Raw genomic sequence first — 142,716 nt, 5'->3', positions numbered from 1 at the left:
TACCAAGCGACACTCGCCAGCCGGAGCTCAGTTTTGCCGTCTTTGTTGTCGTCTGCAGAGTGGCCAGCAGCTTCCTGTGTCTTCCTGCTTCTAAATCTAGACCTAATGGGGGCTCAGGAATGGAAATTTGAATCGCCCTATCCTCCAGCAGGAAGGCTCCTGATAATTAGTCCTGTGACACATATTGCATGTGTGTGTACACGTGTGTGTGTTGGCTTGGCTGGCAGGGTTCAGGGGGTGTTTGGTGACCGGGAATCTGGGTCAGCGACATCAGAGGAAAGTAATGGCCTGATGTGACACCTTTTGTTCTTCACAATACAAGGTGTCCTGTAAAACGCGCCGATTCTAAAAAAAAAACAACAACATTGGCATAGAACAAACCGAGTCCTTCAGTCTTCACGGTTTCTGAGGCCGTTTGGGGGATTGATTCAAACGACTCCCTGAACAAGAGACTGGTGAAGCACAAGGAGAAAGTATGAAAGTATGCGTGTGGGGGTTGAGTGTGTGTTATGGGGAGGAGAAGGAGCGGACTGTACACACGTGACGTGATCGCAGCCAAACGCCCACGTGCTTCTTAGCATATGGAGAGAGTGAACGCCCTATGAGCACATCCATGTGCTTCCAACCATCGCAACTGCTTTTAACCCTTGCAAACACCTTTCCTAGACTGGTATTTACGTAAGCTGACGTTTGTCTAACATCCGACTGAGGTCAGAGCAAGCGAGTGAGACGTTTGTTACATTTGCTTTGGAGACAGGATCGTCTGCTGACCATTTGTACTCCATTTGCACCTTTAAATTTTATTTATTTTTTTACATTTGCAGACATTTTGCTGTGCGCTTTAGGAGCTAAAACCAGCTTTAAGACGATAAAACATTTCACTGATGGAAAAAGTTGTAAGAAAACCACGGAGGTGACCTTAAAACTAGAAACCAAAGTTTCCGTTTAATCTCTGAGCTTTACAAAGGAGCATGTTGGGAACCGCAGTCGTCTTCAAGTGGTGATAAATGTAACCCCCACCATTCTGGTAATTCTTAAAAAGAAAGCCCAGTCCAGCTTACTCACAGCAACAGAACCACGTTAGCACAGGCAGCTTGGCTTAATCTGCTTTTCTGGTTTAGAGAACTCACAACAATAGGAAGCAAGTATTACATTTTCTGAAGGCATAGTGGAAGACTTATTTTTAAAGCTCACCATGGCCGTGGTTATGCTAGAGCGGATGGACGCGAAGCAAAGAAGCCCATTGTTTTTCAAAATCCACACCTGGAAGACTGTCAAACACTAATTTGGTATGTATGGATTAAAAAAAAATGAAAGGCTTGTAAGATGAAAAAACCGGAAAAGCTAAAAATTCTGCAAAAAAATAAAAGGCCGTCAAACGTTCAGTTTGACAAAATAAGGCTAAGAATTTTTCACCTTTTTTTTTTTTTTCAAATTTGCTGTGACTACGACGGAGTTTTAGGGCCACCAAAAAAAAAAAAAAGGTAAAATTACGAGATTTTAAGTTGTAGATTTACAAGAAAAAAACTAGAAATGTTACGAGATTAAAGTGGAAGTGAGCATTCAGAGCAGCAAGTGAACGCAGCGCAGCAGCAGACTGACCGACTAAACTAAATGGAACGGGTGAGCTGAATGTTTATTGATGACATTCCACATGTTTGGAAGCTCATTTGTTTTTTATTTATTAATGTTTTATTTATTGATGGGTGGTTTGCAGGATCTCTGCAGCTCCTTGATGAAGACAGCTGTGTCCCTGCAGCTGTCCACTTCAATCCTTTCTTCCTCCAAAGACAAGATCTCTACGTCTGCGTAATGCGTCTGTCTGAGGAGGAGAAGCACTTTTTGGCATTTTCAACGTTCTAATGCTAATATAACAGACTATTCTTTCATCTTTTTGCTTTATGTTAAAACGGGACGTTACCTCTGGAGGAGGGGGCGTATGTAACACTGTTTACTTCCGCATTGGTGTTCAGATGACAGGTTCATGACTTAATGAGACAAATGAACTTCAGGGTGTGTGAATGAAAAGGAGAATAAAGGCTGCAGCGGTCCTCTACACCCAAATGTGTCTCTGAGCTCCTTATTTTACAGATGAAACTCTGCTTCACTGACACCGAACCCCAGAAAGCCGGATCCACTCAAAATAATCTGATTTTGAGTCGCCAAGAGGTTCAGAATCTCTTTGTTTTTTAAATCTATCCGGAATTAAAGCTTCACAAAAGGCTCTACATATTTCATCTTCAAGCTAGGCTCCGATAAACGGAAAACTTTGGTGTTTTTTCCTCGTTAATCTATGACTTTTTTCTCGTAAATTTACGACCTAAAATCTCGTAAATTTAAGAGAAAAAAGTGTTTTGACAAAACAAAAAACTCGTAAATTTCCGAGTTTTTATCTCGTAAATAAAAGTCGTAATTTAACTTTATTTTGGTAAACTGGCCCTAAAACTCTGTCGTAAATTTCAACCAAACAACCAAATAAATTTTCAGAATAAAATCCCAAATTCTCTGTCTGCTGTCATCAATAAAACCCATTTGTAGTTGTGTATGGCGTTTAAATTTGCCCACATCCTCACACTTAATGTAAAAACAATTTTTTGGCTACTGTGGTTCTTTAAATTCTGTTTCCAGATTTTTTTATTTTGCATACTGCTACAGATACAACTGCTAAAACAAAAATCCCAGAAAGGAATTTTTCATTAGGGTATTTGCATTTGCACCATGCAAATATTTTTTATTGGGAGCTCTCCTCCTCCCCTGTGCTGCACACTTACTTCATGCACATGTGATGAAGGGGAATACTCAACTTTAAGCAAGAATGTGAGCCTGGGAATGCAACATAGGAATGTTCCAATCTGATGAAGAGCCTGCCTTCACATGCGTGGTGAAACCAGTCTTACCACTTGCTAAGGAATGTCGATCAACCCAAATCCCATCTGCTCACCGGAATGCCAATTCTGCATCTCCTTATAGTGCTAATCCAAGCCAGCCCATCTCAAGTGTACCGAGCTGAGATGCATTTCTCCTGTTTCATTGACGTGCTGGGCTCTGAGCTCGTGGCCGGAACGACCTCCCTGACCTTCTTTACTCTTACAAGAACAAAGGAAACAAGCGCGCTTGCAGCACCATGTCGGTTAACTAAAATGTACGGACTCACCTCCGGGAGCTCGAGGGCATTTCCGCGCAGGAGGGTGCAGACTGTCTTTCGTCTTACTTTGGGTTCTAAGGTCATTTGGGGGGACGCAGGATTTACGCTGGAGGAGGAGGAAAGAAAAAGAGCGCTGATATCACTTCAACACAAAAACCTTAAAACACCCCCCAAAAATGTAGCTTGCACTGTATTTCAGATGCAGCTAAAAATCTGAGCATCATATTTAAAATACTTGGACTAGTGTAACTGCATTTAAAAAATTCAAATATAGAAAAAGGCTCGTCTTAAGCAGTATTTTTTTCAAAATAAAGATCATATAATTGGTTTTGTTGCACCTTAAATAAAGGTCAAGAAGTTTGGAGTTTTTGGCATTAAAACAAAACAATGTGAGCCCCCTTTATGACACTGAAGTGAGCCAGAGTCTGTAGATCATGTCAAAACACTAGATTATCGTACACTCCTAAGACAGCCTATTTTATAGGGCCCAGAGAAAACTTTGCTTGATAAGATAGGTAATCAAATTCTGAATTAAATAAAAGAGAGAAAGTTAGATTTGTGCTCATGAAAGTGTAAAAGAATTTAGAGATTTCTAATTAATCCCCAAAATTAACTGAGAGGTGAGTCAAAGAGCAAAGCTGCTGTTTATGGAAGAATTTACTTTAGGTCATTATTTTGAAGCAAAATCTTACGTAGTCCTAAACATAGATCAAAACTTTTTTTATACAAGAATGTCAAAAATGACTAAATAAATGAACAAATATTTTGTACTAAAAAGAATTGCAGGGGGAAAAAACAGTTAAAAGCAGTTGAAGGTTTCAGGTTTTTTTTAGATAATTCAATCATATATTACTAAAATGACTTTCAAATAATAATTTAAAAAACCTATTAAATTTGAGCAATCAATGAATGCATAAATACCTGAGGTAGGATGCTGTTGGAAGACTGTGTAGTAGTATTCTCGTCTGAGAAAGTTCAAAAAGTAAGTCAGGATGGGTGAGGATGTACGCAAATTTATCAATCTATCCATGTTTTTCATTGTTAGATCAGACATTAGACTTTAAATGCAGCTTCTAAAATCATTTATCCATAGCAACAATCTTCAGATCAGATGGTACTGACATTAGCTGAATGATGGAGGAGGCAAATGTAAGTTGTTTTTAATCAAATGCAAAGTGAAAGACATTCAATTCTTCTTAAAAGGCGATAAGTGAAACCCCAGTCACAGCCTAAAAAAATGAATACAAAGCAGAGAAGCTTAGACTAAATGTCTCACTTCTAAGCACTTCCTTCTGCATTACTCTCACAGGACCTAATTACCTCTATGAGACTGGGATTCCTGGCTGGGTGGGGGGACTTTGGTCTGTGCAGACATCAACAACTCATACGTGTGATCCTCCTCTTCCTCCGCTGGCTCCCTCCTTACATCAACACTGCTACTACTATGCATGGGCTGAAGAAAAAGAAAACCAAACAAGTCATGTTACCTTGCATCTATATTTGGTTGCAGACAGTTCTCCAGACTTCTCAGAACCACAGACAGAAACAGAGAGTTTTTAACTTCCTAGTACTAGTTTTCATCAGAAAAAACTGTTTATCTGTCACGCTTTATGTCTACAGTTCCTCTGCTTACAGACTCCCTACGATGAAAATGAGGTTTGGGGTGTTTTTGCCATGTTCCTGTGGGATTTTTCTGATTATGTAGGAAATATATAAAGAAAGTAAGGCTTAAAATTGCATTTCTGAGTATTTCTTTATTCAAATTGTTGTGAATCAGGAGCAGACAAGATAAAATGCAGGCCACAATCTTCCTTCTCTGCTCCATTCTGAAACATCCACTTGTAGACAAATAGATCCGTGTACGTCTTTGTTTTCCTTGTCTGAGCTGGAATCTGGCTCTAAACTGTACGGCTGGACAGCTCAAATTTTGTTCCATTTTTGTTTCACCAGTAATGTTAGGTCGGGGGTGATAGGGGCAGTAAGCTAGCGGGAGAAAATGTAAACAAATAAATGACGGCGAGTATGGACGGGCTTTTTCCACGCCGACATTCAGCTCAGAGGCAAATTTCTAATGAACTACTACTGCTCTGTAGAAACTTTCTTAGAAAATGACACAGGTATATCAATTTATGTCTAAAAACGGCATAATGATAGGTAAAAGACCACTGGGAACGATTTTACAATAGATCAAAAGATGATTTGAGTGGATCTTTAAACTTCCTGCTGCATGCCGATGAATATTTATTTAGAAGGGTTATGAAATAATAGTGACTGTTGGTGTCTTAGTGGACTCACCTCTGAGCTGGTCTCCTCCTCTTGAGGAGGACCAGGGTGTGATGAATGGATAAGGCGATCCTTCTGTATAGATCAGTTAAGCAAAAAAATGAGCAGTTAATGATTATTTTATGTATTTGTAAAATCAAACCTTAATTAAATTAAAAGAATTAAATTAAAAGAACTGTGATGCTAATATGTTTATGTTTCCTTGTTCTTTGCAAAATGGGCGTCTACCTCCCTCTAGTGGATGCTTTCTGCTTCATTTGCAAAAAACCTTAAAGCTTTAGTAAAAATAGAAAAACATCTTCACAACCTTTCCAACTTCACTATCCGGCCGTCCTGAGTCCCTGTCAGAGGACTTGCCGCTGGTGAGGCTGTCCAAAGAGTGGCAGGAAGTGGCTTCAAACAGAGCTTCGTAGGGGCTCTCCTCCTCGGAGATGAGCTCAACTAAAAAGGCAAACAAAAGAGAAACTCAAACCCTGATTAAATAATGCTGAGCACTTCTGCCTGAACTGGTGCTAACAAAAAGCCTGCAGGAAATAACCGAATGTTACCTTTCTTTCTTGGAACTGGACTCTCCTGCGGTGGAGGGACTGGTGGAGGGGGGAGGTCAATGTCAGGATGTTTTCCAGTCATGTGACCTTCAGCAAACAGAAGATTTTAATCATACAAATTAAATGTAAGCTTATCCAGATGATTTTTTTTTCTGCAGATATTTGTTTAAACATTTTTTTTTTTTTACCAAGAATAAGAGCAGCGATCTCTTTGCTCTTCTGGGAGGGCATGTCTTTGACCGTGTCCAGAGCTGTGAGGCCCTTCAGGTCAGTAATGTTTACATCAATACCTAACAAACAGACAAAGTTGGCGCAAATATTGAAAGTTACTTAAAAGTTAGGCAAATGATAACTGAGCTTGAATTAAACATCCGTTACCGGCATTTAGAAGCTTCTGCACCACATCAGCCTTTCCAAAAAGGCCAGCTTCATGAAGGGCACTTCCTTTCTCGGTCTGTAGAAACAAAACAAAAACATACATTATAAAAAACACCGTTTTTATTAAAGCTACATTTTTCTAGAGCCATGTTTATGGGAAAAGAAGCTGCAAGAAGATGAGCTCAAATTCTGCCAAACTACATTACCGCATCCTATCTTAACAGAAAACCTTTAAACATAAAGGGGGTCCACTATGAGACATTTATGAAGCTGTGAAGCCCACCAGGGGGAGCACGGCCAGTTTTCATTCACAGCAGTTCCTCAGCAAGCTGACAGCTTAAGAGTTTTACATTTAATCACACAGCTTTGGTAGAAAGTAGCTGGGGAAAGCGGCGCTTCGGGAGGAGATTAAGCCTCCCAACATGGTTTTGGCCTCATGTCCGCATTGAGAAATACTTCAAAACAGCCGATTTTCAGCGTGGACCTGAAGTACCTCATAGTTGATGTCCATGCCTGCGTCCAGCAGCACTTCCACCACAGACAGGTGTCCGTTCCGGGAAGCTAGATGCAGAGGTGTGTGTTTCTTGGTGTTACAGTGAAGCAGGTTGGGGTGTGCCCTGAGCAGCAGCTTGACTACTTCCAGCCGACCATAAAGCGCAGCCAGGTCCAGCGGTGTCTCAAACTTGTTGTTCCTCATGGTGGGATCGGTGAGTTCCTCCAGAAGAAGCTGCACCACCTGGGTGTGACCATACTGGGCAGCACAGTGCAGCGGAGTCTCGTTGTCATTGTTCTGTTGGGAGGCCAGCAACTGGGTGAGAAGCAGATTTGGACACACGATGCGAATGTACAGAAGCTTAATGGAAAAGGGGAGAATGGCGATGGATGGACGTGTGAGGATGAGGAAGAAGAGGTGAAGCAGCTGAGCATCGGTGTGGATCAGAGCGTAGAGCCGGGTGCATTAGAATAAAAATGGGTCAGGAAACAGTACCCACACAAGTGAGTAAACTCAAGTTTGCAGGAAATCCCTACAAAATTGGAGAGCCTAGACCATTGAGTGTATACGAGAACTGGACTGGGTGACTCCTCCCCCGTCGCATTCAAAACAGGAAGTACAAGCTATTTTCAAGAAAGCAAAAGTAGACTTCTTTTATCAGTCACTATTTGTCAGAAAAACCATTCTTGATCTTTTTAAACACGTTCAGACGACAACACTTCTACACAGTCTTCTGCGTTCTTGGTAATCCTAATTTTATCATGATTATTTTTCTGTAGTGCAAGTTAATTAAAGTTATAAGCTGACTAATGTGTGTGGTCTCACGTCGAAGATTCAAACGTTTGATGCCAGATTCTCCTGAGCTCGCTTTCGGTGGAAGTATTGTGGCCTTCCAACAAGCTCTCTCCTGATTAGTGAGAGTGCTTGCCATAGAAACATCGACTTAGACCAAGTTGGACCAAACACCGTTTACTGACTTCGTCTGGTTCAAACGTGGCGGCGTCCGTATCGCGTAAATTGGCGACTGAATTGACCTCATTTGGTTGGAGCTGGAAGTAAACCATTTTCCATTGGTGCCGCCACACGCCCTCGGTCCAGTTCTCTTGTACAGTCCATGGAAAAGACAAAGAACTACAGCATGCACAGTCTTATAAGGACAAGTACATCAAGAAAACAGTGTTTTGAATCAAGAAAGACTCAAAGCACTTCAACAGAACACCAGGACAAACTCTAGATTCTACTGCTGCACATGCATTTCTTAGAACTGCAAATAAAGCTAGTTTAGCCCTCATAACTCAACAAAAAAAACTGCTGTGTTCTTATAATACCTAGAAAATATGAAGCGAAACTTTTGATCTTTTTTAAAAAACACTATTTTTACTTTTTAATCAATTGCAAAACCACAGATCCTGTTTTTAAAATTATGGACGACAAGACCAACTCAAACTGCTTTAAATGAAAACTAAGCTCGGTTCATATAAACACGAGTCCCATGCAAACAGGACCAGTTGAATGCTTTTGCTTCACCAGAGTCAAATCAAAATCACAGTGTTTTAGAGATCAACTACCGGTATTATCAATCTGTCTTTAGCTAAACGGTCTAATTTCAAACCAGGGCATGAAATCCCTGATGTTTGATTATTTTGTTTTATATTTATATTTCAGCCTTTTCGTCTTACCATCTGGTAAAAAAAAGTCAATATTTTTCAATAAAATTAGGTCCATGGAACACAGCAAAAAAGACTGTACATGGTATGACATGTTAATGAGAAAGGTGCCAGTTATACATAGTTAGAGTTACTGTAATTAAACTTTCCACACCGAATGTCCTAACTAAATATATCTCAAAAGGCTCTAAATCCTCATTTGAAGAAAAAATTGGTGTCACCAGCAGAAAAAGCAGCAGTCCGTTTGTCTACACAGAAGAGGAAGATAAGATGGAAAAGTACTCTAAAAGATTCTGTGTATTACATAATGCAACAGACTCACTGGGTCAGAAAAAATAGAATAAAGGATTTCACTGATGAGCCTTTGAGGGGCTACAAGTATAAGCTTCACATAAATATAATTTTTAATGTATAATTAGTCAACTTTTCAGCAAAACATTATTGGGTTTTATTGGAAAAAATGTAAAAAATATAGTCTGGTGTCAATTTCACAAACATTTGGAGTAGATTTTTAAATTGTAAGTTGGTTTTTATTTAGTAGTAAAGACTTTATTAGGCAAAGCAGATCAGAAAGTAATTAAAAGCAGTCGTTACAAGGTCAAGTCACTAAGTGCTGACAATTGGATCTAATGACTTGTGCTTCTCTATCAATGCCCATTATAGGAAACAGCCCCCAGCGTGGCTGTTGATCTGTGCTGCAGCAAGTGGCCAGCCAAGTCAGAATTGGTGACAAAGTCACAATAGCTGATTGAAATCTAAACTGTAAAACTCTATTTAGTTTATATGCTTTTTTTAAGGGTCAAATCAAAATAGTGGTTTAAGGCCACCTGAAAGAAGGCCTGGATGGCCCCAGATCTGCTGCAGTAGTACAGATGGGCGTGTCTGTTCCTGCAGAGCCACATGCTGAGAGTTACTCATTCCAGACACATACAAAGGACTGACAGCTGGTGTGAAAAGTCCCCACATGGACAAGCACCATGCCAGTTTGGACTAATCCCAGCGGAGTGTGGCAGCTGTGCCAGGGAAAATGGGTCATGGCATTCGATGGGGATCCGTGTGCCGGTTTGGACAGGTGTCATTTACCCCTTCACTGATACTTTTACAAAAAGCCCAGCAACAGATGGGTTCAGCAGGTATCTGCTGTATTGTTTAAAGGAAAGGCGGGAGAACTGAACTATGTTGGCAAAAGAAGGTCACCACTTCATTAGAGGCAAAAAAAAAACATGCATGGAAAGCAACAAAACGACACCTGCCTTTTAGACATCATGGACACAAACCAGAGGGGACAGAAAACAAAGCCACTTTTCTAGGACGAACCAAACCAAAGAAACCAAATGTCAAAACCTGACTTTAGATGTCACTGTCTGGGTGGTACCATTAGCCGGATTTACACGTTGCATGCTTTCATCTCGCGCATATGCATATGAACACAAACACAGTCTAAGCTCGCATAAAGAGAGCACAATGCCTCTCATCTGTAACGCACCACTAAGCATTCGTCACGGCTTTTTAATGAGATTCAGCCAGGCTCGGCAGCCAGACGTGCCTGCTGTGATTACATCAAAATGAGTCTTTTTCTAACAAATGGGCAGCACCTGCCTCAACAACAACTCAAGCAAAAACAGCACACTAGTGTTGAATATATTATCCTAATAGAATTTAAAGATGGTATAAGAATTTTAGGAATTTAAGAAATATAAAATTTACTTAGAAAAAAGTCTGGATATTTAATAACAAAAAAGTATAACAAAAATCATTTTAAAAAATGCAAGAAAATTGTTCCCAGAGTGATGTCATTTTGAATATGTCATGGCGTCAACCTCACCATTGCAATGCTCAGAAAAAGCAAGTCTGCATCATTGGGCAGCTTTAAACACGGTTACAGTAATCAGCTGGATGATGCAGTGATGGGAAACCAGCAACTATGTGGCACTGAGATCATTTTCTGTGGTAAAAACCATTTTGGCCTTTAGACAATTTATAGAGAAATGGGATTTTATCCAAGTAAATGAGTTTACAGACACCTGGTAGTGTGCTGGTTTAAAAAACTTTTTGACAAACTCAACGGCTCTGAAGGACAAATTGTCCTTATAATGATATTATGAAACCTTTAGACTCCAATCCTCTTTTGATCTGTTTTAAAAGCATTTCCAGTGGTTTTTTAATTATTATTATGCTATTTTTAGCTAAAATCCAAAAGCCTGTGTCATTTTCTAGGACATAGTTTCTGCAGAGCGGCAGTAGTTCATTAGAAATTCACCTGAGAGTTGTGGGCATGACCATTGGTAGGGAGGCAACCCCAAAAGCCCCTTCCCCTCCTCGTTGCTGAGAGCTCTCGGTTTACAGGGTCAATTGTTAACTTACAGCCTCTCACATCCCCAGCCTACTGGTGCAACCAAAATGGTGAGCAATATTGGAGCTCTTGAATTTTCAAACTGCCTTTTCCGTCCGCTCCTGTTTCACAAAAATTTAAATAAATATACGTTGAGCTTGAGTTTCTAAATACACATCCTCTAGTATTAGGAAAATCTCATGAGAAGATGTTAAAAACACCAAAACAATTACTTTTATTTAGGGCTGCATGATATGACGAAAACTCGCAATATGCGATATTAGTGACCAATGCGATGACGATAGAATTCGCGATACATGAACAAATAGCAAAATAGCAAAAGTCTCCCTTTCACTGCAACAGTTTAATTTAAAAAAAAGGTTAAGCCTAGTCTACATAGGAGGCCAATATCTAACATGAAAGAGCTCTACCCCGTTTGGTCAACAACGTGAAGGCGTCCATCTGATTGTTCAAATGCATAAATAGATGTATTCGATTTGTAAAATACTTCAAGCTGATTGTTTTAGCACATTTAAGGTAACCATTTATTGCAATTTTCGCCATCTTTTGCTATATTCATATTGCACAGCTTGATATTGCGATAATTATATATTTGCAATTTGTTGTGCAGGCCTACTTTCATAGGAGTGGCTCTTTAAACATGGTGGGTTCCAGCCTCGTATTCCGGTGCACAAGACTGAGGCTGCTCTCCAAGACTGGAATCTGCTTCGTCTATTCTACACCCAAAAACCATGTGAGCAGTCTAATAACCATCTGATAGCATGACACAACAAAAAGGCATTTGTAGCAAACAACCAGACAGGATACCAGATTACTTTTTTTTTTGGCTTACCTTAGACATCCAGGACAGTAGGGATTTTTTTAACAGTTTTTACAGCAAAATGGAAAGAATATCATCTTTATTTTCTCTTTAGACTTTCGTGCATCTTAAACAAATAGGGATTAGGGTCTCACCAGTGTTGATTGACCAACTCCTAACCTCATCCCATTGTGTTACTGTGCTGCACAATACTCTGAATGGCACGAGAAGTGCAGTAAAGGCTGATGATCCCAAAAACTTGCAACTAAATGACAGGAGCGTGGTCTGATTGGCTGGTTGGCTGGGCGCAGAGCGAGGCAGAGGTTACGTCAGCCTGGCCCCTGGTGATGATGATAGCAGTGGTGGTGATGGTGGTGAGGGGCGGGGTAAGGTGAGCAGCTGTTGTAGCTTGTATGCCAAAGGGACATCTGTGGTCAATGCAAGTGAGGCTCCCAATCCCTCAAGCTTCAGTGCATCCAGAACAAATTATACAGTTACAGGTGCAGACATCTGCATTTCAGAAATGTCCTATTTGCTTACAGTATTACTGTAATGATCAAACCTTCAATACTAAATGGAAAATATATTTCAAATGTTTTTTTAAATACATTTCAATGGCATTTTGAACAGAAAAGTTAGGGAGGCTACTTAATTCAGAAAATAGACTGTTGCAATTAATCTTTATTTCAACGCCGCACATTCCAAGCCAAATAGGAATGACTCTCTTGTAATGAGATAGACATTTAGTCCAATGCCATGGGTTGTAATTCTCCGAACAAAGGACTTTTTGTACCTTCTTCAACTAAAACTAAATTTCTGTCCCATCACAGTCACTTCTGCTTCAGTTTCAATTAACAGGTACACTTTCTAAACGACAATTCAAAAGCTTTAAAGATCTGACAATAGGTATGGCAAAAACTCAAAATCTACTGTCCTGTGGAAAGAAACGACTTCATTTAACTAACTTCCTTAAAAAATATTGATGTGAAATTATGAAACTGGTTAAATGCCACCGACCACACAGCCAGAAATTGAAGTGACAGACAGCAAGGTTCATGGAGTCTGCAGTCCGATATCCCAAAATACAGTATTTTATGGGAGGAAACTATTTAAATATGAGGCCAACAAGCTGCTATCATAAGTAATCATTCCCCAAGTCAGACAGCTTGAGTCCAGACCAGCACCAAGCTGCTCTGAGATTAGACCTGCTAAAAGACAAAACATTTACTTTTGCCGTATCTTAAAAACCTTGAGAGGCGGCTCTGCCATGTTTGATTAAGTGCAGGGTCATGTGCAGAACAGCTGTGCAGGAAACCACCAACACGCATCGCATTAGATGTGTGACCTATATAGGAAGCTGAGCGCCTGGGTGAAAAGAAGCAGGATGTGAGACCAGACAGACCAAAGCTAGAGGTTGGCCATTTAATTAACCATGGGGATTAATTAGCCCACTTTGTTTTAAAAAAAAAAGTATCACGGATGCATGAGTAGTATACCTCTAAAAATAAAAGCACATAGGGTACGCTACACACAGCCTTTCTAGAAAAACGTACACTTGAATTCTTGCCGTTTCAAGCCATGCAAGGTTAAATCCTAGTCTATATTTCTTTAGAGGAAACTTGATGCGACGTGGTGTTTTCCTTGATGGTGTGGTGATACGATCACAAATACAAGTTTCCTCTTGTCTGACGATCAAAATGTTCAAACTCTGACAACACAAAGAAGAATGTGTATCTGTTGAAAATATTCAGATCAGTCTAAGTCACGTGTTTATTGCATTTGTGGCTCAAGAGTTGGTCAGATCTTCTGTTTTTTTGCTATCAATTTAGATGACGACATTGAAAAATATATGAAGTTACCAAGCACATTACTATGTGGGCATATAGTACTGTTTAAAAAAAAAAAAGACGCGTTTTTGTTTGTAGTTTGGCCTTATACTGAGGATGAGTGACTTATATTATATTAGTTTTTTTGTCACCAACAACTGGTTGTTAGCAGTAAACATCTGCTAGGGGGCACTGCAGGCGTGTTAATCAGTATTTGCTACCGACAGCAGTAGAAGAAGCGCGGTCCAAAACAAACAAAGGAGAATCTGATCGTTCTCCTCCTGAACTTTAGGATTTTTTTTTGCATCAAAACATTACCATCACCGGTATTATTTTTCCTTGCTCTTACTAAAGCAAGACAACAAGTGCTGGTTATCAAACTGGGTAACAGACACTCCGAAGCGACTTATCTGTATCTCTATGTCTATTAGTTGACCTTTAACCATAACGATGTATATACATCCCCTCTCACATCAGAGTTCTTCACAGTCGCCGTAGGACCAACACCAGTGACACCGTTATGCCAATGTCCCACCCCTTTTTCCTTGTAGCAAGCATGAGATGTGGGAGGAGGGAGGGTACGAACACCCCCTCATAGACTCAGACAGGCACGGCTTGGCAGTCTCTCTGACACTGATGCAACAAGACTGATACACTGAAAATCTCCCATCCTCCACCTCCTCTTTGCCCCTCCTCTACATGAGATGGCACTGTGGTCCTGGAGTAGAATGCGAGTGTAGAGCCCTCATACGCTCCGCCTACTCGATCACATGATGCCATCAACTGAAACCATCCAGAGAGAAAAGCCCCACGATCCTCACTTTTGATTTATTCATAAAAGAATATTCATTATTCAGGGCCATGAGTGTGGGGCTACGTCTGAAAAAGAGCAAATTGAAAAACTGAACAGAAAATATATGATGTCTGGCAAAATGTGAAGATCTTTCAGTTAAAAAAAGAGATGTCAGCATAACCTGGATGTTTACACACCCTTTGCTATGACAACAAGGATGCTGCGATGCTCAGAGCCATCCTCTTTGTGCCGAAAGGATGTAGATGGGTTTCCCTGGGCAGCAGACTGTAACAGGAGCTGATTATGCCAGCAAAATAAATAAATGAAACACTGTAGTCACACCAATACACCTGTCAACATTCTCCTAAAACATGTTTCAGCTGCTGTAAGAAGGCTGCAGGAAGACTAAAAATGACAATGCAGAATACACCATGTCTTCCTCCCAACTACCAAAAACTATATAGTATCCTGGATATTAAAAGCAATTTGGCCACCATGCTTAGTACATTTTTTAAATGCCAAAATATGATGTCAGTGACTTCTCGAAGTAAAAACCTAATAATTACGAACATTTTACGAAGACTATTTATAAAACCACTCTGCTCTGATGAGGAAAACGTGGATGGTTGATAAAGAATAGATTTAAATACCGGTACATTATTTTCACATGGAAAATCTTTCAAATGCCATGCATTGTGGTCAATATTTGCCAATCTAGTGGCAATTGAAGCACACAGTTTTTGTAGATTCCCCAAAATGGCAAACACACTATAAAGTGCGCTATGCAGTAGTAGTCAAGGAATTCTAACACAACCAATGTCTTTCAGGTTAGCTTTACAGTAGCAGATAACAACTTAGAGATAAGGTTTCTTATTCTATTTAAGCAATGACCAAAGAATAGACCATAAAAAAAACAGTAGTGGGCTTTAATTGGCCTTAAAGCACATCAATATTTCTAAAAACGTGACACACACTGTTAAAAAATACAAATAGTGTGACAAAGGTGCCTTGGTAGTTATTATTGAATGCACAGGTATACACAGTGGTTGGTTGGACACGCTAAAAACAGCTGCTTCTAAAGATGCCAATTTCAACAAACTAAGCAGATTGAGCCTTTTGTGCAGCTGGGGAAAGGAGACGGCTGCCGTGGCAACAAAAAAAAACCCATGAAAGGCATTATGTTTGTTGAAGGTCAAGGGTTTTAGTCAACAAAAAAAACAGGCATAGAAATAAAACTGTGGAGAGAAAAAAACATTGGAACATACATTATATGATCTTCACATCAGTGTCATTGTTAAAGTTTGTTCTTACTTTTATAGATTATTTAAAAAATAAATTATTACCACTAACAGATAGAGAGAAACTTTTACATATACATCCTTTTCACACCATCATTTTGTTGTGAGCAGCTCCGAATCATGACAGCATCAAACTAACGACTGCAAATAATTTAACTTTGTTCTGGCAAATTATAAACTATTTTACCATTTAATAAAGTGAATATTTAGTCAGCAGAAGGTTTTGCTGCTAGGATATAGTAAAAACATTTTGAAATCATCCCAACATTGATGTTTGTTAGAGTACAATAAAAGTGGTTGGCATAGGACAAAAAGTCGGAGAGAAGAAGCGAATGCAAAAGCATTTCCGCACCTGAGTAGCAGAATTTGCTTGTCCCAAGAAGCAGCACCAGCAAACAGACCCAAGCACAGAAATGGCACAAAGCGGCAAAGCAAAGAGGCTAAAGGAAATGTTTCCAGCAGTACTTTGTACACACCTTGGCATTAATATAGGGGTCAAAGGGCCCACAGCGTTTGAACTCTTTAGGGTCTACAGAGCTCTGGGAGGGAGGAAGAGGAGATAAGTCGATGGTTTTGGCTCAGACAAGCAATGAACAAATGAGCGATGAACATGAATGAGTCAAACTAAAATGCAAAGGAGAAAAAAATCATTAGAGTTGAGTTAATTAACAATCAAATGTCATGAACAGGCAGGGAGCAATGACACAAAGTGAGATTTAAATTGCACCAAATGCAGTTTATCCACTTTTAAGAGTGTAGTAGTCCAGGTCCGATTAGATTTGCTCAAAATGTGTCATTTCTTCTCGTTCCAAACAGGCAGGTCAGAAATGGGTTCAGTCTACAGGCCGTCAGTGGATCAAGCAACCAAAGTAAATATCAAACATTAGAGGTAAAGCAGTTAAAACAGAGGAAACAAGCACTTCTCACATTTGCAGAGCATTCAAGTTTCACATTATCAAAGGAGAAGCCAGTCTCAAATGCACTAAAATGAGCTGTTGACCTCACAAGAAGTTTCCTAGAACTTATAAACAGTCATACAGAGGAAACTGAGGAAAACAACACCTGCAATTACAGCTATGAAAGTGTCAGAAGGTTTTTTTTTTTTTATTATGAGCTTCCAAACTAATGGAACTGTTAAATCACAGGATAGCAAACACTTGTTTTGGTGTAAAACAGACTACGTGATGCAACTCTTTAACATCTGTAGAGTACCAATGACACATTGTACTGCTTTTTTTAAGACATCTTTAAAAATGAAAAACCACAATTTCAACAGACTTGTCCACATTAGTATAGAGAAGTAAATGCAACAGCAGACCTGCTCGTTGATTTTGGGGTGTGAAGGTCCTTTGTGAATGAGAAGTTTTACGATCCGTTCGTCTCCCTTCCATGCAGCCAGGTGGAGGGGGTAGCAGCCCTTGCTGTCTGCAACGTTGGTCAAGGCCTCGTTCCGTAGCAACGCCTCCACCACGTCGCTGCAAATGAACAAAGCAGGAAAAGCAGGTCAGAGGCATCGTGAGCTAGGTGAGAAGATACACATAAATGACCTCAGCTGCAAGACTGAGCTCAAAGTCTTGCATGTCATATCATAATAAATGAGTGCTAACAGGAGCAGAATCTATTGAAAAACAGGTTATGGTAAATGCCTTACTGGGCATGTTTAGACGACTCTCTGACCTACATGTATCAGTCTGATTTTGCAGAGGCTAAGGGGCTATGACATCACCAAAACAGGCTTCAAATAACCACAATAAAAAGCAATGGTTCATTTAATAACTAGACTAATTGGGTGAGCCCTGTTTAATTCATTTTTTAGCTAATTTACCTGTGTCCATTCAAGGCAGCGTGGTGGAGGGGAGTGTATCCAGTGCAGTCCACACAATTCACGTTGGGGACTCTCCAGATGCTGTTAAGAGCAGAAATAAATGTTACGCATCAACCACATTTGAGAAAAAAAAACATCCATGGGTGCCACAAAGCTAAAACTGTCTGTGTAAAGTCTGTACAGAGTTTTAATCCTTTCAAAAGTAGTTTGTTGCTGTAAATAACACCTACTCGTTTCGCATCTGCAAACAAAATGTGGTGAAATGTGAAAAAATAAAGTACAAGTGCATTATAATTTGGTAATTTTGCAATATCAACTTGTCCTCAAGTAAAACATATTCTTATTTTCAATGCTATGCTTTCAGTTGACCTCAGTTGTGTTTGTAAAATGATTAAACGTCCCCATTTGCTGCTGAATTATTCTCACGCGACATAACTGACTGTCATGGGTCATCTTTGTTCATTTCCTACCCATGTGGGAAAAACAACTAAAATGTGCTACCGTTTAAAACCCGCTGGGTTTTTTTGTGCCACTAAAACACATTTATCAAATGTTCACATCTTTCTGCCACCATGGTTATCACTGTGGCTCAGTGAAATGATCCTGAGAATAAACAGATCAACAACAAACCAACATGAATCTGATAAATATTTCTGAAGACAGAAAGGTTGTTACAAATCCGCAGAACAGTTAAACAGCTGTTACTTTTATTTTAAATGTATAAATAGTTTTTATACATAGTCTATAAATCTTTTTTTTTTCACAGGGGGGCAAATTGCCACTGTAAAAGTACAAAGGTATTCATGCAGATTCCTTTTACTAACCCATAGATTGCGTTTGAATTTGCAATAGGTGTGGATTTTGCAACTGCATAATAGTTTTATAAGGAATATTACTCGCATTTTGCTCTGATAGTTCTCAGTAGACCCCCAGTGTCTCAACAGGATAACCTGCCCTGAAGCACTTTAGCAGGGAGAAGGCATGCAGAATCGCTGGATTAACAGGTGCTGGAAAATCCTCTTCCACCAAGCAGATGCTAAGAGAATTTCCTTAATCTAAGTCTTCTGAGCAAACATTTTAGGGTAAAAAAAAAAAAGTACTGAAATGAAGCTTAAAAGCCATGGAAATCTTTTAGTATCCGGTTCATTTGGTGCTTTGATTAACTTGTGCTGAATTATGCTTCCATCTTTGATCAGCTTGTTATTACTTTAAATCAGAAAATGGTAAAGAGTAAAGAGAGTGATGATGAAGTGGGACAGTAAAGATAGATGAAGCTCAAAAGGAAAAATGTGACGCTCCTCTGAAAGACCTCAGCACAGCCTAAATAAATCATGTGACTGAAATTCCAACACCACTGAACCAATTTCTGGAGACCAGTCATTGGCTAACAAACTAAAAGGATTGGAGCTAAAGACCCAATCTTCACAGCGAATGAATTCTAAAAGGAGAGCCTTTTGCCTCTTTTCTCAACTGTGTGAATCAAATATTCATCTGAAGAGGGAGAACTTTCTCCAGAGAAATATATGAAAGAAAACTTTCAATTACGAGTTCCATGGGTTAACCACAAATGGATGAATGGATCCACAACATAATCCGCATGTGGGTGTGACAGCATTTTTCTTAACAGGCTCCCATCAGCATGACTTGGCTTTGCACACAGTTTGTTTCTAAAATGCACTGTGGGGTACAATTACGCATGCAAAGCAGTCTCTCGCGGTTGTCTGCAGAACAATAGGCAAAAAAAAGGGATGCGGCACTAACTGCAATGCATAACTTCATCTGCTCATGTCTTCCAGCAGGTCTTCGTGTTCTCTTCTCAATCCTCAGACACATACTAGGATATGGGGCATCAAGGGCAATCGGCAAGCAGGAAACACTTCAGTGGGGAAATGTGCAAAGGAGGAAACTCTGGCCACTGTACTGGTAGGAGCGGAGGGGAAATGTGCAAGTTGTGATTATGTCACTTCTTAAGATCACGCATATCCACTTCCTCTGTTACTACATGCCAAATGTGTATTAAAAGAGTCCAGCAGCAAAGCCCTGCATGTGGCCGCTGAGCACATCAGAAGTGAAAACAGAGACAGAAACAGACCTCTGGTTGTCCTAGATAAAACAGTTACATAATGGCTAAGAAGGGGGGGGGGAATCCCAGATACAAATTAACATAAACATGAACAGAGCAGTGAGTATGGCAGCAGACTATAGCAGAAATCAGCCATAGGGCGGAATCAGAGCCATGCCAGATTATACACTGAATCAACACGACTTTGATTTCAATGCACTGATGGAGGCCTTTTCTCTGTACAGACGTTGTAAGCCATGCCAGGCACATAACATTTCTAAAAAAATGTAGACAAGGCAAAAACTGCAGAAAAATTTTGCTTTTATTGTGACTTGCGTGAAAAATGGTCAAAACTAAAACCCAACAGAGAATTAGGATCACACAACTTCAACCAGAACAATTTTTAATTAAACCAGCATAAACATAGTTCCGTTTTCTCTGTCAAAATACTTCTGTCGTCTGCCAGAAGCAGCTTTAAGAGAAGCACAAGTGTTACGCCCCCCCCCCCCCCCCCCCCCCGAGTATTTTGGTCCTTTGGCACTCAAGGGGATGAATCAGAATGATGCTCTACAATCCACTTCATCCTCTTACTATGGCTCATAGGCAACCCAAGTGAAAGAAGGGGGCTAAGCCCCAAAGCAGAGCAAAAATGGAGCTGATTTTGGGAGCACATTCATGGGAACTGATGATGGAATTCCTGCCTGAAAGGTTGCACTAATCCCTAATTTGCCTGAGGGAATATCAGTGGGATGAAACTGGGGTTTGAAAGACATTCAAGGGGGGGCAGTAGTTCTATGTTGCAGTAAGTCAGAATTGGACAAGGAAGGCAATATGGTAAATGGCGTATACTTATATAGCGCCTTTCTTCCTACAAGGACAAAGCGCTTTACAGTCACAGACCCATTCACCCAGTCACACACACATTCACACACACAGTCACACACTGGTAGAAAAAAAAAAAAAACTCCCAAATGGAGGAGGAGAAACCCTCCCTTGAGCCATAAAACCTACAGTTTCCGACAGGTTGACTCTTCCTGGCACAATAGCAACATTATGTATCATGGCCTTTGGAATGTATGAAATACAAACCTTGCAGATCTGTGTTTAGGTTTTAAATCTTACACTAGAAACAATGATTTGGAATATGGTTGAGTTTGGATGAAGCCCTGAGGAAAGAGATGAAAATGTCACACAACACCAGGTAAAGTGTTTATTAAGGCTGCGCGATATGAAGAAAATTCACAATTTGCGATATTAGTGATAATTGTTGCAATGATGATATAATTAGCAATTCATGAATAGCAAAACAACTAAAAAACATAATTTCCATTTCACTGTAACAGTACAGTCTAAAAAAAGAATCGACATAACTTCAATTCAATATTCTCCAAATGGCCCTCGTCTATATAGGAAGCGATTTTTGTGCCGACTTCTGCGATACGCATATTGCACAGCTTGATATTGCGATAACTTGCGTTTTATTGTGCAGGCCTAGTGTTTCCTCTGAGTCCCATGAACAAATTCCTCCTCTGACCCATTTCACAGTTTGACCACACCGACGGGAATAAATCGGAGCCGTGCCACTCATCGTCAACAAAACTGGGTTTGATGACGTGCGCCACTGGCTAAAAGGTGGAAGACACCTTCAGGCACCAAACCATTTGATTTTATTGAAAAAGATGTGCTGCCTCAAATGAGGGAATGTAGCAGAAAAGGGGCAAAAGGGGGAAAAAAAACAACAACACAATCTTGGTAGAGTAGAGCACTGGCAGAAAATAATCTCTAATCCTGCGAACAAAGGAGCATAAAAATAAATATTAGTCACAAAATTGAAGTTATACAAGTAAAGCTAAAGGAAAAAAAACATACTTTAGCAAATTAAGGAATACTTTAGAGTATAAAGTTGCACCACTGTTGTTCACCTTATCTTTTCTCATCAGAACAAACACATTCAAAAACACACTGTAATAATATGTTTCTGTCAAATGTGGGAGTTCAGAGGAGGGAGATTATTTTAGTGACCCATCCCATGGATTTGTTATGTGCAAAAACTCTCCGTCTTGTAAACCAGGTGTTAATCCTCGATACAGGGGATTGTGACAGAGCTGATTTCCTTTGGATCTTTCAAATATTGCTTTTAAGCTTTCACAAACTAAAGCTCTTTCACTCTTTCAGGGTGTAGAAGGAAGGCGCCGGTTAGATTACTGTCTTAATGTTCAAGCATCAGAAGACATAAAAAAACATAATAAAATGTTCTAAAACCTTAAACTTGAAGAGCATCACAGAGTCATCAGAGCCGTCTTAGACCATCACCCAGGTAAAAACCAAGTGCCACTAACTTTGAAGAGAATATTTTGATGGTGTGGCTAACTGGATGAAATCCCCAAGAACATGTTGGTGAAAACATGTTCTAAACATGGAGCTTCATTGTACCCGCGTCATGTTTTGACAGTGATTCTGCAGCTGCTCTGCATTGCTGCTTGGGGGTGGGAAGCCTCAGAAATATGTGAAGCAACAAGAGGGAGTGAGCTTCTGTTGATTAGACACTACAGACAAATCATCACAAAATATTAATAACAAAAAGACCATTGTCGGACAATAAAATGAAATAATAACCTTCATATTGTTGATGTTTAAATATCAATAACCTTCGAACCTGAAAGGAGAAACACTGAGTATAATTCTACATTAATCACATTATTTAAATTCAGGTTTAAAAATGCGCGATTTTATTGATTTCTTGATCCAGTTTGTTTATGTATTCATTCTTGCGTAAAAAAAACACACAAAAAACATGTTTTCACATCTGGAGGTTTTATATTAAACAGTATTAGGACCGCTGGACTTGAGTTTAACTGTGAGTTTAACAAAAGAATGTATGGATTTAGCAGCTAAGAGGCCTGGTGTTAGAGTGACCCTTCTGAGATGTGTGGGTTTCAATCTATGGTTGGGTCATACTAAAGACTCTAGAACAATGGGACAACTAATGTGACAGCCATGGCGCACAGGTAAATAGTCACATGCACCCGCATGGAGGTTGGTTGATCCATATGGGTTGCCCGGGCTGTGGAGGGTTGTACAGAGACGCAACCGCATCTAAAGGGGAGAGCAGGTGTGTCTTGTAATTATCTTGACACTCGCTGAAGATGGAACATACAATTGCCATGTGTATGGTAAATGTATCGTTAAGTATTTGTAAGGCTAATGCAAATAGAGCACACTTATGACCTACTGATGATACTGCTGTATGGTGCCCCCTAACAACGCTCTAGTCCCAACTGCCCTTAAGGCTAGATACGGGGGTGTCTGCAGGCAAAAATGGGCAAACCTGAACAGGGCACACAAGGATAATGTGAACAGCACTTACAGTTCCCTTCAACAGTTCACAACAATGTCTTGGGGGGTGGGGGGTTCAAAAATTAAAAATCTCTACAACACGCCTGCGTCACACTTGCATATACCGAAAAAGCATATACCTTTTTGCTGTTTAGGCTCACAAAGCGGTCTAGAACCATACTATTTTGAGCTGGCAACCTACAGGTTTGCCCACTTTTTGACTGCAGACAGCCGATATCTGGTCAAAAGTTGACCAGAAGGTCACAGATTCAGTTCCCTCCCTGCCAAGTGTCATTGGGCAAGACACTGAACCCAGAATCCTCTGAATAGTGCTTTACCACTATCAGTGTGGGAAGGTTTGTGTCTGTGCTTGGCTGAACGGATGCTAATAAGAGGTAGAAGAACACAAAAGTATTTTTTAATGTGATTTTAAAGACAATGTGGGTTTTTTTGGACACAGAAAAATTAAGAAAACTGAAAAATCTGTGGCTTATATCAAACATTGTATAGAAAGACCCAAAAAAAATGGTTTTAAACCTCCAAAATATCTACTACATTGAAGTGAGCTCTTACAGTTGCATTTAACTGAATGATGTAAAAACAACCCTGTATATGACTGACAATCCAGCAACCCCTTAAACTATTGTAAATGTTTGGATGGTGTCTTGTTTGGTGAGTTTTTTAACTATTTGAGAATCTAATTCAAGCAACCAGAAAAGAATTCTGATTACATATTACTGCCGGTTGGAGAATAGCTATTCCAAACTCTTAAAAACAACCCCAGTAACTGAAGCAGGTATGTTGTAACAAGGAAACGGTTCATGTTCCAGCTCCAGTATGTGAAATCTGATTGAGTCTTCATGACTCATAGCAGCAGACAGCATTTCCTGGTGTGACAGCAGCAGGTGTGAATAATCTGCATATGTCAAACTGCTACAATCAGAAGTCCGGCCAGATCCTGGCAAGATGCAAAATGATGGGCTCTAAAACTATCAGCGGTGGGCTGAAAGACTGGGATGAACATGAAACGGGGAAATGGGATGAGTGAGAAGACAAGGACAGTCTACCAAAACAAAGCATGTCCGTCAACAACTCTCTACACTGACTCACAGCAGATGAACAGCATCGTCTGAAGGAGCCACTCATGTTCAGGTTTTCAAGAGGAATGAGTTGGGTATTTTTAGTTATCCACTTCTAAGAATCTAACTTTTGTGTGATCTTGCTTGCATAGTTGAGAAATGAGTAGCCTGTTATTTTTGAGCAAGTTCTTTTTCTGAATGTAAAACCTGACTTTTGTTTTGCAGAATGAATGTTGGTCTGGTTGTGTTCTGTGGCCACCCTGGCATGTCATGCCATCTTATGTGCCTTTGGTAACACCGACTCTTTTCCAGAGGTTTGTGATTCGTTGAGGACATTTGAAGATTGTCCGAAGTAAAATAAAACATTTAAAAAAGATAATGATGATAATAATCTGTTCTACTTTTTTTAAATCTACATCAGCATGCTAAATGTAGAATGATCAGCCCTGGTTTAAGAGTAAAACTTTGGACAGTGTATTCAAGACAGAGCGAGCCCAGTAGGTGGACAAAAAGACTGTTGAGAGATGGACAAAGAGACAACAGAGCTTAAGACAAGACCATTAAACAGCCGGCAAATCCATGTATGCCTGAACAAATTCAAAGAAGTGTGTCCACATGTCTTCATCTGTTCTAGCACCTTTTCTTTTAAATGGCTTTTGACCCAAAACAACCATATCTCTGCCAGTTTTTCCCATTTTGTAGAGGCAGTGTGTGTTTTGTTGATTTTGATGTCAACTTTTATTCTTAAAACATCACGCAAAGAGAGAATCTGCAAACCAAAGAGACACCAATGGGAATTGAGTGTAAAAACACTGCTTAATGTCAAGTCAGACACTCATTGTTGATGCAACAAGTGTTTTATTCAGACTTTTCCCCCCAAAACAATTCATTTTTGGATTAAAAAGGGTATCTGTGGAACGGAGCAGAGTGCTGGGAACCGCACTTGTCCCGCCCTGCACTCTGTGGAATTCATCACAACTGATGGCCTTCCAGCATGCTTTTCAACACTACACAAACATGTCTTGCAAGTATATGAGGCAAAGCAAAGCATCCCAAACTGAGATCTTTGCGGAATGCCAACATTGCGGTGTTACATTTCTCAGTTACTACTGCTCCCTCTCTCCCTCCCTCCTGGGTTAACCCAGCTAATACTTCTGTCAAGTCAAAAGGTCAAGAGAGAATTACTTGTTTCAGGATTCATGTCCTGCTCGTTTTCTCTCCATGATGAAAAAGAAAAGTCTTAGAAGTCTGTAGAAATGTGTCCTGTACACCTTCAGCGTGCTTGACGATGCTCTTTGGAAAACACAAGATGCACGACGTTGTCAGTTCCTGCATATCATCAGCATATTTTGCCCCCCTCCATCACAGCCTGGGGTGGAATGTCCACAGCTGTTCTTGCTCCAAATCAACATGTACATAAACAAGTATTATGACTTTCATGATAAATGCTTTATCTTCACTTTGTCCTGTTCAAGTGAATGTTTTGGGAAAAAGAACAACGCAGCGTGTACAGACTGTTGGCTGGGATATTTTCTAGCTGCTGTGAAGCACAGCCTGTCATTTGTACACACATTGTCTCCACATTGTAATCCTGTACACACACAGAGGGTTTTTTTTTTTGTTGTTGGTATTGCTATTCATAAAAAGGGCAGTTCTCACACAGTAAATTCTCTCATCCAGCAGCCATCTGACAGCATGGCTCTCCTTAAAGACCAACTTTTAATCTGTTTTAAAAGTGTTTCCAGTGGTCTGTTTATTATGATTATGTCGTTTTTAGCCAAACTCAAAAAACCTGTGTCGTTTTTCTAGGAAGTATTTTCTGTAGAGCAGCAATATTTCTTTAGAAATTCACCTCCGAGTTATGGGTGGGACTATTGGCATGTAGCAACACTCCATGTTGATGAGAGCTCTCTGTTTACACCCTCTCCCGCTAGCTTACAGCCCCTCACAACCCAAAATTAACATTAGCGGTGCAATCAAAATGGCAAGTAATATTGGAGCTATCCAGCCGTACAGTTTTGAGCCAGATGCCAGCTCGGACGAGAAAAACAAAGACGTGCATGAAACTAGCCGTCTACAAGTGGATGCATGAGAATGGAGAGGGGCAGGGAGCTTGTGGCTTGCGGTAGTAGCTTTTACGTCACACTTACAAGCTCTCCAACAGCATTTTTGCTTCTGCCTCTAATTCACTACAATTTGAATAAAAAGAAATACTCAGAAATGCTATTTTAAGATTCATTTTCTTTAAATATGTCCCCTATCATGACCAAAATGCCAGAAGAACATGTTAAAAACACATTTTCATCCCAGTGGGTCTTTAAGGGTGAATTCAGATCCAGTCTGCTTAATTTGGTCCGGATCGAGTCCTGAACCTTGAGTTTGGTCTGTATTCAGACTGCCGTCAAGCGGACTTTCCAGTTCTGGACCACAGCTTGTAAACAAAACCACATGAGTAAAGATCTCTTTGCACATTGGACAAGAATTACAAGGGTGGGGCAAAGCAACCAGAGGCATAAATGATGGAAAGCCTGCGCTTTGCAGTCTTTGTGGGGAAGAGTTCATTCAAACTTGATATTTCACTCACCAATTTTGAACGATTGTATCAACGTCAGGCACAACATTTTTTACTCGCTTTTTCGGTCCGGTGGAGGCACGGAACACGGCGGTTACTGGCAAGAGGACGGCTAAGAAGGAACACTGATAAGTGTTTATCACATTTAGATTGTCAGGAAAACAGTGAGAGGCAATGTTTATCACGTTAAAAGTTGTTTGTAAGAAGTGTTTTCAGCTATGTTAAAATAAATCTGTTGCTACATTCCTACTTTGTTTACATCACGTGACCACCGGCTACGGTGGCCAATTTGGTTCAGCTGTTCTGCTCTGAGAACGGATTGTATTCAGACAGGAATCTCAAAGCGAACTGAATTTCAGTCTAATTGGAAACAAACTGAGACCACCTCCAAAGCCGGGTCAGAGCGGTTCCTGGTCCCATACCAGGGTCCGCTTTGGTGTTTTCAGACTGAAAATTTGTTCCTGATTGTGGGGGGAAACATACTCAGGTTCACTTTATACAAACCAAATGTGTCCAGTCTAAATACACCCTAAGATGATCTATGGAATGATTAAAGTTTAATCAATTGGGATGGTGCCTTTTGCAATGCAAACTGACCAACACGGCTGATAGAAAGAGCATTATTTGAGAAAAATAGATAATTTACATGCCTGCATATTTTAGGCGCTTGTAGGAATACTACTGAGAAAGCGGCACCTTATATTTTGGTTTCCAGCAATAAGACATGATAATGAGCAGACGCCTCAAGGTGGTCCAGCTCCACTGGAATAAAAGCTCAATGTTTCTGTAAAGCTAAAGAGCATGGAAACGGATCAGCACTGGGGTTTTTTTTTTCTCTCTCTCATGTGAATATGAAAAGCATTATTCTATACTTTTGTTATAGGGACAAAGGACATAGCTCTGAAACTGCAAGTCCAGCCTCATTTAGTTAAGCTCTCGGAAAGTTCGTCCAGGACTCCACACATTCTTCTGAGATTTTCTGCTCAGCATGCTGTCCCTCTTCCTGTCAGGGACATTGTCTTTACCTTCAGTCAAATGAATGCAGCTGCTGATTTTGGACAAAATGAGACACAAAGCGCTAGTGACAAACTACATCTGTGCTTACAAATGTGGGTTCAGTTTAGCCAAAGAACTTCAATCAGAAATGTTAAGAAAGTGCTAAAACAGACACTCTACCAGTTTGCATATGCCTCAACAACTCTGCTCAGTTAAGGCTACACACCCCTAGCTCATTTATCAGATCCCCATTGAACACGTTTGGGGCAGCAGTGGTGTTGAACACGTCGGGGTCAGCGTCTATCCCATGGCAACGGCCGCAGAGGGAACCTCCTGGGAAAAGCAGGCATTCATTGGCGGAAAAGAACTGTACGAGCGCCTGCTGACAACAACAACGAAGCAAGTCCCAACACGCACCCCATTCCAGAGCAACAACGCCAAGTCTGGGGAAGATAAACATGAATCGCCCACAAAATGACACATTTTACAGATGATGAGAGATGACAACGAACCAAAGCAAATGGCACGTAGCAGATCTGAAATCATTAAAGAAGAAAATGACAAGATACTTTTTTTTAATGAAAATATGCCAAAAAGCAAATCTTAAGGACGAATCAAATCTCCTCTGACAGGATTACAGCCTTACACTTTCAGCAACGGTGGAAGAATAGATGCCAAACAAAGTTTGACAAGCAACAGCCCCGTGCAGAGGCACACACAAAGCCCCACTCTCCGCTGCCACAGGGGAAATCACTGTAACTCCTTCAGACGTATTGACATTTTCATTATGCAGACTGCATCAAATGTCATCTATAGCATTCACACACACACACACACACACACACACACACCAGACCTCCTTGTGGTCAACAGCCTTCACTCGACCAACAGTCTGTAAGCTGACCATTAGCAACCGGCTTTTCACTCGTCTTTAATTCATTAATGTATCTACATTTTTATTGCCAAACACAGATTCCCTCCAGACACAATAGATGGCAAACAGGCTTGCTGAGTCGCCCCCAAAACCAACAGTGAAAGACGGGTTCAGCTTTTGACTGAACGACATCCCCGAAATTGGATGTGCGATTAGAAAGGTTTAATGTAATTACTCCGAGCACATTGTGCAGTCTCCCCTGAGTAAGTCAGTGATGCAGCACCTCCAGCTCAGCCTCTACACTCCTCCCACTGATGGAGATAGGTAGCATCGCCGTTCCCACGGGGGCAATCAAGTCCTGATGGACAGCCATTTACCTCCCAGGGATCAGTACAGTAATAAAGTGTGCAGAAAGGTGCAGTGCTCAGCCCAGGCGTGGATCGCGGCAAGTGCAATCGCTGTGTCTCACTGTTGCCCGAGGGGCAGGCTTGCATGACTGCAAATGACAGTTCAACAGCAGTTTGTTTCTGCGTTAAGGCTGATCCACCAAAAAGTCCCATGAAACCAGAGGAGGGGAGTGTGAAATAGCACATTAGAAATAAAGGCAGCAAAGGCTTTGATAGCACAGAGAGTATCAGCAAACCAACAATTTTCACAAATAACTCCATTAGGAATATGATTCCTTCCCAGAATGGCACTCACTATAAAGTATCCACGCGTGTGTCCGTCTTTGTGTGTGTGCGTTTTGTCATCTATAATTCAGCATGTGGAGCTAAAGAAGTGAAAATGAGGAGGAAAAAAAAGACTGCTGACCTCAAAGGATTAACTCAATCTCACCAGCATTTGCACACCAAGAACACTCCAGATGTGAATCACCACAAACAAAATGTTTACACCTCATTGATGTCTTCCCCCTGTGACCATAGCCGAAGATCAAACCCTTCCGGCTTCCGTTGACACACCTGGACACAGTGTGGGGTTTCCTTTGGGTTGTGGATAAAGTACTCCCAATAGAAAAAGAAAAAAAAATGTGGGTTTTTTTTTCCTCCTTTGAGTTTTTCAGCCACCACAAAGCAGGTCCAGCAGAATCTATGAATCTCTGACACATGAAACCGGTTTTTTTTCTTCCAAAGAGATGTGGTGTGTTTTTGTTCCAGCTTTTTAAAGATAACTTACATAAATAAAAGCTGCGCGTGCACGTGCCAACAGAAACTGGCAGAAAAATACCAGAGCTGAGTCTGAGCTAACAAAGAAGCTGCTACGTACCGCGCTGCTTTTGGTTGACTAATCCAAAAAATATATGAATAACATCCTCGCCGTTAATGTTTGGCTAGGCAAGAAGAGACAATGCCGTCTCTCGGTTCCCCGCTGCGTACCTGAGCAGGCTGGAGAGCGGGTGAGAGGAGGCACCGTGGCCGCCGCTGTTGGCGCTTCCACCGGTCCCGGACAATCCGCCAGCGGTTTGTCGCTTCCCGGACAAAAGCTTCTCCACCGCCGCCAGGTTTCCCGTACGCGCCGCATCCAGAAGCTCCTGCTCTTTCCCCATTGCTGCTACCAGACGGGGGGAGAAAAAAAAAAAACAGGAGGTGCGGGGAGGAGAAGGAGGGGGGTTGCTTGTAGTAAAATTCCTCTGTGACCCTCTTCTTCTTCTCCCAACCTCAAGTTATTCCTGAGAGCTACTATGCGGCAGGGAACAAAAGCTCCCTCCAACCAGCGGCTCCTTCTGTCCCTCTCCCCGGTGCTGCTGGCGCTCAACGGGCAAAAGTTTCAGTCAGCAGCACGGCACCAACCACCGAGCAAACTTCCTCTGACCAGTCCTCCAAGCGTCGTCCGTCACTTCCTTGAAACTGCCCTTTCTTTCTGCATCTCCAATCCAAAGCTCTTCAGTCAGACACACTCAGATTCCCTACCACCGCCGCCCTTCGCAGATTAATAAAACATATGGACGGGGAAAAGCAACATGGCGCTTGGCAGGATTCTATGAGGACATTGGAGATTGTTTTATTGTTCCGTTACCCCAGTTGGTTTGAAAATCGAGAGCTAATTTTCTAACCGGATAGTGTGCAAATCGCTTACTTTTCAATGAAAAGAAATAGCAATGTGTATATATGAATACATTTAAATGAAATAGACAAATATGTAACCTAATATTTTTTGTTCAAATGAAAATACGACCTTTTCACTACTTTACATTTTTGGAAAATGTCTATTTATTAAAAAAGAAAATTTTTTTAACACTTCACTATTTTTTCAGCTGACCATACAAAATCAAAAACATCATGTTTCCTGTCACATTGTTATTTTAATGTATTGCAATATTTTGTGGAGTTAAAAAAAATTACAGGGACACACGAGTAAGATAAACTATGTTAGAGGTTGCATTGTAAATGATAAATGAACAGCTACAATTATGTAAAATGTAATAATTGTAAGTATTATTTTCTTGACAATATTTGTTGTTGTATTTCCTGCGTAACTTTAGCACAGAGTTTGTTTTTTTTTAACCGTGACAAGGTGGCGTAAAAAAACAATGTTTTGTATGTTCTATTGGTCTTAAAATATTCTAGTTTGGTTTCGTTTTTGCAATTTTCTTCTATTTTGTGTTGAGTTTATACATATATATATATATAGAGAGAGAGAGAGAGAGAGAGAGAGAGAGAGAGAGAGAGAGAGAGAGAGAGAGAGAGAGAGCAATTTGACACATTTTTCATGGACAGTACTAACTTCAACACATTTTGACATAAAAAAAGAAACATTTAACGCCTTGTTAATAAAGTTTATTCAAAACGGAAACGGAAGCACTTGGGTTTTTTTAGGCTATTATTCGATGGTAGATGTTTACCAGGAAAGCTAGCTTATCTTCTTTAGTTTTTTGCCTTTCTATGTAGTACTTATAGTTATTTATCCATTGTTTATGTAGACCTTTTTTCTTTTTGACATAATTACCGGTGTGTGTCGTTTAAGGACCGTAGACTACATTAGTGCACTATAACAGCTAACTATTAGCTGCTAGTGTTGCGGCAAAGGGCTTTGTTGTTGACGTCTCTAGCTAGCTGTAGAGGAACGTGCATGAGATACGCAGTTTTCATCCAGAATTTATTCAAATACGCCGGCTACACAGCTGAAACTAAAGTCTCGTAATAGCTTCTTCGTTGGTGTTTGCAGACTGCTGTTTAGAAACTTAGGTTATGGCAGACCCTGCACGGATAAAGCCGGCAGAAGACAAGTCTGAGAAGGCAGCAGCATCCAAAGGGGAGCCGTGTAAAGAGACGAACATAAAAAATGAAGCCATCGCAAAAGAATCTGCAGACGAAAAGAAAGAGTTGTCCGCACAAGATCCATCCACAAGGGAGGTGAAACATGTGAGTAGAAATGACTGTGTTCAAAAATCCTTTGTGGAAGAAAAAAAATCTAAGCAAAATCTAGATGAGTGGAGAATTATTTAGGTTGTTAGCAGTACAATTGAGGAGAAAGTTACAGTCTAATGCATAGATCTATGGAAGTTTGACATAGACATACAACCAATTCTGGACCAAATCTGTTATCAAAAATTGGGGGGAAACTGATGTAATAAACAATCCACAATATTAATGGTTGTTTAAATATGATACTCGTGTTTTGGTTTTGTGCAGAGAAAAAGAACTTGGTACAATATGTCTTTATTTTCATTTAGAACATTATAGTAATTTTGGAGTCAAATATGTTTGATGCATATTTGAATTAATGGGCTTCAAGGGGTTGAACATTGATTTCCAAGACAATTAAATTGGGACCCAAGGTAAATAACTAGATAAGCCTGAAGAAAAATGTACAAAATCCTGAGTATTTATTAACAATGTTCAAGCAAAATATTTTCATTGAGGAAGTATTTAACTTATGTATTATTTTTATTGTATATACAAAATAAAACTGACTCTTTCTTAGCTTTGACATGCAGTTCATTTTTTAATTATAAAATAACTTTTGATTGACTAAATTTGGTTGAAAAATAAACCCTTCATACTTGATCACATTGGTCTACCATTGCTTTTTTTAAATCCAAGTCTTCTTTTGTTGGGTATGTTAGAGTGTAGCAAACTTACATGTAACGAGCTTCACTTACATCCTCACATTGTATTCTAAATAATTGTGCATTGAACAAACACAACATTAAAAATGGGAAGAAGTACTAAAAATTTAGGAAGGGAAATCCATTAAAGTGTAAGAAGACTTTAATCATGATGGGTTTTTTTTCTGAAAAGGAAGCTGCACCTGGAGATGATGAAGAAGAGGGAACCTCCGGTCAGCCTCCTGCAAAAAGGCTAAAGGTGGAGCCGGATAAGAAAAAGGAGAAAAGGCAGAAAGTTGACGAAGATGAAATACAAAAGATGCAGTAAGACTGCCGTTTTTATTTTTTCCTGAAATATTCCATGGTGCTGTCATCTTTATTAATTTCACCCCGTTTCTTGTTCTTCCTGGATTCTTTTAGAGTTTTGGTGTCTTCTTTTTCTGAAGAGCAACTAAATCGCTATGAAATGTACAGACGCTCTGCCTTCCCCAAGGCGGCCATCAAGAGGGTGAGCTGTCTACAAAAACTAATTCTTTTTCCTCCCAAAAACGTTCTTCTGTCATTCTTGTGGCTTTTTTGGTCGACCTCCAGCTGATCCAGTCAATCACAGGATCGTCAGTTTCCCAGAATGTGGTCATAGCAATGTCTGGTATTGCCAAGGTTTTTGCTGGAGAAATTGTCGAGGAAGGTGAGTGTTTAAGGCAACAAATAGTTTCTAGTATTATGCAGCTTCTATCCATTTTCCTGGAAGCTTAACATTTTTGCGTCTTTTGTTTTTCGATTCACAGCGCTTGATGTTTGTGAGAAGTGGGGGGACACGCCTCCGCTTCAGCCCAAGCACATGAGGGAGGCCGTCCGAAGGCTGAAGAGCAGAGATCAGATTCCCAACACAAAGTATAAGCACATTCTGTTTCACTGAGACCGTTGACCTGTGGGTTAAATGAGGATGCAGGTGATTAAAACAGCCTCAAGAGCCTCTTGTCAAACTCCAGCCACAGAGGCAGGCGGACATTCTTTTTCCAAGGACTAGTTTTTTTGTGTAAATAAAGATTTTACTCTCAAATTTTTTTTGGTACGATTTGGGTTTTAATTTTAAAAAAAAATCCTATGTGGACATAAGCAAAATTGATATTTCAGACGTTTTCTTAGTGTATTAGAGGTTCATGTTTATAAAAGGTTTGATATTATGAAAGGATCTTATAGCATTTACTTTGTTGTTGAATTGGTCATATTTTTTAGGTCTTGTGTTTACGGTCAAATCTGGGTTCAGTCCCCGTCTGAAAAGGAAGTTTCTTCCTTGCTCATCAACTCTTTCCCAATTTTGAGAAAATCAAACGTTTGGCTTTGTTATTTTGGAACATAAAACGTCTTCAATGTGATATTACTTAAGTGCTCACAGAAACATTGACTACCTCTTTGGTATAAACTCACTCGGTGAACAGCAAATCTTTTCTACTGGAAAGAAAAAAACACAGCAACATCAAACTGTGTTCAACAGTTTATTTTTTTACACTTAAAATCTTTACAGCACACTGATTTTGGTTCACAGAACCAGTTAAAGTTTAGTCTCAATGGAAGTGATTCTACCCATAGAAAAGTCAATGTGATTATTTTCTTTTTCTTTTTTAAACCAGCTGACAAAAATACTGTGTACAACATCTGAGTCATCTGATTTTCAAACAAGTGCAGTTTCCAGTGAATTGCACTCACACAGTACAAACACCTCAGTATATGCATGTGCAGTTTGATGGAGGAAACACCACCTTGCATTGAGTCACTGTTCACCTCCTCCTTGCATGGCACAGAAGGGTGGGTTAGGCTGCAGGAGGAGGAGGAAGAGGAGGAGGAGGAGGCCCTCCTGGAGTGCAAAAAACAAAACCAAACCCCTTTAGTGTAACATGCTATGGGTCTAAACCAAAAGCACCAGTCGATCAGAGGAAGAGAGATGCTACTTAACACTGAGGCCCGACAGTGAAGAGGAAAACTTTACAGCTACATGTTGAATCCAGCGTGGCACGTTTCAATTAGTACCGTTAACGTCCATATCTATTAAGGCCATGCAGAATAAACTACTAAAAAAGAGAGGTGGCATTGCGGTGAGCGGGCAGCATATCTGCTGTTACACTGAAATATTTATCACATCTGCATGCAGCTAAGCTCTGAAGTTTAATAATACGCACTGCAAGAATTCAACTGCACATCTAATAGTTGCTGTTCTGAATCATCTTTATGTGTAAACTAAAGGGCTCCTATTGCTTTAACAGGTAACATTCCACCTTAAGAGGGCGTTTCTGCCTCTATTTTCAAAGGTAACCAACAGTTAGAGATGAGACATCATTTGAACTTAATCACTAAAAGGCTCCTAAAACAAAGTGGAATTAAAGAAAAAAAAAAAAACCTTTGTAGGTTTTAAATTGAATGATCTTCACATAGTATTTCAAATTGAGACACAGATGTGGGTTTGAAAAATACAAAAGGCTAAAAAAAAATAAAAAGATTCTTGATCCAAAGCCGACAAACCAACCAATCTGCCTTGTTTGGAAAAGTAAAACCTCTCAGGTATAATCTAGATTGGGATCAAAAAACATGGGAATTGTGCATTTTTCTTATAACTGTGGTAAAAGTATATTTCACTTTGTCAAATAAATACACAATCAGAACCATCATTTCGGTAAATATATATGCTGGACCTAAGAATGAATAAAGTGGGGATGGAAAAAGAAAGGATCTCCCTTTCAGTGGTTGATATGGATTCAGCAATATGTAGGCAGAAGAAAATGCAAGCAAATGTTAATAAATAATAAACATAAGTTAAAGACATGTTACAAACACACAATCCATGGGTCATTAACTAAGATCAAGTTATGGAGATCCAGTTTAGTTTCAGCAATATGTTAGACCATCTCTGCAAATGGAAATATGTCACAGAGCCAAAAATAAAACATAAAAACGTAAACATTTCACAACTCTGAATATCACTTACAAAATGAATTAAAAAAAATTAAAATAAACATAATTTGATTTGTGACCTTAAAGTAAAAGTCAAGATTCAATTTCTTTCTAAAGAACAAAAGTGCAATGTTCAGCTTTAACTTTTTACAATTAACACTTCAAAAACAAACAGAAAAGCAACTTTTCTTGTAGTTTACAGCCACTAAAAGTGAGTTACTTTAATCTAATAGTAAATGTGCTACATGTAAATGAACACTGTTCACAGAGCATGCAGGAAGTGGCTGGCGGACGAGCGGCCCGCTGTCTGGCAGTGTCGATGCAGGAGAACAAAGGTTCTCATGTGCTTGACTTAATATTTCCATTACGCTTGCGCTCAAGTGGAGAAAATCGATGCCGGACCACAAGGCATGCTGTGTTTACCACACCAACTACACTATGGCTTTATAGTGAGGATGAGACTTAACAACAAGATACCATCAAGTGTTGACTTAGAGGATTTGTTCCTGATCTTATGAATTGGTTTTCAGATTCGTCTCCCATTTTCAGGTTTTTACTGCTCTATTTTTATAGTCTTGTCATATTTTCTCAGCAGCAAAATCAGTCAAGAACCAAAAGCGGCTTAAAGAGTAAAGGCAGGGTCGTATTTTCTAACTTCCAGAAGGAGGCGCTCTTTCTCTTGCAGGGCCTGGGTGAGGGCAGCTTGCATTTGGCAGAGTTGGGACTCTGAAGTTTGTCTCTGCAAAGTCAGAGGTGATAAAATTGGTGAGTGACAGCCAGTTCTGGACAGCATAATGCACAAGTTGAAGTACTGTAATTTTAGGATATCCAAACCAAAAAGGATAAATTTTGTTTAAATTCATGAAAAAAGTAATTAAAGTAATTAAATTTCTGCTTTTGAAGTAAACTCGGATTGGCTGTATGATCACTGTTGACCGTTTTACTTTAGGAAAGTAATTATCAAAGTTTTGGGAACTTTTTTTAAAAAGTACCTAGTGTTCTAAAAGCCTACATGCAACAAAAACACATTTCCATATTGTTACAAGTCTGTTTTTAAGCTTTGTTAAATCAACAGCAGAAAAAAAGAATATTAATGCATTTTCTCTGATAGCGAAGGTCACAATAGCTTCAATGGGATGAAGTGTGAGGATGAAAAGTTCTTATTAATACAAGAGGTTTTTTTTAAAAAGGAGAAACATTTTGCTCCAGACATCATTTCACATTTCATGTTTACTTTTAGGTTAATGCTGCATTTCAACAAGAAAAAGTCTCCTCTGTATGGAAGGTTATTTTTTTCCCAAAATGTAAAAGAATTTGAGAACTATTATTGAATCGTAAATTGCAAAATGCTTTTTCAATTGGAATTATGGTTCCAAAACCCCAGGACAAATTCAAATGCAATTGATTTTTTACTTTTATTTCAAAATAAAAAAAATGTTTGTTGTAAATGTTCATACTGAATTGTCAATTGCATTCAAAACACAAGATCAAATTGCAAATTAATTAGTCAAATTGAGCATTAAATATGATTTTGAACTAAAAAACACCTCCATGTTATTGTACCGGTTCAAAGCTCTACCTTTGAAGGCACTGGACTTGCTGTTGGACTGTAAACGTTTGGTTTAAGCATTTCTTCAAAGATACATTTGCAATTTCAGTATTTTAAACTTTACTATACATTGACCTAAAACATGGAAAAGCAACTGGTGTGTCTGCCTCTGTCTCTACCTCTTCCTCCCGTTGGTCAGATTCAGAACCGTCAGCATCACCAGAGGCAGCTGGAGGGATGTCGGTCACTGCCTTAGGCTCCGCTCTGTCAGCTGCAATCGGAAAAGCAGCTGCGATTAGCTCTTTGGAGACATGACATGGTATCCTGCCGTATCTGTATCACATAGTTATGCGCAGTGGAGAAACACTCACTTCTGACTCTCATGATGCCGTCATCACTTCGCTCCATAAGCAGATGGTCGATAATGAATTTGGCTGGGACAGGTTGGGGGGCTGTTGGGTAGATTCTGGGGCCATCATCCTGAATTACAGGGAATTCAAGAAATTAACAGTTAGATGGACATCTTAATCCCAAATTACAAATGAGAATTTAAAAGAACACCTTATACACAAATACTTAATCTAACATTTTCAGAAGAAACCAGTTTATTTCACTTTCAGTCCAAAAAGAGGTCAAAAAAACATTTGATAGTATCAGTTCTTTATTAAACTGCATATCTAGCCACTTTGTAAACTATGGATTTGTAATATTTCCTATGTTAAGCAGATTTGAACAGGTTTAAGGAGTGAAGTTCCGATTTGTCTAGTATTCGACAGCAGGAAATGACCCACCTTCATGGTAATGGTGATGTTGCACATGTGAAGCCTCATCGGCTGCCCATCCACGCTGAATTCATCTTCAAGGAAAGGCCCGATGTTAGCCACTGTGGAAGCCAGCAAGTCTGCCCGGCAGTCCTGGAGTCTTACATCCAGGAAGCCCGACGACTCGGCCAGGCCAGCAGACGGGCCCGTTTCTGCCCGCATGCACAATGCGGGAGCGCTCCCCCGCCTTTCGGATCCCTGCAGCGCCTCAATTGGAGCTGCAGAACGAAAGCAGGCAGATCCCGTTGGCTCAGCAAACCCAATGTGTCATTTTTCTGGAGATTTTACGTCAATACGCACAGATGGATATTGAGTAAGATATATTTTCAATATCTGCTTCTTCGCTTCAAAATTTACAAAATTTAAGAATCATTTTCAGTCAGATCGAATTTTGATCATCAATGGAATCCTTTTGTCAGTGGGTCAGTGAATGCAGCGTGCTTCATTCAGGTAATGTTCAGCAGCTGTGAGGCTTTAGTAAAACCATGTGCACAGATTTGCTGTTAACATTTGGTTTTGGTATGTTTCTATAACGTTCCCTCGGTATATCGCGGTCTCACTTTTCCACTGATTTTTTCTGTGCAAAACAGTTTTCCATCCCAATCCCCTTCAGTTTACCAAATCTGCATACAGATCTTTGTTTTCATTCTATAATACTGATTATTTTTTCTATGACGGTTTGAACTTTGAGAGAAAACTGTGAAAATGTTCATGTCTGTGTTTAAAGTGTTTAAAATGTTTAAAGTGTGTAGTGAGGAGTTTTAAAGCTTCAAAGCAACATATCTCACCTATCACAGACTTTATAAAGCTTTATAAAAGCTAAAGATTGAATGCTTTGGAAAATCAAGTTTTTTGAGACGGCATGTTTGCTCATCTTTTAAAACAATATTGTTCAAGAAGAAAAAGTGCAATTCACAAACATTTCTTCTTTGAAAGTAAAGACTTGAAATGCCAAAGACAAACAAGAAATAAAAGGAAAGAAAAGTTGCATTTGATTTGAAAACGGAAAGCATTAAAAAAAAAAATCATGCTTTGGATTTACCTTGAACAAGTCCGGCCAAAAGGTCCGACAAGCTGATGTTGCCCATCTGCACAGGTGTCAGACTCTGAGCTTGGACTGCAACAACTTGGTCTTCTCCATGCATATCCAAGGTACTAGCTATTCCACTCAGGATCAGCAGCAGAACTGATGACTTCACAGCAGAACATCACACTTTCACTAAGAATTGTACTTAAAACAATTCCTAAATATTCTATTAAAAAAATATTAAAAATTGCTTTGTGTCTACCATATCCTGTAACAAATCCTCAGTACTTTGAGACAGGGAGCTGCTTAGATCAGCGGATGAGCCGCCCTCGGTCCCCGGGGCCGGGCTCCCTCGGCTGTCTGCAGGTGGATTGTTCAGACGCATAGACTCCCTGCCTGATTCTACAAACATAAGCCAAGTTGAACTAACATGATATTAAGTGAGATCGATTAAGAAGTAGTTTCTAAGCACCTGAGTCCATGACAACAACAAAATTGTCGCTTAAATCACTGTCGATGGAAAGGTTTTTGTCAGGAAGACTGCCATCCAGGATGGCGCTGTCGAAGGACTGCTGGGAATTCGACGGCTTCATGGGTTTGTGACGTAAAGAAGGGGAGGACTCCTCTGAACGCTGACCCTGTTCCCTACAAACACACACACACAAATGTACCTGTAGTCTTTCTGGTCAATCTGTAAAAATGGGGTTTCTCTAATCCTGGTCCTCATATTCTACCCCTCCAGCTTTTTCTTCCCTACTTATTGATTCTTTACAGTCAATCAATCAGAACGTAAGGCTAACTTACCTTGCCTGTGCACTAAACAGTTTGCTCATGCCTGAACCCCAGCTGAGCATGCTAAAGGCATCTTTAGTTATTGAAAAAGCCCCTTTGGTCAGGTCCAGCGAGGCACTGATGGCGTCTTTGGTGACATCCTTGGTGGCGTTGATGGCGCTTGACAGTTCGTCGTCTAAACTGAAGGTAGATGGTTCGCGGGAGATGACTGGAGAGGGTCCACCAGGGGAGAGGGGAGGCGACAGGACTGCGGTGTCCTCCTCTGATGTCAGTCCGTTACCGTCCGGGCCTACCTCCACAGCCTCAAACGCCTCATCCACCCCCCCATCTGGTTCATCTAGATCAAACGCAGTTGTGCCTGTATTGATGGAGGAGAGTCCATTTTCTAACCCACTGTCCTGCAGCTCAACAGTGATAGGCTGGTGTGTTGGGGACACGTCACAGTCTGTTATGCTTGGGCTGTCCGTTTCTGGAGTTTGAGGGACCTCATCCTCTTGCTCCATTAAGACTGGCGGCAAAAGAAGACCCAGTTCCACGGAACCAGCCAGGAAAGCAAAACAAACCGTAGGAGGTCCTGTCTTTTGACCAAGTGTCTGCTTAAGTCCTCGCACATCCCGGCCCAACTCAGCACCCAACCGAGCCAAAGCATCCTTCATCCTCAAAAGGGCGACGTACTGGTAGTGATTAAGCCACATCCTGACAGGGGTGATGGTGTGGATCAGAGCGTGGACGGAAGCTGATTGGCCTTCAGAAGGCTCCTGTTCCAAAGAGCATGGCCGAACTCTTTCAGGACTCGAAGGGGAAGACTGAGATTCACTCTGAAAGGCAGGGTGTTGACACATCCACACGGAAACTGCGAAGGGCTCAACGAAAGGTTGGGTTTTGCCTTTTGGGAAGCGCCGCGCTCCATCAAACCCAAGAGTGACATGGGACAAACTGAGAGACCAGACGTCCTGAGATCGTAGCTGCTTTCTGTTTAGAGGCTGGAGTTCTTTTTCATTGGCGTGCTGAGTGAAGGCGGAGGGAATGGGGTGGAAGGCACTGGGGTCTCTGGGAAAAGGACAACCTGCTGCTGGCTGGAAAAAAGAGCAGCTGGAGAATTTTTCACAGGTGCTGCTGAGGTCAGCCCTGGAGCCATGAGGACAGTGGCGAGTGTTGCTGAGAGCCATCTGGGGTATGATAACAGAAAGGGATTGTGGGCGTTCTGGATGGTCCAGTATGGATGAATCCAGGGGGACTATCAGCTATGGAAAAAAATAAAAGACTTAAGAGTTTGTTTTTTTTAATACAAAAAAAGGCTATGAATAGAACCCTGTAAGACCCCCCACCTTAAGTTGAGATGCGTCCATGCGTATATCTACATGTTCTTCCACTTTATTACTATCCTGCAAGTGGTAGAAAGCTTTGACTTGGTCCAGGGTGTGCAGGAGGCCTTTGGAAAACAGACTGATCCACAAAATGCTGGCAGAGTCCACACACAGCTGGAGGCTGTTCAGCTGAGCATACAGGTTTGAGGTGGGCACTGGAAGAGGCAAAGAAAAAGGAGAAATGATACGGATGTGTGACGCAGCAGACACTAACAGAAAATTAAGAGAAATAAAACAATAATTAAAATGTCAAATCTAACCTGGTAAACTGGAGTTGTCAGGAAAGTAGTACTCTGTAAACTGCAGATGGACTGCTGGTACATTATCGGGCAAACGCAGAAGTTTCCGGTTACAAGACAGTAAAGAATTGGTCTTCTTGTTTTGACGTGCCCTTGTAGACACCTAGAAGAGGAAAAGACAATCAAAGACATGTCTTTGCAGGTGGATTTGTTTGTTTGTTTACTTGCAAGAAAAGAAATGCAGCAAAATGCAACATTACTGAGCAGAGAAACCCAAACCTGAACTGGATTTCCTGTTAGAAAGTGAAGGTGGAGACCAAACGTGAACCCAATTTCCTTTTCTCGTATTCTCCTTTAACAAAGGGGGATCTACATTCAAAATAACCTTGGAAATGTGATGTTCTTTGATGGTGACACACGTGAAAACGCAGAATTCACTTTGACCACAAAAGATCAAAGTTAAAGAGATTTTCTCACCTTTTTTCTTTAGCATGAAAGAATGAATCTTTTGCAACACTATGCTTTAGTTTTTAGGAGAAAAAAAATCATCACAATGATACAAAACTATCTTTTAATAACGCAAGTATTTGCTTCTTTAAGAAAGGTTAAAAGGAAGGAAAATTGGGTGCTAGATCAAAAATGAGCGAAGGCTGGTAAGTCTCCCCGCCTGCGACCCATGAGTCAGGTCTCTCAGAAAACGCCAAAGACGGCTGATGAGCTGGCGCCTTTTTCTGCCTAATTAACACAAAGCAGCTGTCCGGCCAGCCGCACAAATAATGATTTCCCCAACACCTTCAGATACAAGATTTCTTTGGTCGATCATCAAAAATCTTTTTTTTTTAAATGAGTTCATGACAAACGCTTGCCTGGTGAATGTCCACATCATCCATCCTGATCACCACACAGCTGGATCTCAGCCTCTTCATCGATGCCTCTGCACTCGCTGTCACAGAGTTTCTGCTGGTTGTCTGCTCTTTGCTCCAGTTATTTGAGTTGGTGCTGGACTGTCCATCTAAGAAAAGTTTAGAAAACAAAGAAATGCAGCAAATGTTTGCAAATACAGAGACAATTTAAATAAAAAATACTATTTTTGAAACAATTTGTATGAGCCCTTGACTTTTAGGTTAATGGAGTTTGTAATTAAACCCTCCGTTTTTTTCAAATAAAAATAAGTTTTTTTTTTTTACTGGCTGTAGCTTTTAGCTAAATTCATGTGTAAATGCATTTGAAAATCCTTCTAAAAAGCTCCTCTTTGATATTAGCCAATAAAAGATCCAAGCTCACACTACATTCCTACAAAAAGGTTTATTTCAGGACCAGGCCTGAAGGAAACATACAAGTCTTTTTTTTTTTTAACATTGTGTGGTTTTCTGTGTTTCTAAAGATGATTTTGCTAAAGCTGAAAGGGGATCATATCCCCCAGAATTGACATGTTCCAAAAGACTTTCTAAAGCTCTGAATCCAGAAAACGGCAAACTGCGAGCTACAAAGCAAACCACATGGGTTTGCCATCTCTGCATTCACCCAGATACATTTCTAAGTGCGTCTGCTGTCTTGCTTACAAGCGGTCACATCCCCAACTTTTAAATTTATCAAAATGATCAATACATTTTGGTTTTGAGTGAGATGGAAAGAAATTAATTCATTTTTTTCCAAAACATAGCAGTGGATGCATTTTTTTTCAGGACAGAATTAATTTTGTGTGTTGGGGGGTGCTTTATTATAGATGACAGATCTTTTTTTTTTTATTTAAAATTGGATTTACTCCAAATTAGGAAGGGATTTAACTAGCCAACAGTCAGTGAGTCGGAGTGTACTGCGTTTGCGTTTATAACAGTGTTTACATTGTTCATCGCTAAAGGAAAGTACTATGTGGGAGTAAATATGGACCTTTTGATACTGTTGTACACTTATTTAATTTAACCAGAAATAATGTAACAGTCACGTCTAGCAGGAGCCACAGTGAAGCAGTTTAGACCCGTGATTCCCGTTGTTTACAGATCTCCCTCCACCCATCAGTGTTCATCTGCATGGAGAGTTGGTGGCAACCCAAGCCAATAAAAACAATTGGCAGCACAAAGTAACTTTAGTAATATTAATCAAGTTAACCCATCTGAAGATTATAGGCCTAAATGAATGGAGGGAACCAATGGAAATGGCTGGTATTAGAACTATTGCTCATGTAAAAGCACGTGTATATTTAAGATTAGTAGTATCATTCACATATATTTGCAATCTACCATTGATGTTTTCTCTTTTAGTGAATGACAACTTGCCTTGTTAACATGCAAGCAGTTCTACATGATATTTTAAACTCTAAAAGCTGTTAGAAAGTTTACAAACTCCATTTCGATCGCTTTCACAGCTGCTTGTCTTCATTTTGAAGAAGTTGACTTAAAGGATAAGCATGAGCTTGATTAACCAATGATGGTGTAACTGTGGGTAGCTACACAACTGTCTCTGACAATTACAACAGTAACAGTAAGTTACAACAGCGGTCCAAAGCAGAAAAAATAATATGGCAGCTTTCTAAAAGTGAGTGTTTGGCTGCTTATAAATGATAAATTAGCATAGTTATATGATCTATTAAATCCTCTGACAGAGCAGCCATTTGTCATGAAATGAGTGTATTAAAAAAAGCTACAAGTTCGTGTGTCAAGACAAACACAGACATGGAGATTCATCCTTACAAAATACAATAGAGAATGTTTTACATCAAAACAGAAACCCAACCTGGGACTGTTTTAGCAGGGGAGTCCTTAGTTGGCTCAGAGAGCTCAGCATGTGGACCTGGGAAGCCACAGGCTTCTGCTCGTCTCTGGTACTCCTGCAGCAGCTTGGAAGCCCACTGGGCCTGGGCCTCCATGGCTCCATTGTAACGTTCCCAGTGTCGACATCCGTCAGCTGTGCAGGAGAGCAAAAAGCAACATAAAAAAAACAAATCTGGTCTCCTGTAATGAAACTGTAATTAGACCTTACAGATACGGTAACAGAGCCTTGATTATTGCGTTAATCAAAGCATTAAGATGATGAAATGCCTTATTTTTTAGCACTACTAGTCTGGAAACCACTTAATGTGAAAAGTTCCTGATGCAAATTTTAGGTTCTCCAATGCAAAATGTTTTCACTGACATTTTTCTGAAACACTGAAAAACCAAGAACACTGGCATTGTAACTGAAACTGTAGGGCACATCTCTCTTTGGGGATTCTAGATCAAACTATAGGGCACAGCTAACTTAGGGGACTGCGAGTCAAAATTTAGAGGATGTACCCCTTTGGGTTATGTCTGCTGTTTAAGTCAGTCCGTATTTTATATTGTTTTTATACTATTTATTGTGATTTTATTTTTACTATTTGATTATTTTGCACCTTAATCTCGTTGCACAATGTTGCAATGACAATAAAGACTATCTATCTATCTTTGGAGAGTAACTCAAACTATAGAGCATCCCATACCTTAAGAAACAGGAACATAAACAGTAGGGTACCCTCCTTAGGGGGCTGACCTCAAACTATAGGGCACATCCCTCCCTTGGGGGACTGTCTCTCAGATTAAAGGGCAAATCCCCTTTTGGGACTGTACCTCAAACTGCAAAGCATGCCCTCTTGGGGGACTGATCTATGGGGTACTGGAAATCAAACTATAGGGCAAATCACCCCATAGGGTACTGTAACTGAAAGTATATTGGGCATGTCCCCCTTGGGAGACTGTATCTCAGACTATAAGGCACATCCCCCTTAGGGGACTGATCTCTGGGTTCTGGAACTCAAACTATTTGGAAAATCCCCCCTTGGAGTACTGTAACTCAAAATATAGGGCACGTCCCCTCTTGGGGTACTGTAACTCAAACTTTAGAACATGTCCCTCTTGGGGGACTAACTCAAACTACAGAGCAAATCCTCCCACCTCAAACACTAGAAGCAAAACTTGACCTCAGGTAAAACCAAGTACGAAGTAAAAAATCTCAGTGGTCACCTGGTCTGTGAATGGGATAGTAGTCGAAGCCAAGTTTTCTGAAGGTCAGCTGCATAGCACCTTGCAAGCCAGGCGGGGGAGCCTCATCTGTGCGAGATCACAAAAGAGGCCTTTCAAATATACTCACCGTTATCCACAAAATACTGAGCAAGTGGCCGTGTTTTGGGATTAGCTTAAGAACCCTGAATTTTTATGTCTGAATAAGCCAACACAGAGGTTTTAAAGTCCCACGGCAGCACAAGCTATGGTCCATGTGGATTAAATGAAACACCTTCATCCATGGAGGAGCTGTCGTTGCATATGTGTAAGTCCAAGCGGGAGATAAAGGTGTGATAGGAAGACTCCTTGACGTCATAGAGGTCGAAGTACTGACTCATGTTGGTGGGGGTGCTTGTTGAGGAAGGTGGGGGTTCTGTCCACAGGCTGTGGAGTCCAGGAGAAGGAGGTGCAGTCTAAAACCACAAAATGCACACGCGAAAATTATACTTCCTGAACACTCAAACTCAAATGAAAAGAAATGTTTAACGAAATAAACAAAATAGAAAAACAGAAAATTGTACATATAACAAAAGAAAATATTTCGTTTTTTCAATTTAAGCTGTAACACATTGTTTAATTTTGTTAGACATGGTTCTTTCATTACTCTGTCTGTTTTTGTTTTTCTTACTTGTAAAGTCTGCAAAAATGATTCAAATCGAACTTTATTTATAAAGCACTTCACAGTTTAGTGAAAGAACTTAAGTCAACGTGTGAAGTTTTAACTTTACAAAAAATGCTTTACAGGATAAAAACCTTATTTCAAACAAATCCAAGAGAAAAAAAAATCAAAAACATTTGGATTTAAATATATATATATATATATATGATAAAAATACACACAGTGCCCTCAACCCCCACCCACAGACAACATCATGAAACATAACCTGAAATGTAGAATAAAAAAAAATGAAATAGAAATCTGGCTGCATGCTGAAGTGAGGAAATTATTTTTGTCTACACCAGACTCCACCCACTCATGATCACAGAGGCATTACAAGATCCCCCCTGATCAAAGCAAGCTGCCCCACCAGAGAAATCCCCCTGCAAAAACCCTGTTCACAGAGAAGGGTGGGTCCCTGGTGGGGAGGATCCCCTGAGAGTTAAAAACAACATCTGAAACCCGAAAAAATACATACCCCTTAAAGCAACATAAACATGCATATTTACTACAAGTAGATCTAAAAGTGCTATAAATAAACCTCATTAAACCCATTGACCATGAATAGTACATTAGAGCAAAGAGACAAATGAGTTTGTGTGCGAGTAGAGAGACCTGTAAAGACTCAGCGGTCATGCTTTTCCTCTGCTGTGCTGACTTCTCCATGGCCTCACTCAGAGACTTGGCATAATGAATGATGGCTTTGAGCTGAGAGTCTGTCAGCACCCACAACAAGTCGTCCAGTATGAAAAGCAGCTTAGATGCCAACACGTTACAGTCCTTTATCTGTATGGAACAACAAAGGTGGAAATATTTCTGTCAAATGCCATGCAGCAAACACTTATGGAAAAAAAAAGTCTATTTTGCAGATAAGATAAAGACACACAAGACATATTTGAGGTCTTTGCCTTCAGGTGTGAGTTTCCCCAACCAGCCAATATCAAATTTATGCTTCCCATGCTGCTCCTGAGCTGGCTCTGTCAACGTTCTGCGATTTCCAGGGCCTTCAAAGTTCCCAAAAAATTGTTCCTTTTTTTAACAGATTACAACATCAAATGTGATGCTGGAATGAGAGAAACTGGAGGAAGTTTGCATTACTTCATTTCTTTCTGGGAGATTTCACCAAAAGTGAAACCGACTGAACAAGTTATTAACAGCAAAATGTAAGCCCTGCCACATCAAATTTAACATCTTTTAATGACTTTTAAAGAAATAATTTCTAAATTTCATATTTTTAGGAGCTTAATTAAAAGACTAACAGAGAAAAGATTCCTCTCCTAAATAAAGTGGAAGAATGGCTTCGATTTCCAAACCTGAATAACCATGAGGATTAATGACGGGCATGAACAACTGTCTGACTTCAGCCTATCAGCACTGACATCTTGTAACAGCAGTTAACCCTTTAACGTGTGTGTACAAATTCGAGGACTGCATCCTCCAATGGCCGCGGCCTTCCCGGACGACGTTGACTTTGTCAAGCGGGTAGGCGGGATGTTAACGGCTGTAAATTTGGACGAGTCCAGCCTTTAGATAATTCCAGCCGTTATATCGGCAAATGTCCTGTTGCCTAGCAACCATGAGTCCTGAACAGAAAGGAGTAGTGAACCATGGAGATTAAATTTTTCCTGGCTTATTTGATCCAACTTTTAATCTTAGAGGTGTAATTATTTCCAACTCCCGGGTCCCGCTTCACAGTCCGCCATCGTTGTCAGAAAATCTCCAGGTTCGGCCGCAATGCCTCTTGGGAAATGGACAGCATAGAAGGATACACCAGACCAAACCTTGAAGGAATCGTTGAATTTGGACAGCACTTGTCGCGGCGCTGTGACGCTAGCAGCCTACAAATGCAGCCCAGGAAGAACGCAGACCTCGAATTTGCACACAGCCAGGGTCTTTGACATACTGTAACGGATTCTGGCGCAGAGACGGCTGAGAACAAACAGTTTGGCAAAACCACTTTTCTCCACAAGAGTTGATTTAAGTTGATGGTGTAAACACTTCACTGTTGTAAAGTGTTGCGGTGCAAAGCTACGGTGGCCCTGAAGTGCAAATCAAACCAACAAATCACTTCATGCAAAACCATAAAGATCACAAAGACAATAAAACGGCAAAACAAATTATAATAAATAAATAAAAATTACAGTTTAGAAATGAAAAAAACAAAATTCCAGAAACCAGAACACATTTCCAAATTTTTTTAAACAAATTAAAAATGAAGCTTTTGGGGAAATGTTTAAAAAATAGACATTAAGAAACTGGAAAAAGTAAGTACTATGGGACATTACTGATTGAATGATGACGTTAGACCGTAATTTGGCCTGAAAGTTAATTAGCATGAAGCGATGCTGCATAAGCTGAGTTATAATCATAGAACTTTTATTAGTGTGCAAAACTTGAAGACACCTTTGAAAAAACTTTAAATGTATTTAATTAACATTTCATTTTGATTTCTGGAAATTACTTTCGTTTTCAGAAACCTTTCATTTCAGTTTTTTTTTTTTTTATCATGTTTTGGTTCTAGAATTTTATTCTGAGTTCTAAAATGTAATGTTTCTTCTATCATTTGTTTTGCCTTTTTTAAATTGTTGTTGCGATCTTTAATATGTTTGAGCATTGGGTGATTTGTTGGTGTGATTTGCACTTCAGGGCCACCGTAGTTTTTGCTTTTGTCTGCTTCAGAATCCGTTGGAATTATGTTAACTTCATAGATGGTTGAAGAGTTATGGTAATCGATAGAATATCAACACTAGAGCTGAAGCTCCTGTGTTAAAAGAAACTGCGTATCTTGTTTTGTTTTAACTCAACTGCATTAAAGGTGATCTTGACGTTATAAGTACTAATACTTATATTTTTCAATAGTTCTTCATCAATCCATAAAAATTTAGATTTTTTTTGCATTTTTTTCAATGTTATAGTAGAAGACAACTACCTCTTCATCTGTTAAACCTGTAAACATTAGCGCTCTTCACCCAGCTGGGTGTCTAACACACAGAAGAGAAGTAAAACCAAAAAAAATGGATTCTCACTCTGCGCTTAAGGGCAATCCGAATGCGGCCCTGGTTGGTGATGAGACGCAGCGGCGTGTTCCCGAGGTCCTGGTCATCGCTCTCAATGGCGTCTGCCTCAATTCGTAGACTCTGCCAGTTAATTTCTTTAAATGTCAGCACCTGATTGGAACAATTATCATATCAAACTCTCATGATGCGATTCCTCTTCCTACAACACAGAAATGTCTCATGTTCTTTTTTTTTTTTTTTAAAAGAGGGGAAATAAAAAGCCCATTTTTCCCTTTAAGTGGATTAGAAACCCCCACTCTCAGTTTCTCATCTCAAAATAGTGCCTGCCGTTAATGAAAACATCTGACTTGATTCAATAGTTTAGCGCATGTGGCTTCGGCGGTGAACAATAGCGTTTAGTCTATAGCATTACGAGGCAGCAAAGGGCAAAGAGTGTGAGGACTGAAAGGCTAAGACGTTTTACCTCTCCTCTCTTGGGGTCGGTGATGCGGGTGTAACGAAGGTCACTGTGCTGCCATTTGGGGTTGAGGCTGTTGCCCTGCAGCTGCCAGAGCTCAAAGGACGCGTGGAAGGCGCGAGCATGCACCTTAATGGTGATGGAGTTTATCCTGACGGACATGCCCTCCACCACTTTCTCGGCAAAGCCGTACTCACTGTAAGCACACGGGGTTTGGGGATCAGCAGAGAACCTGCGGTTTTCGTTAGACGAGGGTTTCTTCGTGGCTCACCTCTGGCCTGCTGTTATGGCGATGGGAGAAGGGCCATTGGGTGGACGAGGCTCTTCGCAAGTTCTCATCTCAACCTCCACCTTATCCAAGAACTACACAATGGGAAACACATCAAGGCATCACTGTCTGCACACAACGGCGCCAAAAGAGCATAATAGTTTACATTTAAAAATATAACAACGGCTGGATTCATGTTAGTAAGGAGGAGGAAAGTGCAGAAATGGGAGTTCAATGGCGTCATTCTTACCAAGCAGATGGGGCTTGTTTTCAACTTTGTCCATTGTATCTGAAAAAGACATCAGTGTCACTCTGAACACAACAGTCTGAACTGTTTTTCATTGAAAGCAGATTAAAAAAAACAACAGAACAAAAGCTCCATCAATGACTTATTTTTATGTTTTTGGTCAACTGTTTTCTCCACTTCAAAGTCCCACTCCATTCATCTTTTGATCTCTTGTAAAACTGTTCTTAGTGGTCTTTTATTTATCATTATGCTGTTTTTAGCCAAAAACCTGTGTTGTTTTCTAGGACATAGTTTCTGCAGAGCAACGGGAGTTCATCAGAAATCCGCCTCCAAGTTGTGGGCAGGACTGTTAGTGCGGAGCAAGCCCACCCCCACTTCCCGTCATCCATCTGTTAGCTTACAGCCCCTAACACCCACAACCTAACATTACAGGCACAACTACAATAAGGGAGCAATACTGGAGCTATCCAGCTAGCCAAACGCTAGCTCAGATAAGGAAGTGGAGGCATCGGAATGAAGCGATGCAAGACGCTCGTGCCCCGCCCACTGTGGTTTCTATAGGACAAGTAAGCTCTTTTTCATAAAGCTTCACACAGTTGAATAAAGGAAAACTCAGAAATGCAATTTTAAGCTTAATTTTATTTTAATATGCGTCCTCTGTTATTAGAAAAATGCCACAAGAACATGTTAAAAACACTTTTTTCATCTGAGTGGATCTTTAATGAAATACTGCTGATTGTTCAAATATTCAAAAAAATAAGCTTTATTAAAAAAAGAAAAGAATGATTGGAAAAATCGATTCCAGTTTTCTCTGAACCCCCTTGTGTCTTTCTACACGGACTAAATAAATAGCATATAACTGTTGAATCGTGCACTGCCGGCACCTGCTCAGAGGATTGTGTTTGTTATCTGCCTGAACTCATGTGGAGCAACAATCTCAGCAGCGTATTAAGTTCCTAAAGCAGTGGCACCTGAGGGCGGGGAGGTCACATGCACCCAGAGGCCTAATCCTTCCACATTTTGGCTCAGATTTTCTCTATGGATGGCTTCGAAAAACTCTAAAATACTTTGTTACAAAGAAATGAGCAATACCATTACTGGAAAAGTCTGAAACGTTTCTTTGAAAACCTTGATTGTCACCACATACATGCGTCGCTGCTTTGTTTTTTTGTTTTTTTAAACTAGGGGCTTGAAATTCCTTACATGTGGTCCTTCTTTGCTTTACGTAGCTTTTATGGTGTTAGTGTATAGTTCATAAACACATAAAATAACGTAAATAAGGCAGCAAATTAGTGATCTTATCCTATTTATTTTAGTTAAAGTAAGTTTTTAAAAAAAGCAATTTTTTTAACAATATTTGGTCAACTTTAAGATCACTTTTAATAATGCGTTGGACATTTTTTTTAGGAGAAAAAGTGAGGCACAATGTGTTTCGGCTTAAAGCTTTTCAAGGAGTTCAACTTATGTTTAAAAAAAAAAAAGGTATAAGCTGACCGAAAGGATCACACAAAAGAACTTTTTCACATGTAGTATATGTCAAAAAGCTGAAAGATATAATAAAGCTGTTTTTTTGGAAAGAAACTCCAGGAGAATCTGGTTAGTCAGGAGCTGCATCATTCAGACAGTTTGGGAGCACAAAGCAGGCAGCCCGACAGTCCCCTGCACAGCAGCCAGCCTATCGCAGGATCAGTCTCGCCTCTGGCTTTCTGTGTCTTTCTAAATCATGTCTTGCCTGTCCATTAAGAGCAACCAGTGCTGGTCTAAAGGATCATAATATTCAAAGCAGAGCCTCCAGCAGTGCTCATCCCTTTTTTTTATACTACTACTGTTCATTTCCCCTGCAAAATCTCAGTCACCGGTAGTAAGAACGCTTTTATTTAGATTTTTACACCCACAATAGCACACCTAAAGAAATCTTTCCTCATTTCTTTTCTTTTTTCGTGTCTGTTTCACTTCTGTTTCTGAAACCCCCTCCCCGTACAGGTTCAGGCTGCATAAGTGAGCAGGGACTAACCCTAATGGCAGCCTTGTTGCAGTACACTCGAGTGACAGCCAGCCAGGTGGGCAGATCCAGCATGTTCTGGAGAACCTCTTCATCAAGCTCCAGGTTGGAGAGCTGGCCCTCGCCCTTCAGGGTGCTCAGGTTGATCTTGTCTGGAGAAAGGTTCTTGGTGAACCTGTAAGGAAACAGTTTCAAATTCTTTAAAAAAAAAAGGTAAAAAGCTTTATTTGAAGCAACATCAACCCAAATATTTCCGAAATAAAAGCACAAACGGTGATGTATTTGAAATTAGCACATAAAATCGGGTCAGAGGAGAACCGGCCTAGCCTGCAATTGAATGATGTTAGCAGGGGAGTAAACGTCACTGACGTCATTTTGATGAGCCATGGGACCGGCAGTTTGGTGAATCTCAACGGTTCGAGCTCCAGTCTAAATGCTTTACACCCCCCCCCCCCCCCCAGCTACTGTAAATCTGCGTGACCCGTGAGCTTTAGTGTGAAAGGATGGCTCAGCAACATAATACATACAAATAAGTCCAGTACTTTTTAGGAAGTTCATTATAAATAAGACAGAATTTTAATAAACAATTGTAAAAAAAGATTTTTTAAAGTGCTATTTGAGCACCAACGTTTTTCAAATACCCTTGAACAATTTCCAAGATTAGGAATTCTGTACACGAACGTATCAAAGTTAAACACATAAGAGGCAGATAAAAACGGTCATCGTTAGAAATGCCAGAGAAAGTGGTGGTGCTCTCCAGCAGGCTGGGGTTCTGCTGCGTTCACTGTCCCCTACAAGGCTCGGCATTTTTTTAAGGTGTTCTTTCGATGTGGAACAGAACCTTAATCATGGCAACCAACATCACACGAACCAGCCCCGTGGAGAAACGCAGCCCCCACCTCTTTCTCATGCGTTTTTTGCTTAAACAAGTTACTGCAAACCCCGCTGAGCTAACCGGCTAACACGATTTCAAAAGCACTTACCTTGATAAATGTTTGAGGATTTGTTTTTTGATAATCCCCGCCATTTCTGCTGGTGTTTCTGACGAACGACGTCAGTAGATTTATTTTTATATATATATATTTTAGCTTCTAAACCTAAACTAGCTTGCATGTATCTCTACATTGTAGATGCCACTAGTCGTGTGCATCTTGTTAGCAGCTGTTATGCCGCTAAGACCCGGACAGCAGCTAACCCCCATATCATGGACACGCACACGCACGAAGGCCCGGCTCTTGGAGAGAAAATAGCGTCTGAGCTCAAATGCGACACAATGCTGCCCCCTGGTGGATGTGCGATGCAGATAAAAAAAAAACTGGAAATGTATTTTTACATTTTTTCTTGTTTTCTTCACATTAAGTTTAATGTAAATTATAGATTTTATTTGATCTGATTTGCACAATTAAAAGGAGTGAAAAAAAATACAGAAAAGTAAATTGAATACATTTACATTTGCCCAAAGAAATACAGAGTACTTGTGTACTCAGAAGTACGTCTGAGTACAGATGTACTCAGAAGTACAGAAGTGAGACTTTTTTAAGAATTGGATAACTTTAAATTATTTTTATGCTGTTTTCTGTACCTGGAATTGTTTTGCAGGTTTTATTTTTCTTCGCACCTTCATGCCGCTCGGCCTTTACCAGAGGCCGGAGCGGCGTTCACCAGAGGCTGACGCGACGTTGACTGAAGCCCGGCGGGGCTTCCTTAACACAGCGGAGCAACCGTGCTGGAAAAGCTTTCTGTGAATGGTGAGATGGCTAGCTTAAATTGCATCTGTGACCAAACAAACCAAACTATTGCAAAGCTAAAGGAACAAATACATAAACTAACAGCAGAGCTAAAAGTAAAGGAAACACCCCTTGAAAGCGCTTTTGGAGTAGCTTCCAAACAGTCGAGAGTGATCCTTGAACTGTCGGCTGCCCAGGACACTCTTCCTATGGACTCTACAGAATGTGCTCGGCCTTTTTCCTGCTCCACACCAAGGAATCATCCATCCTGGACTGAAGTGGTTGTCAGAGGCACAAGGAGAGCCCAGATAAGGCAGACATCGCCTCCCCATCTTGCACTGTCCAACCAGTTTGATGTGCTGGCGGAAGACGAGGCGGCCATCTATACTCATGGGGGGCCTGGTGTGCAACATGATCCATCTCCCACTACGTTGGTACTGACGTCGGCCCCCCCTAATGGTGCAGGGAGCAATGATAATGGGGGGGCAAAGATAGCTGCTCCATCCACCTCTTCCAGTGCCAGGATGAGGGAACAATCCACAAAAACATCCCAGACATCAAGTGGTGACACTGCCCCTGCCCACCGGAGTATCAAGCTCCTTCAGGATGCGGTGGCCAGGCGGTCTGTTGGCCTCCGGGATCAGCCACCATTGGTCCAACCCGGAACTGTGCCCCCAGCCCCAGGAGCAAAAGCAAAGGACCAGGAGGGAGTGACTGCTCCGGCTGAGGCTCATTCCTCTCAGCCCCAACCACTATTCCCCCCAACCACCCTGATCGTTGGTGACTCTATAATCAGGAATATAAGGTACATCAATGCCATTACCAGATGCTTCCCTGGGGCCAAGGTGAAGGATCTTCTTCAAGAGCTTCCTGAGGTTCTGCTTTCCCTCCCAACCAGTGTCATTCGGATTATAGTTCACATTGGAACCAATGACACAACACTTCAACAATCCGAAATCACAAAAAGGGAATTTAGGGAACTTTTTACTCTTTTATCCAACACTGGGAAATATGTTTTTATTTCCGGACCTATTCCCACACTTACTAGAGGATCTACACGTTTTAGCAGGATCCTCTCCCTCCACTCTTGGCTGCTGTCCACCTCCCATACGCACAGGTTTGGTTTTATTGACAATTTTAACCTTTTCTGGAATCGCCCCTCTTTTTACAGACCAGATGGACTTCACCCTAGTCTACTTGGCAGCAGTATTTTAACAGCTAACATTCAACATACTGTTCATTGTTTTAAAGAGGATTGACTGCCAGCTTCCTTAACTTCTCCAGAACCTGAACCCGGATCACACCAAATCTCTGTTCTTCCCCTAGGCCCCCTTCATGGGTTATTATCCAAACCCCCAATAACACCTGCCACGCTTCCCATACAAACTATAATAACAAACCGATCTACAACTCAATTAAAAACTTCTAACAGGAATTATAAAAACCTAAAAGCAATCCATATCCAAAATTTGAATACCCTTCATGAACCCGAAAACAATAATATGCTTCAATTGAATCTGGCACTTTTAAATGTACGCTCACTATCAAACAAATCATTTCTTATCCACGACTTAATTTTAGATCATAACCTAAATGGCCTGTTTTTAACAGAGACTTGGAATTGTGGTTCTACTGGTTCACTGTCTGAAGCGACTCCACCCCTTTTTTACTTCACAAGCAAAGACAGAAAACAGGGTAGGGGTGGGGGAACTGCTGCTATCCTGTCTGCTTTTATCAGTTTTACAGACAAATTGTTTCATGAATATACATCTTTTGAATACCAGGCCATTGTTTTTAATAATCCCACTGTGTTGTTTTTGATAGTGTATAGACCCCCAAAGTGTAACTCATCTTTTAATTCTGACTTTGCAGAGCTGCTTTCAATTATACACTTAGGTTTTAGTAGAATAATTATTTTGGGTGATTTTAACCTGCATGTGGACAACCCATCGGACCCATATGTCCAAGAGTTTTTAAACACTTTAGCAACAATGGATTTTACTCAGTATGTCAGTGTTCCCACCCACAACAGGGGTCACACACTGGATCTTTTAATCACTCGTGGCCTGATGGCCAATGTGACCTCTGTTGTGGATGTTGGTATTTCAGACCACTCGTGTGTGTTTTTTACTATCAAAGGCTCTGTCACCCAAAGACTTCCAAAGAGAACTGTTAGAACGCGTTGTCTACACCCTGAAGTGGCTGCAAACTTCACCTCACATCTGGAACACAGCCAACCAAACACTCTAAGTTTGTCTGTTGATATATCTGTCCAAAACTTCAACAACAAGCTCATATCAATAATGGACAAAGTCGCTCCCTTAAAAATAAAAACGGTCAAAGCCAAAGCACCCCCTCCTTGGAGAACAGAGGAAACCAAGAGACTTAAGAAAATCTGTAGGGTTGCTGAACGAAATTGGCGCAAAACAAAACTAACAATTCATTACCAAATCTTTAAGGAAAAACTAACCCAATACAACAAATTTATTAAACATGCAAAGTAGGAATACTATTCAAAATTAATAGCTGACAATTTTTCTAATCCAAAGATTCTTTTTTCCACCATTGACAGACTAATCAATCCGATCTCTTCCAGCCCATATTCTACTCTTAGCAGTTTAAAATGTGAGGAGTTTGCAGTCCACTTCACTGATAAGATAAATAACATTAGATTTAATATCACCCAACGACCACTAACAGTTCAGTCTGATGCATTTTGTTTGCCTTTTAAGAACACACTAGAGAGTTTTGTCTTGATTGATGCTGCAAAGCTTCGTAAAGTGATTTCCCAACTTAAGAGTAAAACCTGTTCTCTGGATCCCATCCCCACCTCTCTTTTTAAGTCTGTGTCTTTATCCTATGAGGAGGAACTCCTGAACATCGTCAATCGCTCTCTTCAGACTGGGATCTTTCCCACATCCTTAAAGACTGCTATAGTGAGACCCACTCTGAAGAAGAGCGGTTTAGATGTTTCAGATCTAGATAATTACCGGCCAGTGTCAAACCTGCCATTTTTAAGTAAGATTTTAGAAAAACTCGTTTTTATCCAACTAAATGATTTTATTAATAAAAATAATATTTTAGAAAAATTTCAGTCTGGTTTTAGATCACATCACTCCACAGAGACGGCGCTGGTCAAGGTTATAAATGATCTCAGGTCCAATTTTGATGAAAAGAAAACATCTGTTTTAGTATTGCTGGACCTGAGTGCAGCCTTCGACACAGTTGACCACTCCATTCTTCTAAACAGACTGCATGACATGGTTGGGATCACTGGAACTGTGTACAGCTGGTTTGAGTCCTACCTCACAGGAAGAGATTTTATTGTCAGTGTAAATGATGCATCATCTGGGAGGCACGGACTGACATGTGGTGTGCCACAAGGTTCGGTCCTTGGCCCCACACTTTTTAACCTCTACATGCTACCGCTAGGTGATGTCATCAGGAGACATGGCATAAACTTTCATAGTTATGCTGATGACACCCAGTTATATGTGGCTGTGTCTCCTGATGACATGGGACCCATTGATGACCTTTTAAGTTGTGTTTTAGATATTGAAACATGGATGGGAGAGAACTTCTTAAAGCTCAATCAAGACAAAACTGACATTTTAATTGTTGGTCCTGAAGCTGAGAGAGAAAGGGTCCAATCCTATTTATCAACTTTTAATCTGAATGTGTGCAATAAAGTAAAAAACCTCGGTGTGATTTTAGATGCAGATCTTAACTTTGAAGCACACGCAAACCAAGTTACAAAGACTGCATTTTATCATCTTAGAAATATTGCCCGAGTGAGACCCTTTCTCTCACAAGCCAGTGCTGAAATATTAATCCATGCTTTTATAACTTCTAGGATAGACTATTGTAATGCTCTTCTTTCTGGTGCTAAGAGAAATACTGTAAACCGGCTGCAGCTTGTTCAAAACTCAGCTGCACGCCTTTTAACCAGGACCAGAAAGAAGGAGCACATTACTCCAATTTTGAAGTCTTTGCACTGGCTCCCTGTCAGCTTTAGGATCGATTTTAAGGTTCTTTTATTAGTTTATAAAAGTTTACATGGAACTGGACCCTCATTTTTATCAGATTTACTTTTAGTCTATGACCCTCCCAGAGCCCTCTGGTCCACAGGTGCAGGTCTGCTAGTGGTCCCAAAGGTCAGAACTAAAACCCACGGCGAGGCCTCTTTTCAACACTGTGGACCTCGCCTGTGGAACAGCCTGCCTGAGGACGTGAGGGCTTCAGCCACTGTGGAGGTTTTTAAGAAAAAACTTAAGACACATCTTTTTAGTAAAGCTTTTACATAGTTTTTACTTGTCCACATGTTTTTATTTGATTTTATAAAATTTTAACAGCTAATTTTATTTGTTTTTATTTTAAAGGAGGGATGTGTATGTGTTGGGTTTTTGTGTGTTTTTATTAATTCATTTATTTTATTATTATTTGCATTTATTTTTTATTATTATTAAATTCTTTTTACTTTGTTTATTATTTTAACTAATATATATATTTTTTTATCTTATTTGTTTTATTTATTTATTTATTTATTTTTTCCTTTGGTAAGCACTTTGAGATGCTATGAAGAATGAAAAGCGCTATATAAATTAAGTTGAATTTGAATTTGAATTTGAATGCTTGACCCCATGAGCTGCTGTAACCACAAAGTTATCTTATCCTATAAAAATTTAGAAAATAATGCAGTAATAGTAAATCAAAGGTTTTTAAAAATAAATAATACATTTTTAAATCCACAAAATATATGTTGCTTGTACACTTAATAGGACAGAGGTTAACAGATTTTTAGGCATTTTATGAAAGACTTTCTTCAGATCTAGTTTTTACATACTTTGAAAAAGTCCTTCTATAGTTTCACTGCCCTGAATCTTATTGGAAACTGACCTGAACGATTCTGAAATTTTAGAAGATGAGAAGTTGAAGAGTCAAGTGTTGAGTGAGAATGTAACTGCGAAATAACTGTAAAATATGTTGCGCACTGATCAGGAATTTTCCCTTGACTAAAAGTAATTTTATAGGTAAAAACAAATTCTTTAGAAATATTACAGTTATAAATAGTGAGAATTTGAAGACTGAAATAATAGGGAAGATGAAGCGCAACTCTGATCTGGTTACAAACTCAACTTAAGTGAACTGCGATCAGTGCACTTTTCTTTTAACCCCTTGAGACCGGAGCTCCTGTTACATATACCTTTGTTCTTTCTTAATTTTGTAGTCACAGGGCCCATGGCAACCAGAACTAACTACAATGGTGATAAAACCCACAATGTGATGTCCTCGTATGTGGAGGCCATGCCTCATGAGGTTAAAAGATTTTAGACCAAATAAATAGCTTTGTTAAAACAAAAAGACAACTTTTTGAAATAAAACATATATCATTGTTATCCTTATTTAATATGGCTTTTGCCTAAAATTGTTGTCAGGGTTATGACTTTTCCCTTAATAAAGAGAAAAACCACACAGGAAATGAGGACTTCTGCAGAAGGAGAATCGGTCTGTGACAGCACGAACTGTCACAGAGGAGTCCTGTCTTCCCAGTGTATCCAGTCTGGTTTTATTGGTGGTTATATGGTTGATAACATAAAAGTGGGTCATTCAATCAAGCAGTACAGAAACATCATATTCTTGAATAATCAGAAGTTTTCAAGTCATTGTTTTCTTACTGAAAGATAGAACTGAGACAGTCATATTATGGTGATAATAGCGTGTTAGCAAATGATATATAACTCTAACAATTGTTGCTATTCAAATTGAAATTAATGTCCTCAAAGTCTATGTAAAAATAATTAAAAACTGGAAATAGAAATAAAAAAACATTTGTTGTTTGTCACGTGAGCAACAACTTTGCCTAATAAAAATGATCATTTTTAATCACTGTAAAAAATGAAATGCATTATACATTTTCAGAATTACATTTTTCACATTGTGACTACAAATCTGTCAGACAATTATTTCTAATGGACAATTTAAGTCAAAAATGATGTATATTTCAAAGTAAAACTGAAGTTGTACCTGGAAAAGAACTATGTTTTTGACCTATTCACATTTTTGTTTTGCTTTGCGAGTTTTTAATCATCTGTTTAAGGCATTATTAATTCAATAAATATTTTTTAAAATTTATAATTCAAATTAAAAATATATATAAAACCAAACAAAAATAAAAAGGAAATAAATTTTAATAAAAATATGAATAAATCAAACAAGGACAACCAATAACATGCAAACGTTAATGTTAGAGGTGGTTCTTGTGATTTATTAATAGGCAACATTAAGAGGTATTAAATGTATACATTAGTTTATGAGGTGGCTTGACGTCTGTTGACTGATGCCATTACAAATAAATTAATTTCATTCTGCTGCCTCTTTGTTCCCAAAGTAGCAGCCCGTGAGAAGTGCAAAAGTTTTAAACAAGGATATTTCTACTGGAACTTACCAAAAGGTCTTCTGAATACATGACGATGATGTTCTTTTTCATTTGTTTTTGCTTAAAAATTAAGAATTAGAGGGGAGAAAATGTCTTACAGATTTGATTTGCACAATTGAATCGGTTAATTCAAAAGGGGCCCAGGTCCACAATTTTTCAAAATAGAGATATAGGTTCTATGGTCTTCAAGGGAAAAGCTATCTGATTATGTGCAAAAAAAGTCCCAAGTCCGTTGTAATGTATTGACTATGCTTGACATTTAAAATGCATTAAGTGCAAAATTCCTGGACCTGGGTCTCTCTTGCATGGGTTTAGCTTTATCCCATGGCAGCACTAGTTATCCAATATGGCAGCGCCCCTGTTTAATTCAAGAAGGGCCCAAGTCTAGAGACTTTAGTTTGCTAGTCCTCTGACATGATAAAAGTGAGGTGCTTCATATTTTAGCATTTGTAAGCTATGAACTGGTGCTAAATCTGTGTAAAGTATTAATCATTTAGTGTAGCCTCCCTTTAAGCTATGCAATTAAAATCATTTCCTGGAAAAACAAAGCACTTGGACTTGGGTTCCTTTGAACTAACCAATTCAACTAAAAGAAGTGAAAAAATTACAGAAATTAAATTGAATTCCCTGCAGAGAGAGGCAAACACCTATAGTGATTATTATTTAATAATATAATGATAATAATATAATAATAGTTATAATCTCTCAAATATTGAATTTTATTTAAAAAAAATTGCAATCAGATGCTGTAGATCCCTTATTGAAAGAACATTATTGTTCCTGTTTCATCTCCTTTCATGCATAGATTTCAAGAACGGTCTTGATCATATGTAAATGCAAGTTGGTCTTCAGATTATTTTAAAAAACGAGTAAAATATTTTCTCAAACTTTTTGTAACACATCCATGATCACAACAGATCTTTTTTCTCTCAAAGTAACAGAGTTACATAAAAATTACTAAATCTTTGAAACATTGGTTGGAGGAGCAATTCTAAAGCTTGCCATTCTGCAGAAAAAAGATCCTTGGCACATGTCTTATTGCACCGCTTCCTAAAAGCTCTGTGCACATCATGTGAATAATCTCTTTGCTTATTGCAATAATTCTATTGTGTTGTCAGCAGGAGAATTGTATTTAACTGAACATAGCAAACACAGTAGAAAAAAACATTTATTTAAAATCTGTTTTAACTCGTATGTATCTATTATTGATTTAACTGTTTTGCTTTTAATTGTTAGAAATTGCGTGGTTTTATTACAGCAAGGGCGTAACTGTTCTGTCTGTTTGCTTGAAGTACAATATTAAAGAGTGGAATTTACAGGGCTTTTTCCCATTTTTCCTATACCCTGTCACGTTAGAGATACATAACCTGCTTTAAATGTTCCATTTATATTAGTTGCCTAATTATTGGGCTCAGATATTGTCTTATGCTACTAAAATAAAATAAAGGCCTGTCTTTCTATAAAATCAAACTTCGTAACATATTCATTCTGTTTTGGGTTTATGTTGAAATAGCTTTTTGTCTTTTAAAAGAGATTTCACCATAGCATCATGCATGGAGGTCAGCATCTCTTCATTAGGGTCGTTTACATTACAACATCTGATTTTATCGCAGGTAAAACCCGCTCAAACTGTCTCATCTCGTGAACTCAGGTTGCGCATGCTCCCCTGGTCTCTGCGCGGGTTTCAATCATGTGACATGCGCACTCGGCCCCGTTTTTTAGTGTTGTTATGACAAGTCGAGGCCTCGGACTAAATTAGGAGCGGAACCCCAGTGTCTGCTCGGGAGAATCCGTTATGGAGAGCATGGACCTGGACCTGGACCTGGACCAGGAGCTCATGCAGAAGTTCAGCTGCATGGGGACCACAGACAAAGATATTTTGATATCGGAGTTTCAGAGGCTTCTTGGCTTTCAGCTAAACCCCGCCGGCTGCGCCTTCTTTCTGGACATGACCAACTGGTGAGCTCGGAGTCTCGTCTGGCCTGCTGTCCGGTTGCAATGGGAAAACATTAAAAAAAATGCGAGTGTTTCTTTCTTTATGAGAGGTTGGACTTTAATGAGATAACTAACCAGAAAAGAACGAAACTAAGATAGCAGATTTTCGTCTTTGTTGAGACACAAACTTGGCGGTTGTAGAAATTAGCCGTGTTAGCTAACGATGTAGTATCGCAACTAGCTGAGTCAGAGTACTGACTTTTGATTGCTGGACATTGTAGTGTTAAGTGGCTGTTTTTGATTATTTTCATACAATGTTCTATCTTTTCTGACTAGAGTATAGGTAGCAACACGTCGTTTTCTTCTTTAAATTCATAAGTGTCAGCGTTAGCTTGTGCCCGCTGTACCTGTAGCTACAGCTTCTGTTACGTAATCAACAACGCTTCATTCAGGTCTGACGCTGCTTAAGCCATCTGTGGTAGTGCAGTCCATAGTAATGTTTATCTTATGGTACCTGTAGGCATTGGATGTTTTATATAAAAAAAGAAAGAAACGGACAAACGTGTTTGTTTTGATTTTTTTTTTTTTTTACCAGCTGAGCCAATTGTTAAAAACTGACTTCCGGTGGATCGAACAACACACTAACAGAAAATGAAAGAACGCTTCCCTCAAAGGGAAAATGAATATGATGAAATACTTTTTCGGTAAACATTGCATTTCTGAAGAAAAAAAAACTAAGATAAGCGCGTCTGCATTGTTTGTAGCCGATTTATTTCTGAAAACGAGACTACGGCGGTGATTTCACATAAGTCTTTAGGGATGTCACGTGACGCTTCTCAGTAACCACCTTTCTAAAAATAAAGCGTGTAAGCTGATGGATGACCTCCGTGTCAAGAAAGCGCTCTGTTTAGACATTTAGAGTTACGACTTATGCATCATTGCATGATATGTTTATGTTTTGGTGGAAGTATTTTCTTTAAGCTAAACTACATTTTGGGTGGGCGTTTGGGAACCAAGATTAAAATCTAAAAGAGTTTAAAATGTAGGACTGAAAGGCAATAATGCATTATTTACATTAAATCAGTAATTGTATAGATTTTTTTTATGTATTACAAAGTGCACAAGTATATTAAGTTGGGGCAAAAAAAAAGCAAATATCGAGTGTAAATGAATCTATTTAGGGTAAGTGCAGCCCTCATTAGTTCTTATATTACATAACTTGTATATGAAATATATGAATCATTTGTTTGGTCAGTGCTTAAACGGCTGGATGGCTCAGTTGGCTGCATGTAGGATTGACGCATGGAAAACCAGGGTTTCTTCAATTAGCTTCATCCATTGTGGGTCCAACTTGGGTAAGACCATTTGCGTTACTGCCTAACTTTGTAGCCACAAAAGGGCCCACGCTTGGGTCCCCCTGTGCTGGTCCCCAGCCCAGATAAAATACAGGGTTGTGTCAGGAAGTATCCTGACGGCATCCGGCGTATAAAACAAACAAACTGCCAAACCACCTGTGCGACTGACTCTGTAAAAGCTGATTTCCTGTGGCGACCCCTGAAGGGAAATGCTGAAAGGTGAAAGACAAGATTTGTGGGTCAGGGCTTGGTGGCTGGACAAGCAAATCACAAGAAATCGATGTGGTTGGTCAAGTAAAGAGACGGTACTAAAAACATTAACTGTTTCTTAACCGTAGGAAATTGAAGTCGAATTGAATTGAACTAATTACTAGGGATGTAAAAGATTCAGATATGCATAGAAAAATCCATCAAGCACTAGAAGTAACAGCAGTATCGACTGAAAACCTCAGATATGAACAATTGGTAAAAATATGTTGAATCGATCAAGAAGTTTCTTTTCTTGTTGTGCTCTCCAGTGTCTGCCTTTTTATGTACAAGTAATTCAAACAAAAAGACGTCCAATCACAAACTACCTGAGTTACAAGTGGCTAAAGGTGAACCGCAGTGAGGGATGTGTGATGTGTGCACTAAACGCATAATAACCATCTTTTTCACACCACTGCAAACAATACCTGAAAACATTAATATGACACACTTTACTAACCACAAAGAAAACCGGCTAAATGACCCACAATGACAGGTTTTTAAGCTTAAAGCTGTTATGTCAAAGACATTTTGTGATGGGTTCTCATTACAAATAAGACGTGGTGCGGACTTTGAACAGCACAGTAGCTATTGATTTCAGTATTAACCCACCATTGTTTTTGTTGGAATTCAAATCTGTTCTGATCACTTGGATGTCTGCTCCTTTCCAGGAATTTACAGGCTGCTATTGGAGCTTACTACGACTTTGAAAGTCCCAATATCAGTGCGCCGGGCATGTCTTTTGTAAAGGATGTAACCATTGGTGAGGGCGAATCCGTTCCACCTGACACGGCTTTCACGAAGACCTGGAGGATACAGAACACTGGTGGGTCATCTGGAACCGGCGTGTAATGTCAAAGAAGGCGGGAGCTTATTTGAAGTTTGAATCCCGTTTGTGTCGTAGGTGCCGAGTCGTGGCCTCCAGGGGTTTGTCTGAAGTACGTGGGAGGAGATCAGTTCGGACACGTGAACATGGTGATGGTGCGCTCTCTGGATCCCCAGGAAATGACGGATGTCAGTGTGCAGATGCACAGCCCTGTTTCTCCTGGCATGTATCAGGGTCAGTGGAGAATGTGCACGGCAACAGGACTCTACTATGGAGGTATGAGTGGTTAGCCTACACCACAATAATACACAGCAAAGAATAAAACGAGTTAATAATAATGCCTTAAAATTTTATTCTTGTCTGGTTAGAGAATATTTGAAGGGAAAAATAAAACATGATCTTTATGTTATGAGAGGTCAGAAGTGGTGTCTGCAACCAAATTCTTAATTTATATTTTTATTTCACTTATTAAATTTTCAGCCTGTGACCGATTTGAGTTTAGAGTTTACAAAACTACATCAAAGGGTTTAATGAAGGGAAAATGTTACGGAATAATTCAGAGTTAAGGATGCACAGACAGGATTGTCAGAAAATAGAATAAAACGTTTATTTCATAAAGTTTTGCTTTGATCCTATGGCTACAATCACTGAAAATATCAACGGTAAATCCAGAGCTAGTGATTTACACGGGAAAGTATCGGTTTGAAGTAAATCTATATTGGAAAAATGACAGGCTTTTCGTAACAGTTACTAAGAGCCAAAACCAGACTGGAGGCAATTGTTTGGACTGGATTGTTAGACAACAAAACACCTATTTTGTTTATTTATTTGGGTCTCAAAACATTTCCGAGAAGCGAGCTTTAGATTTTGATCTGATTCAGTGTAACTGCCTATTTGTTACACTGAATAAAACCTAACTGCTTATTTGTTTAGCTGAGCATCTGTTGCTGTCTGATGATGAAATACTCCATAATTGTGGTTGTATTTAACTCTGGAGCACCACTGTAAACTGTTTGTAAATTAACTGCAGGATAATGATTTAAAGATGGCTGATGTCATTGGCATGTATTTACATGTGACCAGCACAAAAAGCGATGGACATTTATGCTGGCCACACGTAATACGTGCAGCCAAGATGCACACTGCTGCATTGCCAGCACATATTTTAAGTGCGTCCAGGGCTGAATTTTGTTGTTGGCCACAGGTATTTAAAGTTAAACGTAAAGTTAAAGTTCGATTAGTTGTCACGCTCCTAGGTGTGTCAAATGTTTTCTCCACATTTGATCCATCCCCTTGAGAAGTGGTGAGCAGCAGAAACAGCCGCACTCAGGAGCTATGTAAGGGTTAGTGGGCTTCGAAGTGTGCATTATCAGAAAAATGATGCACGTGGAAGCCTGAACCATTCGATGTGAAGCGGAGTATGGTTGCTTCTGCAAAGTGTGTTCATTCTGAAAATGCACACTTCAAAGGCCATTAACCCGCTTATACCATGGTCACTTACAAAAATAAATAAACCTTCAATCAGTTTTTCGTACTTAATTCTTGTCATTTTTTCGGTTTGGATGGCTTTTTTCCCCAAAAGCGGACCATTTGTTATGTGGTGCGACACATTGTCACGGTAACGTGTTAACTTGCCCCTTTGCCGACGCGGACCGTAATCCTAACCGTAACCCTTCCTCTGGGTCCGTGCAGCCAAGAAAAAGTTCAGGGCTGGCTGCACGGATTTGGAAAATTCTGTGCATATAATAACTTTTTTTTTATTTTATAAATGTACCATTCCCATAGGTTTGATAGAAAGTCAAAGTTCAAGAGAACAGCTGCTATTTTACAGAACGCTTTGCATATAAATTAGCATATTTTTTGCATCCCTGTAATTTCCTTTAGCTTTACTCTTTTGCGTTTCTGAGGATGCTGGTCGCTTCCCTCCACAGATGTCATCTGGGTGATCTTGAGTGTGGAGGTTGGAGGACTCCTAGGCGTCACGCAGCAGCTTTCCTCCTTCCAAGCGGAGTTCAACACGCAGCCTCACCGCAGCCTCCAGGGAGACTACAACCCCTTCGCCTCGCCACAGAAAAGCAAGTGCCCCAGCAGCAACAACAATCACTTGAACAGTGACAGCAGCCATAAAGGCGCAGAGGAGCGTTGGCAGGAGGGCCCACACCCGCTGCAGCAGGACCAGAACGGACTTTCAAACAACTCTGTGGATTTAGTAGCAAATAGTCTACAAAGCAATCTGTCTATAGTCTCTTGTAACCAGGTAAGATTGAATGTTTTTCATTTCATTAGACATCTTTAGTGAAGCCTTTTTGTGTCTGGTCCTTAGATGATTTAAAAAAAAACATCAAACAACTCTATGCAAGTAAAAATTAATAGAATTTCTCTAAAAGACAAAAAAATATTAGATTTTTTTTAGGTAATCCTCACAGCACAGATTCAGCTATAAATTTCTATGGACAAACCCTAAGGTAGACCATCTGCCATTAATGTAAGGACTAATCTTAATCTCCTTAAAGCAGACCTTGTGAAAAATGAGCAATTCTTCCTCGCCCCCCCAGTGTTTTCTCATCTTCCTGTCTTTTAAAAGCCTGTTTTCCTTTGTTCCGCAGATCCAGGAGCCCTCTCCTTTTGGGCACTCTTAAATCAAGGGACTTCTCACACTAAAGCAGCACTAAATCGTACCTCTGGAACCCGTCACAACAACAATAATAATAATAATAATAAAAAAAACAACCAAGTGGCTTTCCGACAGAAATAGTTGAGATCAAAAACACTTTCTGCTACATTTTGAGATGCCAGGAGGCAACGCTGGTGACGTGCAGCTGAACGAACATCCCACACCCGCTGTATGCACGTATGAATGCTAAGTTAAAAAAAAATGAGTGCAAAGAGTGACATTTTATTATTATTTTTTCTTTTTATTTGTTCTTAGCTGGCAGTGTGTGCATGGAACCGTGGTAGCAGGGGCGTGAGTTTAAGAGCTGTGTGTAGATGTGCGTGCATTGTGACACCTGGAAGAAGAGACTTTGGATTTGAAGCCATTTATTTTTTTTGCCAACAGATTCTTCAATATCTGCTCCAAATCTTAGTTCAGTGATATATATATATATTTTTTGGTTTGTCTTTTTTAAATCAAGTGTCTCACTGGAAACCTTAAAGGGGGTGTTCTTTGAAACACCCCCCCCCCCCTTTTTTTTTCACTTTCCAGGATTTCAAGGATCGTTTTTTGTTTGTGTTTTTCCATGGAATATTCATGTCTTTTCACACTACTTTTACTTATTAAAACAGAAACTTTTCTTTCTTTTTCACTTGATTTTCGATACTGACAAGATGAAAAACAAAAAAAAAGTTTGAATCATTTGCATGAATTGGTTTATCATAGCAGTAAAACTGAATATTGTTGAAGTGTCACGCGGTCGCAGCGTACGTTTAAACTTTCTGTGTTATTAACTGGCAGCTGGCTAAGATAGCCGTCAGTCACACTGTTTGTGTAGAGATGGCAGTCATTTTGATGGAGATAATCACACGTCTGGAAGTCTGGGGGCTCTCACCATCCACCTCTTGAAGCAAATCCAAGATGAATACATATTTGCATACATTTGTCTGTTATCAAGATAACACTGAAGTCAAGAGATGTACATATCTGTAAAGAGATTACTTCATAAAAACAGAAATGTGTCTTTCTGCACTGAATTTTTCTTCCTTTTTTTTTTTTTTCATTTCAACATTTGATGAATGTATCTGAGAATTCTCATTGATGATCTCATCAGCCACCCAAAGAATCTAAATTAAAACATTTTAACTGACCTGGTACCTGGAAGTGGAAATGAGTGATCTGCCTTCTGTTCCTTCTGACGCTTTGCAAACCACTTTTAAAGATTCAGTAACGCTGCAGCCTGAAATGATCAGGATTTTGTTCTTTACAAAAACATCCACTAATGGTTCTTATTAAAGTGGTCCGATCCGAGCAGGAAATGTACGCAACTTTCATAAATAGAGCTGTCTCGGAGCATTTGCAGCTAAGCATCCTTTTTTTGTTGTTTTTTAAATAAATAAAGCTGTAAATTCTCAGGGTGCTAAGCCATGACAGGATGATGACAGCTAATTGCACGAGTCCACAGGCTCTATATCTGTGCATGTTACCCTCTGTCATCCCAGGTACCTACAGTCTGTCCGTCAAGTGTTTTTTGTTTTAATACCCCTGAGTTTCCAGCGGCGATGTGGAATGAATCGGTTGGCATGGACTCCTACAGCAGCAGCAGGAGCAGCACATGTATGCGAGTGAGGAAGTGTGAACATTGAATGCCACTCTCTGTATTTTTAATGAATGTTTGTATGATTAAATTATCACTGAAAGTGGAAAAATGTGAACGGTGTTATGGTGTGCAGCTTATTTACATCTTTTTAGGACTCAGGAAAGGTTTTACAGTGCGTTGCTATCGTTAGTAAAGCAGGGATTGAAACAGATCAAACATACTGGAATTATTACAGTATAGACAGCTGGTTTTTCTAATCAGTTTCTTATAGTGAGAGTGGATTTAAGGGCTTTTTAAGGCTGGGTGATAATTAAATCGATTCATTCTAAAATTCGGAAACAGCAAACGGCCCACACAAAACAAGTTTTTTCTCCTGAAAATGAGTTTTTCTGGTTAGAACGAGAACACAGAAAACTGGGACAACTTTCTCAAATGACGAAGACTGATTTGGATGTTTATGTCTGACATTTGCACAATCTCCGTTAGACCCTGATTAAAGTTATCGATTAAAAATGGATAAGTTCTTCTGGTGTTCAACTTGTTTGTTGCAGATTGTAGAAAAGTGAAAACGTATATTTTTCATGATCTCGTTATTACGGCATAACTACATGTTCTATCTTGCAATAGCGACATCTACGATCTCGTTATCACTATAGAACAACTTGTTATCTCATGATTACTCGATAGTAGATGTATTTATCACAAGAAAATGGGAAAAAGGAAAAAAACAAAAAAAAAGCTAGGTAGATCCCCGTGCTAGTTGGGTGAGCCCGCCTGTCTCTCGCATCGTGCAGAAATAAAAATGGCCAGCAGTGACTATATGAGAACTGGACTGAGTGTGATGTCACCCATAGAAAATGACTTACTTCCGGTTCCAACCAAATAAAGTCAATTCAGTTGCCTTTTTTTGGGCGGGGGTACAGATGTTGCCATGTTGGAGCCAGACGACGTCAGTAAGCAGTTATTGGTCCGAATCGGTCTGACTCAACATTGCTATGGCAACCACTATCACCAATCTGGAATGAGCTTGTTGGAAGGCCACACCCCTACCACTTGAAACTGGGCTTAAGAGAATCTGTCAAACATTCAATTTAAGTAATTTAAGTGACTGGTCAGTTTATAACTTGAATAATTTTTAAAGGATTGGCAAGAACAAGGGTGCAGTGGTTCAAGTCCCAGCTGGGGGACTTGAACCAGAACATCAATGGGGGACCTTTGCATGTTCTCCCCGTGCATGCGTGGATTTTCTCCAGAGACTCCGGCTTCTTCCCACCATCCAAAAACATGTTTCATAGGTTAATTGGTTACTCTAAATTGTCCCTAGGTGTGAATGAGAGTGTGCATGGGTGTGTGATTGTGGCCCTGGGACAGACTGCCGACTTGTCCAGGGTGTCCCCTACCTTTCCCCGCAAGTGGCCGGGATAGGCTCCGGCAGCCCAGTGACCCCAAAAGGGAATAAATGGATTAGAAAATAAATGAATGAATAGCAAGAACATAAAAAAGGTGTCAGAGTAAGAATGGTTATTCAGGCAATTAGAACGACTGAGTTATAGCTGTTTATTTCTATAGAGGTCTATGAGATTTTGCCTTCTTGGAGTCAGCAAGGGGGTGGGGTTACTTAATTTAGTTTTCTTATGAAGTCAATGACTTCCGCCTGCTGCAATGTCATCTTTTGTGTGTGTGTGTGTGTGGGGGGGGGGGGGGGGGGTCATTTATTACGCCAAAATACATTTCCACTAGACTAGACTAGACTTGTGCACATTCTGGTAAGTATGTGGTGAGCTCAAACGTGCTGTAAGAAAGAAGAATTTTAATGCGGGCCACAATCATAATTAAAACATGCTGAGAAAGATTGAGTATTAACTACTCAATATAGTGTTTTAAAGAACAATTTCTATTTAAATTATGTATATTATAAAAAACAGGACATTTCTCACCTGATTCCTTTCTGTTGAATTATGGGTAAAATTTACTTACAATTTAGTTTTTCTCTTTTATTTTTTACTTTGCTTTACCTAAAGTTCCTTTTAGGCCCAAAACAAGTGATAGTAATGGTAATCTAGTGCTTTGAAAAAGAAGAAACTTCTAATAATCACAACAAAAACAAACCACAGACACCACCCTTTTTTTTTCCTAACAAACTTGTTTCCGTTTCAAATCACTTTTGCTATATCGACACAGCAAACTCTCAATCCCTGCCACCATCACGGTCTGTGATCGTTTTCATCTTTATGCATATTTGAATGAATTTATTATTACATCAAGATGAACAGGCACTACACCAGTTAGGAGATAGAAGTACATCACTATGAACAAACATCTTCTAGGACCTCTAATATAGGGTTTTTCACAGCGTCGCCTGCTGTCTCCTGTGTGCATAAGGAAGAGTTGAACATAGAAAATAAAAATAAAAGCATTTACATGTACACCTTTATACTTCCTCAATATGGATTAGATTTCATGTTCAACTCAACACAGTTGTACAGTTACAATACAATATAATCTTTAAATTACATCATCATATACAAATCTGACAGCGTGGGATAACGTCACGCTTTATGATACACCGACGACTCCATTGCAATAAAATTCCTACAATATGGTGCTATTACTTAATATGTTGTTCATTGCTGCAGTCAAACGAAACACATTTACATGTATAACACTACATTTTGTCCTAATAGTCAGTCGCTTGCACTTTTTAATTTTTTGGCCATTTTTTTGTCTTTTTTTGTCTTTTTTTATTTTTTTTATTTTACATTTACACAACTCATACACACTGAATGATTAGAATGTTATACCCCAAAATAGTAACCCGGTTATGTAGCTTGTGTTGTAGTGTGTGTCTTAACACCTCTGTGGGTGTGTGTGTGTGTGTGTGTGTGTGCGTGCGTACATATGTGTGTTTGTGTGTTATTTGTGTGTGAATCAAAGATGTGGGACAGTTTGGAGACAGGAGTCCTTTTTGCTATGCTGGACAGCTTTACTCTAAGACACAACTTGTGAGCTGGTGATGTGTTTCTCGTCACATGTGAGAGCCTGACGGATCCTTTTTCCAGGCAGAGAGCTAAACACATCTGGACCACTTCTGGATTGTTTCTCAATCCAATGCGACAAGGTCGAGAAAAGAGCCTTTCTCCAGATTTAAGAGCAACTTGATGGTTAGCATTTGATGAATGAATTTGAGTTGAGTTTCTAAGCGGAGCCAGCATGTGTGTGTGTGTGTGTGTGTGTGAGTCCAAACGGTAAGGAAGTGGTGTTTTTTTTTGCAGAGATTGTGAAGTTGGGTGGACTGGAAAAGCAACAACACACAGCAAACAAGCTATTTCACATGTGGAATGTGAAATAAGCGCATGGAGAGAAAAAACATCGTTGATGGGTCTTTCTTTGGCTCAGCTGGGACCGCATAACTAGTGCCTTTAGCTTCTCTATGTCACTAGTACATTCATGTCCTGTTGGGAGAGGTGCAATCTTCAGGCACCAGGCCATTTCACAGTAACGCATCGCCATACCTCCATTGTTGACCCTTTGCCCTAGAAGAAGAGTCCCAGGCACAGTTTTTTTTGTCAGAACCCCACCAAACAACACAAATGGTAAGCCCAAGAAGAAATGTGTCACTCACATTTCTTGGTAGTCAAGGCGGACTGAACTCAGACTGGATTTATTGACCCACAAACAAAAATTGTCGGCACAAACCATAAATCCTTTCCATAGTGTTGCATGAGGATGATATGGTCAAAGGATTTACAATGCCGAGAAAAAACATAGGAATGTAGAAAAATAAAAAGTAAGATCAGTTCCTCACCAGATTTTTTGATATCAGAAGCATGTCCAGGAAGATGCTTTTTTTCTTTCTTTTTGATTTCTTTTTTTTTTGCTGAAATGTTGCATCAAATTGTTGGTTAAACTTTGGCTACAGGATTCAGGGGTGGATAGCAGAGGGCTGGGGGTGCAGATGGTTGCATAGCCCATGCTGCTATGCAAAACCGGAAACGATTCAACACACAGCACTGCACACGCCGGAGAAGAGAATCGACCAAATCACACATACGAAGAAAAAAAAAGCAAAATCCAAACCGAGAGGAAACGAAAGGATACAGTCTGTGGTACTCTTAACACTACACGGCATTCCTGATGTAAGAATGACACACACAGCATTAGAAATGCTACACAAAATGGCATCACATCGTATATACACAACGCAGGTTTAAGATGGGTAGAACTGGTAACATTTTCTGCCCTTTAGCACAAACTGCAGCAACACTGCAAGCTTTAGCCAGCTGCATCCTCCTGTCAGTGCAGCCACAGAGAAGCATTGTGTTCCTGCTCTGTCCTGATGCGGGTTAGTGTGTATAAACTGATAGAACTGCTGTTTTTAACGTGTAAGTCCACCCACCCCCACGGACGGCTAAAATAGGTTATAATGATATATTGTCTCTTTTTTTAGATTACTAAGATTTATTTAGGCAAGACTGCTTGACGCATTTGTTGGGCAGGGGATGTGTTGCTCGTAAGTCTCTGGCTATGTGCGGTGAGGTTGGACGGGACGGTTCAAGCTGCCTCCAGTGGCATGTCCTTGTCGAGTTGCATGACTAGATTGGCTCAACATAATTGGCTGGGTACAGTCCCTCCTGGCCACTGTCCAAACGACCTCTACACCAGCCCTGCTCGTCTTCATCTTCAGTCTTGGTCAGCTCATCACCTGTGAAGATAACCACTTTCTTTAATCATCACATATGTGACGGTTGATGAAATGTAAACGGGCCTGGGTTGGAGTTCATGGGCTCAAAGTGTAAGTAATTTACTTACCAATTACTGTTTAATACAGAGATGAGGCCATAAATGTAGCTTTAGGACACTTGTAACACATGCTTGAACTCAGCATCTTATCCTCAGCTGTCAAAAATCACATCAGCCGTGTGCTCCGCTACACATGTTTACCTGCTTTGAAAGACAGCTCGTCCTGTTCCTGGCCGTCATAGTCATAGAGAGCACGCACACGGACGCCTTTGCCCGCGCTGGAGTCGTCTTCAAAGGAGTTTCCGTTCCCACCGTTTTCGTTGCCGGAGTATCCAGCAGGCTGATCGTCGTCAGACCACTCAGCCGAATAAGTTTGGTTCTTGTCATAGCTGCTCACACTGAAGGAGGAGGAAGAAAAGACAATTTTCAGCTACCCAAAAATGCATCAAAACCTTTCAACAAAACCATTCTTTTAATCCCTTGGTGCCAGAAATTATTTCTAATTATAAAAAAAAATTTTCATGTATGTTTTTGCTTTCAAGCAGAAGCTTAATTTATGTCATTTTGGAGCTGAAGTGGTTTGATGCATATTTGCATCAATAGGCTTCAATGGGATAATGGAACTAATGTCTTTAATGCGTTCATTATTCCTACTAAAACACACAAAAAGTAACATTTCTGCCAAATAAATTTTGCATTGTGTGCATTTTGTTGGTGTGTGTGTATTTTCACATAGCCTTAAAAAAAACAAAGTGCCAAACATGTAGTCAGTGTATAGCACTTAGAGGAGAGATTGTGCATCTTTGCTTGAAAATTATAGGCTCAAATGGTGCAATACAGAACAGAAAAACTTACCAGTTGCTTTGCTAAAAACAAAACCCTTCAAAACAAAATTTGGCCTAAACTAAAAACCTTTCTCGCATTATTTTGCAAAGCGAAGTGTAACATCCTGTTAACGCAAAATCTTTTTAAAAACCACAGATATTTCTGTAGACAACAGACTTCTTGAAGTAACCTGCTACGATCACCAGGTGGAGCAACATGGTCAGTGCTCGGAGTGGGTGGAGCTCCATCTGGTTTTTTCTTCTTTGGAGGAGCTGCAGCCTGGTCTGGGTTGTACTCCTGGTGTGAGAGTGCAAACACATGAAAGAGGGGATGGGAAAATGCAGCATAGAGGAAGCAAACGTGTGATGTGTGCCGTCATACCTCAAATGCAGGCCAGTTCATGTGCATCCCTGGACCATGGTTGTTGCTGAACCACTTCAGGTCCTCTTGTGTGTTAGAACCCAGGATCATTCGCTCCAGTTCTCTGTATATTGTAGCATAGCTGCAAGCACAAAAATAAAAAAAAAAGCGAAATTCTAGTCCCAATGAAGACACAAGTGACGCAGTAGCTCACATCACTGAAAAGGTCTAGTTCTGTTTTTTTTTAACCAAAATATTTTGCTGTAAATTATTCCTCTGAACACTTTCATGCTTTACACAAAACAGTGTTGTCATAGCTTTATCAAAAATCTGCAGTGCTCATTAGAATAATGAAAAAAAAATAGTTGCAGAAATATTCTCTAATCAGTGTCCCTGTCAGGATCTGGATGAATTCTGGTGGATGCCTGCGAGGAGATTAATCAGCTTGAAATGAACTCATCTGATTAGAACCCAAGCAAATGATTGTAAATCTGTTTGTTATTTATCATTGGTCTAACAGAACGACTACTATCTATGAGTTCATCGCTTGTTTCAAAGGGTAACACTTTAAATGACAAAAAAGCCAATATAGAGAGACCTGAAGATCCGTGGAAGACGCATCAAGATCAATCTGCTTTTTAAACAAACTAGTGGCTACTACTTGTGAATTTTCCTATCCATCAATTTTCTGAACCTGCTGAAAGTCTCTCAGGGTCATGGGGTTACAGGAGCTTGACCCTTACTGTTAGGGAAAGGCAGGGTACACCCTGGACAGGTTGCCAGTCTGTCACAGGACCACGCAACCACACACACATGACCCCCAGGAGCAATTTAGAGACAAAAGTTACCCAAAGAGGCATGTTTTTGGACTGTGGGGGGATTCCGGAGCGCCCAGAGATAGCCTACACATGCACGAGGAGAACATGCAAACTCCACACAGAAAGGTCACAGGTGGGGTTTGAACTAAAGCCTTCTCTCTGTGAGGGGAGAGTGTTAACCAATACACCACCGGGCAGCCTGTTTGTCAATTTAGTAAGAAAAATCTGGTTTTAGGGTGTTGTGATAGTTTTCTCCATGCTGTCGTTTTAAGGCATCCTGAATTTGCCGGACAGCATTAAAAGTGGTTGTCATGCTGCTTCAGGGTTCGCCACACCCACCGCCCATGTGTAGCTGCACAGAGATCACAGAAGGTTCTAGAACCTGGATTTTAGACCCCCTCTGAACATCCATTTGACTTTTCCCTGATGCAAAGTCATCATTTACTTTATGTTTTAACTACATGTGTGTCTGTTTATTAAAAGTTTGTATTTTACTTTCATAAAAAAAAAGAAAAAAACACCAAACATGTCAATCAAAACACAGATAAAAAGACTGGAACACTATTGCCCAATTTTATGAAAACTTTGATTTTTTTGTGAGTCCCCTGGCCCTTCTTTTTGTCTTCACTCTCTTCTGCATGTCAGACTGTCTCGGTCTTGCCTGCTGCAGCAGGGTGGGGGCGCCTGTGGAGGTAGACAACCCGGCTCACCACAGGATGACAAGGCTCGATGTGCAGATGAGCTCATCCTGCTTTTCATGTGCCCTAAATCCCCATTCAACTTACAGAGTGTTCCTTCAAGGTGCCTGTCCACGTCCTTCATATCAGGGACCACGAGTGATATCAGTGATGAACCAGGTTGCCAAGCAACAAGTGGGAAATAGGCTATAAAATGTTGTTGTTTCTCATCGGCGTGACAAACCTTTGGTTTTCAGTGAGGTTGAGATGGCGTTTGATATCCAGCAAGGCCTCCTTGAGAAAGGTCAGCCTTTTGATTTCATGCTGCTGGCACAGGTCAAACACCTGCTCCATGGACTCCATGTACTGCGGGGTGCATTTGTTCAGCTCATCCAGAGACTTCTCATACTTCTCTTTAGCCTGGGAGAGAGCAAACAGAAGATCCTTCTATATCAAAACTAAATCAAGACTTGAAATAAGAATAACCCACTATTTATACTATTTTTAACTTATCCACTATGTCTTTCACATCTGCTTTGTTATTTATTAAAGTCCCACTCCTATATTTTTTTAACCATTTTCAAATATCGTTTTTTTGTCATTATGATTATGCCATTTTATCCACACAAAAAAAACCATTTTGTTTTCTAGCACGTAGTTTCTGCAGACTATCTGTAGTTCATTAGAAATTCACCTCTGAGCTCTGGGTGGGATCATTAGCATAGAGGAACCCCGCCCCCTTTCCCCTTGCTGTTGCTGAGAGCTCAGAGCAAGGAAGCTTGTGGCCCACCCAGTATATTTTCTACGTCACAACTACAATCTTTTCAAACTGTATTTTTTCTTCTCCTCACAACCATTTGAAGAAAACAAATACTCAGGAATGCAGTTTTGAGCTTAATTGACTTATATATGTCCTCCATCATCAGAAAAATGCCACAAGAACATGTTACAAAAACAATCTTCATCGAAGTGGGTCTTTGAGAGCCTATGGAGCTTAATCAAATCCCAAAGTTTGTTACCTTTTGCACATCCTGTTTGCATTTGTCCACCTTCTCGTGGAGTTTCTTCTGCTGGTCTGGCGTGACGGAGGCCTCGGTCTTGCCGTTGGCCTCTCGGGCTGCAGCCAGCCTCTCCTCCTTGCAGGCCAAATGGTATGTTTTCTTTGCTGCTTCCATCTGTATATCCAAACACAACAAGTGGTCAACATAAAAGAAAAGAAAAATCAATCACACAATAAAGCGACACACATTCATCATTTTTGGATAGCAGAGCCATATTTTAAGGAAAATACTCTGTGACTTGTGCACAAATGTTTTAGTTTATAACAGTTTTTTAAATACAACTTTTAAATGAAATGACACAGCTACACCACGATGGACGGGTCGTTTTGAAGTTTCCAAAGGACACTGCTTGGTTCGAGCGCTGCATTTGTTTTGTCATCTCTGGATTGGGCTCAGGGAATGCTGTGCAGCTCAACGGTTCAGATTGGGGTTTTCCTTGGCTCATGTGTACTGTAAGCAGTTCTTAGCTGAAGACCAGCAAAGCGTTGTTGTTGCTTTGGCACCAGATTTTTGTGGCTGCGGGCCAGTTGTTTGGCTGCAGAAACACAAAGGGCCGCTTTGAGGGTGGAGCGGCTGTGGCCCCACTCTGGAGCTGACATCTTCAGTCCAAATGAAAGAACAGTCTGATATTTGCATATTCATCATGAGTCCTTTGTTACTCCGTGGAGGAAGTTTGTTGCTGAAATCAAACATTATTTCAGTGGTCACCACAGTGAAGTGATATTAACTGGGAGTTTGATTTTTGTTTTTTCATACTGATACACCAAGCCTGGTCTTGCACCAGCTACCTGCTAAATCCAAGTCCACTGCAGTTTATGCAACCTAACATTGCATTCAAAAGCGCTCAAACCTTGAAAATGAGCCCCATATCATCATACCTCAACCACAAAACAAAAAAAGAAATAAAAAAACACTTACACAAACTAGTCCAGCTAAAAGCATCAACTGGGGCAAGACTTGAAACCAAACCCTAGGATGGCTTTATCTCTACTGTATGCCACATCAAGGGAGGGATGACGGCGGCGGCGCCAACAGCAGACTGTTTTGGAGCAGAAATGATGTCACCCTAACCTCTATCACCCAGTGTCAACAGTGTCTCGCTAGCCAATTGCCTTAAAGCTCCACCCCCACATAAAATTTAGCCCAACACAAACAAATTAAAATTATAAACTGAGGACTGAAAACAAAGCGTGTAAGAAACAAAACAAAAAAAAGTTGAAAAAACTGATTAGTAAATGTCGCAAATTAACCTTATTTTTCATTTATAATAACAGATTTAGGTTTACAGTTTTTGTATTCTAGTTTCAAATTCACAATTTTTCAGGTGAAAATTTCCATATTCCTTTCAACTTAACATTGTATAGTTTTCTAATTAGCTAATTTGTTTTCTCAATATTTTCAATATTTCCTTAATGTTTACTTTTGAGTTTAAAGCTGTTTTCAAATTTAAAGAAAACATTTTCAAAATTTATTATGTCTATTTTTCACATTTGCAATCTGATTGTTCATTCTCTTTAATAGGATCCTGATATGACCCCGTACAAACGTACTCATCTGATTACCAAACCATACCATAGAATACATACATTCTGGCTGAACTTCAGTCCTACAGCTGTGGACTTTGCCCGGCTTTATCCATCACTTTGCACTTGGTAATCTGGGGTTTGCACACGACACCATTATAACCTTTATACACAGGACTCAGTCTCTTTGTCTACCACTTTTAAACATCTTATCAGTTGTGATATTAAAAATGTTTCACCTATATGGTTGATTGCACCGTATATGTCTGGATGGGCCTTGTTTTAACCCTCTGATTTTTCTAAAACAAAAAAACAACACTTTTGTCCATACCCCGCCGTCACACAACAGTAGTTAGGATAGGCTCTGATGACTCTGGTGACCCCGTGACCCTGAAAGAAATACAGCGAGTTAAGAAAATGGATGGATTTCTGTTCACAAACGTACCTCCTTGAGTTTTTTGGCCCATGGCTTCTGAGCCTTTTTGAAACCTTCTTCTGCTTCCTTAGCCTCTTTGAAGCCTCCAATCATTTGCTTGTGATATGCCTCCTTCTGCCAGTTCTTCACCTTCTCCACATCTTCATTCAGCAGGTTGTTCTTCACGTCTTGGTGCAGTTCGCTTACTTTTTCTGCCTCGGTCATCACAGCCAGCCAGGCTCTCTCCACAGAGCCGTACTGTGGACCTGAGAGTTACTTCATTTTAATAAAAATATTGAATGCAGAACGTCTTCGTAGAACAACCTTAAAAAAGCTGACCTTTCTCAATGAGTTGTCTCCATCTTTTGGACCAAGTAGTTAGCTGATCTCCGTACGCTTTTTCTATCTTGGCACGTTCCTGCAGGCAGCCCATAAGATCATTGCAGAGCCGATGGCCATCATCAAATCTCTTGACGGCGCGTTTGTAGTTCCCCACCTGAGCTCAGAGAAAAGCAAATGCAAGAGACTCACAATTAATCTTGTTTGCTTCTCAAAGAAGAACAAAAAAAGCTAAATATAAGCCTATAATGACATGTGCATCATTAAAAAAACATACGTTAAGGTGCTAAAGTATCTACCCATCTGCTTTTGCAAACAGCTATAACAATAGCTTTAACAGCTTCAACTCTGCTTGGAAAGCTTTAGAGTGTTTGCAGTACTCTTTGTTCTTTCAGAAGCTGATGGACAGGAAGGCTGCACTGGAAAAAATATCCTTCTCAGAACAAATAAAAAATATAAAATACTATATGTTTTAATTGTTATAAATGCCAACATTTGCCTATAGTGAAATTTTTCTTAAATTACTTAAAATATGTACTGATGCCTTGCTCTTTTAAGACAAAATTGAACCTTGAAATGAGCTAAACAACACATATTTAGGGCTATAGTTCTGGTAATTGGAAATTTGATGTCCTAAAAATAAGCTTGTATTGTTAAAAGGTTTTACGTCGTTAAAATACATACATACTAATACTTTCCCATCATCCTCATTTCTAGACCAGTTAAAAGAAGACTAGAGATAAAGATTTAAAGATAAATTTCTCAAAATTGTATGTACAATATAAATAAGAAAAACAATTTTTTAAAATGTATTTAACCTTTGTTTAACCAGGAAGGTCCTGCTGAGATTAAAAACCTCTTTTTAAAGCGAATCCAGGCCAATAGGCAGCAGCTTCTAAAACAACAGTACATTAAACAGACAATTATATTACATTAAAATGTCTAGATTTATAAATATAATTTGCAAGCAAACAATGGGGGCCTCTAGGTACTTCAGTCGCATTTTAAAAGCATTTAAAGGGAGCAGATGTGTCAGTTTCCAATCTTTCTGTAAGATGTTCCAGGTAGCAGGAGCAGAGTGAAGAAATGCTTCTTTTTCCCCAGCTCTGTATTAGCAAAAGGCACAGTCAGCAGTATCAGCTCATTTGATCTCAATGAGGGAGATTCTACGTTTCTCCTCTTGAGTAAAGAGCGTATGTAAGGGGGTAGCAAACCAAGCACGGCCATGGAAACAAAAATGTATACATGAGACTGCCTCCGAATAGCCAGGGAAGATCACTGTAGTCTTGTGTCCAAGACACAGTGGTGTGTCATCGATTTACAGTTAGTTGTGAACCTCAAAGCAATATGAAACATTGTGTCCAACATTTGAAGACTTGACCATGGGGCATTCCTATACAGAATGTCACCATAATCTATCCCAGGCAAAATGGTAGCAGTGACAAGTCGCTTTTTTACTTTAAAAGAAAAGCTATGCAAAAGGGAAAACCATGTTTCAGTTTTAATTTCTTTACAAGTTTTTCAATGTGTAGTTTCAAAGTGAGGGAGTCATCAACCCAGACACCTAGGTACTTATATTCATGATACCTATGATGCTTCCTTCTACAGAAAAAACTTCAGGAACTTCTTTTTGTCAGCATCAAAGTCTAATTTTAAGTGGCTCAGTTAAATCAGTCTCATCCCAAAACGTGTAGTAGGGACAAACGTAGCAGTCCAACAAAAACGGGCTTTAAATTGTGGGATGCCTATATGTTTCGTTTTCTTATTCATTTTCATATATAATGTGTTGGGAAACAACAACTATTTCCTTAGTTTAAAGAAGTGCTATATCGTTTCAGGTTTTGGCATCCTTACTGAATAAAAATTAAAGGTTTTCGTTTGTCCCATCTTTGCTAAAACACAATTATTATACTTCTAGTTGCATTTATTATTTACATTGATTCAATCACAAAGTGAATTTTTACAGATAGTGTCAGTTTTTTTCCACTTTCTGTCAATATTGCTGTGCTGCATTGTGTCTCAGACACAGGATGTGCCACTTTAAGAGAAAAGACCTTAAAAAGAAACAGCAGGCTGGTGGCTCCGCCTCCCCGGGTGCCTGCAGGGGGCTTGAGCTCATGGTGCCTGATGAAGGGAGGGTAGTAAGGAGGGGGGGTTTACTCGTGCCTGTGCATGTGTAGTTATGCAAGAACATGGGCTTGGGTTTGCATGACTGTGTGTGTGGTTGCTTTAATCCTCTTGAGTGGTGTAATGCAGAGAGACAGACTCTCAGAAAGGGATGACGAGGTACAGACAGAAATGCCACCATCCCTTCATTTGGGTGTCTGTGTGTGTGTGTTGAGGATATAAAGACATTGAGCATCTATAGCATCCTACAAACGCAGCTTATGGAGACCCTGTCTGACGGCGTCTGCAGCCAGAGCTGTGATTGGTCCACACGCCAGCTTGCATGTGAGGTTATGATCACAAGATGAAAGCTGCAGGGAGACATGGGAACAGGTGTTTGGCCGTATGAGTTTTGCCCTGAGTGACACAACGCCAAGTCACACCACCAGAAACACTCAGGTGGACTTGTTTGATCCCTGAAACACACCTGAGTTCCAGGATCCGCAAATCAGCAGATTTTGGCTTTTTTGTCGCCAGAATGTGGAGACGGTGCAGGTGCGAGCGGTGAAAGGCAGCCTCAGAGCGGAGGATGACATGGGCTCTTTGTGCGCCTTTGCTAAGAGCTGCTTGTCAAAGTGACTCTGTGGCAAGCAAATTCATCATGGCTAATTGAGTGGGTTTAACGTGCTCCCAACATTCCCACAAGTTGATGTCACTTCAGAGGACATTACAATGATATATTAAATATAGATCTTAATACACCGAGCCTACTCTCAGCCCCAACCTTTAAAAACACTATAAACCCACAACCATTGAAAGTCTTTTATTCTGAAAAAAGATAGGCTAGCATTCCCAAAGTGACTGGGACTCTTATATGCGAGGATGGAGCTTGTGAGGTTTTTATAGCAGCTTATGAGCTAAAGCTGAATATGCAGAGCAGTATAAAAGAATGTGAGATCATTATGGCTAAGATACGACTGGATCAAAGATTTATCTGTTTCTGGTTCTCAGCCCTGCATTAGACTGGCGACCTGTTCAGGGTGCAACCCGCCTTCGCCCAATAGGACCTGGGTTGGCTCAACCAACCCCGTGACCCTGAAAGGGATTCAGCGGCTTCTGAAAATGGATCGATGAATAATTCTTATTCAGGTCACAAAGAAATCCTTTATATTTGACGTTTTTTTTTTTATATTTCAAGAATAACAGTTCAAATTGATTTAAAAAAATCAAAATAGTATATTACTAGAATACCATAAAACAATTCCACCTCCCAAATTCTCTTTAGTTATAACCAGATACTATAAATAAGCCCCTTTCTAACAGATGTGATAACTCACAATTGCATTTGTTTTTTAAATATTTTATTTTACGCCTAACAATGATTTATTTTCTAACAGATTTTTTTTAAATCTGAGTTTTGTGCACAGCTAATATTTTTGGGGGAAAAACAAGCTCACAGTTGTTAATTTTAATTTGAAACAAGATACAATAACCGGTACTTCCATTTACAGTATTCCTGTGCTTTATGACTGGAATGAATAATGATTTCCATCTTATAGTTTCCAAACAAATTCTCAATAAAAAATAAACAAACCTTTATTGCACCAGTGCTGTCTACACAAACTGCATTTTTATGACTTTGTCACTTAAATATAGTATATATTGCAAGTGTACAAGTAAAGTGTGGTACTATATAGGTATAGTGTAGTACTATTCAAGTGTAGTATACAAAAATTTACTAGTATAGTATTAGTACTATACTACACTATACTACTAACCCTGACTATATTCTATAATCTGGGTTTAGAATCAATGCTGACTTACTTTCAGATAAACAATACTAGCAGGCTATATACAGTTGAAACCAGAAGATTACATAGACCACATAAAAACACATATATGCTTTTTTTTCTCACCATTAGACATTAAAGAAAAGTAAATGTTTCCCGTTGTAGGTCAATTAGAATAGAAAAAATTATTTCTATTTGCTAAATGTCAGTATAATTAGACTATGGTTTATTTAGACCATTTTTTATTACTTTCATCAAAGACAAGAGTTTACATTCGCTAAGATCACTATGCCTTTAAACAATTTGAGAAACCCCAGATGACGATGTCATCTGCTTGGAAGCTTCTGATACGCTTATTGACAGCATTTGACTTTATTAGAAACACATGTTGATAGCTATTAGGGCACATTTGAAACACACTTGCTGTGCCAGATGCCCGAAGGTGCCACGTTCATCTGTCCAGACATTTATACACAAGTCTAAACATCATGGGAACGTCCAGCCATCATACAGCTTAGGAAGGAGATGGGTTCTGTGTCCCAGAAATGAACGTACTTTGGTCCTATATGTCCAGAACAACCCAAGGACAAAGGCAAGAGATGTTGTGAAGATGCTGGCTGAAGATGGTAAGAATGTGTCATTATCAACAGTGAAACAAGCTTTGTATGTACAGGCATGGGCTGAAAGACTCTGCCAGGAAGAACCCATTACTCCAAAAAATACATTGAAAATCCAGATGCAAGTTTTCTAATGCACACAAAGATAAAGATTTTAATTTTTGGAGACATGTCCTGTGGTCTGACAAAACTAAAACTGAACTGTTTGGCCACAATGGCCATAGTTATGTTTGGAGGAAAGGGGGGAAGCCTGCAGGCCTCGGAACACCATAACAACTGTAAAACATGGGGGTGGTAGCATCATGTTGTGGGGTTGTTTTGCTAGTGGAGGGACTGGTGCACTTCACAAAATAGATGGCATCATGAGGAAAAAACAGTATGTGGAAATATTGAAGCAAAATCTGAAGACTATCAGCCCGAAAGTGGAAGCTTGGGCGCAAATGGATCTTCCAAATGAACAATGACCCGAAGCATACAGTCAAACTGGTTACAAAGTGGCTTAAGGATAACAAAGTCGATGTTTTAGAGTGGCCATCACAGAGCCCAGATGTAAATCCTATTAAACATTTATGGTCAGAACTGAAAAGGGGGGTACATGCAAGGGGACCTACAAACTTGGCTAAGTTACACCAGTTCTGTCTGGAGGAATGGGCTAAAATTCGTAACCAAATCTTGTGAGAAGCTTGTGGAAGGACATCCAAGACGTTTGACCCAAGTACTGCAGTTTAAAGGCATGAGTACCAAATACTAATGAAATGTATGTAATTTTTTGACTCTAAAATTACCTTAGTCTCATTATTCTAACATTTAACAAATAGAAATAATTTTGTTAATTGTAGGAAAAGTTTAGTTTTATTTCATGTCTGACGGTAAAAAAAACATGTGTTTTGTATGTGGTGTATGTAAACTTTTGGTTTCAACTGCACTATATACTATACTAGTTTAATATGTACTAGTATATACTATACTAGTTTAGTAACTAGTTAATGCTTGTATAGTATCTACTAGTATAGTATATACTAGTATAATATAGTACATAATCTAGTATAGTTTTGCTTTCACAGAGGAATGCCTCCATAACTAAAGCTAAATGTTTATTCTTTAAATCGTCCAACCTAGTCAATCCATCCATCCACTGATCCATCCATCCATCCATTTTCTCAACCTCCTAAATTCTTAACCGACAACATCCTTCTTGGGATCACGGGGTTGCCGGACTTTGTCCCGGCTACAGTTGGACGAAGGCAGGGTACACCCTAAACAGGTTGCCAGCCTGTAGCAGGGCGCACAATCACTACCAAACACATGTGCACCTAGGGACACTCTGGAGTAACCAATTTACCTATGAACCATGTTTTTGGACTGTGGGAGGACACCAAAGTGCTCGAAGAAAACACGCACAGAACGGTCCCAACCGGAATTCGAACCAGGGCCTTCTCATTGTCAGGCGAGAGGGCTCACCACCGCGCCACCGTGCAGTCCCACCTAGTCAACCCAATTAAATATTTTTGAAACAATTATAAATGTGCTGCAAGATTCAGGAGGATTTCCAATATTGGAATACCAAACATAAGGTCTCCTTTGTCCTCATACATATACTTATACCGGTAATGACATTTTATTCACAAAGGTTTGGGAATAGAAACATATTTCAAACTAAAACATTTGGTGCTGAGCTGTTATGACAGCAACATCCCAAATATGACCCGTCTAAAGGAATCCCCCCCCCCCCAAAAAAAGACAATCGAGCCTTAAAAAAACAGATAAATCAGAGTTTAGTGGCTGTTTGATCAGTTTTTCCTTTGTCTCTGCAGACAGATGACTCTTGACGAAAACACAGTTACTGTATTCACACAACCACTCATTTAGCAGAAAGATAAAAGTGATCCACTGAATCGCAAGAAATGCCTTTTACCAGCTCTCCTGCTCACTAATGAGTAAAAAGAACATTCATCAAAAGAGTTCAAAAGCCAGAACAATGCCCTTCAAACGGTGGTAATCTTACTCAAACTCTGTAAAACCCATAAAACCGCACCGCTCAAGTTGTTTCATCAAAGTATTACCAAAAGTGATGAGGATGAGGAGTCTCTTTACCTCCCAGAAGCTGTCCATGGTGTCGTCAGCACCTGCAGATTCATCGTAGGAGCCAGACATTGTCCTGGATGTCGCAAAAAACCCTAATTGCTGAGCCTGTCCTCTGAAGCAGAGTTGGGTTCCTCATACACTGAAAGAGACAAGGAGTGGGCAACAAGCGTGAGACACAACCATCACAACCGTGGAGATGAAGCAGCACAAGGGACTGAGTCCTGTGTGACTGCAGTTTTTTTCTTTCAGCGTTGAGGGGGTTGGGTTCTAGTTGAGCCATTTCTAATATTGAGATAAAGATAAGTTCATCCGTCAAGCATACAGCCCCGTACCCCGAGGGGCATTGCGGGGCATTGTTGTGTCCTAGAAAAGCCTCCTGAGTGAGACCCTTGAGCCTTGAAAGCCATGAAAAAAAAATCACTCAAATTAGATTAACAGAAAACACTGTATGAAAATGGTTCTTTTGTTCCTTATGTTAAGTTGCTACATTTTTCCCCAGATTTTTTTCTTTTAATTTGCTGTCTCTTGTTTATCTGGGGGTGGTCCCAACAAAAGACCTTCTGGCATCTTCTACCTCTCTGCACATTTAACTGCTCTGTAGGATGAACTGTATAGTTTTATTCTCTGTTATCTCCTTTTGTTTGTATTCTATGATGGTATGCATATGATAGATAGATAGATAGATAGATAGATAGATAGATAGATAGATAGATAGATAGATAGATAGATAGATAGATAGACAGACAGACAGACAGACAGACAGACAGACAGACAGACAGACAGACAGACAGACAGACAGACAGACAGACAGACAGACAGACAGACAGACAGACAGACAGACAGACAGATAGATAGATAGATAGATAGATAGATAGATAGATAGATAGATAGATAGATAGATAGATAGATAGATAGATAGATAGATAGATAGATAGATAGATAGATAGATAGATAGATAGATAGATAGATAGATAGATAGATAGATAGATAGATAGATAGATGCAGCCCAATAATATTTTTTGTCTGTACGCATTGGCCAATCTTAATAAAACCTCATAGAACATAAATCTCTAAATGTTGCTTTCCACTGAATGTCAGTCTTACTTTTTAACATTTATTGAACTTTACACACTTAAAATAGAATCAAGAATTACAGAAATATTTAATTTTTTTTGTCCAAAATCCAGTTTTTTGATTGTCAACAGTATGGAGTAAAAATGATTTTAACTCATTATAATACCAATTTTCCTTTCTTCATATCCTAGTTCTTAATGAGAAAACAGATCTCAACAGATCTCAACTGTGCTGATTTTGAGAAAAGCTTGGACAGGTGTAGAGAAAAGTGAAGTTCAAACAACTAAAACAAGTATCAAATAGTTGGCAGTGGATTCAGATCGGCCGGCTCGTGTGAATAGAACTGACATTAAAACAGAAAAGAAAAGGATTGAGTCAAATCAAGACATTTGCCCCTGTCTGTGTGTCCGGTCATTATTTGCCCTCATCACCAGCTCAGAGCTGTAATCGCTGGCTCCTCCTGGAGTCGCTCACCATTCTCGGGGGGTTTATATGTATTTATTTGTCTGACATGTGTTCAATATCTCACCAACAAGGAGAAAGTAAAAGACACTCCTCACTGCTAAATTGGTATTGAACTTTGAGGCCCAATCCATTTCTGCTTTTATGACTAATGCCTTTTTTCCTGGAGAGATACAGCCAGTACAGTGGGAGTGTACAAGACGAATATTCTTCCAGCTTGACTCCTTTTTCATTTATCGCTCAGATAATTGTTTTTTAAATTTTGCATATGTGGATAAAAATCTGTTTTTGTTGGATACCACTGTTTGCACCTCATGCACAACTTTGTTCCTGCTTTAGATAGAGTTCAGTGTAGATGAAGGAGGACTTGGGGCCATTTTCAGATCATACACTGAGTCAGGAGTTTTTCACATTGCTGCGTCACAAATTCAGGTTACGACAAGTTTTCATGCCTCCTCCTTCTAAATTTTCTCTGCAGCAAAGTACAGCTGCTATACTGACGGTTCTTTAGTCTCCAGAAGAAATGCTTCGTTAGATTCATCTGGAAATCAGCAAAAAAAAAAGGTAAAAGATAGACAAAAAGAAGAACCTGTCAAATTGTTCAAGAGGACTCAATCTGCTGGAAAGTCAGCGTTTCTACTCAACCATGACCAATTTAAACAAGAATCACTTTATCAAGGTTACTACTTTAGTTACAACCACCAGTGTTTCTGAGCATTTCATTTATTAGTAGTTATTGAAACTATAAAGAATTCTGATTTAATTTCAGAGTTATTGGTTTATTTCAAGCATTGATTGTAAACAATAAAGCAAAACCACACAAATATATCGAAATCATTATGGAATGTATTGATTAAAAAACAAAAACAAAAAACGTAAATGTAAGAAGAAAACAATGGTGTCTCACAATCATAAATAAAACTATTTGCAGGTATGTATACAATACACACTTTAGCCCCATTAGATACATTAACTATAGCGATTATTACCTAAAGTCAAGTAGAGTTTGATTTATTGCTTGAAAAGGAGTGGGAAGAAGCAAACTTATATAATCCCACCCCTACTGAGTTATTTCCTTTTACATTTTTGCATTAATGTCATATTCCAGTTCTGATCAAATCAAGTGCAGATTTTGTTGTTGTTGTCATGTAACAAAATAAAGTGCATATTGATTATCCTCAGATCATTTTCTTCGCACATCATGTGTTTAGAATTCAACTCCAAAGTTGAATTTCTTGACACCCACTGATGCGAATATGCATCAAACCACCTTTGCTCCAAAGTTCAGGGGTCAATGGGTTAATCCCTGCATCTTTTGCTGGCAAAAACTAAACTGGACACAATTTCTACCCTTTTTGATTGGTGTGCATTGTTGCTGTTTAGAATTCCTCAGACTTTCCAGGAAGTGGCTGGAACTTTTATTAACTTTTTATGACAAAAATTTAACTATACTCACAATGTTTAAACATTTTGTTAAGCCAATTAAAAATAATCAACTTGATTGTAACGAGACCTTTTAGCCCTTGTGCTATCTTAGATGACCCTTATTTTGAAGTGTTATTCCTACCATGACAAAGGTGGATAAAGGTGGAAAGATTTCATGTTATCCATGGACACCAGTGAGATTCACAAATCATTGAAGAAAAAAGGTTCAGAGCACTGTCTAGTGGGTCTAGATGACCCAACTCCCAATGTTAAAGTGCCTAGGATAGCACAAGGTTTAAAGATGGAATGACAACAACCCAACATCAAGGTCAATAAATATGAACACTTATTGAAGGAAAATGTAAGAAGAAAGTATCTAACATATTTCAAAAATATCCTGCATGTACAGTTGCTGTCAGATGAATCCAGTTGCTCTATTTATTTTTCTCCTCTCTTTATAGTGGTCGACTTTCTGATGCAAGCAGCTAGAAAGTTAAGCTGCTCTAAAGGAGCGTTTCTTAATCCCAGTCAACAGGACCGGCCGAGCTACCTGTCCTTCAGCTAAGTCACCCAATGAGCTTCAGCATCTAAGACTACAATGCCTATTAACATTAAAGCCTTTTAAAGCTCTGGCACAAAACCTGAGACCAGGAATAAGCATTGTTCAGCTAAAACTCACACATTTCTTCTACGCAAAAATATTTTGACAGAAACACGAAAGCTTGGAAAACCTACAGAGGTCTTTGTGATCCGTCTCAGAACGCTGACAAACACAAAGATGAGTTCCAGGTTTTTAAACTGCTAGTTAACGCATCAGACAGCCTTATGAATGCTCAAGTCGATAAAAAGCAGAGAAACGACTTGTGCTTTTGGCCTTAGCTTGTCAGGTCAGGCTCAGACACAACGTACATCAATGAAAAACCACAGATTTGGTCTTTTTGGGGGGAATCGGACGGAGCCGCTTCAAGTTATGAAGGTCAATCTACCTCAGTGACAGTGAACACACCTCTCATTCCCCACAATATGACCCAATGAGCAAAATTAAAAAAAATAGCGAAAACATACTACTCATTATTTCAAGTGTCATAATAACAAGATATGCTTGTAACCAACACAAACACACACAAATGCTTTAAGACGTTCGCTTTTAAAGACTTAGTATTTAAAAAGAAAAGACTGTGAGTTTGTCATTTTATGTTTCAAAATCTTCTTTGGGAGCATCTTTTAGTTTGAAAGTCATTGTCTCAACAGTTGCTGACAAAGCAGTCCTTTCTGCAAGCTTTAGTCTGTCAGCGCCTGTTGCCATTGCACAGAAGGGATTTCAGTCAAAGATATAAGACAACTTCTTACGACAAACCAAACATGTTAACTTTTGCTGCTACCGTTTTCTTTTCTTTTTTTGCACATGTACTTACCAAAGTTGGCTCCATCATTGAGAAAAAGAAGGGAATCCACAAATGTTTGGATGTTTTTGCCTCCTCTACAGTCCAATTATAATGACTAGGACTCCAACAGATAAAAGTTCTATCTTCCCAACCTCTGTGGTCAAAGTGAACCCAGACTGAACAATGTGTCCAACCAAAACAGTGTGTCTCAGAGACTGAGCGATAATCCTGCAGAGTGTCATCTGAATAGCTTTGGAGGGGGAGGGAGCTCACCAGAAAGACGAGCAAAGAAGCTGATAGGACGACTGGGGACAGAAAGACAAGGGACGGGGAAAGTAATGCTGGTGTGAAATTCCACCTCCTCTCACTTTTTCTTTTTTTTTTTAATACTGCAAATGCTCTGTTGGCATAAACAAGCTCAACACACCAATGCCCGCACTTTGCAGTCATTTAATTCACCTAAACATTAAACACAAGCATGAGGGATTAAAAAAAAAAAAAAAAAGGGAGCAAAGACGGCCAAGCTGCAAACTTCAGTCAGGAGTCCAGTACCTTCAAAGCACTGAATGAGACCCACAACACATCATCTAAGCTTGTTAAGGTAAGAAGATTTCGCTGAGACGAACTAACTTTACTCCAGCACACATTTAAGCTCGATGTGTTCACTCTGACGAAACACCAGCGCTGCAAAAACGCAGGTATCAACTAAGACTGAGTCAGCAACATGTTTGGTTTTATAATTAACAGCTTCAAGACTCACCCTAAAGAAAATAGTGTTTTTGGTGTTTTTAATATGTTCTTTTGGATTTTTCTCCTGGTGGAGGACATTTATAAAGAAAATTAAGCCTAAAATGCTTTACTTAATTAATGTGAATCAGGAGGAGACAAAAAAATCTATCCACTTGTAGATGACTACACGTCTTTGTTTTCCTCGTGCGATCTGGCATCCGGACCAAAACTGTATGGCTGGATGGATTCGATATCACGTGGGGTTGACTGTAAGCTAATGGTAGAAAGAAAGTGTAAACAGATGGGGGACGGGAAGGGGGGGGGGGTTCCGCCCACAACTCAGAGGCGAATTTCTAATGAACTCCTGCTGCTCTGCACAAACTGTGAAAAAAACAATTGCACTTTTTTCAAATAATGCTAATCTTTATTAAAAGTGAACTGGGAAGACTTTTAAAATAGATCAAAAGGTGATTATAGTGGGGGTTTAAATGCTCTTAATGGGCCCTTCCCTTCTGTTGTCATCAGAGGAGGAGGTAACAATGCCAACCAAACATTGGGGATGCAACAAAAATGGCGAGCAATGTTGGAGCTATCCAGCCGTCCAGTTTTGAGATTCGAGCTCAGACAATGAAAACAAAGACGTTTAAGATTCTAGTCGTCTAAAAGTGGATGCATCAGAATGGAGCGGAGCAGGGAGCTTGTGGCTTGCCAATTGTAGCTTCTGTGTCACAACTACATGTGTTTTTCAAACGGCAGTTTTTCATCTGTTCTTGATTCACAACAATTTGAATAAAGAAATACTCAGAAGTGCAATTTTAAAGCTTAATTTTCTTTACATATGTCCTCCATCTTGATAAAAATCCCACAAGAACATGTTAAAAACACTAAAAACAAAATTTTCTTCAGGGTGAGTCTATTGTGGGTCTCAAGGAGCAGCTGGGCTACCTCTGATTGGACTAGAAGGAACAAGTGGGCCAGAACGGAGGCCCAACACATCAGCACAGAGATGTGATTCATCCCATGGTGCAGCACAGAACAAACAGGCGGGGGGATGTTGCCAAGAGACAGCACTGCCTTGTGCAGACTTCACACGCGTCACATCATAAAGCTCGGCATGTGGCCGACGCTTTGGACAAGAGCAAGAAGGCGGGTTTGCTGATGACCATCAAGTAAACTTGAAGTGTCTCTGCGTCCGGCACAGTCAAGACGGAATGGAGCTTAATGAAAATGCAGGCTGAAGGGAAAAATGCAGCAGGGAAAGGGAGGAACAATAGAACAGAACAATGCACTGGATTTAAAGGACAACTATTGTATTCAACCCCTGAAACTGGACCGCTCTACAGTCTTCAGCTGTTGAAGTCTTGAAAATGGAGAATCGGGTATAATGCCACAAGTAAAACCAGTTCGGTAGTGTGCACCAGGGTCTCATGGGAAAATACAGCCTTCGGTGACTGTTTCCCCCCTCTGGCACATTTATAAGCACAATGTGGTTAAGTGATACTAAAAATCTGAACATCTTTAGTGAAATTTGAGCTGAAATCTGAGTCGGCAGTAAAGGGAATGCTATCAAAATAGCCTCATTCTTCAGAGGAGACATACTGTATGTTGATATATTGTTATTAAAAAGTTTTTTTCATAGTCAGCCAGAATGATCCTGCCAGCTACCTCCACTTAAATCACAGTTCCAAATGTAGTTTGCATTGCTGTAAAATGTTATTTTTTTCTGTTGCACACTTATATAAGAATACAAATAAAGCTTTAGAGGAACATATATAATTGAGATTATATCTGGGAGCTGAAAAGCACAACACCTTAATGGCTCAAAAGACTTCTGAAGCAGCAGCAGCCTCCAGAACTATAAGCGTGCATTATTTTTTAAGGAGCTAAACTACTATGTGTCGTTTTACATTCCTACTTAGCTTGATGGACAGGATATATTAGGTAAATGAAGTCAGGAGAAGTGTGCTGCTCCTCACTAAAGTGTTCTGCAGGAGATGTGGTCAGAACGGCCCACACAGAGCAGAAAGTGCACTTTAGCTGTGTGTGTGAACGCAGACTATTCCTACGCCACCCTTTAGGTTCAGGGTGTTTTCGATCATATAACTATAGAAATGTCTGAAGGAGTGAACGCCACAAACATGTTACATAGTTATTTGAATTTGTTAAGATTCGTTTTTTAGATGTGAGATGAAACAACACAAATAGAAGTATGTTTTTTTGATCCAGCAAAAATAGTTATTGCAAAAAAACTAAAATTAGACTAAAGTTAAACTAAAAGTATCTGCTTTTTTAGATTTCTTCTCAGAACATCAGCGAAAGATTGATTGAGATTCAGATTTTCTCTTCAACAGAGCTTCTTTTTGCAAGCCACATTAGTTTTTTCCCCTTTGTGGCACCAGCTGTAATTATTACATTTTAATAATATTGCACAGCTTAGCTTACTAGGCTTACTCATATTAAAGTTTTTTAAACTTTTTGGTCAAACAAAACCCCCAACCATCTGAGATATTTCTAAGCATTTTTTTTGTCCTAACAACATGCTTTTTCTCTTTGCCAAAATCGACCAAAAGTAATATTATTGGAAAAGTGAGTAGAAAATAGGAAGTTGAACAATTCACATAGTGATGAAATAAAATAGCTTAATCCAAAATAAAATATCAAAAGAGGGTTTTTTAATTTTATCGTAGCTGCATTTTCAATGGACACAGTAAACTCAGGCCCCTGAGAAATAAATCAAAAATTTTTCAAATTTCAAAAACTTTCCCTTGTGCTATCCTAGGCAATTTAACATTGGGAGTTGGGTCATCTAGACCCACTAGACAGTGCTCTGAACCTTTTTTCTTCAATGATTTGTGATCTTTACTGGTGTCCATGGATTACATGAAATCTTTCCACCTTTATCCACCTTTGTCATGGTAGGGAGAACACGTCAATGTAAGGGTGGGGTCATCTAAGATAGCACAAGGGTTACATGAGAAAAGAAAATCTGCCAATGGGGTAAAAAAAATACAAATTCATTTTTTAAGAAAAACATTCTGAGACATGTTTTCTTAAACTATGATTATTTTTTATAGAAAATCTTTCTTGATGAAATTATTTGTCTTGCAGGACAGGGAAAAAAAGACACATTTTCTTCAAACAAGCATCTTTTTACTTCCTTAAGATTTAGTTTTTCCAGTATACACCATAAAAAAAAAAGTCCAACCATGTAGACATGTAACGGAGCAGGTACCTTACACGTTAATCTTTTCCAGACTTTATCAGGCAGATATGGTAATAACGGTATTGTAATCCATTTTGACCGGTCCCTGTGAATGCTTTTGAGTCATCACTTCAAACCAATAAGCTTAGAAGACTTGGCTGTCTGATCCTTTTGCTGCCAGTCTGCTGCTCAAAGCTGCTTCTTTGTGGGTTTCCATAAGGTTTCTACTTTATAATCACTTATTCCTCACTTATCCTGAAACTGCAGAATACAGTACATCCAGAGTCTGGTATGTGAATTGCGAAAAGATCATCAGCAATTAACTTCATTGATTTCTCGATTTCTCCACCCACAGGGAGAATCAGCACCAGGTTGTTTGGAGGTAATTTATGCCGACAAACCAACTGTCTTCAGATAGCTTGATAAAAGCTTGTTCTTTGGTTTACTATAATCAAATGCTGGCAGAAGGACCAGCTTTTACAAAAACAAGAGAAGAGCTGCAAAAAAGAAAGTAGAATAAAGACCAAATACACTGACCAAAAATATAAACGCAACACTTTTGTTATTGCTCCCATTTCTTATGGTATGAACTCAAAGATGTGAAACATTTTCCACATACACAAAATAACCAGTTCTCTGAAATATTGTCCACAAATCTGTCTAAATCTGTGATAGTGAGCACTTCTCCTTTGCCAAGACAATCCATCCCACCTCACAGGTGTGCCATACCAAGATGCTGATTAGACAGCATGCTTATTGCACAGGTGTGCCTTAGACTGGCCACAAGAAAAGGCCAGTCTACATTCATGTATCAATTTAGCTGTCTTTTAGATTAAAGAAATATATCTATAGTATGCTATACGCAGAACATCATGTTGCCAGAAATTTGGTTTATTCTCAAAACAAGTGCATTTTGTGTTTAGCCTAAATTAGCTGCAACATGCTAGCATGCTATGTAGCATTGACTGTAAATGAGAACAGGAATGAGTGACCCCTCCCCCCCCTCATATTTCATACAGGAAATACCTGCCGGTCCCAAAAAGTTGAAATCCTTCAGACTTTTATTGAAACATAAACAACTATTACTTAGTCATGTTTGTCCGAATGTTTGTTACTTTCTTTTAATTTTTGCTATTCCTACTTTTTTTTTTCATGATATTTTTGCTGTAGTGCATGTTATTCAACTAATATACTGACCAAACAGATGCCTCAGTAAAAGTAAGTGGTCTCATGTCAAAAGTTTGAAGCGTTTAGTTGACAGATTCTCCTGAGCCTGCTGTGGAAGGATTGTGGCCTTCCAACAAGCTCTCTCCTTATTGGAGAGGGAGGTTGCCATAGAAATGTGGACTCGGACCGACACAGACCAATCAAGGCTTACAGAGGACGTCTGGTTCCAACGTGGTGACGGACATATTGCAGAAAAATGGCAGTATAATTGACTTCATTTCATTGGAATCAGAATCAAGTCATTTTCTATGGGTGACATCACACTTGCTCAGTCCAGTTCTCTTATACAGTCAATGGTACGTAGCAAAACAATGATGAAAACATTGTTTTCCCAGACAGAGAGAGAAGTAAAGACATGCTGTGTTAACGAGAAGACAACATCAAAACTGTGTTGTGATTCAACACAGTGTCGTGCTGCAGTGGTTATGTAACTAGGAGCCTCTTGCCACAAGCCTTGCGGTGACAGTGCAGGGAAGACAGGAGGAAAATAGTAAGGGGGAGGGTAGAAGAACAGAGGAGAGAGCAACAGACATACTGTGACAGAAGGTGATGATGGAGGAATGAACTGCAGCAAAGGGCAAGAAGAAGCGAAGAGGATGGAGGCGCCGCTCCTGCCTCCCCTGACGTACAGGCCGACAGAGGCAGCAGAGGAGGGGAAGGAGAGAACGCGCAAAGAAACAGTTAAGCTCTTTGAACACTCAAGCTTTCTGCTTTTTTATCATTTAGCTGCCAGATGCTGATCTGAATACTGATGGGATGTCTTAAAAACCACCGCCCTAGCATGTGTGTAAGTGACTGAGAAGTGAATGGAGGAAGAAGAGTCAATAAGAGGATAAAAGTGCAAGATAATATTCAAATAAAACACAATTTGTGATTCTTCAACTGAAACTAATCAGAAGATATGTAATTAATCATATTTCTTTGTTCCCCTAAAAAATTCAACTTAAAATCTGAGTTTAATTTTGAAAATTTAAATTGACTGTTAGTAAAAGGTAAAAATTGGATGCTATCTTCCATAAGAGAGCAACATTTTGTTTTTATTTGATATAAATTGCAAATTATTAAATAGAACGAAGAAAAAATTACATTTAGACACGAATAAACATGGATTATTTGCATTACTACTGTGTTACACATCTGCTAATGCTACGAGAAGCCATATAAAGTCTGTCTAGTGTTATGATCCATCTTCGTTTTCCAAATCTAGACTGCACTGAATCCCTGGTGATGTCTTTATGAAAGTAGGCCATCAGGCTGTAATGGGTCTCTTTGCCCCTTGTAAATACAAACAACTGTGGTCCCCCATCAAATTACCGCTGAATGCCATTGTTGCAGCAAAAGTGTGCCATAACGTACACAACATAAAAAAAGATCCAGCAAGAGAAAAGGGTAAGGCTTGAGTTATGACTTTAAGACGCCCAGAGGCCCCCTGAATGAAATAATCAGAATTTCTCAAATATTACTCTTAAAAATTAAGAAACCAAAGAGCCATTATTAAGTGGTGACTTAACAATCACACATTAGAGGGTTTTTATAAGTTGTCAACTCTTGCTGACATCTGGGAAATGTTGAAATAACAGAAAGCTCAAAGTAGGTCAGCTCACCTTCTCCACCAGTGGGAGGTCAGGTTTCCATAAACCTTCTGGAGAACTTTTTGGCCCCTGCAGGAGATCACCTGTGAAGAAACAGCATGCCGTCAGTCCTTTTAGCAGACGTAAAAGGAAGCTGTTAATGACGATAAAAATGGAAATTAGCAAAGGACATGTCAGCACATTCATTTAAGTCCACTAAGATTAGATATGTTTCCTTATGAAACGTTGTAAGGAAAAGGGGAGCTGACACTTACAAAAGAAGAATTTAGATATTAAATAATCAGCTTTTTTGGCTTTAGTAGCTAATCATGGTTGCTTCTCCTTGAAATAAATATGAAAAAATAGTACAGCTCAAAGGTCTTTGTTGCTTCTTTAATTGCTGCATTTTGCTTTTTTAGTGGTTTCTGAATCCAACAGAAATGGAACTAAAAAACAGCTTCTTAAAACAACTTTAGCTTCACAGTTCAGAAACCATCATCTCACTATTTCAAAATATACGAAAACTTTCAGTGATATAGAAATTATGAGAATTCACTATGTTTTCAATAACTCTGGATGATGTGGAAAATACATTATGCAACTTGTGTACAACTTTTCAGCTGTACGTCTTTTCCTTTTCTGGTATTTCCAATTGTGTACACAACCAGATTAGCACCTGCTGGAGGAATGAGTATTATTATGTATTATAAAAATGTTCAAACTCTTTGAGATATGAGCAAATATTTTAATATATTTTTAAATTTTGAAGCATTCTTCCTTCTAAATGAATATGTATTGATTACTCTTGTACACTACTCCAAAACAGAAACTTCTGCGTTTCACCGTGGTTGCATGGTGATGTGGTGGTTAGCACTTTCAGCTCACAGCAGGAAACCTCAGCAGGGAACTCTGTGTGCATTTTGATTGTTCCGTCAGAGCATGCGTGGGTTTTCCCCAGGTACTTCCTCCCACAGTCCAAAGACTAATGTCTTACAGGTCAATTAGACATTGCAGAGGCTCCGGACTCATCTGAATACAGTCGAGATGACTGCCAGCAGAGATCATGACCCCAACGCGTATAGAAATCTGATGGAATTTGCCACATGTCTAGTTTTCATTCTCACCTTTACTTTTTTGTTTTGAATGCTTTTTTTGCTGCTGTCCAGCTGATGCTCATTGACTGCTCCAAGTCATATGCTGTTAAATTCCGATATTAAAGAGCTGTTTAAAAGTGGAGCAGCTGGAGAAGCTGATGGTGGGAGGCTAACGTATCGTGTGTTTGTAGATATGGCAGTCATGTGTTGTTCCTTACTTTGTTTTCAGTACGTTTTGTTTCATCGTTTTCATAGTCTAATGCTCAATTTCTACCTCCATGGGTTCAAGAAGGGAGAGCTGTGAGGGGCTGAGGTCTGTTTTTGTTGTATTTTTCTGTACAGCACTGTGTTCTACATTGTACAAAAAGTGCGATATAAATCAAGATTGATTTGATTATGTTGGCATGACACCCCCCCCTGTAGGTTCATTTGTCAACATGAATCTGAATAACTAGAAAAAAACCACCATATCTGAACTCTGGTGTTTGCTATATGTTTCTGTCTCTGTGTCTGTCTGGATAAACATCTTACAGACCCAATAAATGTACTTGTTTGCAAATTTCTGGGACATATACAAATATAGGAATGTTGTGTACATTTATCAAAGTGAAGCTTCTTCAAATCTATGCTGAGGTCAGAGGTAGTTTGCCCAACAAAATGTTAGTTTTTGCACAATGGAGCGATTATGCACAGTTTCAAGCGAAAAATCCTTTTTTAGCTAAATAAATCTACTTGCATTCACACCTCCACTTTTCATTCGTGTCCTCACAATTCTTTTTGAAGGAGTTATTTTTACATATGCTCTACATTTATTACAGGAGTGTAAATCAGGAAAATGTCTGTCTCATTTAGGTGGATCTGAAGGTGAGCTCCAAATAGAGAGAACAATAGAGTTGAACTCAGGTCACATGCCTTTTAATGGGTTAATGAAGCGCCTGCTGATAAGTTGCCGATGTCCAAAGAGATATAAATATCCATTTATTCATTTATCGGCAGAGCTTTTGGACCAGAGCAATAGCTCACTTGTTGCTTCCTGCAACAACTTTTATTTGCACTTTTATTTGTTTACACAACCTGAACTTAATCTATTTTCGCATTTTTGCCTCAAATTTAGGTTAAATAGGTTCAATAGTCTTGATGACAAGACACAAATACGTGCAATAATAAAGTAACACATAGGACAACTGTGCTGATGGATTCCTGATTGAAAAAAACAGCCCTACTCACCCAGATTATATTCAAATTTGAGCAATAATTTGAGCCAACTGACTTGAGTCCTTTAATCCGTAATTAAAGTTTTCATATGTAAAGGCTTCACAACCATTAGTTTGGGATTAATAGGCTAAATTGCACATTAGGAGTGGAATTCACAAAAAAGGTTGCATACATTCACATTGTAAAGAAATTCATGTGGCAGTTTTGGAATGAATTACGTATTTGCACTCATTCGTAACTTTCTTTCTCCTCTAAGATTTTTTTTTAGAAATGCCCGATCCAAATTGTGTTTCTGGTGTTTTGAACATGTTGTTGTGGCATTTTTCTGATTATGCAGGACATATATTAAAAAAATTAGCTTAAAATGGTCATTTATTCATTCATTCATTCATTCATTGAATGAATGAATGAATGAATGAATGAAAAATGAGCTTAAAATTGCATTGAAATTGAATCAGAAGCAGATGTTGTATGTATGGAAGAGCTTATTTGTGAAGCTGGATCGGTAACAAGCTCCCTGCTCCTCTCCATTCTGATGCATCAACTTGCAGACAAATAGATCCATGTACGTCTGCGTTTTCTCCGTCAGAGCTGCCGTCTCCTTGAAACTGTCCAACTGGATAGCTCAAATTTTGCTCGCCATTTTTGTTGCACCAGTTATGCTAGGTTGGGAGTGTGAATAAGCTAGCGGGAGAGCATGTAAACAGAGAGCTCTCACTTATGGGTGATGGGAAGGAAAGGCAGAAGTATTCTTGATTTGGGCTAAAAACGTCATAAATAAAAGATCAATAGATGATCAGAGTGAGACCTTAAAAAAAAGCTACAAAACTCAGTTCCTGGAAATAAAACTGTGTTGAACATTTTTAAAATTGACCAGATGACCAACGTCTGACTAATCTGGAGTTTGTTGTGGTCAGGAAAGCATAATGAGGTTATTATTATGTTGAGAGCTGATATCTTTCTCCGATCGATCAGAAAACACATCAACTTTCTTTTACACTTATAAAACCTTATAAATTTTTTAATATGGAAAAGTACTCACGCTATTTTTGTAAATGCAGCTTGATCCTTAAAAAGCATTCAAATTTTGATGAATTTCAGATCTCCCACAACGATGACTCTTCAGCAAATGTGTCATGCTTATAAACTGTGACTAACATTGTTTGTTTGTTTGTTTCTTCTCAGCTGAAATGTGTCAGTGGTAAGTCATTCAAGAGGCTAATTTTTCTCTCCATGTTCTGTGTGTGCCGAGTTGAGCTCCTATGCTTTCACGTGAACACAGTTTGTAGTTGAGAGGCTATATTTGGCAGGCAGACCGACTCAAGGCAAAAACAATGACCAAAAAGGTGCTCATCGAGGGGTGCAGCAACAAAGTATCATTTGCACGAGACAACAGCAACCCCTGATGGTTTCTGTATTTTTTCAAACTCAGTCAAGTGGCTTTAAAAATAAAAATGTCAGCTTAAACTGATCTGAAAATGGGCCTTTATTGATGGAAAATCATTGTTTATTTATTGAGTTTTGAATTAGAAAATGATAAAAAGCAGTCTGGAATAGCTGGTAGAATTAATGTGCGAGCTGTTGACCAACGCACCCATTAGTGACACAAAGACTTTCCTCAAAGTCATCCATAACTCATACCCACTTTGTCTAGATCAGCCTCACTGGGGTCATTGCAGGGTAAAATAAAAGTCTCTTAAAGTGCGAGTGAATATGTTGGACTTAGATATTTTATTTAAAAAAATTAAATGCATCAATGTTAAATCTTTTCTTGGGTCAATTAATTTAAAAAAAATGGAATAAGTTGTTGAAGAAACTGGACTATGAATTGTCTAAAGTCAAAATCCATGCTGATGCCTTGGCTTCATGGCATTTACAGCCAGTTTATATGTGAAAATGATATCATTTCTGATGTTTTCATATTTTGGAACACTTTTCTAAACAATTTTACTCAAGGACAGACTTTCTTTTTTTAATTAACATGATGTCAAACTATATTTTCATTTTAAAAAAGGAAGAAGAAGAGAAAAAATAAAGCAAAACCCACAGTTGAGAAGTTGAGTTCTGCTGAGAAAAAAAAAATAGATTTGTGGTGTTTAAATAAATGGAAAACGTGTTGCTATTCAGATTCCATTTGTAATCAATAAAGAGACTTAAACATGATATTTAAGTCCAAAGCAAGTTAATAACAAAAAGTGTGTGAATGTAAGAAAAAAGGAATTACTGTAGAAACAAAACAAGAGTTTGCAAGGAAGCACAAAGTTTTCTGAGATGTGCAAAGACATCAAGTGCAGGTTGAAAGATCCTGTACGTTTAAATATAATCAGAACTGACAACGAATTCATGCAACAAACTGAAAATCCTGCCAGCCTTCTCTAAAAATGCAGTGCACCATTTTTTGTGTTTCCCAAAACTACTGCATTACATGGCTTCCTGCAGGCACAAAAAGTATTATTTGTCAGTTTTTAATAGTTACAGTAAGGCGACAAAACTCCAATTTTAAAAATATTGTTTTAGAGTCCACAAATCCTGAGATTTATCTTTATAGTGTTCCACGGTCACTTCTTGATAAGCTTAGATTAACATTACCTGGATTTGCATCTTAAATATGATAAATGTGTGATTAAATCTAAGAAATATACGTTAAAAAATGTTATTTATTTCCCCTCCTGGGTAAAAGAACTGCCATGTTTAACTCTAAAATGTTGTCTAAAATAGTTTAAAATTGTACCCCTGGAATCATGTTAACAAAATAGGATGCTCCTGTCGTGTGAAAGGCATCATCTATCTTCCACTGGGGATAGTCTTCCCGTGTGTGTTCTCCTCCTCGGTGCAGAAAGAAATGAGACACCCCATCCTCCTGTCCGACTCCCTTGCCCCTGAATTGGTTATTTTTTCACACCCTGTCAGAGAATGCTATCTCCTCCTCAGCGCCAGAAACGACAACGTTAGCCCTAAACACACGCCAGCACATCACAGAGGCCTTTGAAAATGCTATCCCACCCTTTCACACCTCGCCCTCTGTTTTTGGCACATGATGCTCCACAAACTCAGAGGAGCAACAAGACCAAAAAAGGTCGCTAACGACAACCTTCTCTTTCCCCCCTTTGTGGGTTGAGTTTGAGGAGGTGGAGGCAGAAATAACTCAAAAGTTTGTTCATCAGGCAAATCTGTTTACAAGAACGTCAAGCTGTAGCAGTTCAGTGCGAAAATAAAAACCCACCAGGAGACTCCAACAACTTTTATGCCCAAATTGTCCCTAAACCATTTCCATATTAACCTCCTGGGTTTCATCAACTGCAGTGCTGATGGTACAAAATGCTCACGTAACCGATTTTCTGCCAGAGTTTACAGAGAACCGTGAATCAGGCTGGCCTTTGGAAGACAATAAAAACCAATCATCCCCCTGATAAGATATATCCGGTGCAGGGGGGCGTTGTTGACCTGCCATAACCAGAAGCACAACAGTGGGGGTTGGGGGGGGGGGGGGGGTGAATACCCAAAATGGACAACACGGAAGGAGTATAGTAAACACAACAGGAGCTGAGGCGAGAGCCTTTAAAACAAGAAGATTCTCAAAGCCAAATTGGATGGATGGATGGATGGATGGATGGATGGATGGATGGATGGATGGATGGATGGATGGATGGATGGATGGATGGATGGATGGATAGATAGATAGATGGATAGATAGATAGATAGATAGATAGATAGATAGATAGATAGATAGATAGATAGATAGATAGATAGATAGATAGATAGATAGATAGATAGATAGATAGATAGATAGATAGATAGATAGATAGATAGATAGATAGATAGATAGATAGATAGATAGATAGATAGATAGATAGATAGATAGATAGATAGATAGATAGATAGATAGATAGATAGATAGATAGATAGATAGATAGATAGATAGATAGATAGATAGATAGATAGATAGATAGATAGATAGATAGATAGATAGATAGATCTCTCCAGCCTCTTTTTGGCTTTCCTGGGGACACCTTGGCTATGTTTGTTATTTCAGAACCATGGACAGCTCCAAAGACGAGGTGTCCCCTGTCAGTGCGTGTTATTTTCGACAGGACTGCATGTTGGGGGGGGGGGGGGGCGCAGCAGCTTCAGCATTTGGGGGTGTGTGTGAGACGCCCCATGCAGCTGCCGTGGAGCGCAGCCTTTCCATCGCGCATCTTCATCTTCATCATTACACAGCGTGAGGCGGCCTTGTCAATATCCAGCGTACAGGAGACGGGAAAGCAGAAAAAACATGACTCTGGGATGCTTCAGTCAGCTGTGAACCCAGATGCATTTCAGCTCGGGGAGCAGATTTGATGAATGATTAAAACACCACCTGCACCTAATCCCATGTAGAAAGCGGGATGCTCCTCCTCCTCCTCCTCCGTGGTGCTGTTGGTTTGTTAGAGGGAAAAACAATGACGCGAGCGATGGCTCCTGACAACCAATTACATAACGTCAATGCTGCGCGCTGGCATTAACATTCGAGTCCATATTTGTCGAGAAGTCCTCAAGCACAAAACGGCCATTTTTTTATTCATTTTTTAACATCAAGCGAGGTGTTTAACTCTGGGAAGCTGCTCTTCCACTCAAAGCAGAGAGGATGACACCATGAAAGATGCTCCATGGTGTTCGTCCATTTAGAGTGCGCGTAAAATGGCAATCTCTAGTTTGAACAAAACCAACATTCCTTGGCTGTAACAGGCCAACAACATCTAAATCTATGATGAGACTACTGCGTTCAGTAAATCCTAACGCAGGTAGGGCTTTCAAACTGAAAGGATGAGGTTAAACGTGTGCAAAAAACCCCACACAGTGGCTCTTTAAACCATTTAATGCAACGTATGTGCAGTTTGGATGCAAAGATAGTGTTCAAGGTGATGACAGACGGTTGTTCTTCGTCACTGGCGTGTGCAAACAGAACATCATGTAACATGATGCATGCATGGTCCCAAACTGCAAACACAAACGTTGATTGTTGTTTTTCCGAACGATCTGTACACTTGGCACTGCAGCGTGACGGAGGGATGAGGCAGCAGAGCGATGCGTCGCCCTTTCCGAGGAGGATGCTGGGCTCCACTCTCCGTGGTGCAGTACGTGGCATCAACACACAGCAGAAATAACGCGCAGGCTTCACTTACCAGAGGTGCTGCTTCTGGTGCTGAGGCGCAAAGGCAAGCCTGTAGTCTACCTCCGCAAATCACTCAGTATCACCCCCCTTTTTTTGCAGTGACAGAAGGTGACCCTGCTTCTTTTCTCCGCGAGACTCCACATCCACGAGATCACGATGCGCGCAGCAAGGGGGAGCTCCACAGCACAGGCGCGCGTTGGAGGGATGGCCCAGCTTTTACTCTCAATGGACGACAGAAATAAACTGCTGCGAGCCCAGAGAGCTAAACGAGTTCAGAGGCGAGTTTTTAAAACTCCCCCTCCCAGCACTGACCATGTAGATATGTGAAGGAGTTTTGATGGAGAAGACAAGCATCAGTATTTAGTTTGATCTGCGCAAAATAATGGTACCGTTTATATACTGGTTTGCTGTTTTGCTTTCAAAATGATCACCTTTTAAAATAGTTATATGAAACGCTTTTATGGGGAGAGCCCCCAAATGGGGTTTCCACCGTGGGACCTATAGGAAGCGAGCTTCAAGCAAGAGCTCAGCCTCCTGTTGTTGGAAACCACGCCCACATTGCACTACAGCACAGAGAAGGAGGATGGGGGTGTGTTTCCTTCCGTTTTTTTGTTTTGGTCTTCTGGCTGCCTGACAGGCCAACTGACTCATCCCCTCCTTGAAGTACGTGAGAAAGATCTGTGGATCTGTAAGGTTGAACATTGTGTGCCAAACTGTTTATCCCAGTTTAAAATGGGATTTTTTTAAAGCAAGATGGAAGCAAAGACCAACCATTTGGATGCAACAAACTGCTGAGATGCTGCACTTTTATTATAATAATTATTGCTTCTGCCAACATACTTGGCAGTCTGACTTCCATCTAAGGGGTCCAGTTTGTGGCAAAAGTGTGTTTTGGGGCATGGACAGAGACAATGAACCAAAGACAAAAACAGTGGACACAAAACCACAACTGAACCCTACACCGTTAATTGAATACCTATCAATATAAATTTACCCTTTACCTGCAAGAAAATTTAGAAATTAGAACGTACAGTAATTTATCATATGATCATCAAAGAGAACCTGCAAAGCCTCGGCCAAATTTGGATGAACAGAGAAAAACAGGTAGAAAAAAACATACAACAAACTCTACATACTACTCTAAAAACTTTTTGTGAAAGTTCCAATAAATGCTTTCCAAATTAAAATCTGAACATTTAGTCAAAAAAAAAAGAATTCCATTGCCCAGCAGAAATGTTGCAGAAGAATCACTTGGACATTTTTTTAAATCAGAATAATCCTAATGTATTGATATTTTTAAACATATATGATCTACTAGCAGTGGCAGCTTGTAAGCTACAGTACAAGTCCTCCAGCAGCAGCTGTCATTACAACCGCTGAATGTTCAGCTTCTACCGCTAGTAGCATCTGCCGTGGGTTCTTACAGCAGCTGACACTATCTCCAAAAAGTATGTTTTTTAGCTGTTATTACATGGTTTAGTTTACTACAGCTGGCAACAGAAAACACAACTGGCTTTAAACCACAGTTATTTAAGTACATTTTAAGAAGTTTTTTTTCTTTTATGCCACAATTGTGTGCCTGAATAACCAAAACTTGCCCTAAACTTCCGTTTGTTACCTTCTTTGCTAAAAAAAATTGACATCCATCAAAAATTTGTCAGTTTTTTCCCCAAACTTTTTGGTCATATATATAAACAAACAAGTGTTATTCATTCATTGATTGCAAAGCTTATGGAGGCACTATTGTTTTTATGCAGCATTCTGTTTTTTTCCACAACTAAAGGTCTGGAAGGAACAGCTTCCTCTGCTGGTAACATGGTGTCAGTGTTCTTGTATGTTATGGTTCACTGCAAACAATAACCACCTGTGTTCTGGGACAATAAGCATATGATATCCATAAATTCTCTTGGTGATGAGTTCAGGCCTCTGCTGAACAGCAGCGGGGATGGAGCACCTCCTTGGTGGATGCTGCTCTTGATGATGAATTGTGCAATAGGTTATTAGTTGACTATTGGCAATCTCCAAGGTATGGGCAATAATTCTTGTACTTCATTGGTATCACCTACCTTATCTCACTTTTCACACTGGAACATTTTCAGTAGACTTTGGTAAATTATCTCAATCAAATTATCCTTTCCATTTTTTGGCATTTAAATATGTTTTCCAAAGAATCCAAAAAACTTAATCAGCTAAAAAAAAATCCTCTTTTTTTCCAAACTGTGCATAACAAGGAACGATTCAGTTTCAAGTATACAGAAACAGCTTCAGAACAGAAAGAGGTGAGCTTTCAGGAAATTTCCATCTATCTATTTTCAGAACCCGCTCCATCCCTTTTAGGGTCAACAGGCTGCTGGAGCAAATCCAGCTACTGTTAGGTGAATTTTCAGTATTTATTTTTTAACAAAATCAGAACAAAACAGTAACAACAAGACAAATAATAAGAGGACAGTGCGGCAATAGTTCAATTTTGTAAATCATTGTGATATTTTGGAGCACTAAATGACATTTCATATTTGGATATATTTACAGTTTGTTTGTTTTTTATTTAGGATGTCATCTACAAAATAAATTAGTTTCTAATTAAAACTAAATTTTAGGGGCATTTGTGCCCACTTTCCTGGTATTTAAAATGTTTTAAAGTTCAAACAATTTTTATAAACAGCCCTCTTAAAAAAAAGGTAAAAAGGGATTTTTATTTAAACCATTTTCCTAAATCAGAAATAATTGAATCACTTGAGTAAAAACGTTTTGATTTATTTTGTAGTCATTTCGTGCTTTTATTTTGTCGTGCAGACCGGAAAGGGGGAAGCTGTTTTTGCCAATAGCGGAAGTTCAGGTTTCTGCTGCTGTTGTCCTTCTCTTAACGTGAAAGCCAGGCTTGATAAGGTGAGCGCATTTCTTTTAACCACAATTGATGACACGATAAACACACGGCAGAGTTTTTTTTAGGTTGTCTTGTTCAAAAATAAAGAAAAGGACGGGCGGGAGAAAAAAAGAAGGAGCAGTTTGTGTTCGCGCTGCTGTTGCAGTTGTCGGTCTGTTGTCGCTTCAGTGTGTGTTTGCTGCGCTTGTGACGCTTCTGACACACAAGTTTTTATCACTGTTATTTATAAAACAGAAACATAATTGTAGGAAAATTCTCACTTTTTCTTAATGGAATCGTTTAAATGTTTATCAGGCTGCTCACAACATAAAATAGTGCTTAGCTAACATGACTGTTTTTATTATGCAAATGTATTCGTTGATTATTTTTTCTAATGGGAACTTTAGTGAACTTGTTAAAAACCAACATCTTTTCATCTGGTTTTCTTCTAGATTTCTTGCTGATTAGGGCGGACAGTGAAACCATGTGGAAGTCACATGAACGACGGCGATGAGCCATAAAACAAGAGGGCAGCTAGACAAGCCAGCAGCTGCACCTCCTGCCGGAACAGCCTGCTAGTTTCTCTGCTCCTAAATTTCAGAACTACTTTCATTGGATTTTTGATTTAAAATGAACAACAGCACACAGCCTCCTCCCATCATAGATGGCGGTGGCACAGTCAGCTATGTGCTGGTTCCATTCCTACTGATAACCCTAGCTGGGATTGTTGCAGCTGTGGTGAGTGGTTATGGTAGCAGAGGATGTAATCAAATGTAAACAAAACATATGTACTTATATGTCATATTTTTATTTTATTCCAGATTCTGTATATTCGCAGGAAAAGAAGGTGAGTTCCAGTTTGACTACTACCGACATGAGCTTTTATTTTGGTAAATGTAGTCAATAGGGATTTCTTTTTTTTCTTCTTCTTCTTTCTGTCGTTTTGATCTGCAGAATCGACAGACTTCGACATCAGCTGCTACCAGTTTACACATACGATCCCGCAGAAGAGCTCAATGAAGCAGAGCAGGATATTTTATGGAGAGAAGAAGACACAAGGGTAAGATGCAGCAGTGGACATGCGGTGACAGGCGCTTTGACCGTTTTCAGTACATCAGCAGGAACAGGAATTAAAAAAAAAAAAACTAGAATACCGCCAATAAATGTCTTGTTAGAAATGAAAAATTCTTCCCTTTTTTTCAAAAGCGATGAGTTTGTCATTAGTTGTGACACTTCCTCATATTTTTTACCCTTATTATCAAGACTTTTAGCACAAATAGTATGAGTGGATGATTCTTTTTTTGTAAACCACATTTGCAAAATTTATTATTTTATTAAAATCAAGCTGCATGTGGTTGAGCTTTTATTGGGATAAAAACAAAGGATTCCTGCTTTGGCATGCTGTAAAGCAGGCATGTCCATATGCAGCGCACATTCTAATTTCTAACAGCCTGCAGGCTCCTTTCATAAATAAGAGTATACACTTTCTAAAAATTATTCTATTCTTTATTCTATGTACGACAAGCTAACCAGGATTGAACGGTGCAAAAAAATTGACAGGGATTTTGGTAAAAAACATATTTAGACGTATTTGTTCTAGGGGAGGAAATAAGAAGTATGCCATTGCAATAAAGCTTTAATAAATTATTCACTTCATCTTTGAAACGGGGAGAATCTGCAAACTCCACACAAAAAGGTCCCCCATTGGGGATTCTGTTTCAGGTTTCCCAGCTGGGGGGAAAATTGTCCCTAGGTGAGATGTGAGAGAGTATGGGTGTGTGATTGTGGCCCTACGACAGAGTGGCGACCTGTCCAGGATGTGGCTGGGATAGGCTCCAGCAACAGGGTTTAGAAGATGAATGAATGAATAATTAGTTCATTTAAATTTTATGAGAATATCTGAAAGAATGTATGTCGGACTGAATGGTTGGCCCTCACACATTTCCACAATATGTTAGTATTTTATTCTTTTATGTTTTCTTTATTTCATTGTATTTTTTTATTTGAAATTTAAAAAAAATCTGCAAAAATCTCTTAATAAATGTTTCCTTGTCTTTCTGAATGCTGGCAAATGTCAGTGTAAACATCCTCTCACATTTACACTTAAACATGAGTCAGCACTTCACTTTTTGAGAAAATACTCTGTTTCTTGGTGTTTCTTTTGCTTACTAGGTCTAACCTTTCATTGATCCATCAAATGCTAAAGTCCCACTCAGATCATCTTTTGATCTATTGTACAAGCGTTCCCAGCAGTCTTTTAATTATGATTATGCTGTTTTTAGCTAAAAAAAACAAGTTGTTTTTGTAGGACATAGTTTTTTGCAGAACAGCAGGAATTCATTTGAAATTCACCTGTATTGAGGAGGAGAAAACCCCACCCCATCCCCTCTCCATTGCTGAGAGCTCTCCTCTCACACTCCCAACCTAACAGCACTGGTGCAACAAAAATGGCGAGCTATATCAGAGCTATCCAGCTGTTCAGTTTTGAGCAAGATACAGCTCAGACGAGGAAAACAAAGACGTTCACGGATCTATTTGTCTGCAAGTGACCCATGCTGTCACAGATAAGCTCTTTTTCAAACTCTACTTTTTGGTCTGCTCCCAATTCACAGCGATTTCAATAAAGAAATACTCAGAAATTCAATTTTGAGCTTAATTTTCTTGATAAATGTCCTACATTGTCAGAAAAATGCCAAATATGCTAAAACACCAAAAAAGTGTTTTTTATCAGAGTGGGTCTTGAATTAAGGTACATTTTCCTGCTGTGAAGCAATTCAACACACTAAGCAGCACCAGATTTACACTGATACTAATATAATTGTGTGTATTTTTTAGTTTTGTCAAAGATAACTGTTACAGTATGTTATCTTATCCATGAAAAATTGACGACCTGCTCTATTTTGCATTAATTTAGCTGAACAGTGTTGCAACCACTTTTTGTGGTTTAATGGTTCTTCACTGTGCTTTTGTCTTCGTTGATTCTGTCAGTTCAGTTTGTGATCACATGCTAGAAGGGATATAATGCCGTAAAAGGGCAAAGGTCATTTGTTCAGGAATGCAGTCTTCTTTTTTTTGATGGCTTTTTCCTGTGTCAAAGGCTGCTTTCAGGAAGCATTTTTGTACAGAATATTGAACATATTGTGAACTGATAGTGTTTTCTGTCAGTTTTCTGTCATAAATAGTAACTGATGTCACACATTAGCCTGACAATCCAAATCACAGCAGGTTTGAAGTAAGAAACAAAGAGAACACAACTGTGCTAATGTTTTGTATATGCTTAAGAAACACTAGGTGGCGATGTTGTCTAAAGCTAAATCTGTGTCCTCCAGATAAAATAACAATACATGACTTAATTTTCCTCATAATGAATAAGAGAATTCCACAAAAACAAACACCTTCACACAAATGCTTCAATAATATATTAGATTGTGGGCCGTGGTTTGACTAAACCTTTCAAAACAAAAGAAACAAGTTAATATATTTTAAGTTTTGTACAGAGCTTTGACAGCTTCAAAGCAAACTAGGAATTAGTGAAATATATTTTTGAATGGAATTAAGATTGGCAAAATTAATTCAATTTATTTCAATTCAATTTTATTTGTATAGCCCAAAATCACAACAACAGTCGTCTCGATGGGCTTCTAAGTAAAACATGAACTCAAAAGGATCATGAATACAAAGAGTTTAATAGGAAAATACTAAATACTTTTTAAATTCTTTTTTCTGGGTTCAAGAGGAGGTAATTAATTGTCATCCAGGTCTTGATGTCTCTGATGCAGGCGTTCAAAATTAGAATAACGACACGAGAAAAAACCCCAAATCAAAGACATTTTAAAGACCCACTGCAATGGAAATTGTGTTTTTGGTGTTTTTAACATGTTCTTGTAGCATTTTTGTCCTGATGGAGGACATTTATAAAGAAATTTAAGATCAAAATTGTGTTTCGGCGTAGATGAAAACCTGCCGTCTGAAAGAGCTCAGGTTTGTGACGCAGCAACTGAAATGGAGGAGCCACAAGTTCTCTGCTCTGCTCCATTCCATGTTCATCTTTGTTTTCCCCGTCAGAGCTGTCATCTGGCTCAAAACTGTACTGTCGCCGGTTTTGTTGCACCGACAAGTGTTAGGTTGCGTCTGTGGGGGGGTGGGGGTAAACAAAAAGTGATGGGATATCATTGATGAGGCCGTGCCATCAGTCACACTCACAACTCAGAGGTGAATTTCTAATGAACCTCTGGCGCTTTGGAAAAAATGTATTTTTTTTGGGGCTAAAATAAAGCATAATCATAATTAAAAGACCACTGGGGACATTTTTACATTAAATACAGATAAAATTCAGTGGGACTTTAAAGGTAGAAATAAATTAAAGAGAACCATTTGTGTTTCTAAAGTGTGCAAAATAAAATATAACTTGTTTTTTTCTAACAATAATAATAATAACAATAATAATAATAATGGATTGGATTTATCTGTGCTTTTCAAGTCACTCAAAGCGCTTACATTGTGTCCATTATTCAGAAATAAAACAACTTCTTTCCCAAAATTGTTGCTTTTGCATTGAATAGACATGACTGCAGGGACAGAGAGCTATCATTAAGATATTCAGCCTTGCTCTGAAGGAAGTTGTGTTTGCTAAGCTGAGCTGTTTCCTGTTTTCAGGTCATCCAAGGATGGGCTAAAAGCTATCAGCAGAGGCGCCCTCTTCTGACCAAAGATGTTACTGCATGACCACAGTGATGGTGCAGGATGTGGTGGAGACCATGCTCCTGTTTGCTGATTATCTCATTTTAATATAACAATGAGCCTTGTTTTGTTTTGTTTGTTTTTGTGTACAGACTGTTTATTTTTCAAATTCATAATTGCATTTTACCTATTTATTTGTAAGTATTTATACACAAACAGCCGAGCTGTGGAACTCAGAAGGATGCAGTCTACTGTACGTTCAGCTCGTTGTTTGCTTACGTAATGTGGGCAACAGGCGGCAAAGCAGCTTTGTTTTTTGTGGTTTGCAGTCGGCATCGGTACAGATTGGAACGCCATGTCCTGCGTTTACTGTGGTAAGACTTCATGTGTCGTGCACTAGTTAAGGCAGTACTGCTGTTTGGGTCACGCAATGTTTGTTTTCTAAAAAAACAATCAAAATCTTGGAGCCAAAGTGACACCATCATCATTCAACTCGGTTCATTTCACTTTCGTTTCTGGTCGGCGTCTTCGATGCTTGTAGAGCAAGCTCGCCCTGACTTGGGTTGCATTTTTTTTTTTTACTGAATCCTGAGTCTTGACAATGGTATGACCCGCCAGACTTTTTGAAGTGACGCATTTCCTCTCATCCTTTAAAATCCGTGTGAGTAGTGCCCAAAAAAATGTCCCGCCCACGAGGCCCGGCACCAGCAGATTCTACCTCTGGCTAAGGATCTGTTGAGGTGAATGCCATAGTTCTGACTACCACTCAGGAAAAATTCCCCCTTTCTCGCCGTCAGTTTGAAGCTTTATTCGCCTTGTTTTTGTTGAATGTAACAGTTAAGCTTGTAATTGCACAAACAGGTTTATTTGGGCATGACACGCAAGGGTGTTTTTTTTTTTAATAACCTTCATCCTCTACAAGTCTGGACATGAGAACTTTAGTCATGAGGATATCAAGAAAAAAAACTCCATGTAATGTCATTTTAAGGTTTTTCCAATGCATTGGACTGTTTAAATGCAATCTGTCACATCTGTACTCATTTGCTTAATATAAAGACTAAAGAGCAAAGTGACAAAGAAAATTCTCTTTATTGACCTTTTTCTGATACAAATTGTAGGGCACCATAGAAATATAGACATTGTACATTTATATATGTGTACATTAAAAAGAATGACCCATCCTATTGAGTTTACAGTATATAAATCAAAGGATGCATGATGTTGCCATGTAAAAAAAAACAAAAAAACCTTTAGTAGTTGGATGAAAGACACAGCGACTGGATTACAAGTTTTTTTTGTTTGTTTTTTTTTTGGGGGGGGGGGGGGGTGTGTCAAAGACAAATGGTGGCCTACAGAAAACAGTGGAGAGCACCCAGTCTACACACACGGAAAAAAACATTTGTCCATGAATTTTTTTTGAACATTTCAGTGCACCAGAATAATTTTTTAAAAGATAAAAACACACCAGCTAATCTACCACAGTCAGCGAACACAGACGTCAAGCTGACAGGTCTCCCTGACTTGCTTCACACACACGCACACACCAAAAAAAAAAAAAAACTACAAGCGTCGATTATGAACAAGCCAAAAATGTAAAGGCGGACAAACCATGTAGACTTTGACATCTTTAATGTTACAGACAGGTTTAAAACTCATCAAGCAAACTAATAACATCCTCAACTCATGCCTAAAGTTCCATAAAAACAAGGAAAACCAGGTAAAATAAGCTGTGGAGTGAGGTATGAACTTCCAGGCCTCTGTTGGGCCGGTAATGCAGTGATCCGGGTGTCACGACTGAGGTTGTAGCAGCTCTGTGTGGAGAAATAAACCTGGCGGTAAGCGGACTGACTGCAGCATCCCTGACACGTTTTGATTTCTCTGTAGCAAACAGTAGATGGAACAGAAACCGTCACAAAAATTTGTTGATTAAAAAAAAAAAAAGAACCAAAAACAGAGGTGGAATGAATTAGGTACAGCCCTGTTTGATGGTAGTGCCACCAACCGTCCACCGTCACTATGAAAACTTCACGTTTTGACCAGTTGCAGGTTTGTCTTCCACATGAATCAGTGAGCGCTCGGAAAGACAACAGAAATAACGGTGTAAAGACAACAGCATTTGTAAAAGCTCCCTGAAGAAACGACACTGATGACTCTCTGCCTTGATCGCTGCAAACGATACACTTAAAATCATTTTTATACCAGATTCGACTTACATGAAAAGCAGCACACTTTTTTTTTGTTTTAAAGAAAAAAAAACTTTTTTTTGAACATGGCATGTGACCTGGAGAACCAAACCCTACCAACTATACACTTTACATCTCCCCTCTACATACAGAAGACTTGAGGAGGTCTAAGAAGCTTTTCCTAACTATGAACTGTTTCTAGCGGGATGCTGGGAAGGGAAGCTCTAATATGGGCTGAAAATGAGACATGGAACAGATGTTTTTCACTATCAAATCACCTCATCCTAAACACTGAAGCTCAACTCCATCTATAGTATGATGTAAAGGATAGGCTAACAACTTTATAAAAAGAAACAGGTAAAAATTCACCTTTGTCCAGTAAAAAAAAAAAAAAAAGGAAGAGAAATGTCTATATGCCCTACCATCTCAGATGCAGGTAAGCAGAGGAAACAAATCCTAGAAACCATCTTTAGGGGAGGGGGGACAAACAAACAAACATCCAGGCCCCCCAGAGTACACTTTGTCCAGTATAAGAGACTTGTGATAACAGACTTGCAGAAAGGCCATTCATGTAATTTTTAAATCTAAGCTTGATCAAGTCCATCTTTCTATCCAGTGCTGCTGCATGATGTATGTACTGTGTTGACCCCTCTCCGGCAGTAGGGGGGAGGGGGTTGGTGAACAGTGGTCATGTGGTGGCACTGGTGTTGAAGATACAGCCCAGTTCTGTTAACAGTAAGTCAGTATGTTGAGTGAGGTAGCATGCGTTGAATTACTGGTCCTCCTCCTCTTCCTCTTCTTCCTCGGATGACTCTTGGGATGCCTTTTCCTCTTTCTCCTGTTGTGACGAGAAAACAAGGTCAAGCTGTGCATGAGCGATCCTCGCGGCTGCCCGCCAGTCATGCCTCAACGTGGAACCTTCTGGGGCTTTTTGATAACATGAAACTAAATAAACTGCATTTTGACCACATTCAGGGTGAAGGCGAGCCGTGTCTTGTGAAAGTGATTCATAACTTGTGACTCACACTAATGAGTGCTGCTTTTCCCCCCATCCACACACCAACAGCATGCCTATCATGTTCATTCATAAAAATGAGTGGGTTCATTTTAGAGTGTGGCCTTGGGTCATTCCTTTTTAGTGACTAATCCAGGCGTCTCTTTAGAGTCCGCCCAAACCACAAGCAGTGATGGAATGCTACTACGAAACCACACAATGCGAGATTTAATGCTCTTTCAAGACTGGCCCACTGTTTTTAGCACACTGTTGCACTGTTTTAAGGGCAACTCTTACCTCTTTCTTGGGTCTTCCTCTGCGTTTCCCCGCTGAAGATTGAGCTGCCGCTGCCTTCTGTGAACAAAAGGGACACAAGGTCAGACATTCTGCAGTGAAGAGGCTTCGGCCATCTGCATTTTTTTTTATTTGAGAGAGTGACAGTGCCCTAAACTGCCTGTAGATGGCAGTCACACTTTAACAATGACAGGAGGGGAGGGGGCATTGGGTTCATTGGCTATTATCTGGATGGCCTACAGGAACTGCATACGGGGCACTCCAGTTCGCAGGCCACCTGGTCTGAGGCTCAGAGACAGCTGGTGAAATCGAGCGAAGACCCAGAAGCCCTCTCTGCAGAGCAGGCGCTGCTGCTAAAGCGATCGTGCCGCGTGCACGCCTGTCCCAAACTCTGTCTGCCGCTCTCCCTTTTCCCATGCATTAAAAACATGGGCTGAGCACACGGGGGAGCTGGAGGGTTGGGGCGAGGGAGAAAAATCTGATGTTGCTATGGAGACGACAGGCAGAGAGAAGAACTAGGGCTGTGTACTGGTGGGGGGTGGGGGGGCTAAGTGTCAACTTGGAAACAGTATTGCAGCCTCTGCACCTGCACTGCCTGCACTCTGCAGGAAGCTGGAGGACAGGATGACACCCCCCCCCACCACCACCACCACCACCATCACACACACACACACCTCAAAAAGTAAGGCACTAAACCAGTGGGTTTTTACAATGGGGAAACCATAACTATGCCATTAGTGACAAGAGGGGAAGAAGACACTAAATGTCACAAATGACAGCTCAACGTCCTTTAAGAGTATGTGGTCAGCAGCTGCTGCGCTGCTAAACCAAATGGATGCAGGGGGCAATGGATGTGTTGGAAATTCTGCTCCTTCACATTGTATGTCAACTTACTTTGCCCTTGCCGCCGGTCTTGTTTTTGCTGCCCTTTGGTCGTCCTCTGGGCCTCTTTGGAGTCGGGGATCCACTGGGCTCCTGGTGATCAAAGCGACCCAGAGTTAATTCAAGTTTTATTGCAGTGCGTTTTTTTTCTTCTTATTGGGAGACTGGCATCACCAATAATCAACAGGAGGCGAGTAATCGTATTCATGCGTAATTTGTGGTTGGATGGTGTCGTGGCTGACTTGCCTTCTGTTGCATTTGTAGCTTGTTTACAGCTGCTGCTCTTAGCAACCAGGCAACTCAGTAGTAAACCACAGCAGACTGACTGACAGGTCTATGAGCCACTCTGCTTGGACTGGGCTATGTCATCCATTACATGGAGCACATAGGTGGGCGAGAGGATGGGGGGGAGGGGGGTGGGGGGTTAAACCGGTTTAAAGGTGTAGGGTTACAGGTTGCTTTGAAATGGTGGTGGGGGGGTTGCAAGTTGCGGGCCTCTACTTGGATTTTAGGGCATGCATGGAGCACTTCACTCTCCCGGTGCAACACATGCACAATTACAGATCCACAGCATGCACGCCTATACGAAACGAGAAGGGGGTGTAAAATGTGCGTTTACTTACGTCAGTCGTCTTTACCTGGGGCTGCTTACGGGGTCTTCCACGCCCTCTCTTCTCTGCCGCCTCTTTCTCTTTCGGCGAGACGGTTCCCTTGTCGCTCATGCTTACTTTAGCTCTTGGAACCTACGAGGAGAGAGTCCACAGATTTGGCGCTGTTGCAGCAGCAGCAGGAGGAGGACGAGGCGTCGAGTTCACGCACAACACAAAGCGTCTAACCCGCTAAAGCCAATGACCGCATTTAAAACTAACATATTCAAATAAAATCCGACCGTCGCCAAACACACGAACCCGGTTTAACTCAATTAATCCGCGCTTACTTCCAGGTCTATTTCCGTCTCATCCGCGCTCCATTACACAGCACCGTGCTACACAGAACCAGACAACGAAGGCGATCGCATGTTAATGCACAGACTCGAGGGGCGGTGGGAGGAAAAAAGGGGAGGAGGGCGGGGGGACACTACTGAACCCGTTGCACCGTTCCCGAACCAAACATATTAGGGGCCCGTCCTGCCTGGAGCTGTTGTGACCAATGGTCGGGCCTGTGCACGAATCCATCTCACAGCAGGTCTGCACGCAGGGGCCACCGAGAACACAATGGCTGCTATGTGCTCGTTTGCATTTGAAGGCTAAGCATCGGCTACATGCGCGCGACTTTTAGGGTCCCCCCTATAATTAAAAATAAAAATTAAAAAAATCCCTGATATTTTACAAAACATGACGGTAAATTTAAGGCGACTGGAAGGCAGGCCAAAAGACATCTTCACGTTCAAAGAATGCGGCGTCCTGTAAGCTAGCTTAAATGTAGTAATTTGCTTGAAGCTAACCGACTACATTCGGTTCACGCCGGATTAATCAGCGCTTACCTGTTACTAGTCCGCTTTCCCCGTCCTTAATTTTGTTCAGAAATGCCCCTGAAGCCTGGCCGAACCGGTTCAAAAACCTTGCAACGATCTATAGGCTGGAGCTTTTTTTCGTCAGACAACGCACAGCCCGCCCCATTTAAAAAACCCTGCTCACGCGGCCGACAAAAGAAAAAAAACCCGCTTTGAATTGAAGAAAAAAAAAATCAACATTTCATCCAAACAACTGCTTATATGTAAATAAATATAGTTTACCAGCAAAACAAGAAGATTATTCCAACGGTGTCCTGAATGTAGCACGTGCGTCTGGTCTCGTGAAGATAAAGAAAAAAGGCGCGAGCCAGGAGGAGATTTTTGGCCAATTTAAAGAGCCGCCCTCATGGGAGCAGGAACACTGGAGGGCGGAGATATGATAAATGGGGCCACCAACAGTACCACAGAAGCTCAGCCCCCCTCCACCCAACCACTCCTTATGGCGCGGATTCTTTACATTTTCTTGATTCGGTTTGAAAACGCAAAACACATGTTGGAAAGTATCGGAAGGAACTTTTCACATAAAATAAAACTGACGGAAAGTACATTTTCAATGTTCAAATATAATATGTGGTGTTTAGTATTTTGTCCTTTTGCTGAACAGTAGGTCTGCATTCCAGTCTCCACTGTAATGGTGAATGAACTATGACCTCCCCCAATGTAAACACATGCCTCCTTTATACTAGGAGCATTCAGCTCTCCTGCTTATAGTCCCAGAAATTTCATTTCAAACTGTCAAATAAGAACCTAAAACGTACAAACACCCCTCTCAAAAATATCAAATAAATGCACACTAATTGGAGCTGAAGTTAATTTTTTAAACATATATTCAGATGAAGTTGGCTGCAAAAAGGCTGCTGACTCATTAGCTGCTGGTTTGATTCCCTGCTGGAACATTGTGTTCTCTTGTGTTACAGAGGCACATACATCCATTCATCTGTTCTTAGGTGTAAAACTGTCCAGTTACTTTAGTTTAAGCAGCTTTAAACAAAATTAATAAATATAAATTGCTATAATATTTTTGTACTATAATAGTTTGAAAAAAAAAACTATTTACATAGCTTTTTAAGCTTTAATAATACCAAAAGAAATGTGGATTTGTTATAACAAAATCGATTGCCATAAGTGTTTCTTTTGGATTTAACATTTAAAAAATAAATAATTAGAATAATTTCCATAACTTTTACTAACTTACATGTTAGTTTTGGACTTTTGCATGATTTTTAAACACATTTTTTTCTGTCTTATTTTCTGTAGTGAATAAACTTTCTTGTATTGTATGAAAACTTCAAATACAAACAGAGTTTTATGGACTAATGTGAACATTTTATAAAAGCGTGCTATTGTAAGATACAACTTTAAAGAAACACACACACACATAATGTAAAAATGTGTTTAATGTTTAAATCACAAGAACATTGTACCTGGTACTGTGCAAAATCTTTGCAGCTTATACCTTTCGTTTTTTGCTTTGAAATTTACTAGAAAACCCAATGTGAAATATTAACTGCGATTCCTGAAAATTCTTATTTTGGCAAGAAATTCAGGTCAATAAAAATAGAAATGTCGCTCTTCTTTCTGGAATTAATTAACCAACAAACCCAATAAAAGTACCTTGTGCAATATTTGCTGTAATGTAATATGCAACGGAGCTGCAGAGACAGTCTTTTGCAGATTTTGGACACATTTCTTTGAGCTTTAAAATTGATTACAGAAACTTTTTTCTACTTTCTGTTTTTTTTTTGTCAGAATTTACTGCAAAAAGGTCTGACATTTTGAGAAAAATATTATTTCTATCTCATTCTTGCATTTGCAAACTCTAATACTTGTATTCATTTTAAGTGTTTTTAGTATTATTATTTGGTAGGAGAAGCCATCTCCATGCATAGCTCTTGATTTAAACCACTGTTACCCCACAACACAACGCGCCCTGACCCTAAACATTACTCAGTAACCACAGTGCCATAAAACCACTAACTGCTACCTCTTTCATTCTTTCAATCAAAGGTTTTACTTCAGCGTGACACTACATTTGGAATGCATTCAAATTGCAAGGTGGATTTAAAAAAAAAAACTGTTCAATATCCTGTATAAAAGAATGACCCATCTGCAGTTGATGAGCTGTCTGCACACTTCTGTTAGAAACAGCCTCTGAGAATCCAGAGTAACATGGAAGTGGCTGAACTGGACCTGTTTTTTTTGTTTGTTTGTTTAGTCGGGGCAAATCCTAAACCAATTGACACGCTTTTGTCATCTGCATAAAGTGTACATGTGTCAGCTCACTCTACATATATGATCAGAAATTTTTTTTTGGGGGGGGGGGGGGGAGAGAGGGGACTGGTACAAAGCATGAATGGAGGCAGCGCTTTCCTCAATGAATCCAATGTTCTGCTCAGCATGTGCTTACCCTGCACAGCCCCCCCCCCCCCCTACAATTTCTCACTCTATTCACTTCCTTCCTCTCTATCTTCCACAAGTACTTTGGCCCCATCCCCCACACCCTCACACGCCTCTGCCATACCCGACAGCGTGGAGAAGGAGGCAGGAAAATAGGTTCCCTATGTGTGACTGTGGTTGTGTGGAATGTTGTCCATCTCAACCACTGGCACCACCTGGAGCCTAGCGAGGGGATGGGGTTTTCATATCCAACCATGAACCATCCAAAACACTTTTTTTTGGTGGCACAAAACAGTTTTTAAAATAAACATCTGTGGAAATATTAGTCATGTTTCATTTGGTCCTTAAGTCAAAGCTGTCGTTCTGCGCTGCAGATTGAATTTACATCTTAATAATTCATCCTTACACACAAAAAATGTTAATTCTCTATACTGTTAAGGTTCTAGATCTGTCAGTTCATTAAGTACTATTTTATCGTTTTCAGCGCAGATTTTTTAAAACAGAGGATTCTTAAAATATATAATGTTTTCAAAACTTAAACGACACACCACTGTCTGTTCTGTGAAAAATAATAAAAAAGATGTAACTCTTTGGCTCAGCCTTGGATTTAGCCTGCCCCACTGTGGGGTGCAAATAGAATATCAGGGAAGTAAGTCTGGATGCGCTGAGAGTTTTGGGTGTTATATCCCTCAGAGCCCCTAAAAATGCTTAGAAACCACGAATTATCATATCAGTTCATCTGTCCATTTGGAACAGGCACAAGCAGGACCCCGGTTTGTTCCCTGTTGAATTTATCTTATTTTTTAAGTCTGTCTATTTATCCATCTGTCTATCTGTCCATTCTTCCTTTTTTGTCTTATATTCCAAATTATTTATTTTTGCATTACTTGTGTTTATTTATTTATTTATTTTGTGTGTGTGTTTTTTTCTTTGGTTAAGTTAGGATTTATGCAAGCCATCATGTTTGCTATCATTGCCGTTAGAGGGGGCACTGCCCCTCCTTGCCCATGCCTTACTTGGGCTTTAAGACATGTTCTGTAAAATTGCACCTAAAGATCGGAATGATCTCACCAGGAAGAAGTACTTTTGTTTCTGTACAAATTCTCACAAGAATAACTAAGAAGTTCTTCCGATGTATTTCCTCATGAGCACCATCTGCTCATAATCCTATAACAGCTGATCGTAAACCAAATTAAGCTCAGGCTGCTGTCTCTACAGTGGTAATGCAGCAGAACAGACTAGTGTGTGGTAAAGGTTACAAATTCAAGACCAAAAAAAAAGTCAAAATGCCAATGCAAAATGTGATTAAACAGCAGAGAAAAAGCTTCTTCAGATGCAAAGTTGACAGGATTACAAGAATGAAAATGTTGCTTAAAAGAGGCTATATGTATATCTATGGGGAGTTCAACGGAACATTTTAACAATGATTCAATTAATATCATAATTAGCGGTTGCTGATTCATTGTTGATATTGGTTCATTTTGAACAATCTGATTCACTGACCTAAAATAGATCCAGGACATCTTTAGCCAAAAATCCAACCAGTGTGACTCAGAGAGAAATACCTGGATACTGAAAAGTGCTGGTGAAGTTTTCCAGATTCCTTGTTGCTCTTGCACAATCATCAAGTGTGAATTATATATGTTTACAAACAAACAAGTAAAGAAGAATTCATGGAAAATCCACTCACATTTTAGTTTCATAACGTTCAGCCCACTGTTGTTTTTCCACAGCGAAATAATCCGAAGGGAACATTCTTAGAACATTCTACCACACTGTATGTTATAGTAAAGTACTACACCTCAATCCAAATTGTATTTTCCAATATTGATTAATTTATATTTAAATTAATTTTATAATTGTTTAGGTTATTTGAATTATATTGACAACTAAGAACATAAATCGATTGATCTATTAAGTTGATTCATCGTAACACTTCTATACTATCTGGTAATTCACAAAGCCACTATCCTCCATGTCATATAGTCTGGAGAAAATCTCAAAAGTATTATTTTGCTGCCACATTTAAATTCTTCCCCATCTTTGTTGAGTGACACCTTCAGTGGAGGAAGACACAACACTGGAGGAAAAGGGAGACACCTCTGCATCACAACCACTTTGTTTAAAGCCAGCATAAAATGTGTCACAAACCACAACCAATTACATTTCTAATGGTATAAATTCCCACCCAATCATCTTTTGATCTATTGTAAAAGCGTTCCCAGTGGTCTTTTAGTTATGATTACGCAATTTTCAGACAAAAATCTAAAAAGCTGTGTTGTTTTCAAAAAGATAGTTTCTGCAGAGCATCAGAAGTTCATTGGAAATTTGTCTTTGACTTGTGGGTGGAACAGTTGGTTTGAAAGTAAGCCAGCACTGATTTCCATCATCCCTTTGTTTACACTCCCCCTCTAGCTTACAGCCTGTCATGACCCAAACCTAACATTATCAGTGTAACAAAAATAGTGAGGAATGCTGGTGCTATACAGTCGTACAGTTCTGAGCCAGATGCCAGCTCAGACGAGGAAAACAAAGACGAACATGGATGCATTTGTCTACAAGTGGATGCATCGGAATCATTGCCTGTATAAAAGAATTGGATGGAGCGCGTGTGACGTCAATCTTACAAAATGCCTTACTTCCAGCTCCAGCAAAATTGAGCCAATTCATTTGCCATTTTTCCACAGTACGGACATCGCCATGTTGGAGCCAGACGACAGTGATTGGTCCGAGTGGTCTGAGTCGACGTTTCTATGGCAACTACTGTCACTAATAAGGGGTGAGCATATTTTAGGTCAAGTCCATACGCCTTCCACGTTCGAGGTGGAGGCTCAGCTTTTACTGAGCCATCTGATTTGTCAGTTTATAACTTAAATAACTTGCGATTAAGAAAAAATGTCATAAAACAAAAATTTGGACTAGCAAGAAGATATTAAGAAAAAATATCAGAGTAAGAATGCTTTACATTCTGACAAATGTAAAGAATGGGTGAAAAATACTTTGTTCGGAAAATATATATTTCGGTGAGATTTAAATATTTAATTATCGAACTAAATGTTTAATTTTATAAAATTAAATATTTAGTTGACAAATGCAACAATTAGTTTGTCAACTAAATATACAATTATAAAATAATTAAACCTTAAATTAAATATTTAACTTGCTAACTAGATATTTAGTTGGTAAATGTAATATTTGTAAATACCTGAATTAAAAGGTGAAAATATGCATTGAAAAAATGAAACCTGTTTTTTTTTCTCCTAAAACAAGCTACATAACTAAAACAATTGCTGTTAATAATTGACTCTGTAGCTTTACATAAAATGGGATTTTGGCTTGTTGGAGCCAGCAGGGACTTCCTATTTGGAACATGAGTGTGGAAATGCAGTCCAGTTCTAACATAATAATAATAATAATTGTTACTTTATTTATCCCACAATATACGGTATGTGAATATACGGTAAACGATCGAAATGGAGCGGAGCAGGGGGTTTGTGGCCTGCTGATTGTAGTCTTTATGGAACAACTACAAGCTTTTTCAACAGCAATTCTTCCTTCGCTCCTGATTCACAATGATTTGAATAAAGCAAAATTCAGACATAGAATTTTAATAACTTTTCATTTTATATGTCCTCTATCATAAGAAAAATGGCACAAAAACATGTTAAAACACACACAAAAAAACAGATTTCTTTTGGAGCGGTGTTTAAAAAAACATAATAGAGACACTTTTCAATTAAAAAAATTGCATTTCTTGAACCTGTAAAGCCTCTGCGGGTCTGAAACAGGGATGCAAAGTGGCAGGTGGAATGTAAATACTAATCAGATCGCACATCCCGTTGAAGAGGGAGCAACTCTGATCATCAGATGCCCTTTTCATTTCAGAACGTCTCCCACCTCTTCAAGCGGCTGCATCCATAGACAGGTCTGGGCGGACAGAATCCTATTAGGCATTAGAGAAGGGGGGGGGGGGGGGGGGGTCTTGGCCAACTTCGACATGCGCACCCCTCCCCCATCATGTCCTCCTGCCCCCCATGTCTTCCATATGCTTACCCATCATCCCTTGCAGCACCCTAACCGCCACTTTTTTTTTTATCTTACCCACTTTTAGGGGGTGGGGCTGCATAAATGGCGCGCCAGTCAAAGTACCTTCACTACCAGATGTCTGCCTGCACGCATTGGTGGTCGGGATTCCCCCCCCCCCCCCCCCCCCCCTACTTGTTCGCCCTGGATGAGCCTGAACATGACTAACTGCAGCCGCATCCTCCCTCACACACCCCGAAGAAAAAGAAGAGAAAGAAAAAAGAAGCTGGAGCAGGAGAATGTCTGTTGGGAGGGAAGAGGAGAAGGAGGATTATTTGAAAGGCAGAGTGGGCGGGGCCGGGAGACCATGAGTGGGTGCTCTTTATGTTCATCTGCGAGGGGGCGGATGGAGGTGAGTGGGCGGGGGCTGGGCTGATTCAGCCCGCGCGTGAGTAGTATGTGACTCACACACAAACACAGGAAGGAGCGCGTGCAGCTGTTTAGCGAACACCGCGCTGTATTTATTCGCTGCTCCCAATTTAGACCTACTCCCACTGTCGAACACCGACCGGTGACTCAGTGCTCTACTCTCCTTTTTTTTTGGTTTTGTTTTAATAGTTTCATTTCCACATCCTGAGATTTTTGGACTGGATTATTTCGCGGCTGCGACAGTCATCCTCTGACTCAAGCTAATGACATTCAAAGAGGGAAAACGGCGCCATATTCGAGGCTTCCTTAGGGGAGAAAAAAGGAACGTGCCAACCATGTATTAATAAACAAAATATGTCAATTAAGTGTTTTTTATTTATTTATTAGTTGGATTTTTTTTCTAAATTATGCTAACTGTCCGAAGTTGGATTTTTTTTTACATGAAAATAATAATATAAATTTTAAAATAAACCTTAATTAAGCTAAAATAATACTAGCCTTCTTTTTAAACTACACAATGTCCCAGAATGCTTGCAAACAAACTGACAGTTTTTATTTTTATTTACTTTTATTTTTTTTAGCTCAATCCAATCCATAGTAATTTCAAATGAAAAATTCCTCAAATTAAAATACATACAAAAACATTAATAATCAGATAAACATAAGACATTTGATAAAACTATTCCTGGAAAGAGATTATCTAAAATATGTAATTGTGCAAAAAAACAAAAACTTTAATCTTTATGTCTGCTTAAATATGTTTCTTTCGTAAGGAATAAATTAGATGCAACATGCGAAAAATTACTTTTTAAGTTTTAGTTTATGAATTAAAAATCTGCAACAAATAAATATATGTACATTTAAAATAAATAAATGTATTACTTTAACATAATGTAAAAAAAAAAATTGCTCAAATAAGTACACAACTAAATAAACCATACGCAATGCTTTTTCCAAGATACAAACAGAACTCAAAACAAAAATATAAATATCTGTTTTTGCATGACTTCAAATAAGCTCAGAACTATTGCTATACTAAAATGTATACAAGAAAACAGCAGTCCTTACCTTCTGTGTGACTACAGCCTGTTGCTATCTGTAGTATTCTTAGTCTAAAACAATGACAAAGACTGTTGTTAAGAAGTTAATAAGGATGTGCAATATGGTTTTAGATCAATATACAGTTTACTGCTAAGCTATAGCAAGTTGAAGTAAATAATACTCATGCATAATTAAATAAGCAATTTCATGGCGTGTTTTTCTCATGAAATAATGATGTGGGGGAGAAAAACAAATGTCTAAAAATTACTGTTTATGCTTTTCTATTTATTTAACAAAAAAAGTTGTGAGTTCTTCAAATATTTTACTGTTTTTTAAAGTTCATAACAGAGAATTGTAACATCTTCATATCGTCTACGTCAACTTTCAATGATTTAAAGATGTACAAAACTTTAACCCTTTATTATTGGTGCTCACTGCTTTTCTGACATTATATACATCTATTCCTGACTATTGCTTATAAAATACATTCGTATTTGCATCCATTTTACATAAAACATTTTTAGACTTGGAAGACTATATTGCAGGTAAATACATGGACTTTTTATCAGTTCAGTAATTCATAGGTCACATTTGAATGAAGATAAATAACAGTGTGAATGTCTAAGTCAAACTAGTTTTTTTTAATGAACTCAAACCTTTGCACAAGTAGTAACACTACTTTTAGGAATAATGGGGGACATTTTTTCACAAGGTTCTTTTTGTCATATGAACATAGATTTCATATCGTTTGATTCTACAGTTACAACAGTTTATTAGTTATAAGAGTTGAATATATAAAAACAACTTTTAGGTTGGACACCACGGAGAAAACATGTAAAATCCTGTTTTCCAGTACAGGCTGGAATCAGGATATGTGACAGATATTGCACCATCTTGTGGAAAACACTTGAATGTGCAGTAGGAGGACCTCTTTTTTTCATTTTTTCTTCCCCTCTTTCCTTTAACTGTTTATGTCAGTGGCAAACTAGACAGGGAGAACAACCACTTCGTTGTGCTGATAGCCCTCCACCATGTCTCAATGCGAAAACACATCCCAGCCCTTGTTGACATGGACGTCTCCTGGCAGAAAAAGCACATTTGAGGTCATGTCCAGCAGATGGTAGTCTTACCCTGAGAAAAGAAAGTGAGCATGGATTCCTTACAAGGTTGTTGTTTTTTTTTTTTTTCCAGGAGGACAGAGTCAGGGCAGTAAACATGCAATAGTCTGGAAATGAAGTAAAACATTAAAGCGTTGTATGTAAGAACACTGGTTTTTGCTCTCACAGTTTGATGATCAAATGATTTTGAATTGTAAAGTTTGGTGTTTAAAAGTCAATCATCTAAACGTAAGTCTTAGATTCATTTATTAAGCTGTCAACTTCACCCTTTTTGTTGTTGTTATAATTCCAAGTAAAAGTGAGGGCAAAGGATGTTTGTGGCTTAGACAGGTGAGCTCTGAGGAGTTGGGAAGACCAATAGATGAGGGTCACCTTGGTAAGTGTGCAACTGGAGACAGGAAATTCACGCTCTGTCCTACCTGATTGATCAAAAGAGAAAGGGCCCGCCTGACCGTTTCGGGCCTGTCACATCCCAGCCGAGCCGCTGCGGTCCCCAGAGAGAGCGCCTGGCCTGTGCTGCATCTGTGCCGCTTACTTAAAGAAACAAAAGCAGCTGAGTTTTATCACAGCCCTTTAATTTCTGTGGGGAACAGACAGCAAATGCTTTCGGGGCTCTCATGACAATAGCAACAGCAAATAAACACCAGGATTGTGCTGTTTGGAATTGGTTTTCTTTCAAAGATAACCTACAGAAACAACTCGGAAGTGTTGCCTCAAGTTGTTCATTTGGGTTTTTTGGATCATTTTCTATCATATAGCTACAAATCAACCTTTTGTGAGGTTTTCTTTTTGCAATTATGAGGTTCAGTTTTGCATTTGACCTTATATCAAGCCAAGATTGCATAGATTTAACATTGAAAAGGATAGATAAAAATCCAAATAAAGCCCCAGTTTTGTCACATCTGCAAATATTGTTTCAATCATAAATGAATTTTATTGGTTTAGTCAGTTCCAAAAAGCTCTTCTCCTGCCTTCTTCATACATGGATGAACACTAAATGAGGATATTTGGCTTGATTGATTTAATTCTCCACCTACTCACAAAAAGTGGATCAAGATCAGGGTTTTATGTGTACTTTGATGCCTCCAAAATACTGCGTTTTTTCCTCCCAGATGCCTTATAAATTGTGGTCAAATAATTAAAAAAAAAAAAGGAAATGATCAATTATGTTTTCTGTTGCAGAAAAAAGCTTTTCAAAGTATTTATTTTACAGACAACAAGAAATTCTTAGATGTCTCTTTTTTATTGCTTTGTATTTGTGTTATAATTGATTTTTGTAGTATTTATTTTAAATTCCATCTTTACAGATTTATTCTTAGTGGTTTTTTACTCTCAACCGATTATATATTGTGTTATGAAATATGACTTTTGGAACATTTATAAACGTCTGCTAAAGCACAATTCATAATAAAGTGGCTCCGTTTTTGGTTGTTTACCATATGCCAAGAAATTTCAAGTCTTGGTAAGAAATGAGACATTTATTTTGAAGGTTGTGCTTTGCTTGTATTGGATTTTTTTCCATTCTGTGGAGTCTCGGGTTTCATTTAACTAAGCATATTTTTGGATTTTTCAAATCCAAAGTATACTATTCAAATTATTTGTTACGATCTGTTGAAAATGTTCAGAATCAAGACATTTTTTTGCTATGGTGATTTGTGTAAGATGCATATAAGGAAAAAATCGTGATTTATGCTATATTAACAATGGCCAATCTCTTTTAAGAGGCTAAAAAAAAACAATTTAGTCTCTTTTTTCAAAGTAGGGTTGTGAGGATAAGAGCTACAGATAATATTTCAAACAAAGTAAAAGAAAGATCAGATGTCAATATTCAGAAACTTTGACGGTTTGTGAGTTTTGCACAAGTAGCTCCCCCTTGTGGAGAGAAGTAGTCAATGCAAAAGCTGTTGGTTTTTACATCAAAACCTGTAGCAGTACTAAAATTCTTGCAGATAAAAGAATTTAATTACACTTTAAAAGTTCTATAACTATTTATTTTAAGAAAACAATTATGCTCTCATGCTGGAGTGTTCTTGGGAGGACAAATGTTTCTGTAAAAATGTGCTTTTGGTAAACACGAAATGTATTTTAAAATTATTTTTACGATTTGTCTTTTTTTTTTTTTTTTTTTACCTTTTTCCAATACATTTTCAACAACTTGAGTAAGTAAGGCTGCAACAATCTTGCATTTTTAAAACATTAGAGTTACTGCATTAATTAATGATTGCAGTTTAGCAAGAAATCTAAATGGAAGACAAACCTCTTCCTAGAAAGACGGGATTCGATCTCAGATGAGAATTGCTGAAACATACCCCTTTTGGAGACATTTGAGAATTTTGAATTTAATTTTAAGGTACAAGAACTGTCTGTCATTATCTACATTTCAATTAAGCACAACAAGGGTTTTTTTTTAATAACATAAAATTGAATCTGACTCTTAACGTGATACCAGGAGTACGAATGTGTTAGACAAAATTGTTTTTGCTTTTTTAATGTACAAATGACTCACATCTGTTTTGTAAAGCAGTTTTTTATGAAGTCACAGAAACTTTTAAGAATTAGAAAAGATATAACATCTCACATCAGAACAATTGCTGAAATGGGGTTTATTACCTCAGGATCACAGGGAACAGTGGTTTTCCTAAATAGATTTGGAGTAAAACCCATATATTAATAAATCACACTTCAATATAAGGTGTGTTTTTGGACTATTATGATATAAAGTAACATGCTATGGGCCAACCCTGACCCCCAAACAGTTTTTTAAGCTAGGAGTTAAAACACTTGGGAAAGTTATGATGGTGAAGCTGACATGTCAGCAACATTTTATAGTTAAAAAAAAAGAAAGTCCTTACAAGGGACAATATTTAGACCATCTTCAGCAGCAGCTGCAGCAGCAGCAGCTGGGCAGGTCAAAATGGCAGAGATGCAACTGGATGGAAGAAGAGGGAGTTTTATCCTTACCTGTCACACTCAGTCAGGAAAGGTCATTTTGCTGGAAAGCAGCCTAAACAGTTTTTCTTATATATGGATGGTTTTAACGTACAGACGTAAAAAAAAAAAAAAAAAACATGTTCATCTTTAAGTTACTGCGCCTGTCTCACCAATCAATTAACCTCCACAAAAAGTTTGAGTCTGAAAAAGTTAATCACCTTACAGCCAGGTGTATTAAAATGCTAACTAATAATTAAAATAGTCTAAAAGTCTCCATTTCTCTTGAAAAAAAAGTAATAAAAAATGAAAAACATGCACAAAGTACATTTTTTTTTGTAAAAATGTTGATGCCAGTTTAAAATTAAACATGATTAGTGTTGATATTCAATTCTAGTGTAAATTCTAATCAGTTGTAATGTACCCTAAAGCCAATTTACTGTGCATCTGAGAAAAACGAAAAAGATTGGCATTTAAGTTTATGGTGTACAATCTAACTGAGGAAATAAACTTTTTGTCCAAATCAGGCCTCTGTCATATTTTGTATTTTGTTTAATCACCAAGTTTCCGATCATTATTTCCCTTTTTGAATTTTTTTTTTAAATTTTGATTATGTGCCAGTTTTTTTAAATGTTATGACTTACTTTGCTGACTTTTTTTAGAATATTCAGTTTTATATCAATTCTTTTGAGTTTTTCTCACGTTTTTTACTATTCTTTAGTTTGTTTTTGCCCCCCAGGTCATGTTTAAACCTTTTTATTATTTTTTTTGTGGTCATAGTTGAACATGTCTTTATCAGTATGATTTGCCTCTGGGTTTGTCAAAGCAATGTTCTAATAATAATAACAATAATAATAATAATAATAATAATAATAATAATAATAATAATAATAATTATTAATAAATTCTATTTGTATAAATTTAATTTGTATACATTTTATTTGTATAGCGCTTTAAATGACATAAAAAGATGCTTTACAACACGAGAGTAAAGAACAAGTCAAGTAATAAAATCAGTAATAAAATAAAATAAATACAGTAAAAACATTTTAAACTTTGGTGCAAATATCCCTTGTGCTATCCTAGGCACTTTAACATTGGGAGTTGGGTCATCTAGACCCACTAGACAGTGCTCTGAACCTTTTTCTTCAATGATTTGTGATCTTCACTGGTGTCCATGGATTACATGAAGTCTTTCCACCTTTATCCACCTTTGTCATGGTAGGGAGAACACGTGAATGTAAGGGTGGGGTCATCTAAGATAGCACAAGGGTTAAAACATTGCAAAATGTTTTTTATTTGGTGTAACATAGTTTTTTCCCCTCTTTGAGTTTGTGAACCAGTTGCTCAGACCAGTCTTCTCAGACACGTTGATGAGGCATGGAGTCAGCAGATTCAGCAGGGAGGGACCACAGGGGTGTCAGGAGAAATATCAGTTAACAGATCATTGCGCTGACATCAGGAAGGCCGTCTCTAGCCTTGACCACAACACACTGCTCGGTACTGTGTGCAGCGAGTGTCAGATGGCTGGGTATTGATGAATGATTAGAGTTGCAGAAGAAGCACTGCGGTGCTGCCACCCGCAGGGGCTGAGGCTAGACGGATGAGTCCATTTGGAATGCAGAGGGGGCCCGCTAGCTACATTAACTATTAAAGTGTGGTTATCTGGGGGTAATGGTACGCCCGCAGCACTGAAACAAACGACAGCAAAGGGAAGGTGAACCCGTAAAGCTGATTCATGGGCTGCTCTCTGGTTGATCATGTGGTTCATTCTGCTGTGAGGATCTGTCAGGTGTCTCAACGTGATTGATGGTGGAAATAAATAAATGACAACAGTTCACTCTGACATTAAAGCTATGCAAACACATCAAAGTTTATGACGAATGCACCCACAATTCTTTCACCCTCTAAATGATCTAATGTCTATCCCTTTAATCATGAGCTAGAGAAGAAAGGACATTCTTAATGTAAAAGGGAAACAGGATCCCCAAAGAGCTAAACATCATGATTCCATTTTGGTAATTTACACCTGATTAAGCAACCTTTAAAGAAAAATATAACAATTTCTGCACAAGTTCCACTCTTTAGTAATCTGTCTTAATGCTATACAATAATATGATTGGATTAAACTTCAAAAGGGTTGAAGATGCTTGAAAGAATAAAAAAAAAAAAAGAAAAAAATGAGCATGTATGGGTGTTAATGACTTCAATTACTTCACTTTATTCGGGCCAGATCGTTTTCAATTTTTGGTTCTTATGCACTTTTGAGCAAATATGTCAGCGCTTAAAAACACGTAAAAAAAATCTATGGGGGCAGAATCCCTTATTGGGTTAAAAAAAATTGATATATGGGATATCTAAAGGAAGTTGTAAAATTATTATGGGATGCTTATAGGACCTTGGGGCATTTTGTGGCAAAGTGTGAAATTTGGCGATTTTCACATTTTTCCAAAATATGTTAAAAGAAATCTTTTGTTAAAGTGATCTTCACAGAATTTTACACACATGCTGCGAGGTTAAGTCTGTAACCACAACCAAATTTAGTTGACTTTTGACCATGGCGGAAGAGGAAGGCCATCTTGAATTTTCCACAAAAAAAAAAAAATCACATTTGTTACTTTCTACAGATTTAAACTCCTCTTAGGGATTTCAATCTATCACCTCACGACTGGCATAATTGGAAAGCTAATTGGGAAAAAACGTTGGTTTTAAAGTTTGTAGATTTTTAAGGGTGTGAGTGTGGTGAGTGTTGCTCACACATTTTTTTGATTGAATATTGTGACATTTATTCCACAAATCCCTGGCTCCAGCTGAATGAAATAATATAACATATGATACGAATATATTAACCCTTGTGCTATCCTAGGCACTTTAACATTGGGAGTTGGGTCATCTAGACCCACTAGACAGTGCTCTGAACCTTTTTTCTTCAATGATTTGTGATCTTCACTGGTGTCCATGGATTACATGAAATCTTTCCACCTTTACCCACCTTTGTCATGGTAGGGAGAACATGTCAAACTAAGGGTGGGGTCATCTAAAATAGCACAAGGGTTAAGAATGTGGGCATGGTCAACAAAAACCACTGTTGCCGAGGAAATCCAAAAATTTACTTTTGATCTCCCTCTTTTCGAAATAGCATAGACAAGTTCATCACCCCCAGGTAAAACCAACAAAAACAAAAAAAAAACCAAATGACATTTTGAAAAAAACAAACATTTTTTTAAATGAATTTCTCACATGCAGCTCTGACTGGGTGGCAGGGGCAGAAGGGAAGCGTGAGGGGCATGTAGCAGCCGTTCAGCCAGCGAGGGGGAGTCAAAAGGGGATGGTGAGGGCAGGGGTGGCTGTTCGCGGCTTCAGTTTTTTCCACTTTTTGAATAAAAATAAAGCAAAAACCATGTAACACTGAATCAGATACAACATCCATCCCTCCCTAACGAGCTGTGAGCAGTGACAAAAAAAAAGTATTAACATACACCTCATCCTCTGGACAATCCCCTGCTTTGTCATCAGCATACCTGTGAAAGCACTGCCCATTCTTCCAGCAGGGGGGGTCAAATGAAAAAAACATGGGCACCCCAAGCTCCAGTTCACATCATGCAGTGTACATTTGTCCAATTTATTACTGCATCAACTGAAAGCTGAACCAAATCATTTTTTTCCCCAGAAAAAGCAGTGGAATGGAAGGCAGCTCCTTCATCTATCAGCCTGTGTGGGAAGGCGGGTGGATCTCTTTCTGTTTTCAAAACTGGACCCTTGGTTTTGTTCCAGAAATTCACACACTGCTTCTCTTTTCTCACAGTTTAAGAGGGAAGAAAACAAAATAAATGCAACAGAAGACTCGTAGTTTCTACTCTGTTTAACAATCATTTGACAGCCAACATGTCACTTCACTTACTTGAAGTTCTGGTTCTGTTTCAACAAAAGCATCAACAGACATGAGCTGTGTTCATCTTTAGGGAGTATGTGTCTAAAAAATTATGGAAGAAATGTCATAAATGTGCATTGTAGAGCGGAAGAAAGCAACACAACATGACAATGAAACGCAACAAAGAGGAAAGTCAATCGTAATCTTGGAAACTGTGACTGCTCTAACTTGACTTATTATGGTTCAGTTTTCACAAAAGCTGTGTGTAAAGCTCAGCTTTATCCCCATAAATCCAGGACTCCACTTGTTTCACCTTAAACAGAAAAATAATTGAAGATTTTTTAAAAATAAAAGTGGAAATTCAATGAGGCAATAAAGTTCCTTCTTTTTGCCTGGTGGGAGATGCAGCGTCATTAGTAGTAAACAGTCATGCTCATTGTTGTGCGTGAGCTGCTTTCGCTGGTTATGACACAAGCTGGTGAATAAACACTGAAGAACCTTCACTTCTTACCCCAGAATTACAGAATAGCCCCACACTTTGGAACTGAATTAACTCTATTTAACTTCTCGCTAAAGAGCAACAAAGAATTATTTTTCTATGAAGGAGAATGTTTAGCATTCTTTTTACATTTATGAAAGCTATCTGTCAGAAACTGGGGGGGGGGGATCCCAATATGCAGAAGAGCAGACAAACTCAAACACAACAAAACCCTGACTGAAAGAAGCAACAAAAAGGTATCAGTGCAGATGACCTGAACCCCCCCCCCCCCCCCCCATTTAAATACACTGAGGATCAATAACTTAAAGGAAGACAGCTGTGGATTGGTAACCTGAAGCTGGTGTGGCATTGAGAGCTGGAACATACAAAACCTGAATAGAAGAATCAAGAAAATGTAACCTGAAATCAAACAAAACAAACAAAAAATGGCAAAGTCCTCCCCCCTGTCCTCTCACCGTGATTCTAGTGATCAGTAGAATGTGAGCATCTTAACAAAAGTCTTACCAAGGAAAATAACAAAACTTGTGTAAAATACATTTCTGTGAAGAAAGAAGAGTGAAATAAAAATCCAAACCTCTTCAGTATTTGTTTTGTTTACTGGTCGCTGGGCTGTGAGTCGTCACTGGTTCTGATGACAATTTAATACATAAAACAACAGAGTTTACTGTTTAAAACTGCACTGAATTAGAGAAGTGCTTTAAAAGACATTTCTATTCTATAAGAGCTGCACAGACTCATTTACAGTTTCACAGGAAAATACCCCAGACTTTATTTATGTATTTCAAACTGATAAAATAAAATAAAACATCCATAAACAGGAGTAGAACGATGAATAACTAAATGCAAAGTTGAAAAAGGGCCTTGAATAAAGTTTGACAGCTTTTTTAATCCAAACCCCTATTTTCAATTTTGTCCTTTTATGAAAGAAAGTTAAAGTTTTAATAAAGCAACTACAATGAAGTAAAAAGGTATAAAATTAGGTAAATATAAAATTTAGCACAAATAATATTAAAGCAAACTAGGAAAGCTTTAGAGCTTAGAAGAGAACTGGTATTTTCTGCTTTGTTTTTAAAAATCTACAGACTTAAGTGAGAATATACCTACATTTTCAGTCAAATTGAGCCAACATTTTTGTTATAAAGTTTATGACTATGATTAATATGCTTTAAAAAACAAAATCGTTGTTTCTTTGTGCATTATACCATTTAAGACCATTATACCATACCAGACAAAAACAACTGTGGAGTTTCAGTCAGGAAACACGACTTACATTTAAATTAATATGAACTTAATATAAAATTAAGTTAATGATGTTATTTTATGTAAAAAAAGGTAAATAAATGGAATCTTTTGGGTATGGACACATAACAAAGACACATCATTTATTTAAAAACAACTTTTTTAGCTTTCTTTTATGAAACATATGAACGGTACCCCTTGAAAACAGGCATAGTTTTGTAAAACAAATGTCAGAAAATCTTTACATTAATACTATCAGAATTATTAATGCAAAATCAAATAAAAAATGTAGGTCGATATTACGCAGTATTCATGTTGATCATAAACATTTAAATAAAATGTGTTTAAGTTATATTGTCATCAGGTCTCACTCCCTGTAAAATCAAGCACAGTTAAATAAAAATAATTGTCAATCCTACAAATTAATAAAACATATTTGCACAAAAACATGTTTTAAAAACACATATAGAAAAATGGTAGATTTTAGAATAGAAAAGTTGGATGTTTTTTTACCGGTAAAAGTCACTCCACACTGCATGAACAAAATCCTCTTTGGGATCGCATCAGATGTGAAGTGTGTTTATTTGTTCTTGCTTTTCAGTTTTTCTCCCTGGAGTAGACTTTTTATTTTTATTTTTATTACAGAAACTTAAAACATAGAAAGGGTTTGCAGCATCTCCTCAGATGACCGAGCATTATGAAGCCTCACTTTGCTTTTTGTATTTCCTCCAGTCTATTATTATCAACGCTTGCTCTGATTGGATGCCATTTCCACTGTGTTTCTTTCGATCCCGTTTTCATTTGCATACATGTCAATATTTTTGTTTACGCTTTCATCCTCAATCCACAGTTTTTATTAAATTACAATTTCACACTTGTTAAAAAAAATGTTGTCAAGAAAATGAACATTGCAGGCAGCAGTGGATGCAGTTTGTTTTCATGTCAAATTCAGTTTATTTGCTTCTACTTCACCCATTAAGCTTGAAAAAAATAAACAGAAAATACCCTTAGGATTCATAAGGAGTGTGAGGTTTGGAAGATTTTAAATCCCTTTTTTGAATTAAAGCTACAAGTAGCATTTAGCGGGCCCGAGCACGTGCCACCGCCTGGCACGAGCGACCGCCCCGTGAGCAACGCCCTGCTCGAGCCATTCTCGTTGTTTTTTCTTGTCCATTCTGGAGCTCCAAGATAATGTTAATATGACAGCAGCCTGTGTGTGGGGGGGGGGACTGTATTCTGTTCCCTTAAAGGACAAAGACTTATGCATATAGCATGAAAATTTTTTTTTAAATCTAAGCCTCATTTAGACCTGCTCAATTTCTCATCAAGTAGAAGAAGGTTTTTATCAGATTAAGAAACAAGCAATGATGATAATTGCTATCACTGTTCCTAAGAATGAGAACAATAGAACTCATTCAATTTCCACTACAATGTCTAGATGAGTGTCAGCTATGTCTGATAACTTTGCCAAATAGCTGGACCGGGATCTTGCAAAGTGCAGAGGGTTTACGTCCAGTGTGATGAGTCTGTGGACGGCAACAGTACAGCATAGCCTTTGGTTTCCACAAGAGAAGAACTCCTGACACATCTGCCCTAACAGACAACTACAAGAGGAGTTGAAATGTATAACACGGTGAAGGAGTTTTTGTGCAGAAAAAGGTACCATTAGAAAAGCCAGTAGCAGTGACTGCAGACAGGTTTCATCACTCACTGTAAGCTGTAAAGCTGACCCAGACTTTCCAAAATGTCTGCATTACTGCTGCGTCATTCACCAGTAGGCCTTATGTGCAGAAGTGATTGGTTCTGGACACATAATGACTCCTATTGTGAAAATCATAAAAAAAAACCTCAGCTGCAAAGCAAAACAGAACAGGATTTTTAAGGTGCTATTGGTGGAGATATCTGCTGAATATGGTGAATATGAATATGGTGAATCTGAACTTGTATTCTTGACTGACATTACTGGAAAACTAAACCACTTGATCTGCGAGCTGCAAGACATTGGCAAAACTATATTTTTTTATTGACCAGCCTGCCTGAGCCAGTGTTTTTCTTGTGGGGATCTTTTCTGCCAGGGCTTTCCGGCTTGGTCAGTGGATGTTGCTGCAGTTGTCTCCCTTGCTGGGACAGCTGGAGTTAAACATAGCAGCCTCACGGCTGTGAAGTGGACCCCGTTGCTGTCCCAGTCTGGATGGGCACTGTGGTGATGTTCCAATGTTCAGGCTGGCTCCTGGTATGAAGAGATTCCCAATTACCATTTCCTAACCGCAGAGCCAAGGATGTGTTTACATGTTTAGGTCAAAAATGTGATGAACAGCTTCATGTTGTCTATTGATGTAAGTTTAAACCTAAACATGCCACCCTGTTACTAATCCAGTTGATGTGGTTCTCCACCTGTGTCTAGGTGATAGAAAAGCATTTTTTTATATTTAGAGCTCTAAGCAAACAAACAGTTGTCTATACAAAAGACATTTTTACAATTGTGCACTTTTAGCAGGACTCTGAGTACATGTGACCAATGTATGGTGGATGTTCACAGACTTTGTTTAAAACTGAAGGTGACAGAGACTTTGGAGAAGTAGCTACATTGTTCTGGACTTCTTTGTTTCACTCACAGAAAAGTTAAATTGGTGGTGCTGAAAAAAATTATCTTTTTAAAATTGCAATTTCTAATTTGGGTTTTACATTTTGTGTTCCATTTTTTGTGATTTTATTAGAAAGATTTGTTATTTATTTGGTGTTTAAAGGTGGTACATATTGTATATACACAATCTTCTTAGAGACATTTGCTATATGTTGTGTTTGTTGTCATTGTAGTTTAATTTTATTGGATGTATTGAAAGGAAATGAAAAGAAGTTGCAGCATTGATTAAAAAAAAAGCATAAAAGAGACATTTACTGTCTGATGTTACATCTGTAGGAGTGTACTGAGGCTGGGTTTTGTTTTGGAGCACATTCATATGTTTTGTTTGTAAAAAAAAAAAAAAAAAAAGATAAAATATAAAGTTAATTGTATTTTGGATGAATAAAAAAGCAATGATTAGTGCTAAGGATGTATAAAAGACAAACAAAACAAAGGAAAATGCTGTATTTTAGGGTTGAACTAGGCTTTCTAACTGTTCTACTTTCTGTCTGCCACTCCTGGCTAATTTACATGTGAGCACACAGCCGGGGGTTGGGGGGGGGGGGCTAACTCCACTCCTGCAGCAGGGGAGACTGATGAAAAGCTTGAGGATGTAAGATTGAATAAATAAAATCCTAGAGTTGACCAGTTCATTTTATAAATGTAAATATTTTTTATTTTGGTGCTGATAAACTAAACAGAAGTTATGATAAAAATATTTGCTTGAGTCAAAATGTCCCAAAATTTGCTTTTAGCACAATAGGGTGATTAAGGTGGTTAAATGTTTCTCGTACGTATAGTGCTGCTTTTCAAACGTGGAGCTTTGTAGGACGCATCTAATTCTGAAATCTCAGCTTCCTGAGACAAACGGCTGATTTCCTATAAAGCTTGATTATATGACTGCAACGGAATCGACCACTTCCTGTTTGGCAGTGCCTTACGCAGGCACCGTCAGATGTGCAGCCATGAAACTTGAGATGATGAGAGAAAAGCGTTCTGAGTATCTCCAGTTTTAATTTCATGCACATCGGAAAAAGCACATAGAAAATACAGGGCAGAATGTGCCCCATGCAATAACTAGGTGGCGCTATAGAGCTCGTCCAAAGTTGTCATATCCATGGGTTCAGAATGGAAGCTTCATCATATCCATTGAAATTCAGTGAGATTGGACAAGGAATGTGCACATGAGAGCAACATTTGTCTGCATGGCGAGACGCCCAACTTTGCCGCTCTGTCAAGACCACACCCCCGCATTGAAAGTTATGGCTTTTTATCAGAGTAAACTTCAATGGTTTTTCAACAGGTGGACGTCATTTTGAGGTGTGTTTGCTCATCCTACTTGGAGCAGTGATGCTCCAAGTAAAACATGTCATTTCCTGTTGCCAACAGGTGGCGCTACACCTGTTTCGGATTTTTCGACTGCAGATGTGTTCAAAGTCAGACTACAATCATGCACAACAAATTTGGATCAGATTAGATTATTTATGGCTGAGTAATGGCCATTTTTCTTTTCATGGCGTGATTTCGAAACGACCTCAAATTTTGACGCGCCGCCACGGTCACAAACAACCGTAAAAACTTAAAAGCTACGCAATTTAATATTGGACATGTGTTTAGTTTACAAAACCAAAGTTTGGAGTCATTGTTCAAAAATCTCTAGGAGGAGTTCGTTCTAGAACGAGGCTTGCAAATGACCAAAATACACCAAAAATGACATATTGACATCAATATAGCAGACTTCCTGTGCAACTGACAGCTTGGTACCAAGAGACTTTTTTGTAGGTTTTCATCTGATGAACATGTCCTGTAAAAATCAAGCTTGTATGTTAAAGAACATGGCGGGGCTCTCAAAAACAAACATGGTAGGTGGCGCTATTGAGCCGTTTTTGTTCACCCATGCAAGTGCTGTATATCTAAGTTGGAGATATTTATGAGGCATCTCATTCTGAAATCTCAGCCTCGTGATACAAACGGCTGATTTTTTATGAATTTTTAATTATCTGACTGCAACGCAATCAACCACTTCCTGTTTGGTGGTGGCTTGCGCAGGCACCGTCAGGTGTACACCCATGAAACTTTAGACGATGAGAGAAGACCCTTATGAGTATCTCCTGTTGTAATTTTATGAATGTCGGACAAAGCACAGAGAAAAGATAGGTCAGAATGTGACATAAAATGTATTTGTCAATATCTAGGTGGCGCTATGGAGTTCGTCCAAGATTGTCATATCCATTGGTTCAGAATGGAAGCCTCATCACCTCTATTGAATTTCAGTGAGATTGGACAAGGAATGTGCACGTGAGAGCAACTTTTGTGTGCATGGCGAGACGCCCAACTTCACCGCTCTGTCACGACCACACCCCCGCATTGAAAGTTATGGCTTTTTATCAGAGTAAACTTCAATGGCTTTTCAACAGGTGGACATCATTTTGAGGTGTGTCAGCTCATCCTACTCGGAGCAGTGATGCTCCAAGTAAAACATGTCATTTCCTTTTGCCAGCAGGTGGCGCTACACCTGTTCTGGATTTTTCCACTTCTGATGTGGTCAGGGTCAGACTACAATCATGCATATCAATTTTGGATCAGATTGGATTTTGCATGGCTGAGTAATGGCCATTTTTCTTTTCATGGCGTGTTTTCAAAATGACCTCCATTTTCGACGCGCCGCCACGGTCACAAACATCCGTAAAAACTTAAAAGCTTCGCAATTTAACATCGGACATGTGTTTAGTTTACAAAACCAAAGTTTGGAGTCATTACTCCAAAATCTCTAGGAGGAGTTCGTTCTAGAGCGAGGCCTGCAATTGTCCAAAATGAAGCAAAAATGACATATTGACCTCAATATAGCAGACTTCCTGTGCGAGTGACAGGTGGGTCCTTTCAGACTTTTTTGTAGGTCTCCATCTGAAGAACATGCCCTGTAAAAATCAAGCTTGTACGTTAAAGCGTATGCGGGGCGTCGGGACAAAAGTCACTGTAGGTGGCGCTATCGAGCCGTTTTTGTGCGCCCATGCCAATCTCCTATAAAATACGAAATTTTTCGCGACTCCTGATGTGTGTGCCAAATTTGGTGAGTTTTGGGGTATGTTAAAGGCCTCAAAAAGGCGACTCTTCCGGTATAATAATAATAATAATAATAATAATAATAATAATAAACATTCGAATTACAATAGGGTCCTTGCACTCCGTGCTCGGGCCCTAATAAAGCACCACCGTCTGCATAAAAAATATGTTTATGCATCTTACTGTCCACCATTTCCCACCTTGTGAGTTCCTGATTGCCTGGACTTAAGGTGGGGCTGAGTGTGGAAACAGCTTCTGTTTTAACCTTAAACTCTGAACAAAATGATCTTAACCTCAGACAAAACAGCGTTACAAAGTGAGTGGCACAATAATTTGCCTCTCTGGCGATTCTAAAAGGAAGTAGTTACCTCTTCTCCGCCTCACAGCACGGCGGCTAAATGAAACAAAGACCTGTGAAGTTACGAGGGCAAAAAGCTAAATGACTTCACCTTCTTCTGGCTCGGCTCTTTGTTCTTAACTTGTAAACAGGCGCAGTGTAGAAGTCCAGTTGATAAACTCTGTATGGCTGGTCAATGTCTCTGGATTCCCACAGGAGGTGTTGCATACAGAGACAAGTGGGGCAGTTGATTTCCCTGTAACCCGTCCGTATCTGGTCATGCCCATCTGGGGTTGGAAGAGACGACTGACTAAAGGGGTAATAACGGGAAGCGTGGATGCAGGAGTGAGCCATCAGTTCTCAGTACTAAGAATAAAAAAAAAAGAAAGGACTGTTGTTCTGTCTGCCAGTGGAATAAATCATCTCTTAGCTCATTCTGCAGCTGCAGTCCAATTAACCAAAAGGAAACCTGCGAATGCCTCTAGGTGGCTTGATTAATTACAATGCCCAAACAAGACACTATAGCTCCCAGTATCTCACCGGCCAAACACCCCGGCATGGATTTGGGGATTTAGCTTTCTTTTGAACTATTGTTCCATCTTAATGTACAATTATATTTTGGGGGGTTCAACCATTTTCCTAACAAAGAGTAGCTAATTATGACTAAATCCAATGCCTCCACATTCTGAAGGTCTTTATACCTAAAGATACAACATTTATATGTTTTATAATTGCAGTCAGCATTTTACGAAATGAATTCCAAAACTATTCGTGGAACAATTAAAGACTTTAACCCCTAATTGGAGAATGATTTCAGGTGTCATCATTTTTCTTCAAACCGCACAGGGCAGAGCAGCAGGTCTCACTTCTGCTGCTCATTTGAATGCTGTCCTTAACTGAACATAAAAAAAGGCAGAGGAGAGGGTGAAAGGGAAAGGTTAATGGCACTGACACAAAGGGCAGACAGCAGAGGAAGTCTAGTCTTAAGTGTCACATTGAACTCGCATCACAGCCTGTACAAGCAGACAATTAGACCCGGCCAGTAATTAAGCCGGCTGCAGCGGCCTTCGCTTTCCGAAGGATTAAACCTTCTCCAGGACAACTGCTGGTAATGACTCCCATCCCTCTGCCAGTGACATGCTCACGCGCCAACGTTTGACTGCTGCCACGTCAAATAAAAAGGTCACAAAGAATGTCGGGAATGAGAACAGGGAAGCGAAAGACAAGGGCGTAATTGCAGCAGGTTTTAATCAGGGGGAGAAAGACAGTTTTTAATTTGCTGAGT

The 142,716-nt window shown here is 39.3% G+C and overlaps 7 protein-coding genes and 1 long non-coding RNA gene across 40 annotated transcripts in view; 3 read left to right on the top strand and 5 right to left on the bottom strand.

Annotated features, from left to right (window-relative positions):
* Positions 1-30,302, bottom strand: part of anks1aa (ankyrin repeat and sterile alpha motif domain containing 1Aa) — a 54,949-nt gene extending 24,647 nt beyond the window's left edge. For 12 of the 24 annotated variants that reach the window (XM_023956738.2, XM_023956739.2, XM_023956740.2 and 9 more), the window contains exons 1-13: positions 29,704-30,218; positions 17,409-17,489; positions 16,902-17,058; positions 16,060-16,122; positions 6,848-7,144; positions 6,355-6,430; positions 6,165-6,266; positions 5,977-6,063; positions 5,736-5,869; positions 5,441-5,503; positions 4,466-4,598; positions 4,067-4,110; positions 3,155-3,251 (exon numbers count right to left, since the gene is read on the bottom strand). In XM_023956738.2, the coding sequence (XP_023812506.1) occupies positions 3,155-3,251; positions 4,067-4,110; positions 4,466-4,598; positions 5,441-5,503; positions 5,736-5,869; positions 5,977-6,063; positions 6,165-6,266; positions 6,355-6,430; positions 6,848-7,144; positions 16,060-16,122; positions 16,902-17,058; positions 17,409-17,489; positions 29,704-29,873 (1,504 nt within the window). In that variant the 5' untranslated portion in view covers positions 29,874-30,218. Of the gene's footprint in view, positions 1-3,154; positions 3,252-4,066; positions 4,111-4,465; positions 4,599-5,440; positions 5,504-5,735; positions 5,870-5,976; positions 6,064-6,164; positions 6,267-6,354; positions 6,431-6,847; positions 7,145-16,059; positions 16,123-16,901; positions 17,059-17,408; positions 17,490-29,703 lie in introns of all 24 variants that reach the window. The other 12 variants (XM_078950377.1, XM_078950381.1, XM_023956743.2 and 9 more) reach the window with 4 other exon arrangements.
* An 808-nt stretch (positions 30,303-31,110) lies between these two features.
* On the top strand, positions 31,111-33,438 carry taf11 (TAF11 RNA polymerase II, TATA box binding protein (TBP)-associated factor). Its single transcript, XM_004070821.5, has 5 exons — positions 31,111-31,689; positions 32,569-32,699; positions 32,796-32,883; positions 32,967-33,063; positions 33,164-33,438. Exons 1-5 carry the CDS (start codon positions 31,516-31,518, stop codon positions 33,292-33,294), a joined length of 621 nt encoding a protein of 206 aa, XP_004070869.3. The 5' UTR covers positions 31,111-31,515; the 3' UTR covers positions 33,295-33,438.
* A 423-nt stretch (positions 33,439-33,861) lies between these two features.
* On the bottom strand, positions 33,862-53,461 carry bltp3a (bridge-like lipid transfer protein family member 3A). Of its 4 annotated transcripts, none has more exons than XR_013657466.1 (21): positions 52,768-53,039; positions 51,797-51,959; positions 49,786-49,824; positions 49,539-49,630; positions 49,274-49,463; positions 48,820-48,960; positions 46,409-46,579; positions 45,368-45,548; positions 45,097-45,183; positions 43,853-44,023; positions 41,986-42,131; positions 41,141-41,282; positions 40,842-41,035; positions 39,526-40,757; positions 39,194-39,366; positions 39,010-39,123; positions 38,737-38,887; positions 37,665-37,912; positions 37,245-37,353; positions 37,053-37,144; positions 33,862-36,063 (listed from the first exon to the last, which is right to left on the bottom strand). XR_013657466.1 is itself a non-coding variant. In XM_078950369.1 (21 exons), the coding sequence occupies exons 2-21, from the start codon at positions 51,857-51,859 to the stop codon at positions 35,947-35,949; spliced, it is 3,879 nt and encodes a 1,292-aa protein (XP_078806495.1). In that variant the 5' UTR covers positions 51,860-51,959; positions 53,367-53,461; the 3' UTR covers positions 33,862-35,946. The 4 variants fall into 4 exon arrangements, 3 of the variants coding, with proteins under 3 accessions (XP_078806495.1, XP_011475722.2, XP_078806494.1); XM_078950369.1 differs by lacking the exon at positions 52,768-53,039 and adding an exon at positions 53,367-53,461 and having other exon boundaries at positions 38,984-39,123; XM_011477420.4 differs by having other exon boundaries at positions 38,984-39,123.
* An 8,142-nt stretch (positions 53,462-61,603) lies between these two features.
* Positions 61,604-68,677, top strand: LOC101160810 (protein ILRUN). Its single transcript, XM_004070822.5, has 5 exons — positions 61,604-61,906; positions 64,155-64,309; positions 64,388-64,585; positions 66,241-66,566; positions 66,916-68,677. Exons 1-5 carry the CDS (start codon positions 61,743-61,745, stop codon positions 66,946-66,948), a joined length of 876 nt encoding a protein of 291 aa, XP_004070870.1. The 5' UTR covers positions 61,604-61,742; the 3' UTR covers positions 66,949-68,677.
* Positions 68,678-70,782: 2,105 nt separating this feature from the next.
* On the bottom strand, positions 70,783-104,958 carry pacsin1a (protein kinase C and casein kinase substrate in neurons 1a). 2 transcript variants are annotated; one of them, XM_004070920.5, is made up of 11 exons: positions 104,465-104,958; positions 97,027-97,097; positions 85,928-86,057; positions 79,321-79,477; positions 79,012-79,247; positions 77,002-77,157; positions 76,227-76,402; positions 74,509-74,629; positions 74,318-74,424; positions 73,504-73,700; positions 70,783-73,264 (listed from the first exon to the last, which is right to left on the bottom strand). In XM_004070920.5, exons 3-11 carry the CDS (start codon positions 85,985-85,987, stop codon positions 73,155-73,157), a joined length of 1,320 nt encoding a protein of 439 aa, XP_004070968.1. In that variant the 5' UTR covers positions 85,988-86,057; positions 97,027-97,097; positions 104,465-104,958; the 3' UTR covers positions 70,783-73,154. The 2 variants fall into 2 exon arrangements, with proteins under 2 accessions (XP_004070968.1, XP_011475724.1); XM_011477422.4 differs by lacking the exons at positions 97,027-97,097; positions 104,465-104,958 and adding an exon at positions 90,295-90,483.
* Positions 104,959-107,206: 2,248 nt separating this feature from the next.
* On the top strand, positions 107,207-113,079 carry smim29 (small integral membrane protein 29). Its single transcript, XM_023956745.2, has 5 exons — positions 107,207-107,340; positions 107,770-108,055; positions 108,139-108,164; positions 108,272-108,377; positions 111,974-113,079. Exons 2-5 carry the CDS (start codon positions 107,948-107,950, stop codon positions 112,040-112,042), a joined length of 309 nt encoding a protein of 102 aa, XP_023812513.1. The 5' UTR covers positions 107,207-107,340; positions 107,770-107,947; the 3' UTR covers positions 112,043-113,079.
* On the bottom strand, positions 113,068-118,283 carry hmga1a (high mobility group AT-hook 1a). 6 transcript variants are annotated; one of them, XM_004070823.5, is made up of 5 exons: positions 118,086-118,283; positions 116,974-117,093; positions 116,363-116,443; positions 115,472-115,528; positions 113,068-115,018 (listed from the first exon to the last, which is right to left on the bottom strand). In XM_004070823.5, exons 2-5 carry the CDS (start codon positions 117,070-117,072, stop codon positions 114,953-114,955), a joined length of 303 nt encoding a protein of 100 aa, XP_004070871.1. In that variant the 5' UTR covers positions 117,073-117,093; positions 118,086-118,283; the 3' UTR covers positions 113,068-114,952. The 6 variants fall into 6 exon arrangements, with proteins under 6 accessions (XP_004070871.1, XP_020560458.1, XP_004070872.1 ...); XM_020704799.3 differs by having other exon boundaries at positions 116,989-117,093; positions 118,086-118,233; XM_004070824.5 differs by having other exon boundaries at positions 117,834-118,211.
* Positions 118,284-125,778: 7,495 nt separating this feature from the next.
* On the bottom strand, positions 125,779-129,974 carry LOC111947665 (uncharacterized). Its single transcript, XR_002873532.2, has 3 exons — positions 129,833-129,974; positions 127,291-127,405; positions 125,779-125,824 (listed from the first exon to the last, which is right to left on the bottom strand). It is a non-coding gene; the product is annotated as an uncharacterized LOC111947665 (long non-coding RNA).
* Between the last annotated feature and the right edge of the window lie 12,742 nt (positions 129,975-142,716).

The sequence above is a fragment of the Oryzias latipes genome, chromosome 7 (assembly GCF_053564925.1).
Source record: "Oryzias latipes strain Hd-rR chromosome 7, Olatipes_Hd-rR_3.1".
Lineage (NCBI taxonomy): Eukaryota > Metazoa > Chordata > Actinopteri > Beloniformes > Adrianichthyidae > Oryzias > Oryzias latipes.
This window is presented reverse-complemented; position numbering and strand designations above follow the sequence as displayed.

Coding starts and splice junctions, on each gene's coding strand:
- taf11 (XM_004070821.5), top strand. CDS start 31,516: ATGGCAGACCCTGCACGGATAAAGCCGGCAGAAGACAAGTCTGAGAAG. Junction 31,690..32,568: donor CCACAAGGGAGGTGAAACAT/GTGAGTAGAAAT, acceptor TTTTCTGAAAAG/GAAGCTGCACCTGGAGATGA. Junction 32,700..32,795: donor GATGAAATACAAAAGATGCA/GTAAGACTGCCG, acceptor GGATTCTTTTAG/AGTTTTGGTGTCTTCTTTTT.
- bltp3a (XM_011477420.4), bottom strand. CDS start 52,811: ATGGCGGGGATTATCAAAAAACAAATCCTCAAACATTTATCAAG. Junction 49,825..51,796: donor GCAACAAGGCTGCCATTAGG/GTTAGTCCCTGC, acceptor TGTCTTTTTCAG/ATACAATGGACAAAGTTGAA. Junction 37,354..37,664: donor ACATCACCATTACCATGAAG/GTGGGTCATTTC, acceptor CCTGTAATTCAG/GATGATGGCCCCAGAATCTA.
- LOC101160810 (XM_004070822.5), top strand. CDS start 61,743: ATGGAGAGCATGGACCTGGACCTGGACCTGGACCAGGAGCTCATGCAG. Junction 61,907..64,154: donor TTTCTGGACATGACCAACTG/GTGAGCTCGGAG, acceptor GCTCCTTTCCAG/GAATTTACAGGCTGCTATTG. Junction 64,586..66,240: donor AACAGGACTCTACTATGGAG/GTATGAGTGGTT, acceptor TTCCCTCCACAG/ATGTCATCTGGGTGATCTTG.
- pacsin1a (XM_004070920.5), bottom strand. CDS start 85,987: ATGTCTGGCTCCTACGATGAATCTGCAGGTGCTGACGACACCATGGAC. Junction 79,478..85,927: donor CCATGGACAGCTTCTGGGAG/GTAAAGAGACTC, acceptor CTCTGAGCTCAG/GTGGGGAACTACAAACGCGC. Junction 74,630..76,226: donor AACCTCACTGAAAACCAAAG/GTTTGTCACGCC, acceptor TTGTGCTTGCAG/CTATGCTACAATATACAGAG.
- smim29 (XM_023956745.2), top strand. CDS start 107,948: ATGAACAACAGCACACAGCCTCCTCCCATCATAGATGGCGGTGGCACA. Junction 108,165..108,271: donor TATATTCGCAGGAAAAGAAG/GTGAGTTCCAGT, acceptor TTTGATCTGCAG/AATCGACAGACTTCGACATC. Junction 108,378..111,973: donor GGAGAGAAGAAGACACAAGG/GTAAGATGCAGC, acceptor TCCTGTTTTCAG/GTCATCCAAGGATGGGCTAA.
- hmga1a (XM_004070823.5), bottom strand. CDS start 117,072: ATGAGCGACAAGGGAACCGTCTCGCCGAAAGAGAAAGAGGCGGCAGAG. Junction 116,444..116,973: donor CCCAGGTAAAGACGACTGAC/GTAAGTAAACGC, acceptor TTTGATCACCAG/GAGCCCAGTGGATCCCCGAC. Junction 115,019..115,471: donor GAGGAAGACCCAAGAAAGAG/GTAAGAGTTGCC, acceptor TCGTCACAACAG/GAGAAAGAGGAAAAGGCATC.